Source organism: Budorcas taxicolor, chromosome 8 (assembly GCF_023091745.1).
Source record: "Budorcas taxicolor isolate Tak-1 chromosome 8, Takin1.1, whole genome shotgun sequence".
In the NCBI taxonomy this organism is placed as follows: Eukaryota; Metazoa; Chordata; class Mammalia; order Artiodactyla; family Bovidae; genus Budorcas; species Budorcas taxicolor.
Genome location: NC_068917.1, coordinates 92,269,437 through 92,413,615, shown reverse-complemented (window position 1 = coordinate 92,413,615; position 144,179 = coordinate 92,269,437). Strand labels below are relative to the sequence as shown.

Genomic DNA, 144,179 nt, shown 5'->3' with positions numbered 1-144,179 from the left:
GGTCCAGAAGATCCACTGAAGTAGGATATGGCAACCCACACCAATATTTTTACCTGGAAAATTTCATGAACAGTGGAGCCTGGCTGGTTACAGTCCTGTTCAGTTCAGTCGCTCTGCATGTCTGATTCTTTGCGACCAAAAGGACTGCAGCATGCCAGGCCTCCCTGTCCATCAGCAACTCCTGAAGTTTACTCAAACTCATGTCCATCGATTTGGTGATAACATCCAACCATCTCATCTTCTGTTGTCCCCTTCTCCTCCTGCCTTCAATCTTTCCCAGCACCAGAGTCTTTTCCAATGAGTCAGCTCTTCACATGAGGTGGCCAAAGTATTGTAGTTTCAGCTTCAACATCAGTCCTTCCAATGAACACCCAGGACTGATCTCCTTTAAGATGGACTGGCTGGATCTCCTTGCAGTCCAAGGGACTCTCAAGAGTCTTCTCCAACACCACAGTTCAAAAGCATGAATTCTTCGGTGCTCAGTTTTCTTCACAGTCCAACTCTCACATCCATGCACAACCACTGGAAAAACCATAGCTACAGTCCAAGGGATCGCAAAGAGTTGGACACAACCAGGCACACAAACAATAATGGCACACTTAGAGAAATTTGAGAAGATTTTCACCAACTTAAAACCCAGATAAATGTGTAGTTATTGCTTACCAGGTATAAAGTTTAAGTCTAGAAAGATGAAGAGTGCTGGAGGTGATGGCGGTGATGATTGCATAACAGTGTGAATTACTTAATGCCACTGAACTGCGCACTTCACACTTAAGAGCAGTTAGTATGTCAAGTTTTATTTTAACTGTTTGTGCATGCTAAGTCCCTTTAGTAGTGTCCAACTCTTTGTGAGCCCATGGACTGTAGCCCCCAGGCTCCTCTGTCTATGGGATTGTCCAGGCAAGAATACTGAAGTGGGTTGCCAGGCCCTCCTCCAGGGCATCTTCCTGACCCAGAGACTGAACACTTGTCTCTATGTCTCCTGCATTGGCAGGCAGGTTCTTTACCACTAGTGTCACCTGAGAAGCTCTATGTTATCTGTATTAAGCCACAAATTTAAAAAAAAAAAAAAAAAAAAACAATGAAAAAGAAATAACCAAATACAGACCATGAGTTACTTGGCATTGTTCTCCTTGCAGCTGTGGTACCAAAGGAGACATGACTGAAAGTTGTTCAGTTTAACATCTGGGAAAGTGTCTGGAAAGGGGCATGCACCCTGGGGTGTCTGTTGCTGACAAACACATGTGTCTATTTCTGTCTTGGGACTAGAGGGAAGGCAGGTGGGAGGCATGAAGACCTTAACCATGGTATGCAGCTGCGGCTCTCCACCAACAATCACCAGCCCCCACTCTCCTTTTTCATAAGCCCTCGTAATTTGAGTCACTCTTATTTGGGTGACTCAAGAGTCTATCTGGCTATTATACACAGCCAAATACAACCCCTGACTGAGACATTCCTGCTTTTGACAAGACATGACATGTGACTGTATCCCCAGCAGCGTCTGGCAGAGAGCAGAGCAACTTCTTCACAAATACTTGTTGGATGATAGGCATAGACTCCCATTGTTATAACATATCAAACACAGCCTCACTTAAGGCATTGCTACCCTAAAAAAGAAAAACAGACGCTTTCCCCAGGGAAGAGGTGAGGACTAACCACCCTGTACCACAAAGGCACCTTCCCCCGTCTCCTCTAAGGAGGTGGTGTACAGATGATGCCCCAGCAGATGAGGTCATAAGACAAAATTCCCACTGTGAATGTATGAGTTTCAGCCCCTTGAGAAGTCAGCTGTCTGAAGCCAATCAACTTGTGGACATTAGTGCCAGGGAGCAGGTGACAAACACATCCTGCTTGTTATAGCTAAAGCCAGAGTGCCTCAGCTGTCGGGGTTACACGTTAACCCCTCAACATCCACTCCCATGAGAGCCCGTCATGAAGACGAGAGGAAAAATGTTTCCCTCTTGGCAGCCAATAGGGATCACTTATTCCATGGACACAGGGGCCGTAAGATTTCTGAGTCATCCTCATCTGAGAGAGTGTTAAACCACAAACAGGTTATAGAGACATAAGACAAATATTCCAACTGCTAGCCCTCCTCTTTCATTTTTCAGATCAGAAACTTGGGCCTGGAAAAACTAATATTTATCACAATTTAACAACTGATGCTGAAAGCTCAGCTTCTCTGTGCTCCGGTGCCGAATCAAATTTCGGACAGTATTTTGAGTGAAATATAAAAGGATAGCTTTATTGCTTTGCCAGGCAAAGGGAGACACGGCGAGCTCATACCTTCAAAACCACATACTCCCACTTGGGGAAGACAGTAGTAAGTTTTATAGTAACTGTTTTATAGTAATTGTTCAAAGAGAGTATGATCAGTCCATACATTCTTCTGATGAATGGATGATGAGGTAAGTAGGAGTCAACATCATCAAACTTCAGGTCCAGGTGGTCTGGAGTCTATATACTTTTGGGCAGTATATCATCATTAATTGCTAACTTCTTCCACCCGAAAAGGGTTTCAGTATCTGAAAAACAGCTCAAAGATACCGTGGTGTGTATCTGTTTGTTACCAAGTCCAAGCTCACTCTGCTTGCCACACCATAGGGCAATAAATCTGAAAGACTAGGTGTTGAAGCAAGGAAGAGACTTTAATCCAGGAGACACCAGACCGAGAAGACCGCAGGCTTGTGGCTCAAAATAGTCGTCTTACTGGGGTCTGGATGCCAGGTTTTTTAATAGATCAGAGAGAAAGAAGCAATGAGGAATTAAATTTGAAAGACAGAATAGAGAGGCAGACTCAGTGGGGAAGTAAAGTGAAAGGGTCTTCAGTCTTGCAAAACATCTCCAAGAGAATGTCCAGCCTTCAGAAGGGGTGCGTTTATCTCCTCTATGCACAGGTGGGAAGGGACAAACTATCTCTCCATGAATTGAACAAAGGCACTTCAGTTTATAGTCAAGCAGAGGGGCAGGGTCCTCCAGGCAAGCCATTGAATATGATAATAATAATAAAAGCAAGTCAAAGAAACAATTTCCAGCTTGGAGTCAGAATTGGCTTCTTTCCTGAAACAAGTTGATGGGGAAACAGTACCTTAACCCAAGGGTGTTCTTGACTGTTTGTTTCTCCCTGGTCTTGTATCCCCTCTCTTCCCCAATTAACAACTGCTTGAATTTGCCCATTAGAATTCAGGGAAGACCATGAAGGTTGAATGAAGGCTATTTCCTATAATCGAAGGAATGGGGGACCCAGAAAGGCCCTATGCCCAGGACCCCACAGTATCACAACTAATTTGGGGACTTAAATTTATGCTTGACATGGAGGGGGAAGAAAAATAATTTTCCCTGTACCCTGAGTTCTTGGCTGAGACCTCCCTGTAAAAAGACAGATAGAACAACAACCAAAAAAAGAAGTTTATTAACATGTATACCTCATGGATACAGGAAAGATACCCAAGAAAAATTATTAAATCTTCAGATCACCCAATCCATCACTTTAAATACCATCTTCAGCTAAAGATAAAAGATAGGTGTTGGGGAAGGGAAGCCACTGGTGGTGATGGGAGGTTGGGGGTGAGGTGGGGTATGGGGGGTTGTCTCCTAGAAGAACAGGATAAACAAAGACAAGGTTGTGATGCAGATTCAAGTGTATGCCTCCTTCACTTAGTAGATTCTCTTGTAATTTGGAGTCATCCTCCTCTTCCTGGTACACAGCAGGAGACACCAATACAAATGGAGATTTCCTTTTTAAATGTAAATGTCCCTTACAAAAAGTAACTTGGAGTCTGTTTTCAGAGCTTCTACCCTTCAACAAACTCTAATATCTATAGATGACATGGAGAATTTTTATATTTTTCCCAAATAGCTACACATTCACTATCACCTTGAAAAAAAATTCTAGGTGCTTGACTGTATATTGTTTTGTTGAGTTTTTAACTGCGCTGGTATTTATAGCTCTGTTTCTCTGGTGAAGGCTGTGTTTTAAAAGCCGCTATCCTTCCCCCATACATCACCACCTTCTTTCCTCAGCTTAATTTTCCTTAGCACTTGGGCTCTTGTCTCTAGTCTTCAGCTCAAGAAGAAATCACACTCTAGAAAGATGATCTAAAAGGTTAGCTTAAAATTTCATACATTATTATGCTAATCTGATACTGTAGGTGTCACTCTCCTTATTCAACTGCAGGCCTCTATGTTTCATTGCATAGAAAAATGCTTATGGTGCATTGTGTGATAAAAACCAAAGTCAGTTTTCATAACCTTTAAAAAAACAATGTGCATTATCTGTTCTGAGTTTTCTATAGAACTTTTAAAAACTATAACGTACACTATATGGGTTTTATTGGTTCATTTTTTCCATAAATTTTATTTAATGTCTAGAAAACTTTTCCCCTAGAACTCCAAATTTTTTCAGCTATAGACACCACATATTTTCTCCAGATAGATCCCCAATACATAAATCTGTGTTCTCCTGCAGAAACACTGTCAGCAATCTGTATCAGTGGTCTTTATCTTTTTAATAGTGGCTAGATAGCTTTCGACTCCTGGATTGGGAAGATCCCATAGAGAAGGAAAGTCACCCTCTCTAGCAGTCTTGCCTGGAGAATCCCATGGACAGAGGAGCCTGGAAGGCTACAATCCAAAGAATCAGACAGACTGAGTGAATAACACTTTCATTTTCTTTTCAAACAGTTCTTAGAAATGATTCAACATGTTAAACGCAGAGGCTAGGAACTTTGCAGAGAAGAATGGTCCTTGCTCCTTTCCCACTTTCAAGTACTTGTGCAGTGGATCAATTTTCTTTCATGGCCCCATTTCATCTCTGTAATTTGCAGAGAGTGAAAATGGAGTATTGATATTTGCATCAGTAGCGCTAATGTAATCTGTATTGCTTTAATTGATTTATTTTCATTACTAGGCAACATTTTTGATGGTGGGTTACACAAGTAATATCAACATACTCCTAACTGATCTGTGTTTGTTCATGAATCAACCTAGCTCTTATATTCTCTGTCTCTTGCTCTTTGCAAAAAATTTTGTTTTAAAAAAAAATTAAAGGACGGTTTCCCTGGTGCTGGTGGTGCTGGTGGAGGATTTGTCGCTAAATCATGTCTGATTTCTTGCGACTCCATGGACTATAGCCTGCCAGGCTCCTCTGTCCATGGTATTTTCCAGGCAAGAATACTGGAGTGGGTTGCCATTTCCTTCTCCAGAAGAGCTTCCTCACTGGTAAAGAATCAACCTACTAACCCAGGAGACACACATCAGATCCCTGATCCAGGAAGATCCCACATGCCATGCAGCAACTAAGCCTGTGTGCCACAACTATTAAGTATGTGCTCCAGAGCCTGGGAGCTGCAACTACTGAGCCCACATGCTGAAACTACTGAAAACCATGCCCCCTAGAGCCCATGCTCTACAATAGGAGAAACCACGTGATGAAAAGCCTGCATATCACAATTAGGGAAAAGCCTGAGCACAGTAACAAAGACAGTGCAGCCAAAAACAAATAAATAAATAAAGCTACCTAAAAAAAGAAATTAAAGGGGGAGCAGATGGAGCACTCCTCAGCACACATTGTCTTAAACGTAAAAATAGCCGAGATTGATAAAAGGATCTTGCAATGTCCTCCTGGGAGCTGCAGGGACATGGGTTCATGTGCAGACGCCTCCGCGGGCTGTGCCCCTGCTTTGTGGTCTCCCCACCCTCCTCCCTCCAACACCAGATAGACAGGTGCTTCTCCCTTAGTTCTGAGAATGCAGAAGTAACATTTAACTACTAAGCCCCTAGTGATCACTGCATGCCCTTCCCCAGCACCACTTTGCCCACACCTCATTTTTCTATATTTTTTTAAAAGAAGGACATGAATTCTGGGAGGCAGTCCACTGTCCACTTACCAAATACAGAAACTGACAGGTCTCTCCCCAACCCTCTGGCCATAGTCCAGTCACCTGTAGGAATAGACCAAGAAGTGACAACTGGGCCACTTCTCTGTTTCCTTCTCAAACAAGATAAAGGAAATTATTCTGATGCCTGTTCAAATGGTAAAGAAGAAATTTTTGTTTTTCAAGACAATTGCAATAAGGGGCAAGAGATCAGGCCTGACTCAGAATGGAACAAAGACAACTGGGGGGTTATAGCCAATAAGAAGACTGTGAGGTTGGTGGACATGAAACCACTAGGAGGAAACAGCAAGGATGGGCGATTCTTGATGAAGGTATCAAGAATGAGGCATCCAGGGTAAGGAGATGAAGAGTTTGGTTAGATATAAAGGGTGGGTGAAGTGATGGGACCAGATGCCATGATCTTAGTTTTCTGAATGTTGAGCTTTAAGCCAACTTTTTCACTCTCCTCTTTCACTTTCATCAAGACGCTTTTTAGTTCCTCTTCACATTCAGCCATAAGGATGGTGTCATCTGCGTATCTGAGGTTATTGATATTTCTCCCGGCAATCTTGATTCCAGCTTGTGCTTCTTTCAGCCAAGCGTTTCTAATGATGTAATCTGCATATAGTTAAATAAGCAGGGTGACAATATACAGCCTTGACATACTCCTTTTCCTTTGGAACCAGTCTGTTGTTCCATGTCCACTTCTAACTGTTGCTTCCTGACCTGCATATACAGGGGGAAACAGTGGAAACAGTGTCAGATTTTATTTTCTGGGCTCCAAAATCACTGCAGATGGTGACTGCAGCCATGAAATTAAAAGACGCTGACTCCTTGGAAGGAAAGTTATGACCAACCAAAATAGCATATTGAAAAGCAGAGACATTACTTTGCCGACTAAGGTCCATCTAGTCAAGGATATGTTTTTTCCAGTGGTCATGTAAGGATGTGAGAGTTGGACGGTGAAGAAAGCTGAAAGTCGAAGAATTGATGCTTTTGAACTGTGGTGTTGGAGAAGACTCTTGAGAGTCCCTTGGACTGCAAGGAGATCCAACCAGTTCATTCTAAAGGAAATCAATCCTGAGTGTTCTTTGGAAGGAATGATGCTAAAGCTGAAAATCCAGTACTTTGGCCATCTCATGCGAAGAGTTGACTTACTGGAAAAGTCTCTGATGCTGGGAGGGATTGGGGACAGGAGGAGAAGGGGACGACCGAGGATGAGATGGCTGGATGGCATCACCGACTCGATGGACACGCGTTTGAGTGAACTCCGGGAGTTGGTGATGGACAGGAAGGCCTGGTGTGCTATAGTTCATGGGGTTGCAAAGAGTGGACATGACTGAGTGACTGAACTGAACTGAACTGTGTCTGCCTACAATTCAAAGGTGGGGTCTCTGACAAGACTAAGGTGTGCCCTGGGTTTCAGCTCAGTCGCTCAGTCGTGTCCGACTCTGCGACCCTACGAATCGCAGCATGCCAGGCTGCCCTGTCCATCACCAACACCCAGAGTTCACTCAGATTCATGCCCATCAAGTCAGTGATGCCATCCCGCCATCTTATCCTCTGTCGTTCCCTTCTCCTCCTGCACCCAATCCCTCCCAGCATCAAAGTCTTTTCCAATGAGCCAACTCGTCACATAAGGTGGCCGAAGTACTGGAGTTTCAGCTTTAGCATCATTCCTTCCAAAGAAATCCCAGGGCTGATCTCCTTCAGAATGGACTGGTTGGATCTCCTTGCAGTCCAAGGGACTCTCAAGAGTCTTCTCCAACACCACAGTTCAAAAGCATCAATTCTTTGGCGCTCAGCCTTCTTCACAGTCCAACTCTCACATCCATACATGACCACTGGAAAAACCATAGACTTGACTAGATGGATCTTAGTCGGCAAAGTAATGTCTCTGCTTTTGAATATGCTATCTAGGTTGGTCATCACTTTCCTTCCAAGCAGTAAGCGTCTTTTAATTTAAACACCTTTAATGTCATCTCATTTCTTTGGAAGGAATGATGCTAAAGCTGAAACTCCAGTACACTGGCCACCTCATGTGATGAGTTGACTCATTGGGAAAGACTTTGATGCTGGAAGGGATTGGGGGCAGGAGGAGAAGGGGATGACAGAGGATAAGATGGCTGGATGGCATCACTGACTCGATGGACGTGAATCTGAGTGAACTCTGGGAGATGGTGATGGACAGGGAGGCCTGGTGTGCTGCAGTTCATGGGGTCGCAAAGAGTTGGGCATGACTGAGCGACTGAACTGAACTGAACTGAATGTCATCTCAGGTGATCTCCTAATCTAGATTATCTCCTTTAATCCCTTTAATCTTTAATTTTTAATCTTGCCTTAGTAGTTTCTTGGCTGTTCCTCCCTTGATTCAGTTCAGTTCAGTCACTCAGTGCTCAGTTGTGTCTGACTCTTTGTGACCCCATGGACTGCAGCATGCCAGGCTTTCCTGTCCATCAGCAACACCTGGAGTTTGCCCAAACTAATGTCCAAGAAAAAGAAATGCAGAAAGGCAAAATGGCTGTCTGAGGAAGCCTTACAAATAGCTGTGAAAAGAATGGAAGCGGAAAGCAAAGGAAAAAAGGAAAGATAAAACCATTTAATGCAGATTTCCAAAGAATAGCAAGGAGAGATAAGAAAGCCTTCCTCAGTGATCAGTGCAAAAAAATAGAGGAAAAGAATAGAATGGGAAACACTAGAGATCTCTTCAAGAAAATTACAGATACCAAGGGAACATTTCATGCAAAGATGGGCTCAATAAATGACAGAAATGGTGTGGACCTAACAGAAGCAGAAGATATTAAGAAGAGGTGGCAAGAATACACGGAAGAACTGTACAAAAAAGACCTTCATGATCCAGATAACCATGATGGTGTGACCACTCACCTGAATGCGAAGTCAAGTGGGCCTTATGAAGCATCACTGTGAACAAAGCTAGTGGAAGTGATGGAATTCCAGTTTAGTTATTTCAAATCCTAAAAGATGATGCTGTGAAAGTGCTGCACTCAATATGCCAGCAAATTTGGAAAACTCAGCAGTGGCCACAGGACTGGAAAAGGTCAGTTTTCATTCCAACCCCAAAGAAAGACAATGCCAAAGAATGCTCAAACTACCGCAGAATTGCACTCATCTCACATGCTGGTAAAGTAATGCTTAAAATTCTCCAAGCCAGGCTTCAATAATACCTGAACCATGAAATTCCAGATGTTCAAGCTGGTTTTAGAAAAGGCAGAAGAACCAGAGATCAAACTGCTAACATCCGCTGGATCATGGGAAAAGCAAGAGAGTTCCAGAAAAACATCTATTTCTGCTTTATTGACTATGCCAAAGCCTTTGACTGTGTGGATCAAATAAACTGTGGAAAATTCTGAGAGAGATGGGAATACCAGACCACCTGACCTGCCTCTTGAGAAATCTGTATACAGGTCAGGAAGCAACAGTTAGAACTGGACATGGACCAACAGACTGGTTCCAAATAGGAAAAGGAGTATGTCAAGGCTGTCTATTGTCACCCTGCTTATTTAATTTCTATGCAGAGTACATCATGAGAAATGCTGGACTGGAAGAAACACAAGCTGGAATCAAGATTGCTGGTAGAGATATAAATAACCTCAGATTTGCAAATGACAGCACCCCTATGGCAGAAAGTGAAGAGGAACTAAAGAGCCTCTTGATGAAAGTGAAAGAGGAGAGTGAAAAAGTTGGCTTAAAGCTCAACATTCAGAAAACAAAGATCATGGCATCCAGTCCCATCACTTCATGGCACATAGATGAGGAAGGATTGGAAACAATGGCCGACTTTATTTTTCTGGGCTCCAAAATCACTGCAGTTGGTGATTGCAGCCATGAAATTAAAGGACGCTTACTCCTTGGAAGGAAAGTTATGACCAACCTCGATAGCATATTAAAAAGAAGAGACACTACTTTGTCAACAAAGGTCCGTCTAGTCAAGGCTAGTGTTTTTCCAGTGGTCATGTATTGATTTGAGAGTTGGACTATGAAGAAAGCTGAGTGCCAAAGAATTGATGCTTTTGAACTGTGGTGTTGGAGAAGGCTCTTGTGAGTTCCTTGGACTGCAAGGAGATCCAACCAGTACATCCTCAAGGAGATCAGTCCTGGGTGTTCATTGGAAGGACTGGTGTTGAAGCTGAAACTCCAATACTTTGGCCACCTGATGCAAAGAGCTGACTAATTTGAAAAGACCCTGATGCTGGGAAAGGTTGAGGGCGGGAGGAGAAGGGGATGACAGAGGAAGAGATGGTTGGATGGCCTCACCGACTCAATGGACATGGGTTTGGGTGGACTTCGGGAGTTGGTGATGGACAGGGAGGCCTGGGGTCCTGCGGTTAATAGCGTTGCAAAAAGTCGAACACAACTGAGTGACTGAAATGAACTGAATGTCCATTGAGTAGGTGATGCCATCCAACCATCTCATCCTCTGTTGACCCCTTCTCCTCCTGCCTTCAATCTTTTGCAGATTCAGGGTCTTTTCAAATGAGTCAGTTCTTCACATCAGGTGGCCAGTATTGGAGTTTCAGCCTCAGGATCGGTTCTTCAAATGAATTTTCAGAACTGATTTCCTTTAGGATGGACTGGTTGGATCTCCTTGCTGTACAAGGTTCTCTCAAGAGTCTTCTCCAACACCACAGTTGAAAACGATCAGTTCTTCTGTACTCATCTTTCTTTATAGTTCAACTCTCACATCCATACATGACCACTGGAAAAACCATAGCTTTGATTAGACAGACCTTTTTTGGCAAAGTAATGTCTCTGCTTTATAATACACTATCTACGTTGGTCATAACTTCTCTTTCAAGGACCAAGTGTCTTTTAATTTCATGGTTGCAGTCACCATCTGCAGTTATTCAAAGCCCCCCAGAATGATGCCTGTCACTCCTTCCATTGTTTCCCCATCTATTTGTCATGAAGTGATGGGACTGGATGCCATGATCTTAGTTTTCTGAATGTTGAGTTTTAAGCCACCTTTTTTACTGTCCTCTTTCACTTTCATCAAGAGGCTCTTTAGTTCTTTGCTTTCTGGCGTTAGTGTGGTGTCATCTGCATATTTGAGGTTATTGATATGTCTCTGCAATCTTGATTTCAGCTGTGTGTCATCCAGTCCAACATTTCTCATGATGTACTCTGCATATAAGTTAAATAAATGGCCTTGATGTACTTCTTCCCGATTTGGAACAAGTCTGTTTTTCCATATCCAGTTCTAACTGTTGCTTCCTGACATGCATACAGATTTCTCAAGAGGCAGTTCAGGTGGTCTGGTATTTCGTCTCTCGAAGAATTTTCCACCGATGATTGGAATCTAAACAGTCAAAGGTTTTGGCATAGTCAATAAAGCAGAAATAGTTTTTCTGGAACTCTTACTTTTTCAAAGATCCAAATGATGTTGGCAATTTGATCTCTGGTTCCTCTGCCTTTTCTAAATCCAGCTTGAACATCTGAAAGTTCACAGTTCAAGTGTTGTTGAAGCTTGGCTTGGAGAATTTGGAGCATTTCTTTGTTAGCTTGTGAGATGAGTGCAATTGTGCAGTAGTTTGAGCATTCTTTAGCATTGCCTTTCTTAGGGATTGGAATGAATACTGACCTTTTTCAGTCCTGTGGCCACTGCTGAGTTTTCCAAATTTGCTGGCATATTGAGTGCAGCACTTTCACAGCATCATCTTTCAGGATTTGAACTAGCTCGACTGGAATTCCATCACCTCCGCTAGCTTTGTTTGTAGTGATGCTTCCTAAAGCCCAATTGACTTCACATTTCAGCATGTCTGGCTCTAGGATGGTGATCACACCATCGTGATTATCCAGGTCGTGAAGATCTTTTTTGTACAGTTCTTCTGTGTATTCTTGCCACCTCTTTTTAATATCTTCTGCTTCTGTTAGGTCCATACCACTTCTGTCCTTTATTGTGCCCAGCTTTGCATGAAACATTCCCTTGGTATCTCTAATTTTCTTGAAGAGATCTTTAGTCTTTCCCATTCTATTGTTTTCCTCTATTTCTTTGTACTGATCACCGAGGAAGTCTTTCTTATCTCTCCTTGCTATTCTTTGGAACTCTGCATTCAAATGGGTATATCTTTCCTTTTCTCCTTTGCCTTTTGCTTCTCTTCTTTTCACAGCTATTTGTAAAGCCTCCTCAAACAACCATTTCCCCGTTTGCATTTCTTTCTCTGGGGATTGTCTTGCTCCCTGTTTCCTCTACAATGTCACGAACCTCCTTCCATAGTTCATCAAGTATTCTGTCTATCAGATCTAGTCCCTTAAATTTATTTCTCACTTACACTGTATAATCATTAGGGATTTGATTTAGGTCATACCTGAATGGTTTAGTGGTTTTCCCTACTTTCTTCAATTTAAGTCTGAATTTGGCAATAAGGAATTCATGATCTGAGCCACAGTCAGCTCCCGGTCTTGTTTTTGTTGACTGTATAGAGCTTCTCCATCTTTGGCTGCAAAGAATATGATCAATCTGATTTTGGTGTTGACCATCTGGTGATATGCATGTGTAGTGTCTTCTCTTGTGTTGTTAGAAGTGGGTATTTGTTATGACCAGTGTGTTCTTTTGTCAAAACTCTGTTATGCATTGCCCTACTTTTTTCTGTATGCCAAGGCCAAATTTGCATGTCATTCCAGATATTTCTTGACTCCCTATATTTGCATTTCAATCCCCTATACTGAAAAGGACATCTTTTTTGGGTGTTAGTTCTAGAAGTTCTTATAGGTCTTCACAGAACCGTTCAACTTCAGCTTCTTCATCATTACTGGTTGAGGCATGGACTTGGATTACTGTGATACTGAATGGTTTGCCTTGGAAAGAACAGAGATCATTTTGTCATTTTTGAGATTGCATCCAAGTACTGCATTTTGGACTCTTGTTAACTATGATGGCTACTCCATTCTTCTAAGGGATTCTTACCCACAGTCATAGATACAATGGTCATTTGAGTTAAATTGACCCATTCCAGTCCATTTTAGTTTGCTGATTCCTAAAATGTCAATGTTCACTCTTACCATCTCTTGTTTGATCACTTCCAATTTGCCATAATTCATGGACCTAACATTCCAGGTTCCTATGTAATATTGCTCTTACAGCATCAGACCTTGCTTCCATTACCAGTCACATCCACAACTGAGTGTTGTTTTTGCCTTGGCTCTGTCTCTTCATTCTTTCTGGAGCTATTTCTCCACTGATCTGTAACAGCATATTGGGCACCTACCAACCTGGGGAGTTCAGCTCTCAGTGTCCTATCTTTCTGCCTTTCCATACTGTTTGTAGGGTTCTCAAGGCAGGAATACTGAAGTGGTTTGCCATTCCCTTCTCCAGTGGACCATGTTTTGTCAGAACTGTCCACCATGACTCATCTGTCGTGGGTGGCCTTACACGGCATGGCTCATAGTTTTATTGAGTTAGATCAGCCTGTGGTCCATGTGATCAGATTGGTTAGTTTTCTGTAATTGGGGTTTTCATTCTGTCTGCCCTCTGATGGTGGAGAAGGCAATGGCAACCCACTCCAGTACTCCTGCCTGGAAAATCCCACGGACGGAGGAGCCTGGTGGGCTGCCATCCATGGGGTCACAAAGAGTCTGATATGACTGACGACTTCACTTTCACGTTTCACTTTCATGCATTGGAGAAGGAAATGGCAACCCACTCCAGCATTCTCGCCTGGAGAATCCCAGGGATGGCGGAACCTAGTGGGCTGCCGTCTATGGGTCGTACAGGGTCGGACTCGACTGAAATTACTTAGCACCAGCAGCAGCCGTCTGATGAAGAAGGATAAGAGGCTTATGGAAGCTTCCTGATGGGAGAGACTGACTGAGGGGGAAACTGGGTCTTGTTCTAAGGAAATGGCAGCGCACTCCAGTATTGTAGTCTGGAAAATCCCATGGACCGCAGAGCCTGGTAGGCTACTGTCCATTGGGTGGCAAAGAGTCAGACAGGACTGAATGACTTCACTTATGCTAAGTAAATCCTTAATCCAATTTTCTGTTGATGGGCGGGACTGTGTTCCCTCCCTGTTATTTGACCTGAGGCCAAACTATTGTGGAGGTAATGAAGATAATCAGGACCTTCTTCAAAAGGTCCCATGCAGGCACTGCTGCACTCAGTGCCCCCAACCCTGCAGCAGGCCATTGCCAACCCACGCCTGTACCGGAGACTTCTGGACACTCATGGGCAAGTCTGGTCAGTCTCTTGTAGGGTCACGGCTCCTTTCTCCTGGGTCCTGGTATGCACAAGGTTTTGCTTCTGCCCTCAAAGAGTCTGTTTCCCAGTCTTGTTGGAATCTGAATCTGCCCTTTGGAACTCAGGGAAAAAGTCATGGAGGCTGGAATCTTGCCTACAAGCAATAGGGGACAGAAAGGCCTCTGTGCTTGGGAGCCACACAGGGTTCTGCTTGGTTTCAACAGTAGGAGAATTCACTTTCCGGTTTTATTTAATTCCAGTACTTTCCTAAAGTTTAGCTGACTGCTAGACTGGCACATAATGCTAAAAAAAAAAAAACAACTTTAATTCAATGATTGCACAAACCCCATTATTCCTCTCTGAATAGGAAAGGAAGGTGTGGAGCCCTGTGCCAAGGTCACAGGGATGGGGCCCAGTACCAAGGTCACAGGATAAAAATCTGTAGAACTGACCAAGCCCCATAGCAACTGTTGCCATGAGCCTCTGGATATAAACCAGCCAATTCCCTAACCCCATATTAGTTAAAATACCCACACTATTATACACCCTATTGCATCCAATGGGTCATGGACTGTAGCAGTACCTGCCTGGGATCTTTTGAGGGAGGTCACCATTATCTTCATTACCTCTACCATAGTTTCATTTCAGTCCCTCAGTCGTGTCCGACCCTTTGCTACCCCATGAACTGCAGCACGCCAGGCCTCCCTGTCCATCACCAACTTCCAGAGTTCACTCAGACTCACGTCCATCGAGTCAGTGATGCCAGCCAGCCATCTCATCCTCTGTCGTCCCCTTCTCCTCCTGCCCCCAGTCCCTCCCAGCATCAGAGTCTTTTCCAATGAGTCAACTCCACATGAGGTGGCCAAAGTACTGGAGTTTCAGCTTTAGCCTTATTCCTTCCAAAGAAATCCCAGGGCTGATCTCCTTCAGTAGCATATTGGGCACCTAATGATCTGGGGAGTTCCTCTTTTGGTATCCTATCATTTTTCCTTTTCATACTGTTCATGGGGTTCTCAAGGCAAGAATACTGAAGTGGCTCGCCATTCCCTTCTCCAGTGGACCACATTCTGTCAGGCCTCTCCACCATGACCCGCCCGTCTTGGGTTGCCCCATAGGCGTGGCTTGGTTTCATTGAGTTAGACAAGGCTGTGATCCTAGTGTGATAAGATTGACTAGTTTTCTGTGAGTATGGTTTCAGTGTGTCTGCCCTCTGATGCCCTCTTGCAACACTTACCATCTTACTTTGGTTTCTCTTACCTTGGCGTGGGGTATCTCTTCACAGCTGTTCCAGCAAAGCACAGCCGCTGCTCCTTACCTTGGATGAGGGGTATCTCTTTACCGCCACTATTCCTGACCTTCAACGTGGGATAGCTCCTCTAGGCCCTCCTGTGCTGCACAGCCACCACTCCTTGCTGTAAAAGTGCTGCACTCAATATGCCAGCAAATTTGGAAAACTCAGCGGTGGCCACAGGACTGGAAAAGGTCAGTTTTCATTCCAACCCCAAAGAAAGGCAATGCAAAAGAATGCTCAAACTACCGCACAATTGCACTCATCTCCCATGCTAGTAAAGTAATGCTAAAAATTCTCCAAGCCAGACTTCAGCAATACGTGAACCGTGAACTCCCTGATGTTCAAGTTGGATTTAGAAAAGGCAGAGGAACCAGAGATCAAATTGCCAACATCCGCTGGATCATGGGAAAAGCAAGAGAGTTCCAGAAAAACATCTATTTCTGTTTTATTGACTATGCCAAAGACTTTGACTGTGTGGATCACAATAAACTGTGGAAAATTCTGAAAGAGATGGGAATACCAAACTACCTAACCTGCCTCTTGAGAAATCTGTATGCAGATCAGGAAGCAACAGTTCGAACTGGACATGGAACAACAGACTGGTTCCAAATAGGAAAAGGAGTATCTCAAGGCTGTATACTGTCACCTGGCTTATTTAACTTATATGCAGGGTACATCATGAGAAACGCTGGACTGGAAGAAACACAAGCTGGAATCAAGGTTGCCGGGAGAAATATCAATAACCTCAGGTATGCAGATGACACCACCTTATGGCAGAAAGTGAAGAGGAGCTAAAAAGCCTCTTGATGAAAGTGAAAGAGGAGAGTGAAAAAGTTGGCTTAAAGCTCAACATTCAGAAAACAACGATCATGGCATCTGGTCCCATCACTTCATGGGAAATAGATGGGGAAACAGTGGAAACAATGTTAGACTTTATTTTTGGGGGGCTCCAAAATCACTGCAGATGGTGACTGCAACCATGAAATTAAAAGATGCTTACTCCTTGGAAGAAAAGATATGACCAACCTAGACAGCATATTCAAAAGCAGAGACATTACTTTGCTGACCAAGGTCCGTCTAGTCAAGGCTATGGTTTTTCCTGTGGTCATGTATGGATGTGAGAGTTGAACTGTGAAGAAGGCTGAGAGCTGAAGAATTGATGCTTTGGAACTGTGGTGTTGGAGAAGACTCTTGAGAGTCCCTTGGGCTGCAAGGAGATCCAACCAGTCCATTCTGAAGGAGATCAGCCCTGGGATTTCTTTGGAAGAAATGATGCGAAAGCTGAAGTTCCAATACTTTGGCCACCTCATGCGAAGAGTTGACTCATTGGAAAAGACTCTGATGCTGGGAGGGATTGGGGGCAGGAGGAGAAGGGGACAACAGAGGATGAGATGGCTGGATGGCATCACGGACTCGATGGACCCGAGTCTGAGTGAACTCCAGGAGTTGGTGATGGACAGGGAGGCCTGGCGTGCTGCGATTCATGGGGTCGCAAAGAGTCGGACACGACTGAGCGACTGAACTGAACTGAACTGAACTGATCTCCTTCAGAATGGACTGGTTGGATCTCCTTGCAGTCCAAGGGACTCTTTGGCCCCAGGTAAATAGCAAGAAGGGAACACAGCTCCAACCATCAATACTTTTTTTGGTTTTTGTTTTAATGAACCCACTTTTTAATGACTCCACTTTTTTTGTTTGTTTGTTTAAATGAATCCACTCTTTTTTTTGTTTTAACGATTAGCACATTCTTATGGAGGCCCCACATGTATGTAGTATGTAATTAAATTTTATTTTCTCTTGTTGACTTGTCTTATGTCAGTGTGATTCTTAGACCAGCTAGAGGAACCTAGAAAGAGTAGAGGGAAACTTTTTCCTTCCCCAGCATGGCATCATGCACTTCTTTCTGGTGGGCATGATAATGCCTCGTTCACTTTGCTGCTGCTTTTCCGTATTCTGGAAAACACAGCAGGTCCCCAAGGCATATGGCAGTGTCCAACCCCATTACGAGGAAAGGTATTGGCTCTGTAGGGGAGGAAAAACTCTCTACCTCTCCCTTCCTAGGTTCTCCAGCTGGGGCCCTGCAAAATAGACTGATAAGAAAGACAGACTAAGAAGAGAAACTTGAGAGTTTCCTTGTGGCCCAATGGTTAAAACTCCACACAGCCAGTGCAAGGGGTCCAGGTTCAATTCCTAGTCAGGGAACTAGATCCTGCATGCTGCAACTAAGGCCCGGTGCAGTCAAAGAAAAAAAGAGAGAAAAAACTCAAATAGAGTTTGTTAATGTGGGTAGCACATACAGACCTAGGGAAACTCAGGGATGTGGGCATTTAACAAAACAATAAATTTCTAGAGAAGTGACCAGACTCAGAAAAAGATGTTCAGGATTTAAAGGCAGCAAACTTTGGAAGGTAAATATATGGGGAGAACTCATGGAAAAGAAGAGTTGTTTTAATTGGCTCATTACCTAGATTCCTGTCCTGCTATTTCAGGGGCTGAGAAGAGACTCAGATCCATCCTCCTCTTCCTGGTACAGGACAGGGAAAAAGCTTTACAAATGGGAGTTTATATGCTTTTAGGCAGATGAGGGAGGTGTTTGGCTCCTGCTGTTTCTCAGTTGTCTTTAGCTCAAAATAATCTTTATGGCCACATGGCGTATTTTGGGGGTGGCCTGTTCTGACCCTTACAGCCCTTAATAATCTCAAATCTTGACTGGTGGCCAAATACGCTGCCCACATTTGAGGACAATCACGGTGATGCGCAATTTATGTACCGATAGTACAGGAGAGTTTAAGACACCCTGGAAGGAGGTGGGGCAGACTTGTCACCTTGTTCCAGAATTTTTAGGCAAAGCCTACCTAATGTAACAGGTTGTATGTCCTTGACTCTGTCAAAGAGTTAGATTTCTTTCTGCAAGCCTTTTAGTGAGTTGCACTGAATGCCTGTGATGTGCATCGAATTCTGGTTTAATGCTTTTATTAAATAATAATAATATATATTTTCCTTTCTACTTCTGTGGAGCAGTTTTTTGGGGTGGGAAAGAATTTTGCAATTGTATTTCTCCCCCACTGGTCAAGAACAAGCCTCAGCACACCTGGCCCAGAGCACCTCCAAGTGGTTGCAGACAGCCCCCTGACCCAGTGAGTGCTCTTCTCCTTGCCAAACCTAAAGGACTAGGGTGCTCTGGAAAAGACCAAGGCCCTGTGGGAGCCCAGGCCAATTATCACTGATCAAAATTTCTGGGGTAAAGCTTCCCTGATGTCTAGGTGGTAAAGAATCACCTGCCAATGTAGGAGACACCGGTTCAACCCCTGTAGATCAGTAAGATCTACATGCTACAGGCCAACTAAGCCTGTGCACCACAACTACTGAGCCTGTGCTCTAGGGCCTGGGAACTGCAACTACTATGCTCACTGAACTACTGAAGCTGCAACTACCAAACCTGCACGTCAGGAGCCTATACTCTGCAGCAAGAGAAGCCACTGCGATGAGAAGCTCCTGTTCCGCAACTTGAGAAAAGCCCGATGGGCAACAAAGACCCAGCACAGCCAAAAATAAACAAGGTAATAAAAAATTTAGAAAGTAAAAATTCTGGACTAGAGCTGGGAAATCAGTTGTTGTTGTTGTTCAGTCACTAAGTCATCTCCAATTCTTTGAGACCGCATGGACTACAGCACACCAGGCTCCCCTCTCCTTCACTATCTTGAGGAGTTTGCTCAGATTCATGTCCATTGAGTCAGTGACGCTATCTAACAAATCTCATCCTCTGCCACCTGCTTCTTTTGCCTTCAATCTTTCCCAGATTCAGGGTCTTTTCCAATGAGTTGGCTCTTTGCATCTGGTGACCAAGGTATTGGATCTTCAGCATCAGTCCTTCCAGTGAATATTCAGGGTTGATTTCCTTTAGGATTGACCAATTTGATCTTGCTGTCCAAGGGACTCTCAAGAGTCTTCTCTAGCACCACAGTTCAAAAGCATCAATTCTTCAGTGCTCAGCTTTTTTTCTGGTCCAACTCTCAAATATGTACATAACTACTAGTAAAACCATAGCTTTTACTAGATGGACCTTTGTATCTGCTTGTTAATATGTTGTCTATTCTTGTCAGAGCTTTTCTTCTTTTGATTTCATGCCTGCAGTCACCATCCACAATGATTTTGGAGCCCAAGGAAATAAAGTTTGTTACTGATTCCACTTTTTTCCTACTATTTAATTCCAGAAAAACATCTCCCTGGCTTCATTGACTATGCTAAAGCCTTTGATTGTTTGGATCACAAGAAACTAGAAAATTCTTAAAGATGTAGGAATACCAGGTCAACTTATCTGCCTCCTGAGAAACCTGTATGCAGGTAAAAAAAAAAAAAGCAACAGTTAGAACTGGCCATGGAACAATGAACTGGTTCAAAACTGGGAAAGGAGTATGTCAAGGCAATATATTGTCACCTTGATTATTTAACTTATATACAGAATACAACATGTAAAATGCCAGGCTGGATGAAGCTTAAGCTGGAATCAAGATTGCCAGGAGAAATATTAATAATCTCAGATATGCAGATGACATCACCCTTATGGCAGAAAGTGAAGAGGAACAGAAGAGCCTCTTGGTGAAAGTGAAAAAAGAGAGTAAAAAAGTTGGCTTAAAACTCAACATTCAAAAAACTAAGATCATGGCATTCAATCCCATCACTTCACGGCAAATAGATGGGGGGGAAAATGGCATCAGTGATATTAAATGCAACACTTTAACAGCATTGTCTTTTAGGATTGCAAATAGCTCAGCTGGAATTCCATCACCTCCACTAGGTTTGCTTGTAGAAATGCTTCCTAAGGCCCACTTGACTTCACACTCTAGGATGTCTGGCCCTAGGTGAGTGGATCACACCATCATGCTTATCTGAGTCATTAAACCCTTTTTAGTACAGTTCTTCTGTGTATTCTTGTCACCTTTTCTTAATCTCTTTTGCTTTTGTTAGGTCCTTACTGTTTTTGTCCTTTATCATGCCCATTCTTGCATGAAGTCTTGATAGCTCCAATTTTCTTGAAGAGATCTCTAGTCTTTTCCATTCTATTGTTTTCCTCTGTGTTTTTGCATTGTTCATTTAAGAAAGCCATCTTATCTCCCCTTGCTATTTAGAAATATTACTACATTCAGAAAATGAATGAATGAATCATTAAAATATAGACATAGTGACTTCCAAGCATTTACGCACTGTTTTGCCTTGATATTATTTTGAATTTATTAATAACATGCTTTGAGAGATGAGAACTTTGTCTACTTACCTACATTAAAAAAATATATAAGCTGCCATTGGAATCTGTCCAAATAACTCTTCTATCCTACTTTTTCATTTCTAATTAATTTTATTTTTGGTTGTGCTGGGGCTTCATTGCTGCATGTGGGCTTCCCGAGTGGAAGCCAACTAGAGAAACTAGAGGGGGCTTATCTCTAGCTGCCATGCTTGGGCTTCTCATTTCAGCGGCTTCACTTACTGCAGAGTAAGGGCTCTAGAGTGCATGGGATTCAATAGTTGCAGCTCCCAGGCTCTAGGGCACAGGCTCAGTAGTTCTGGCATAGGGGCTTAGCTGCCGGGAGGCATGGAATTTTCCTGGACCAGCGATGGAACCCATGTCCCTTGCACTGGCAGGTGAATTCTTAACCACCGAGTCACCAGGGGAGTCCTCTTCTATCCTACTTTGTGCCTTTGTTGGCTTGACAGCCAGACATGAGAACCAGGTAATGTCAAATTTTTTCTACCAAAAATGAATTGTCCTTTGGTTCAGTTAAAATTCCAAAACGAGTAACTTATACATGCGTCATGTGCTTTCCTTTCCTGACTGTGCATTGGGCTCTCTGGCTTCCACACTGTCTACAGAAGCTGAAATGAAAAGACATTCAAAGCTTAGTGTTTGAACAGTCTAGGATTAAAAAAGCTTTACAAGTAAGTATTAATGTAGCTTTATATTAAAACCAAAATGAGACCCCCAAAGAGGGAGACCTTTTGCTAAATGGTATGAAAATAATATGTGATCAAGGATCCCTGTAGAAATAACTTTGTAGCAATTGTTCTAGACCTAAAGGCAAGCTAAAGAATGCAGCATTTTTCACGCCATGTATACATGGGATTGCTGTTTAACTGGCATTCCAGTTTTCTCGTATTAAACTAGTTAAACTAGAATGTGAATTTTATTGTTCTTGAGCTTGTTTCCTGAGATAGCACGTAACATGTGTATGAAGTAACAGGTGAGATGGTTAAAAGGAAGAATGTGACTGAGTAGAGCTAGTGGATCTCCCAGGGGCTGCTGCTGGTCCGTGATCCCCTCATTCAATAAACATGAAGGTCCTAGAGGACTGACCATCCACAGATCACAAAGGGAGGGATTCTCCTTTCAGTAAGAGTGGAGTAAGGGGGACAGAAATTATCTTCTACCTTGCCCAAATGAGAAACAGACCAAATATAGGAAAAAGCTATGGATTACTGCCTTGTTGGTTTGCTATCCATGGAGCATAATGGGGGTCCCAGATGCAGCTCAGTAGTGGCAAGACCCCTGGGTTAAGGAGACACAGCTCAGAGATGGAGGTGGCCAAGGCAGCCATGCTTCACAGGTGAGAGTGTCCAAAAGAAGAGATCTCCACAGAGCACTCCCCAAATCTCTCTGCAAACATGTGAAAGAGTTCTGAAAAATGTAAGTATGTGAAGAGAAGGCCAGAGAAACATCACCAGAGAGGATCAGGGGAACAATCCCCACTCACACAGTCCAGGAATAATTCATGTTCCACCAGCCAGACTGGAAAGATTCCCAATAAACAGAGTATTAAAAAAAGTAGTCAATACTGTATTGTCTTAGGAGTAGGGACAAATTAGCCTTAGGGTAAAAATCAAGTCTCAGAAATATCAAACTATTTCCAAGTACTTACAGTACGTATCAGAATAAAGGCTAGTAACATTTAAAGGAATGATAAAAAAATTCCTACACTCAAGAATATATTTAACATATCTATCATACAATTAAAAATTTACCAAATAGGCAAAGATCTAGGAAACTATAACTCATGATTAGTAGAAAAATAAATTGATACAGTTCCAGAAATGTCACCAATGATAGAATTAGCAGAAAAGAATGTTAAAATAGCTACTATGAATGTTTTTCAAATGTTCAAGAGAGCAGAGAAAATTATATGTAAAGAAGAGTCATTGGAACATATGAAGAAAAAATAGACCCATATAATAGAAAGAACCTCAAGAAATGAAATATATGATGCCTGAGATGAGGAGACGTATGTATTACTATGGCTGATTCATGTTGAGATTTGACAGAAAACAACAAAATTCTGTAAAGCAATTATCCTTCAATTAAAAAATAAACAATTTTTTTAAATAAGAAAATTACAGTGGATGGAATTAATAGCATTTTAGACAATGTCCAAGAAAAGATAAGTGAACTTGAAGACCTCGTAGCAGAAATCATCTGAAATGAAAGACTATCAGTGAACTGTGAGACAACATAAATGACAGTATTTTTGGAACTTGAGTCCTAGGGAGGGGATTTGATGAAAACCATAAAACTACAGCTTAAATAAATGAATAAGAACAAAAATAAAACTCAACAACCCCAAACAGAAGGATCATGAAGAAAATTACTCCAAGTTATATCATAATAAAACTGCTTAAAGTGATTGAGGAAGAAAAATCTCCCAGGCATCTGGAAAACAAAGGGCACATTAACAACAGAGAGATGAGGATGGCGGGGGGCGGAGGGGGGTGGGGGAGGTGGGGGTGGGGTGTGTGTGTGTGTGGCCAGTGAACCTAGGATCCTCTGCCTGTAATGTTGCTATGTCCCTCATTTGTCCTCCTGGGCCCAGATCACAGGCCAGCTCCTGTGAGAGACAGGAAGGGACACTGCAACTCTTGATTTTTAGGGTCTGTTTTACTGATGTGGCAGGTGAGGGAAGATACCCCTCTCCCCTCACTATGTATCTGTCTCTCCGAACTGTCTTTGTGTTTAGAAGGGGTAGAGGAAGAAAGACTTGCCCTAGCTGGATCTAGGAAACACACTGACAACAGACACAGTAACCAGAACAAAAAGTATGTAAATTAATTTATTATTAAAAAAAATATTTATTTATTTGGCTGTGCCAGGTCCTAGTTGCAGTACTCGGGGTCTTTGATTTTCATGAGGTATGCAAGATTTTTAGGTCCACCATGCCAATTCTTAGTTGTATCATGGATCTGTTTCCCTGACCCAAGATCAAACCTGGGCTCCCTACATTGGGAACATAGAGTCTTAGCCACTAGGACACCAGGGAAGTCCCCCAGATAATTTATTTTTAACATCACAAGATTGGAGGAGTCTCAGGGAGAAAAAAGTGAATACCCAAAATGGTGATGAGATTTGAGATCTTATATACTATCTTCATATGGGAAGGGAAGAAGGGAGATGAACGTTTTAGGGGAGAGTAAATTATTTTAAAACAACAACAAATACAAGAAAAAAAAAGATTCAAACAGATGGAAGTTATGGTCATTTGTCTGAGTGTGGTGGTGACTTCCAGTCTTTTCTCCTATGATAAAAATTAATCTTCCCTGCTGGGTGAAAAACTCCTGGGAAGGAATTAATGGCAATTGAGTTCTTTTCGGAGGATTTGTCTTTAGGCAGATAAGCACTTCCTTTGTTCAAGTGCCTTCGGATCAAAATAATCAATATACCAAAGAAGCATATTTTGGGGTGGTGTTCCTGAATTCCTTTAAAGGACCTGGGAATTTGTGGGTACAGAGTTAGACAGACTCCAAGTAACATCACTTAAATATCTAAAGAGTCACAAAAGACAAAGATTAAAAAAAAAAAAAAAAAAAAAACCTCGAAAGGATGTTAAAAACCATCTTAAGGGGGAGGCTGCCAATCTTAAGATAGGAGAATTACATAATGTACAACTTGACTGATCAAAACATGGGCTGGGAGAGCCTTTGGCACAGAAATATGTCCCTCATTTTGAGAAGGATCATCTGGAGTTTCTGGAGCTGAGAGAATAATCTTGCTTGGGATGGTTACTTCATGCCATTCAGGTGGGATCACATTCTTGTGTCTTTACAGTGTCAATGTGTCTTAGTCCAGAGGCTTCCCTGGTGGCTCAGCTGTAAAGAATCTGTCTGCAATGCAGGAGACCCCGGCTTAACCCCTGGGTCAGGAAGGTCCCCTGGAGAAGGGAATGGCTACCCAATCCAATATTCTTCCCTGGAGAATTCCTTGGACAGAGGAGCCTAGGGGGCTACAGTCCATGGACTTGCAAACAGTCTAACACAGGTGAGGAAGATTTAAAAATACTAGTATTTAAAATACTATATATAAAATAGATAAATAATAAGGACATACTATTTAGCACAGGGAATTCTACTCAATACTCTGTAATGACCCATACAGGAAAAGAATCTAATAAAGAGTGGATATATGTATATAAATAACTGACTCACTCTGCTGTACAGTAGAAAACATACCATTGTAAATCAACTATTTGCTAATAAAAATCAGTTTTAAAAAATGCTAAAAGTATGTGTAGACCTGATTCATAAATTAAGAATATACTGTTAATATTTTTGTGCATACTTAGTATTTTATGTATTTTTGAAGTTTAGGAGATTTAGGGCCCAACAATCTTGCAATTTCAGTTTAAAATGTGTAATTAAATAACTGATTAGACTATTTTTAATTTTCAAAGAAACTCCTAAACTTTGTAAACAATATTACCATGTAAAAGAACTTATAATTTATGAATCTATGAAGATTGATGACTACTTGGGAAAATTTTGTTAATTAATCAAACAACTAAAGAACTTATAAAGGAAATCAAATTTTTGCTTTTCTTAAATTGACGAATAATTGATGGAAATCAAGTATATTGTTAAATGCTTAAGGAGACTTAGGTTATATAAAAGTATATCATTAAAGTTTATTTAAAGATTGGCTAGATTTTGGAATAAAATAATATGAATTATGTTTGCTTAAAGAAGAGCTAGGTTTTTACAACTTTAGGATTCACTAATATTAAATTTGTAACTTTGATAAACCAAGTCAGTTCAGTCAGTTCAGTTGCTCAGTCATGTCCAGTTCTTTGCAACTCCATGGACTGCAGCATGCCAGCCTTCCCTGGCCATCACCAACTCCTGGAGCTTGCTCAAACTCATGTCCATTAAGTCGGTGATGCCATCCAACCATCTCATCCTCTATCGTCCCTTCTCATCCTGCCTTCAATCTTTCCCAGCATCAGGGTCTTTTCCAATGACTCAGTTCTTTGCATCAGGTGGCCAAAGTATTGGAGTTTCAGCTTCAGCATCAGTTCTTCCAATGAATATTCAGGACTGATTTCATTTAGGATTGACTGGTTTTATCTCCTTGTAGTCCAAGAGTCTTCTCCAACACCACAGTTCAAAACCATTAGTTCTTTGGTCCTCAGCTTTCTTTATGGTCCAATTCTCACATCCATTCATGACTACTGGAAAAACCAAAGCTTTGACTAGGCGGACATTTGTCAGCAAAGTAATGCCTCTCCTTTTTAATATGCTGACTAGGTTTGTCATAGCTTTTCTTCCAAAGAGAAAGCATCTTTTAATTTCATTGCTGCAGCCACCAGCTACAGTGATTTTGGAGCCCAAGAAAATAAATTCTGTCACTGTTTCCATTGTTTCCCCATCTTTGCCATGAAGTGATGGAACCAGATGCCATGATCTTAGTTTTCTGAATGTTGAGTTTTAAGCCAGCTTTTTCACTCTCTTCTTTCTCTTTCATCAAGAGGCTCTTTAGTTCCTCTTCATTTTCTTCCATAAGGGTGGTGTCATCTGCATATCTGAGGTATTAATATTTCTCCTGGCAATCTTGATTCCAGCTTGAGCTTCAACCAGCCTGGCATTTCTCATGATGTACGCTATATAAAAGTTAAATAAGCAGGGTGACATTATGCAGCCTTGAAGTATGCCTTTCCCAATTTTGAACCAGTCCATTGTTCCATGTCCAGTTTTAACTGTTGCTTCTTGACCTGCATACAGATTTCTCAGGAGGCAGATCAGGTAGTCTAGTACTCTTATCTCTTTAAGAATTTTACAGTTTGTTGTGATCCACACAGTCAAAGGCTTCAGCATAGTCAATGAAGCAGAAGTGTTTCTGGAATTCTCTTGCTTTCTCTATGATCCAATGAATGGTGTTAATTTGATCTCTGATTCCTCTGCCTTTTCTAAATCCAGCTTGAACCTCTGGAAGTTCTTGGTTCATGTGCTGTTGAAGCCTAGCTTGGAGAATTTTGAGCATTACTTTGCTAATGTATGAGATGAGTGCAATTGTGCAGTAGTTTGAGCATACTTCGGCATTGCCCTTCTTTGGGATTGGAATGAAAACTGACCTTTTCCAGTCTTGTGGCCACTGCTGAATTTTCCAAATTTGTTGGCATATTGAGTGCAGCACTTTCACAGCATCATCTTTCAGGATTTGAAACAGCTCAACTGGAATTCCATCACCTCCACCAGCTTTGTTTGTAGTGATGCTTTCTAAGGCCCACTTGACTTTGCATTCCAGGATGTCTGGCTCAGGTAAGTGGTCACACCATTGTGGTTATCTAGGTCATTAAGATATTTTCTGTATAGTTCTTTTGTGTATTCTTGCCACCTCTTCTTAATATCTTCTGCTTCTGCTAGGTTCATACCCCTTCTGTCCTTTATTGTGTCCATCTTTGCATGAAATGTTCCTTTGGTATCTCTAGTTTTCTTGAAGAGATCTCTAGTTTTTCCCATTCTATTGTTTTCATCTATTTCTCTGCACTGATCACTGAGGAAGGCTTTTTTATCTCACAGTGCTATTCTTTGGAACTCTGCATTCCAATGGGTATATCTTTCTTTCTCTTCTTTGCCTTTCACTTCCCTTCTTTCCTCAGCTATTTGTAAGGCCTCCTCAGACAACCATTTGGCCTTTTTGGTTTTGATCACCGCCTCCTGTACAATGTGCTGGTTTTCTCCTGGCCACAGGCAACACCTCCTGGATGTTTGTTATCTGCTAGGATGCCGAAACAATGGAAACAGTGACAGACTTTATTTTCTTGGGTTCCAAAATCACTGTGGATGGTGACTGCAGCCATGAAATAAAAAGACACATGACAAACCTAGACAGCATATAAAATAGCAGAGATGTGTTTGAAGATGTAGAATCTGTCAGTGCCAGCTCCCCTGGGGTCCCTGCTATCTGTCCCTTCCCCAGATGGAGTCATGAGAACAGGGCCCAACATTTAGGAAACCCCAACACAGGTCGGTTCCCGTGACTGCTCTGGGGTCAAAATCCCCTGATTTTCTGAGAGAGAGGATGAAGGGTCTAGTGGGCCTGCCATGGGAGCAGGAGGCATCTCAGTGCACCTGAGCCTTGATGCAGAGCACATCTGGGGCCAGGGGCAGGGACAGATGGCCATTCTCACTGTCCACCATATGCAGGGGCCATGGACATTCGTGGACATTCGTGGCCAACCTTTAAACTTTCAACATATTAAGTTCAGAGAGATTAAAAAAATGAGTGAACCCACCCCAGGGGAGGGAGAGACGGCAGGGATCCCAGGGGAGTTGAAGCTGACAGATCCTACATCTTCAAGGCCAAGGAGATAGGGGTCATGAGCTTTTCCAAGGTGGGGGGGTGGTCGCCCTCCCCCACCCCCCACCACCCGGGGAACAATGACTGTCACCTCCAGTGGACATGGCTGTACTTCACACATGATTCTAATATTACTAACCTCCACCCGTAGTTCTTTAGGCACTCTATTATATCTAGTCCCTTAAATCTATTTCTCACTTCTACTGTATAATCATAAGGGATTTGATTTAGGCCATACATGAATGGTCTAGTGGTTTTCCCTACTTTCTTCAATTTACATTTGAATTTGGCAGTAAGGAGTTCATGATCTGAGCCACAGTCAGCTCCCGGTCTTGTTTTTGCTGACTGTATAGAGCTTCTCCATCTTTGGCTGCAAAGAATATAATCAATCTGATTTTGGTGTTGACCATCTGGTGATGTCCGTGTGCAGAGTCTTCTCTTCTGTTTTTGGAAGAGGGTGTTTGCTATGACCAGTACATTCTTTGGGCAAAACTGTCAGCGTTTGCCCTGCTTCATTGTGTACTCCAAGGCCAAACTTGCCTATTACTCCAGGTATCTCTTGACTTCTTACTGTTGCATTCCAGTCCACTATGATGAAAAGGACATCTTTTTTTGGAGTTCGCTTTAGATGGTCTCGTAGGTCTTCATAGAACTGCTCAACTTCAGCTTCTTTGGTGTTAGTGGTTGGGACTTAAACTTGGAGTACTGTGATACTGAATGGTTTGCCTTGGAAACCAACAGAGATATTTCTGTCATTTTTGAGATTGCACCTAAGTACTGCATTTCAGACTGTTTTTGTTAACTATGAGGGTTACTCCATTTCTTCTAAGGTATTCTTGCCCACAGTAGTAGATATAATGGTCATCTGAATTAAATTCACCCCTTCCTGTCCATTTTAATTCACTGATTCCTAAAATGTTGATGTTCGCTCTTGCCATCTCCTGTTTGACCACTTCCAATTTACCTTGATTCATGGATCTAACATTCCAGGTTCCGATGTAATACTGCTCTTTAAAGCTTCGGACTTTGCTTCCATTACCAGTCACATCCATAGCTGGGTGTTGTTTTTGCTTTGGCTCCATCTCTTCATTCTTTCTGGAGTTATTTCTCCACTGATCTCCAGTAGCGTATTGGGCACCTACCGACCTGGGGAGTGCATCTTTCAGGGTCATATCTTTTTGCCTTTTCGTACTGATAAAGCAAATATTGACTTAAAAAACAAAGTTTGCTCCACAAAGTAGGTGAAATGTGTATGAAGAGCTATTCTCAAGGATATCTGAAAGGGGCTTTGAAAAGAAAGAACTTTTCCAATAAGAGAGGTGCTCTGTAGGTCAATAAGTACTTTCCCTGAACAGTAAAGGGGCAGGTGGAGCTCATTTTATACATTTCAGGCATTCTTTGTATCTTTTACAACATGTATGCATCAACTTTCTGATAAGAAAGTGTTTTAACTAGAAAAGCAATTCTTTCTCTTTCCTTTGTGCCCAAGGATTACCTATCACTCATGCTGATTTACAAAGATCACACACAATGTGAGATCCGTGAGTTGAGTATATTCAGGATCTTACTGAAGATTATAGCCTGGGAGACAGTCTCTCAGCTCAGAGAAACTGTTCTGAAGCAGTAGGGGAGAAGCCAGGGTATATATGAAGTTTTTGCTGGAAAACAAAACCAAGCAAAAAATGAATAATCATGGAGTTAACATCAGATTACTGCTAATTCTAAAGAATAAACATCTTAAGTTAATGATTTTAGTGCTTTTCTGTATATAAAAAGAAGCAAGAATCTGGGATGATTGAAAGTTTTCCTTAGATATGCATCTTAGCTATTAAGGGATGGGTACCCAAAGCACAGACTGCTTCCGGTTTTTCTCCATTCTGAATTCCCCTCAGGTGCACTGTCATTGAGCAGCTGCAGTGACTAATGGCTTGATCTTTGTAGAACTGGAAGAGCAGGTAACATTTTATTTTCTTTACACTCAGAAGTCTAACTCTTCATTTGCAGTGATGGAGGAGGGGTTCTGGAGCCTGCTGAGGAGCCTGCTCACTGCTTGGGACACAAGAGGTGAACAAAGGTAATAATGGAATGATTTGTCGGTTACTACTCCAAGAAGAGCTTCCAGGGGCCAGTTGACATTTTTCCTTGAGAACCAGAAATCATCTCTCCTGGAATTAAAAATTCTTCACCTCCTATTAGCACAAGCAGGTCGATTATTTACTGTCTGAGCCTTCAGGGAAGCCCACCTATTATCTCAGCATTATCTTTAACACAGAGTCACTGCAAGTACTCTAGCTGAGTGAACTTATTCTGAATTTAATTGACATCCAAGGCAGAGAAGCAAAAGCTATGCTTTGCCAATTTTTTATATATAGATTAGCAGTAGTAAATATGGACACACATTAGGAGCACATTCACTCATGGGGTACTTGCTCAAAAGGTTTTCAACTTTGAGATCAAACATGTTTGGCATTCATGTATTTAGAACATCCCAACTATCCTGCTTCACAGGAGAGTTGATTGTGAAAAGACTGGAGATAACAAAATTATTGGCTTTTGATTTATAAAGTAGGATTCTGAGGTCTCAAGGCAGAGATCCTAGTTTGAGTCAAAAAACTTGAAAAGTATACAAACTGGTTTTGAGACTCAAATGCCAAATCACTAGGGACTCACAGATCTGGGGGATAACAAAAGAATAGATGAAACCAGCTTTTCCCCATCCTCCTGAAATGCAGACACCCTTTTCCTTCCAGAAAGCTGATGTTGCTTTGAAAGACAGAGGGCACTGGGGTGAGGGCTTGGGAGAGATTATTCCTGGTGGGAGCCTCTCTGCCTCTAGGCTGTCAAGGCCTGGAAGCTAAAGTTTTAGCTACTTTCTCCATTGGTGTTGGTTTCCTCTTGGCCATAGGCAGCACCTCCTGGATTATTATCTGCTAGGATGCGGAAACAATGGAAACAGTGACAGACTTTATTTTCTTGGGTTCCAAAATTGCTGTGGATGGTGACTGCAGCCATGAAATTAAAAGATGCAATGACAAACATAGACAGTGTATAAAAAAGCAAAGACATTACTTTGCTGGCAAAGGTCTGTGTAGTCAAAGCTATGCTTTCTCCAGTAGTCATGTATGGATATGAGAGGTGGACAATAAGAAAGGGTGAGCACTGAAGAACTGATGCCTTCGAACTGTGGTGCTGGGGAAGATGCTTGAGAGTCCCCTGGACTACAAGGAGATCAAACCAGTCAATCTTAAAGGAAATCATCCCTGAACATTCATTGGTTAGACTGATGCTGAAGCTGAAGCTCCAATACTTTGGCCACCTGATGGGAAGAGATGACTCATTGGAAAAGACTTTGATGCTGGGAAAGACTGAAGGCAGGAGTGAAGAGGAAAAGTTAAAATTTTACATAACCTCTGCTCCTTCTACCTCGGTAACTCAGCTTGCTCCTTACAAAGTCTGGATCATGTAGGTCACATAGTCTCAGAAAGTGGGGACTCACAATACTAGGAACTGGAGCTTATCTCCCTCACCCTTGTTCTGCTCTTTGCAATTGCCCAGCCCCTGCAAACCCACTTAATCATGCCTGTCTGTGTATAAAAACTCTGCAACCCCTTTGTTCAGGGCTCAGAGCTTAGAGTGTTAACTCCTCTGGGCCCACTGGCATAATAAACCTGAGTTCTCCAACTCTCCGAGTGTGGTGCTTGGTTTCTCGAGTACTGGTTTCTGCAACATTTCTGGAGGCCCCAGAGAGATTCCAACCATGCTGGCCCCTCGAGCCACCAGACTGGTGGCTTGGCTGGGCTGGAGTGAAGGAACCCAGAGAGGAATGAGGAGGTGTGCCACCTGATGGTATTCTGGGTTCTCTTTCGGACCAGTGTTCTGACTCTCCGAATGGTCGAGCCCCATCCATACTCATTGGAGGGTTGGACCATCTCACCAGGAATGGCCATAGGATCAGGTAAGGCCCCGGGGCCAGTCCCAAGTTAGGTCCTATCCCAACCGGTAGAAGAGGAGACTGATCATCTTCTTGGAGTTCCCAGGAAGGGAGCATCAGATAGGGAGGCATTGTGACTGATAACTTCCTTGGCACTCTCAGGACAGGAGCAACAGTTAAGGAAAACTGGGGACTTGGAAGAAGGGAGGCATCGTGATAGCCTCTGAGTGACTGTGAGTGTGTGATTGCTGATTGAATGGAGTGAGAGAAATTTTTCTTCTGGAAACTGCAAAACCAATTCTTTTTGCATATGCCATTAAAAACAGCTAGCTTGTTAAAAGGCCTGCCTAGGGAAAAGCTTGATGTTAACCTTTTCCATGTCCTTGAAATACACAGCCCACTTTGCCTGAGACCTCAGCCTTGGGCAAATTAGAAGTTCAAGCAAGGAAAAAACAAGGGGGTCAAAGAGATATTTTAAATCTCAAACAGAAAACTATAAGATCTCTGTCTGTCTGTCTGTCTGGATTTATGTATGTCTCAGTGTATTCCTTTTTTTTCTGATGATATAGTTAAAGTTAAATGAGTTCTAATTTAATTGGCCTAAAAATGTAAGCACTTACAAAGCAAACAATTCTAAATACAAGAAAAGTTAACCTAAATAAATTTCAGATGTGTGAACTGGGAAATATTCAATATTAAATATCTAGTATTAAGGTTTGTTTGCTAATCTAATAAGGAAAATAGGATGTATGTTTTTAATAAAAAAGGTATAAAAAATAAAATTACATTTTATGAAGGGAAAAGAAAGTAGGTCTGACTTACAGGTGGCTGTTACAAAAAGTGATTAGAAGGTAGGTGGAAAGTGAACCCTGAAAAAAAAGTTTTGTGTATGGTTAGGATTGACTAAGTTTAAAATTTGTTTAATTAAGTTTACCTAAATGAGTTTAAAGTAAGCTGGTGTAAAAATGTGAATTTGGCCTTTCTCTCTGTTAAGAGGACATATTTTCTTCAGATGCTGAACTGCTTTTAATAGTAGATTTAAGTTTCTTTACCTCTTAATTGATCTGTTCTATATTTACCTTTGAAATCTTTTGTTAACTTTGGCTAAGTGAATAACTCTTATGTTATAAACCCTTTTGACATTTATTGACAAAACTTCCTAAATAACTTGACTTCTAGCTAACTTTGGGATGCTTCAGAGGGACCCTGAGACATTCCAAAGAGCTATTAAGCTACCTTGGTTCACTGGACATGTTAAATTACATGAGAAGTACTTTTAAAGGGGTGATGAATCTTTTCAGGTTATACTGTATGGTTGATGTTACTAATATAGATATCCTAAAATTATGTAAAATTCATATAGATGTGATATGCCTTGATAAAATATGGTTAATTATAATTCTAGTTATCATATTAAAGTGTTACATATCACAACAATGACCAAGTTTCTTTGTCAATTGCAATAGAATCAGATTTTAAACATGCCTTCTATGGTTTTACTCTCATGCCTTTAGAAGAATACTGCTAGTTCTTCAAGATTTATGGAAAAGACTTTCTAAGATTAAACAGATAAACAGATTTTGTTATTAACAGTAAGCTGGTGAGAGGGTAACAGGCAGGAGGGCCAGGGGTCTTCAAATGGAGGAAATAGGCTGAAAGTGTCAGACATTTTTATCTCTCTTAAGCAGCAGGAGGAAACAAACTAGTGATATTTTTTTCCTTCTCTACAAATTTAAACGAAGGTTCCTCTTAAAATACTGTGTTGCCATAATGACACCTGGTTTCACCTGAAGCTAACTATTCTCAAACCTTGAGTTAACCAATGCATTTTTCTTATGGAAATGTTTGTCTTAAGCTATGTTAATGTACTGTGCATTTACCCCAAACTCTGTCTTCTGCCTAATGGCTCAGAACCTACTTGACAAACCAGTATGTTATACTCAGATATTGTTCCCCTAATCTATGTAAACGAAACTATTTGTATGGTAATCTGCCCTCCTACAAGATTCAAGTCAATCGTTTTATGGCCCAGGATGAATCATCTGGTGCCAAGATTATCCCAAAATGCATCTTATGGATGGGGGGCCTGGTGCCATTCTGAGTTTTAAGACATTCCTTTCTTTCATTAACAGACTACTAAATCAGTCCTGGGTGTTCATTGGAAGGACTGATGCTAAAGCTAAAATTCCAATACTTTGGCCACCTCATGCAAAAAGTTGACTCATTGGAAAAGACCCTGATGCTGGGAGGGATTGGGGGCAGGAGGAGAAGGGGACGACAGAAGATGAGATGGCTGGATGGCATCACTGACTTGATGGACGTGAGTCTGAGTGAACTCCGGGTGTTGGTGATGGACAGGGAGGCCTGGCGTGCTGCAATTCATGGTGTCATAGAGTCGGACATGACTGAGCGAGTGAACTGAGCTGAACTGAGTGACTATATAACATCCAGCTGAAGACTAGCAGGGGAGTACTCTTTCTGCCCCCTTCTGATGCCTATGTCAGAAGCTTTCTCTATCTCCTTTGTACTTTAATAAAACTTTATTACACAAAAGCTCTGTGCAATCAAGCCTTGTCTCTGGCCCCGGATTGAATTCTTCTCCTCGGAGGCCAAGAATCCTGGCGTCTTCTCGTTCAGCAACAACCTTTTACTGGTACCAGACTGGAATTTGGTCTTTTTCCTGTTTAGAGAGCAAAGTCTTCTTAGAATGCAGCTTTCAATAACAGATTATGAATTTCTTTGCTTTTAAGTGATTTATATTTGTTTTTTAAATCTTTTTGTTACTTTGGTAAAGTAAATAAACATTATTTATGATGATGGTACATGTACCTAAAGCTCATTCTGCTTCTACAAAAAATAACCCCTCACGATTAGACTTTTGCTATCCTGATGTCCTTTTAAAACATGGCAATAGTCTGCTCTTAAATCAGGAAATTAAAAATGGGTAAACAACAGCTAAAAATCAAAGAGCCAGGGCTATGAGAAATCCAAGACGGCTGCTTGGCTTTTCCCGGCTCCCAGACAGACCTTATTTTTATTTGATGGGTTAAAGCTTCCCCTGGCTACAGTGTTAATACCCTCACAGTGAGTTTTCCAAAAAAGAAATAATTATGTTTCATTGAATATTAAGTACTAGTTCTGTTAATTTAGGTCTGTGCTTACTAAGACTCACTTCTGAGATAGTTCCTTGTTGTGTTATATTACTAAAAGGCTTAATTAAGTTATTAAAAGGACACTCTAAGATTGTTTCTAAAGCTTATCTCAGTAACCAATCTTTGGATAAAGGTCAGATGCTCCATGATGTACAACCAGGAGATTAACATTTGGCTATAATCATTTAACTGAGTCAGATGACCCGGGGTATACCAGGCTATACCCAATGAAAGTTCTTGACTTAAATTCTTGCTTGTGACCTTACTAATACCTGCTGCTGCTGCTGCTAAGTCGCTTCAGTCATGTCCGACTCTATGCGACCCCATAGACAGCAGCCCACCAGGCTCCTCCATCCCTGGGCTTCTCCAGGCAAGAACACTGCAGTGGATTGCCATTTCCTTCTCCAGTGCATGAAAGTGAAAAGTGAAAGTGAAGTCGCTCAGTCGTGCCCGACTTCCAGCGACCCCATGGACTGCAGCCCACCAGGCTCCTCTGTCCATGGGACTTTCCAGGCAAGAGTACTGGTAGCTTTTTTTTTTTTTTTTTTAATGTAGCTTGCTTCAGAAGATTATTTCTTATGTTACCAAATGTGTGACTAAGCCTGTGATAAAATGCTAATATGCAGTTCCTTATGAAATCAATAATTGTAATAATGTAACACTAGATATGAGAAGGAACAAGAGGAAATATTTTCCTGGATCAAGAGGCTAGTAAGACAGGTATGGTCCAGAGACGTTTGCTACTTACAAGGCCTGGTCTAGTGACAACACTCTGAATGGCTTGAGAATGGAATCTTTGTTAGACCTGGGAAAGAGCCTTCCCAGCACCGTGGGACACACTGACCATGAAATGCCCCCAAAACATGGTCAAATAAGTGGCTATGAAGGAGCCTTGCTGACTGGAATGTGGCCCTTGCCAGCTGCCTCTACAAAGATTAAGTTAAGAACACTACAAGATGCTGACTTTCAACATCCCCTTGAAAGGAGTTCAGGGTGGAGACAAAAAAGTGAGGCACTCTGTGCTCTAGGAGAAACCTGGAAAAAAAGGCCTTCAGATAGTCAGAGGTTTTCAGGTAAAGATTTTTATAAGTCCAAATTCTTGCATCTTTTCATACTTAGAGAAAGACTAATGTCACGAACCAATGTCTGGACCTGGTTTTCCTGGCTAGCCCCATAACAGCTTTCCTACTTCTATTAATCTTTGGGCCCTATATCTTTAACTTTCTTGTTAAGTTTGTTTCTCCAAGTAGTAGTACAACAAGAATATCCCCCAGCCAACACCCAGACAATGCTGAAACAAACTGTCTTATCATTCTGTGGACTGTCATCTCCCTCTGTAAATGCATCCCGAGGTCCTCAGGCTATTCTCCCTTAGAGATCTTATAAGGGAGACCATTCCCAGTGATAGAAAACCTCAAGAGAGACCACCAACAACCAGCTGACCTGGAAATGTCCCAACACCTCCAGGCCCTGGGAACAGTCTTCTGTCATATCACCTGATAAACCTTAGAAAGGACATCCATTCCGTTGGGAAATTGGGTTCATCTCTATCAGCCAGGAGATGTGGTATGGGTTAAAGATTAGGGGAAAAAAAAAAAAAAAAACTTCAGCCAGTTTGGACAGGCCCTCACACAGTTGTCCTGGCAATCCCTACTGCTATTAGAGTTATAGGTGTCATCCCTTGGATCCACCACTCCAGAGTCAAGAAGGCAGCAACTTCCTGTGATGAGGACACCTGAAAAACAATTTGGGATCCGAAAAACCTTCTCAAGGTCCAGTTTCAAAGACAACAGCCCTCACCCACGAAGGACGCTGAGCCCTGTTCTAGTCACTCTAGAAGCTGACTAGTCAATGCATGGCAGAAGCTTGAGGATTCTTCAGCCTTACTCCAGCCACACTCTAGCAGCTGGCTGGTCAATGCATGGTGGAAGCTTCAGAATCTGGCTATCAAAATATCGATGGATTTTCATTGTCAACTCTAGCCTCTATGCCTAATTGGTATTATTGCTGTACTCTTCATTACAGGACCAGCTAGACTCCTTGGCTGAGGTGGTTTTACAGAATAGGAGAGGGCTAGACCTACTAACAGCTGAAAAGGGAGGACTCTGCCTCTTCGTTAATGAAGAATGCTGCTTTTATGTAAACCAATCAGAAATAGTCAGGGACATACCCCGACAGCTAAGGGAACAAATCATAAAAAAGAGAGAGAAACTACCTAATTCCTGGGGTAACTGGAACAATATCTGGAGCTGGGCATCATGGCTTCTCTCTTTAACCAGTCCTCTCTTCATGTTCTTTGGGGAGCTCTTGTTTGACACTTGTATTCTCAATGCTATTATCCAGTTCATAACCTCTCGAATTGAATCCATAATATTACAAATAGTAACAGCTCCATATAGCCCCCTAAACGATGGGGAGCTCTGAACGTCCTACCAAAACATGAGACGATGCCTTCTACAATGAGTGATAGAAGCATCAAGATGGGGGAATGAAGAGGAAAAGTTAAAATTTTACATAACCTCCTGCTCCTTCTGCCTCTGTAACTCAGCTTTCTCCTTGCAAAGTCTGGATCATGTAGGTCACATAGTCTCAGAAAGTGGGGACTCACAATACTAGGAACTGGAGCTTATCTCCCTCACCCTTGTCCTGCTCTTTCCAATTGCCCAGCCCCTCCAAACCTGCTTAATCATGCCTGTCCGTGTATAAAAACACTGTAACCCCTTTGTTCAGGGCTCAGAGCTTAGAGTGTTAACTCCTCTGGGCCCACTGGCATAATAAACCTGAGTTCTCCAACTCTCCGAGTGTGGTGCTTGGTTTCTCGGGTACTGGTTTCTTCAACAGGAGGAGAAGTGGACAACAGAGGATGAGATGGTTGGATGGCATCACCAACTCATGGACATGAGTTTTGGCAAACTCTGGGAGATGATGAAGGACAGGGAAGCCTGGCATGCTGCAGTCCATGGGGTCACAAAGAGTCACACACAACTGAGCAGCTGAACAACAGGATGCCAATGCCCATTGTATGTGTTCCAGACTTTGCTCAGTCCTCTGAATCATCCTCACACCCAGAGGAGGTGCAGAGGGACCCAGCACTTACACCAAGGCTGAAGTTGGCAGAAGACTCAGTCCTGAGGGCAAATTGTGAAAACAATCACCACTCAGGGTCATTGTTCACAAGCAAGGCGGCTTCACAGATAAAATCGCTTCCATTTTATGCTATTTTTTTTTCTAATTTACAAAGCAAAGAAGTGAGCTTTTATGCTCTTAAGGCAAATCTGGACAAGGGAAGAGGGTTTGTACCGGGGTCCAGCACCAGCAGGATCCAGGGATACCCTCAGGATATACGGCATTGGCTAAAAGAGAGAGAGAGAGAGAAAAGAATGATACGGGGAGACCAAGTTTCAGTGAGCAAGGTCCGTCACTTTATTTTCAGAGGGAGCTTTTATACCTTGAGTTGTACATTGAGCAAAGTGAAAAATGCAGAGTCATGCAGAGTCAGCTCAACATTCCATCAGCATTAACTTTTATCTGTACCAGGTTTTTTCCTGCATACTGTTTCATAAACAAGGGTCTTATTTTTTGTACATTATCTTCTGGCCCGGAGGCCTGCTGACATTTTATGACCCCTTTTTGATAAAGGTTGGTCAGCTAGAACACTTACTTTTTCTTGAAATGTTTTTTCTTAAATTCCTTAGCCTGCATCACCCTTGAAGTATAGAGTTACATTTTTATGGAGCAAAGGTTCAGTGGGTTACAGCAAAGAAAGAACTTATTAACTCAAAGTCTAATGTTGCTAATGCTAAGGCTACTACTTGTTTGCTCCCAGGAACACAATGGATAAGGGATGTGGGAACTTGGCAGCAAGCATTGGCTCAACAATGTTGCAAGAGTCTGGATGAACCTGCGAAGTAAGCTAGAATGCTAACAGAGGGTTTGAATTGAAATACTCCTTTCATGCCTAGGAGATTTATCAACTAGAGCCATAAGCTGATTTTCTTCAGAGAAAGGTGGTCGGGGATAGCCCCCTGTTAATGTCAGAAGAGTTGGTGAAAGACATAAAATAGTAAGACAGACAGATTCTGGTTTGGGGGTAGATGCTCAAGCAAGTCCAGGGGGTCCCTCAAGTCCTGATCCCCCTTCCCTGTCAAATCTCTTCCACATGACCTTGTCATGGGTGGGATCTCCCGTGCTGGCTCCCGGCAGGGTTGGGTTCTTTATTATAGCCTCCTAAGTAAGGACATCCGGTCCCATTACTTCCTGGCAAATAGAGGGAGAAAAGGTGGAAGTGGTGACAGATTTTTCTATTCTTGATCTCTAAAATTACTGTGGATGGTGATGCCAACCATGAAATCAGAAGATGTTTGTTTATTGGGAGGAAAGCTATGACAAACCTAGATAGCATGTTGAAAAGCAGAGACATTACTCTGCTGACAAATATCTGTATAGTCAAGGCTATGATCTTCCCAGTGGCCATGTATGGTTGTGAGAGCTGGATGGTAAAGAAGGGGAACACCAAAGAATTAATGCTTTCAAACTGTGGTGTTGAAGAAGACTCCTGAGAAATCCCTTGCTGTCCTGAGACAGCAATGAGATCTAACCAGTCAGTCTTGAGGGAAATCAACTCTGAATACTCATTGGAAGGACCAATGCTGAAGCTGAAACTCCAGTATTTGGGTAATCTGATACAAACAGTTGACCCATTGAAAAAATCCCTGATGCTGGGAAAGATTGAGGGCAGAAGGAGAAGAGGGTGTCAGAGGATGAGATGGCTGGATGGCATCACCAATCCAATGGACATGAACTTGGGCAAACTTCAGGAGATGGTGAGGGACAGAGAGGCCTGGCATGCTGCAGTCCATGGGGTCTCAAAGAGTTAGACATGACTGAAGCGACTTACTGTGCATGCACACAAGCAAGGTGTACACCCTCGGAACAAGGAAAACCACACACTACACACACATAGCCAAAAGTGGACATTCACAAACACATATAGACCCAGAAGAAGTGACCCCCAGGAAAGTTTGTCTTTGATTTCTAGGGAAGTCATCTGTGGATGATAGAAAAATATTCTATCAAATAAAACATGATAGAGAATGAAAGTGGAAGATTTTGACTATTTGACAATGTCAGCCACATTAAAAACATAAAAAATATTTAAAGACAAAATCAAATTTATCTTTTCCAGTGCTTAAAGTTGTATCTATAATTTTAAGTTTTTAAAGAACAAAAAATGTTTCTGAACATGAAAGGGAGAAAGAATGCACTGTTTCAGTATAGGGAAGACCTTTCTAAACATGTTAAAATAAAGAAGCAGTAGAAGAAAAGAGTGACAAATTTGTTAACATAATTTTTTTTTTGGCTGTATGCTATGGCATGTGGGATATTTGCCCTTGGATTAGAAGTTCTAACTACGAACTGCCAGGGAAGTCCTCTACATAACATTTTTAAACTATGAAAAATTTCTTGACTGAAAAAATGTACAACCTAAAAGTTAACAATTGTATTGTATTTGGTGACTTCCTGAGGACTTATCCTGGGAAGCAGCCTCTCAGATAGCTCTGAGGTACCGTTCCAAAGATGTAAGGCAGTAGTGAGGATAGATAGGAGTTTTTGCAACAAAAACCAGGTAGCAGAATTAAAGAAAACTAATTAAAGAAAACCAGACAGCTCCAGTTAGCACTTTTCTATGTACGTGAAGATGCAAGAGTCTGGGCTTATTGAAAGTATTCTTTTATTCACACCTTAATTTCTAGCACTGGTATCCTGCTTTTCTCCATCCATCCTGAATTTCTTAATGGTGAACAATTCTGGGCAGCTGCAGTGGCTGAGGACTTGACGGCTACAACATCCATTATTTACTGGTATATTGTTCATTCCCTTAATGAAGGGTTGTTGTTCAGTCACTAAGTTGTGTCTGACTTTGCATCACCATGGACTGCAGCATGCCAGGCTTCCCTGTCCTTTACTGTCTCTCAGAGTTTGCTCAAACGCATGTTCATTGAGTCGGTGATGCCATCCAACCATTCCATCCTCTGTTGCCCCCTTCTCTTCTTGCCCTCAATCTTTCCCAGCATCAGGCTCTTTTCCTGTGAGTCAGCTCTTGGCATCAGGTGGCCAAAGTATTGGAGCTTAGCTTCAGCATCAGTCCTTTCAATGAATATTTAGGATTGATTTTCTTTAGGATTGATTCGTTTGATCTCCTTTCTGTCCAAGGGACTCTCAAGAGTCTTCTGCAGCACCACAGTTCAAAAGTATCAATTCTTCAGTGCTTTCTTTATGTTCCAACTCTCACATCCCTGCATAACTACTGGAAAAAAACATGTCTTTATCTATATGGACCTTTGTCAGCAAAGTGGTGTCTCTGCTTTTTAATGAAGGGAAACCTCACTAAAATAGATTTGGGAGGGCAGAAAGGGGAGCCCTCATACATGTACCCCTTGAAGTCAGTAAGATTGCACTGGATGAGAAGTACTTTCCATCTCCTACAGGAATGACCCTACTTTATTGCCACCAGCAGGAGGAAGACAGATTTTCTTTTTGCCTCGCCATAGCTCAGACGAGAGACTGTCACAACTTAGCCAATGAAAAGTTACTATACCTTGAACTCCCAGTTTCCTCTAGTGGACTTTTTATTTACAACAGCCCCTCCCAACTTTCCCTTCTCCTCAACAGAAACCTTCCTTTCTTTGCTGGACTTGCATGTGGTTTGTCATAGTTGTGTGTCTCAAATTGCACTTGTTTTCTAGTCCCAAATAGATTTGCTTCACTGGTAAAATAACTGGCTGTTTTATTGCCTTGGGCTAACAAAGCGTTTGAAGGGAAATAAAAAATATTACAAACAAAATAAAACCCAAATTAAAATATTAGGTAAAATTTAAAAAAAACTGGGTAAAATTTTTGCTACACCTATAACAAAAGACTAGTACTCTTCAATGTGCAGAGTTCCTACAAATAAGGAGAAAAATAAAACAAAAATCCAAATAGAAGAATTCACCAAGGATATAGACAGCTCACAAGAAATCAATATCAAACGACCTTTTTTTTTCATTTTTGAGATTAAATTCATTTACCAGATAATTCAACCATTTCAAGTGTAAAATTTCATGGTTTTTAGTATAGTCCCAAAGTTATGATTCTATTATCATAATTAATTTGAGAACATTTTCATTACTCTCAAAAGAAACTCTGCACCCCTTAGCCATCATCCCTCAATCTTCCTATTCCCCAGCTCCAGGCAATAACTAATCTACTTTCTGTCTTTACAGATTTGCCTCTTTGGGACATTTCATATGTAGCACTGCTGCTGTGTTGCTAATTGCTTTAGTCATGTCCAACTCTTTGTTACTGTATGTACTGTAACCCATCAGGCTCCTCTGTCAATGAGAAGCCTGCACATTTCAACTAGAGAGTAGCCTCTGTTCACTGCTACTAGAAAAGGTTTGTACTGCTCACTGCTACTTACAACAATGAAGACCCAGTGAAGAGAAAAAAAAATCGAGAAGTGTGATTCCTCAAATTTTATTCTTCTTTTTCAGTATTGTTTTGGCTATTTTGGATCCCTTAAATTTGTACGCAAATTTTAGAATCAGCTCTTCAAATTCTGCAAAAAAGTCATCAGGATTTTGATAAAGTTTGCATTGAATCTGCATATCAGTTTGGAGAGTACTGCCATCTGTAAATAGTCCTCCAGTTTGTGAACATGAGATATTTGCAAACTTACCTAGTTCTTTAATTTCTTTCATTGTTGTTTGGTAAGTTTCAGAGTATAAATTTTGTACTTTTGTTAAATTCATTCTTAATTTATTCTTTTGAAATCTATAATAAAAGGAAATTCTTTTCTAAATTCCACTTTTGGTTTGCCCACTGCTAATGTATAAAAATATGATTGATTTTTGTATATTGATTTTATATTCTACAACCTTGCTGAACTTGTTTATTACTTCCAATAGCTTTTAGTGGATTTCATAGGCTCAAATGACTTTTAAATATATGAAAAGTGAACAATCTCTCTTAAAATGAGATAAATACAAACAAAAACTATCATGGGATATGGTTTTGTTCACCTACTGCACTGGTAAAGATCTAAAGTGTCCACATCATTATATGAATGTGGCACCTATTAATATTCATATTCTTTATTCAGCAATTTCTCTTCTAGGAGTATATCCAAGAGCAGCTATCTTCCAGTTCACGTGCAGTATCCCTAGGGATGCATAAATAGTATTCAAGTATCATGTGATATATAGGTATGTCACTGTTTGATTCCATTTATATAAAGTTCAAAACCAGGCAAAATTAGTCTGTTGAGAGAAATCAGCATGACTATATCATCATATCATTTAATTAAAACTTCTCAGGATATTTCTTTAAATCATAAGGAGTTCTTCCTTCTCAGCCTAATGAAAATGCCACCATCATCCCCCTCTTCAATAACATAACTCCCCTCTATCATGCAGTTGGATGCTTGCTCTTTAAAAGTTATTATATTATCCTTTTCATAAGCACTGTATCCAATTCAAATTCTGTCCCCCAAAGTTATTACAGTAGCCTCCTACATGGTCTCCTTTATGTCATAATTTCCACTCTAAATTCTCTTCTAGATAGCACCTGATTGATTTTAAAAAGTCACCCCACAAACCTGACTGAACATCTTCAATTGTTTCCAATGGGATGGAGAAATTCCTTCACATGTACATAGGTCTGTATAGAGTTTCTGTTGAACCTTGATATAACTCTGTGAGTAGGTAAGAGTTTAAATTCCCCAGTATCTTGGCACTTGAGGCTCTTCCTAAACCCTATGTTAACTAAGCCACATGATCCAGTATTCAGACAAGTCATCTATTCATTTATAATAAATAGCTGTTGAACCCTTACAGTCCTCTGCAAGGTATAAAGGAAAACAGATATTGTCTCTGGCCTTTGGACTTTATAATGGGGTGGGTGGTGACTTAACAAGTCAGTGCTGTATGTAATTACAAGAGAATCAGTGCTACAAAGAAAAATAAACAAGGATGACAGTTAAAGAGAATAGAGGGCAACCTACTTGTGCAGGTGGTCAGAAGAGGCTTCTCTGAGAAGGTATCATTTTGAAGCATATATTTGGTTGCTGTGTAGAGAATGACCTGGAGAAAGGTGGGAATGAGCCAGGGGAGGACGCTGTATGGTTGACCAGATAGTTGAACTCTGCTCCTGCTGTTCTTTCTTGGAGTCATACACTCAGTAAATACCTTTTCAGCACCATGTGATGTTCCCTTCATGAAGTATAAACATTCTTGTGTATCTAGACACAGTGTCCCCTCCAGGGGCAAATGCAGTGCCCTGTGCCTGATAGGGTCCAGTTGATATATGTTGAGCCAGGTAGTGTGAAAGACTCTTCTGGTTCTCTTTTTCATCCAACAGTGTTATGATGGTGATAGTTTCAAACTGTTGGAAAGAAGCCTGGAAGGGGCATAGTACTCTAACTGGTGATTTTCCTGTGGTTTCAGAAGCAAGTTAAGCCAAGAATGAGCATGGAAAGAGAGTACCTTTTGAGAAACAGGATTCTTGAGACAAAAGTGGTCCTCTTTGGTTCTTCAGGTCCCACTTCCAAAGAAAGAGTATTGCAACAATCTGACTCCCTCCCCACTAACAGGAAGACACTTTAGTGTGGGGTCTACTGAAGCTTCCTGGGAAGCAAGGTGGCCAGACCTCTCTAGTCAGAAGGGGAAAGGAAGGGACTCATAGCCTTCTGGTTGAGGTTTTTGGGGCACCCAGTGGACTGCCTCCAAATGTGCTTCAACGGAATATTAATTATTTTGTATTAAAGTTACTTACAGGCTTTCCAGGTGCCATTAGTGGTAAAGAACCCACCTGACAATGAAGGAGATGTAAGAGACTGGGGTTCGATCTCTGGGTTGGGAATATCCCTTGGAGGAGGGCACAGCAACCCACACCAGTATTCTTGGCTGGAGAATCCCACCGACAGAGGAGCCTAGTGGGCTACAGTCCATAGGGTTGCAAAGAGTCAGACCTGACTGAAGTGACTTAGCATGCACGCACAGTTATGTAAGAAAGGGTCACTGCAAGAGGGACACTCTGACCTTCCCCTCTGTCTCCTTAAAAATCGGAAAAAATCTCCCATGTGAAAATTGCTGAAACCATGCAACTCAGATTGGGACTTGAACTCAGTTTTAACTGAGATCACACACATGGTCTCAGGACTTAATGAAACTCAGGTTCTTGATGTCTCATCACGGAAAGAATTCAGTGAGAGACAAAGTGATGGATAAGAAGTGGATCTATTTAGAGAGAAACATTCCACTGACATCAATTTTTACAGGGGTGGGTAATTTCATAAGCTAATGAGTGGGAGGAGTATTTTAGCTCTTTTGGGGAAGGAGTGGGGATTTCCAGGAATAGGAACCATCACCCATTTTTTGACCTTTATGGTTCGCCCTTGAACTGTTATGGCACCTGTGGGTATGTCATTTAGCTTGCTGATGTGTTACAGTGAGCATATACTGAAGCTCAAGGTCTAGTGGAAGTCAACTCATCTGCCATCTTGGACCTATTTGGTTGTGTCCTCGGGCTACCTCATTCTTTTAAAGGTTTTGATACCTTTCTCAGGGTGGCTCAGCAGTAAAGAATTTGCCTTTGGAGAAGGAAATGGCAACCCACTCCAGTATTCTTGCCTGGGACATCCCATGGACGGAAGAGTCTGGGGAGCAACAGACCATGGAGGGTCTGTTTTTCCACGGAGGGTCGAAAAAGAGTCAGGCAGGACTGAGCAACTGAACAACAATACCTTTCTTGTACCAGAAATTACAGAGAGATCCTTATCACCAGAAACAAGGAAATCGGGCTGAAAAGCCTGTATAAACAAACCTTGTTAATGTTAAATTTACCATCCCAAGCCCAAATTTTGTTTACATTTTTCACTAATTGAGCATCCCAACCCTATTTGTCAACTCACAAATTTATTTTTTGTCTAAAAAGTATAAAATCTGCCTGCTTTGGCCACCTCATAGATCCAATTTCTATGCGACCTATATGTGCATGCATTCAAATTTGCTTTTCTCCTGCTAATCTGTCAATTTCGTCATTAGTCCACCGCATAAGAACTCAAGAGGGAAATTTCTCCCTTTCCACTACTGTCTGGGTTATAAACATCTAACATTGTGGCAAGTTTATTTCCCAACTTTCTCATTGGTAAGTACAGTGACACATTTTTGTATATCTGTATATCTAAATTGGTCCTCTAGTTGGCCTGTGAACTTGCAGTTCTTGCCAAGTGTGTCATCTGAGATGAGCACTTTGTTTCAACAGGCACGTATCACTCTTACTTGGAAGAAAAAGGTGCCAGCAAAATCCCACAGAGCAATGCTAAGCGACAATTGGGCTGCAGGTTACGGTGTAGAGAACGCTTTCCAATAATACGCCTGTCATTTGACCCGACAACATTGGGGCAGGCGGTTTATTACGAAGCTTTTCGCATTCTAGGAACCACGTCCGCCCAGTGACTCTCTGGAGGACGCCCGGGTGGTGGTAGGGTTGGGGGAAGGGAGGGCACCGGGAAAGTGGGGGAGGGAAGTGCTGGGCCAGAGTTGAGGGGGTATGAGGACGAGGGGAGAGGAGAGCGCCAGTCTTGGGACTGAAGCAGGTAGAGCTCCAGGCTGGGGTGCGGGGTAGGGATTCAGACCCCGGGTACAGCCTGCGGGCATTGCACTCCGAAGGAGTCAAAACTGTTCCGGACTCTTCCTTCCTCTCCCCCTCTTCCTGCAAACAACCAAGCAGACACGCAAAGGGCGTTTTGAGTGAAACAGAAGGCAAGCAAGTTCGCGAGTGACCGTGAGAGTGCCTGGCTCCTGTCTTCTGCGGAAAGCCGAGCGAGCTGGCAAGTTTGTGGAGGGGGCGGAATACGGGCAAGGACGGAGTGCGTTGTCAAGCGCTGCAAAGCTGGTCCTCCTCCACCAGGTAGGGCAGGTGAGTGGGCGAGACCCGAATTTCGGCCGCGGTGGCGCAGTGCGGCGGTGGGGCCGGACTGGGAAGCCCTCAGCGCTGGGTGCTGCGTTTCCTCGGCCACTACAGCTCTGTCAGCGGATGGCCTTGTCACTGTATTCCGCTTCTTCCAAAGGGGCGGCGTGTGCGACGCAGGTCGACTTGCTGCTTAAATTCAAGGACAGGGAGGATCAGTCAGTCGGTGAAAACCCTCCCACTGCGCGAAAACGAAACTTCTAAGGATGCCAGACTTCCGGCACAATTCGCGCCGTCCCCGGCCCCCCGGCCTCTGGGCCCTTAATGCCGCCTCTCGGAGCGCTGCGGGGACCCAGCCAGGCCCCGCCCCCAGGTGAGAGCCGCGCCCGGCCCCTAGCTGCCAGGCCCCACCCCGGCGCCAGGCCCGGGTCCGCTGTGCTTGGCTACCAGGTGAGTGGTGCCAGGCCCCGCCCCGTTGCACCACCAGGCCCCGTCCCACCGCCAGGCCCTCCTTTATTCGGTCCCGCCCCGCCGCCAGGTGAGCAGCCTCTAGCCGGGTCCTGCCGCCAGGCCCCGCCCTCTGTCCTCTAGGGCCCGCCCTCCAGCTGGAGCGCCTGCGCAATACGGCCCGTCGGGCCGGGGCCGGGCGGCGCTGCCGGTGCAGTCGGCGGGCGCAGTGCGCGTGCGCCGTGCGGTCGGGGGCGGGCGGCGGCGGCCGCGGAGCGGAGCGGGGGCGGGGCGGCGCCGTCTGGCTCGGTCGGGCCGGGGCGGGAGCGCGGCGCGGGACGGCAGGGCCCAAGGGCTGCGGACGGCGGCCTAGGAGGCCAGCAGGTGAGGCCTGTGCACCGCCGGGGAGCGGGCGCCGCAGCGGGACCGCGGGCGGGGCGCGTTGAGGGGCGGTGGCGCCTGGGGAGCAGCGGGCCGCGGCGCATTGTCCGGGCGGCGGGCGGCGCCTGTACAGCGCCCCCTGCCGGCCGGGCTTCGGGCGGGGGCCTCGGGCTCGGGCCGCGCGCCTTTGTTCGCCGCCCCCGCCAACATGGCCGCCGCCCCCGGCCCGGCCGGCCAGCCCCGCGCGCTTTGTTCGGGAGGCCTCGGCACTCGAGCGGGCGGGGGGCGCGGGGTGGCTGGGCCCGGGGAAGGGGGGCAATGCGGCGGGCGCTGGCGTGGGGGGGGCGGGGCGGGTGAGTGTTGCATAACCCGGCCTGGGCGGGGGAGGAAGGAATGAGACCCTCGGGGCCTGAGGGGGCCGTGTAGGAGTCCCCTGGGGCGGGGGTGGGGGCTGGACCCCCGGGTGGTGGGAGGAGATGTAATGGGGGAGGGGATCGGCCCTCGGGGCGTGGGGAGGGGCTGGGGCGGAGGGTGGAAGGAGGTGGGGGTGGAAAGGAGGACTGATCTCTGTAGCTAGAGGGGCGCTGGAACCTGACCACTGAAAGGGGAGGGGGTTCTCCGAGATCGGGACCCTCCGGAGGCCTGGCGTTGCTCTCCTACCCAGGGCTGTGTACCTACGACGGCGTAACCTCCCGGGTGGCTGCCCGGGGTTCTGCAGCAGTGGGCTTGGCGGAGAAGGTGGTTTTTCGGGGCTCTCGGTAACCCCCCCCCCCCATTTCTCCCGCCCCCTTGGCTGCCTGTCCACGCGCCCTGGGCAGCTCTGCGCGGGACTAGCCGACGGCGGGCGTTTCTGCACACGCACACTCAGACACACACACACAGACACACACACTTTTCTTTTTCATCACGAGTGACCTTGAGCGCATTCCGCAAGCATTTGCTGAGATTAATCGCACGGCGCGGAAACTGCGCAGTGCCTACGGTTTGGCTCTGTTCGCCTTTCCTGTTGGGGATGCGTTGTCGACTTTACCGGATTGAATTTTAGTGATGGCCTCAGCCATAATGCCACGAAATAGGCACCCCAAATCTGTTTACGCAGTTGCTTCACGCTTATTTGCTTTTTTTTATGATTTGTGGGTTGGGATTCCTGGTTTTGGAGAGGGTTTTCCATGCACGTTGAAGTAGCAAATACAGATCTGCTGTACGTCAGAAAGCAACCCTCAATACATTAAAGTGTTAAAGGATTGCGCTGTATAACATGACTTCTGCCAAAGACGACATACCTCCCCAAATGCGAATTCCTATATAACTTCTGTTGGAATTTTCTGGAAGGAACTCTGCGGTCTGAAGGGATTGATGGAGAGTACAGTAATTGCTTTCTACATACCTTTGTTAGGAAATGAAAACTAAACCTGTACTTGAGGGTGTGTATACTAGGACAGATTGAGTCCGTTAACGTTCTTAGAGGTTGTGAACTTTTAAGAGGCTGTGAAATTTCAGATGAGGGTCAAGTGAGATGAGGAAGCTTCTGCCCTTCCCCCAATCCTTGGGTAAGAAGCAAATACGAAAAAATTGTAGCTAACAATTTACAGAACCTTTATTATCAGACTTGGTTTGTTGTTGAGCAGCTAAGTCGAGTCCCACTCTTTTTGTGACCTCGTGGACTAACCTACCAGGCCCCTGTGTTCATGGGATTTGACTTGATAATTACATGTAAAGGTCGTTAAATGTTTGTCAGAATCGTCGATAGTAGGTGTGTGTTTCTTGTGAGAAAATAGAATTTCTTTGAGTAGCAAAATGGTTACTTCAGAATGCTGTGAAATGAATTAAGGAAAGAGATCTTCAGTCATCTCTGTGATTAACTTAGAGTTGTTTTTTTTTTAAGATTTTCGATGATCCCCAGTACTGTTTCTGTATTTACTAGTTCAGAACCTAGCCATAATATTTACTTTGTTTTGGGTATATATATATGAAGCAGCGTTTAAGGTGGTATTCTTTGTGACACTCATGCTAAGAAATGCTACAGGAAAATCAAAGGAGTCCTTGGTCACCTTAGTTTGGGAAACAGTGTTATGTTCTTTTCCTTTTCCCCCAGGGTAACAATTCACAGTATCCGGTTAGTGGTGCTGAGAAATAGTATCAACATTGTTTTCCATATTTAACCTTGTATAGTTTGTTGTTTTTAGTGTTATATCTAGTAACACTCATGAAATCTAGGTAGTGGTGAAATGTTGGTCATTGATGTCCTTACAGGTAATGGTACCACTCTCGTAAATCCTGGAGTGGAAGGTTGATGTGATTTTTGTTTGCCTGTGCATCCTGTGGGAAAGAGTACCTCAGATTTGATTCTTAATGGTATTGATATGATGTAATTATGAGCTATTAATTTGAAATCTTAACTAGAAGAAATTTAATTATGCAGTGTTCTCTCTTCCCAGTGACTTATCTGATTGTATACAGTTAAACTCCATTGGCTGTACTCCTTAATTGTTAGCATTTTTTCCTCTGGTATGTTAGAAACACATAAAAAGGATACTACTGTTCCGGAAGAATTACGGTGGATTATTGCCGACATTAAAAATAACAGTGTTGTTGGATATTTCTTTTGAATTAGCAGAATTCTAATTTGTCGAGAAAAATATATATCATGGAAATACTTGCTTATATTTATTAGATGCTAAATTGTGTTTTTTTCTTTCCTTCGAACAAAAAGAAATTGGAAATGGGGAATCCATTGTGAAAAAGATGTGAGCTCTGGAGTTGGACGTGGAGATCGAATGGCCTTCAACTCTGAAGAGTCTGGGTTGAAATCCAACCCCACTCCTTACTGGTCCAGAGCCACATACCTGATTGATCACATAGCCCTTCTAAGTGCTATTCTTCAACTGTAAACTGGGATGAAACCTATCATGTAAGGCTATTACAATAGTTAAATGAAACGGATGTGTAGAGTTCCCAGTACAGTTCCTGAAATGCAGCAGCTGGTGCCAGTCATTGTTGATTTTCTTCTTCTCCATGCTTTTGAACTTTGGTATAGTTTTTTAGCATTTTTTTTTTCAACAATAGGTTGCATAGTTGTGCTTCTATTAAATTTTTAATTAAATCTTTATTGAGTGCTTATTTTTTGGCTTTAAAATTGTCATAAGTCAGATATGGGCATGATACATGAAGATGTGTCCTTAGAGACTTTACAGCTTGGTAGGGAAGATACGCAGGCATATGGACAGAAGGTGATGTTCCTGCAGGGTTAAGAATATAGGTTAGAGGAAAGCAGTCTAGATGAAGGAACAACAGGCAGAGTCATGAAGAGTGTTAGACCATTACAATCAAAAGTTCTGCTGTGTTACCTGTTGCTTCCATGTGAGTGCTTCCTACGGCTTCTGGATATCGTCAGTTCCCTGTGTGTGTTGATCGTACAACTGCTGACATCACTGAAGTTTGACATGATCAGTCTGTCTGGGAATGAATTTGGGGCCAGATTTTAAATAATTCAACATATCACATTAAGGTGGTTGCTGTTTTATTCGAAGGGTAGTGGTGGTGGGCGGGTGTGGGGAGCCATCGAAAGGCATTAAACCTTCTGAAAGATGGATTGAAGGAATCTACCAGTGTTCCAGCTCAAGTTTACAAGAGTCTAGCCTGTTGAATAAGGATAAAGTAATTTGAAGCAAAGGCAGTTTGTCTGGAGACACTAAAATGTTAAATGTGTTGACTTTTTTGGGGGTGGGTGGGTGATAGAAAAGGATCAATTCATCATAGATATTGTTTTATCTATATGTTGAGGGAGTAAATAAAGAGACTAATGAAGTGTTTGAATACTACTTAAAATCTTTTTAGATTGTAGTAATAAAAGGCAGGACAAACTCGTTGAACTTAGATTATATTTGTTTGCTTATATTTGTTGTTCAGCTTGCTTATAGTTACATCCTTATAACTTAGGTTTACTATTTGGACCTGTCTGCAAATGATCTACATATTTATTTATAGATGGTCTATATAGTTACAGACATGTATGTCTATATGACCTCAGTTTAGTTCAGTCACTCAGTCATGTCCGATTCTTTGCGACCCCGTGAATCACAGCACGACAGGCCTCCTTGTCCATCACCAACTCCCAGAGTTCACTCAAACTCATGTCCATCGAGTTGGTGATGCCACCCAGCCATCTCATCCTCTGTTGTCCCCTTCTCCTCCTGCCTCCAGTCCCTCCAGCATCAGGGTCTTTTCCAATGAGTCAACTCTTCGCATGAGGTGGCCAGAGTATTGGAGTTCCAGCTTCAGCATCAGTCCTTCCAATGAACACCCAGAGCTGATCTCCTTTAGGATGGACTGGCGGGATCTCCCTGCAGTCCAAGGGACTCTCAAGAGTCTTCTCCAACACCGCAGTTCAAAAGCATCAATTCTTTGACGCTCAGCTTTCTTCACCGTCCAACTCTCACATCCATACACGACCACTGGAAAAACCCTAGCCTTGACTAGACGGACCTTTGTTGGCAAGTAATATCTCTGCTTTTCAATACGCTGTCTAGGTTGGTCATAACTTTCCTTCCAAGGAGTAAGCGTCTTTTAATTTCATGGCTGCAGTCACCATCTGCAGTGATTTTGGAGCCCCCCAAAATAAAGTCTGACACTGTTTCCACTGTTTCCCCATCTATTTCCCATGAAGTGATGGGATCAGATGCCATGATCTTAGTTTTCTGAATGTTGAGCTTTGAGACAACTTTTTCGCTCTCCTCTTTCACTTTCATCAAGAGGCTTTTTAGTTCCTCTTCACTTTCTGCCATAATGGTGGTGTCATCTGCATATCTGCTGCTGCTGCTGCTGCTAAGTCGCTTCAGTCGTGTCCGACTCTGTGCACCCCCATAGACGGCAGCCCATCAGGCTCCCCTGTCCCTGGGATTCTCCAGGCAAGAACACTGGAGTGGGTTGCATTGCTTTCTCCAGTGCGTTAAAGTGAAGTCACTCAGTCATTTCTGACTCTTTAGTGACCCCATGGACTGCAGCCCACCAGGCTCCTCCGTCCATGGGATTTTTCAGGCAAGAGTATTGGAGTGGGGTGCCATTGCCTTCTCCGGCATATCTGAGGTCATTGATATTTCTTCTCCCGGCATTCTTGATTCCAGTTTGTGCTTCTTCCAGCCCAGCGTTTCTCATGATGTACTCTGCATAGAAGTTAAATAAGCAGGGTGACAATATACAGCCTTCACGTACTCCTTTTCCTATTTGGAACCAGTCTGTTGTTCCATGTCCAGTTCTAACTGTTGCTTCCTGATCTGCATATAGGTTTCTCAAGAGGCAGGTCAGGTGGTCTGGTATTCCCATCTCTCTCAGAATTTTCCAGTTTATTGTGATTCACAGTCAAAGGCTTTGGCATAGTCAATAAAGCAGAAATAGATGTTTTTCTGGAACTCTCTTGCTTTTTCCATGATCCAGCGGATGTTGGCCATTTGATCTCTGGTTCCTCTGCCTTTTCTAAAACCAGCTTGAACATCAGGAAGTTCACGGTTCATGTATTGCTGAAGCCTGGCTTGGAGGATTTTGAGCATTACTTTACTAGCGTATGAGATGAGTACAGTTGTGTGGTAGTTTGAGCCTTCTTTGGCATTGCCTTTCTTCGGGATTGGAATGAAAACTGACCTTTTCCAGTCCTGTGGCCACTGCTGAGTTTTCCCAATTTGCTGGCATATTGAGTGCAGCACTTTCACAGCATCATCTTTCGGGATTTGAAATAGCTCAACTGGAATTCCATCACCTCCACTAGCTTTGTTCGTAGTGATGCTTTCTAAGGCCCACTTGACTTCACATTCCAGGATGTCTGGCTCTATGAGAGTGATCACACCATCATGATTATCATGGTCATGAAGCTCTTTTTTGTACAGTTCTTCTGTATATTCTTGCCACCTCTTAATATCTTCTGCTTCTGTTAGGTCCATACCATTTCTGTCCTTTATCGAGCCCATCTTTGAAATGTTCTCTTGGTATCTCTCATTTTCTTGAAGAGAGCTCTAGTCTTTCCCATTCTGTTATCTTCCTCTATTTCTTTGCATTGATCGCTGAGGAAGGCTTTCTTATCCCTTGCTATTCTTTGGAACTCTGCATTCAGATGCTTATATCTTTCCTTTTCTCCTTTGGTTTTTGCTTCTCTTCTTTTCTCAGCTATTTGTAAGCCCTCCCCAGACAGCCATTTTGCTTTATTGCATTTCTTTTCCATGGCGATGGTCTTGATGCTTGTCTCCTGTACAGTGTCACGAACCTCATTCCATAGTTCATCAGGCACTCCATCTATCAGATCTAGTCCCTTAAATCTATTTCTCACTTCCACTGTATAGTCATAAGGGATTTGATTTAGGTCATGCCCGAATGGCCTACTGGTTTTCCCCACTTTCTTCAATTTAAGTCTGTATGACCTACTTATCCATATATTAACTAATCATATCTGAATTAATATTCCTAGCATGAGTTTCAGGTCTTGACACAAGGGTCAGAATGTTCTTTTCCCTGTGTACAGGGTTGATTTGTTACTGTGTACTTCCCGTTGCTTCCTCTCCTTTAGGATCCCTGTGGACCTATGGAATTTTATGTATGCAGTGTGTCTTAATCAAGTGGTCATCCTTCTTTTTCCTCAGCTTGTCCTAGTTTGGTCACGGCTTGGTGCTTTCAAACTAGTTTTCTTCCCTTGGATGTGACCCTGTTAACCTTTGAACTGTTTCTTGCTCATGTTACAAGGTGTCTGAAACTCACTTTGTGCTTTTTCTGCCCAATATCTATCAACCAGTTCTTTTAGATACCAAAATCTGGTGCTATGTGTCCTTATTGCCATTGAGATGCCCTTGCTGTCATTGGACAGACTTGGGAAATACTAGTTTTGATTTTGTGTTGCTAATTCCAGTTCACATTTAACTTCATAGGGTTTCTTAGTTTGAGTTTAATCCTTCTCTAATGTTAAAAATTTGCATTCTTATCAACTTTAGTTACTTTCCTTTATCCTACAGTATAAGCATAGTAGTTCGAAAACTTTTTAACAGTAGAATGATTGTAGGTTTCTATTTTATTCTCTTTGTTTTAAAAATGTTTACATTCTGAATATAGAATTATTTGAAGACATTTTCTCTCTGATTTTGTAATCAATTTGAGTATTAGTTTGGTTTATTTGAATGAAATCCCTAACATTTAAGGATTGCTTTAATGTTCTTCTAAACATATTTTTTTCTTTGTGTAAAACATTTATACAGTTTTACAGTCAAATCTGCATTATAAAGGTATGTTCACATTCTCCCTTCTTTTCCTGTCTCGAAAAGGTTCTCCTCCATTTTAATTTCTGGCTTATTTTTCCACTTAGTTTTGCAATATAAGGAAACATTTTTTTTACCTGCTTTTCTTAAAAAAAAAAAAAAAAGTTTGTGTTTCCAAAAAGCTTGTATACACTGTTGTTTCTTCCTTTTTACTTAATATATTCTGGAGATCACTTCATATACACTTCTATATTCTTGGTAAGTACTCTTTTGTGCTTGTAGTTCATTTCCTAAATATATATATAATGTTTATATTTTGCTGCTGTTAAAAAATTATTGCAGTGAATAACCTTGTTCGATACATTGTTTTGTATTTGATCAGATATAGTTTCAAGATAGTGAGATTGTTGGGTAAAAGGTAAATATGTCTATATTATAATTTGTTAGTGTCAGAAATTACCTGTTTTAAAAAAAAGGCAAATCTAATTATATCACCGTTTGGGTAAAATTCTCAGTGGCTTCCCGTTGCTTTAAGGACAGAGCTTCATAGCGGCCTCAAGGGTGTGCATGATTTTCATCCTCTGGGCCTTGACCCCACCTGCCCTGCCTCTCCCGTTGCACCAGCCACGCAGGTGCTTCTCATATCTCCGGTGCCCGTCGTCATCTCTGCCATCATATCTCCGGTGCCCGTCATCATCTCTGCCACTAGGGAGCGTGCCCTTGTTCTTTCCCTCTTCCTGGAATGCTTTTCTGTCCAAATTTCAGTTCTTCTTAGTCTGTCTTCCTTGTCTCAAGCATCACTTTCTGATGAAAGCTGTTTTGATGAAAGTGTTTGTAAATTATATAAAAAAGGTAGAATAGAGAATCTCCATATATCCATCACTCACTTATAGTAACCATCAATTTTCTGAAGGTTTTGAAGTTTTTTCTTGACTTTCGTCATGTCCTTATAATAGAGACATTGCTGTCCTTCCAAGTGCTTATCAAAATTACAGGGTTACGTTTGTTCACATGATTTAACGAGGTTTTGTTTTCTCAAAAAGGCTGAGCTTCATGAAAGTAGAGATTCTTAATTGTTTTTGTCCATCAATACTTTTCTGGTCCTTAGCTCAGTTCTTGGGTTCTGAGAGCTCACATCCGCTGGGCCCTAGCTAGCATTGTCTAAAGGCAGATGGAGGCTGTATGGTTAAATGTGTGGTTTTCTCTCCAGGTGTCTGTCAGATAGTCTTATTCAGAGATCTCAGTTAATACAGTGTAGGAGCTGGCAATGCAGCTTGTGTGCGTCATGTTAGAGTTGTAGTCCATAGGACAAGAATTTGAGAAAGAAAGGTGGAAGTGCCTTGGGGGAGAAAACAGACTGGAAGCCACAGCAAGACGGATGGAAAGCTGTGTCAGTTGTGTTACTTCTGACATTGGTGTGTGGGCATCCGAAAGAGCTGGGCCTTTGTCTTGGAGCTGACCACACACGCATGGCCCAGGAGACAGAGACCCAGGGAGCCTGGGGGAAGGTAGAGTAGCTGTTGCAGCCTCGCGTCAGTGAGGCAGATGGGGAGTTAGTGAGTGCAGATGTCCTGCCAGATGCCCTCCGTCTGCGGCACAGTAGCCTCTGTGGCCCACCCAGTCCTGAAACAAATAGAAGGGAAAGCCTGGGAATGCAGTTTAGCCTGGCCAAGTTAAAACATTACAAAGCAAAATGATGAGCTCAGAGTTTTAAATTCCCAGTGAGGGTTCCACATAAGGGACCTGAAAGCTTCTGTGACTGCCCTAATACTGCAAATTGAATTCCCTGTTAGTAGGTGAGAACTTGGATTGATTAGGAGTGGAATCCTAAAAATTGGATTAGAGACATATGGTCAGTTTCTGATTTGGCTGGAGATCTTGAACACCTAAATTCTGTTGGGCTACCTTTGCCACTAGAAACAGCCTTTTCATCCCCTGTCTGAACTTAATCTCTGTCTGAAAAACCTGCATTTGGCTTCACCTAGAATCCTCCCAGAAGGCCCCAAAGGATGAGGTGCCAGGTGTGATTCATGAAGAGGTAGATCTACCCTCCAAAAGAGTTTGCCTGGGGAATAATTGCGGGAATGGATGTTAAGGGTGTGAGATGATGGTGGAGGGAATGTCAAGTTGGGTTAGGCCAAATTTATTGATGTGGACAGGACACTGAACTGGGATCTGTAAATGCTGTGGTGACAGTTCCATCTTGGGCTGGAAGGTCTGTTAAATCTTCTTTTTTATTTAGAATTTATCATTGGGTTATAATAGGTAATTTTTGGTGACCCTGGTATTTTTGTATAATCTTAAAAAAGTTTTTCTTTAAATGGACTCAGTTCAATTCAGTTGCTCAGTTGTGTCCGACTCTGCGAGCTCATGGACTGTGGCACACCAGGCCTCCCAGTCCATCACTGACTCCGGGAGTTTACTCAAACTCATGTCCACTGAGTCGGTGATGCCATCCAACCGTCTCACCCTCTGTTATCCCCTTCTCCTCCCGCCTTCAACCTTTCCCAGCATCAAGGTCTTTTCAAATGAGTCAGTTCTTCACATCAGGTGGCCAAAGTATTGGCATTTCAGCTTCAACATCAGTCCTTCCAATGAATATTCAGGACTGATTTCCATTAGGATGGACTGGTTGGATCTTCTTGCAGTCCAAGGGACTCTCAAGAGTCTTCAACACCACAGTTCAAAAGCATCAATTCTTCGGTGCTCAGCTTTCTTTATAGTCCCAACTGTCACATCCATACATGACAACTGGAAAAACCATAGCTTTGACTAGATGGACCTTTGTTGACAAAGTGATGTCTCTGCTTTTCAATATGCTATCTAGGTTGGTCATAACTTTTCTTCCATGGAGTAAGCATCTTTTAATTTCATGGCTGCAGTCACCATCAGCAGTGATTTTGAAATCCCCAAAAATAAAGTCTGCCACTGTTTCTCTGTTTGCCATGAAGTGATGGGACTGGATGCCATGATCTTAGTTTTCTGAATGTTGAGCTTTAAGCCAACTTTTTCACTCTCCACTTTCACTTTCATCAAGAGGCTCTTTAGTTCTTCTTTACTTTCTGCCATAAGGGTGGTGTCATCTGCATATCTGAGGTTATTGATATTTCTCCCGGCAATCTTGATTCCAGCTTGTGCTTCCTCTAGCCCAGCGTTTCTCATGATGTACTCTGCATAAAAGTTAAATAAGCAGGGTGACAGTATGCAGCCTTGACGTACTCCTGTTCCTATTTGGAACCAGTCTGTTGTTCCATGCCCATTTCTAACTGTTGCTTCCTGACCTGCATGCAGATTTTTCAAGAGGCAGGTCAGGTGGTCTGGTATTCCCATCTCTTGAAGAATTTTCCACAGTTTATTGTGATTTACCCAGTCAAAGGCTTTGGCATAGTCAGTAAGGCAGAAATAGATGTTTATCTGAAACTCTTTGTTTTTCAGTGATCCAATGGATGTTGGCAATCTGATCTCTGGTTCCTCTGCCTTTTTTAAAACCAACTTGAACATCTGGAATTTCACGGTTCATGCCGGACTGTAGAAGCCTGGCTTGGAGAATTTTGAGCATTACTTTACTAGCGTGTGAGATGAGTGCAATTGTGTGGTAGTTTGAGCATTCTTTGGCCTTGCCTTTCTAAAGTATTGGAATGAAAACTGGCCTTTTCCAGTCCTGGGACCACTGCTGAGTTTTCCAAATTTGCAGGCTTATTGAGTGCAGCACTTTCACAGCATCATCTTTTAGGATTTGAAATAGCTCAACTGGAATTCCATCACCTCCACTAGCTTTGTTCACAGTGATGCTTCCTAAGGCCCACTTCACATTCCAGGATGCCTGGCTCTAGGTGAGTGATCACACGATCGTGATTATCTGGGTCGTGAAGATCTTTTTTGTACAGTTCTGTATATTCTTGTCACTTCTTCTTAATATCTTCTGCTTCAGTTAGGTCCATGCCCCTTCTGTCCTTTATTTGAATCCATCTTTGCAGGACATGTTCCCTTGGTATCTAATTTTCTTGAAGAGATCTCTAGTCTTTCCCATTTTATTATCTTCCTCTATTTCTTTGCATTGATCACTGAAGAAGGCTTTCTTATCTCTCCTTGCTATTCTTTGGAGCTCTGCATTCAAATGGATATATCGGTCCTTTTCTCTTTTGCTTTTTGCTTCTCTTCTTTTCACAGCTGTTTGTACGGCCTCCTCAGACAGCCATTTTGCCATTTTGCATTTCTTTTCCATGGGGATGGTCTTGATCCCTGCAATGCCACAAACCTCTGTCCATAGTTCATCAGGCACTCTATCAGATCTAATCTCATGAATCTTTTAAATGGAATCAGTAAGAGATAAAAGCAATCTTATGTGCTTTCTCTTCATAAGTACTCTTCACCACAAGTTTTAGTCCATAAAGTAGTGTTCACTTAAAATGCATTACCTTTAAATAAATAAATAATTTACATAACTGTGGGACTATAATTTGGTAGAATTTTTTGGAAAGTGGCTTCACTGAAGAAATACAAATTGCTTATGCTCTGTTTTCATTTTTTAATTGGAGTATAGTTGCTTTACAACTTTCTGTAGTTCCTGCTATAGAAAAGCGGGCATCAGCTGTAAGTATGCATGTATCCCTTCTCTCCTGAGCCTCCCTCCCACCCCCTGCGTCCCAGCCGTCTAGGTCATTGCCGAGCTCCAAGTCGAGCTTCCTGTGCTCTAAAGCAGCCTCTCAGTAGCTAGCTATCGTACAGATGGTAGTGTGTATATGTCAGCGTGACTCTCTCAGTCCACCCCCCACCCACCCAAAGTCCATCCTCTACATCTGCATTTTTGTTCCTGTTCTGCAATTTGGTTCCTCAGTACCATTTTTCTAGATTCCATGTATATTCCATGTATATATGATATTTGTTTTTCTAACTTCCCTCTGCTGTATGACAGATTCTGTGTTCATCCACATACTACAAATGACCCAATTTTGTTCTTTTCTATGGCTGCTGAGTAATATTCCATTGTAAATATGCACCACATCTTTATTTATTCATCTGTCAACGGACATCTAAGTTGCTTCCACATCCTTGCTGTTGTAAACAGTGCTGCTGTGAACATTGGGGTACATGTGTCTTTTTGAATTATGGTTTTCTCAGGGGTACATGTGTCTTTTTGAATTATGGTTTTCTCAGGGAGTATGCTCAGTAGTCGGATTGCTGAGTCATATATGGTAGTTTTGAGAGTAGCATTGATGTCTACTCAAATGGATACTAAGGTGAAGGTAAGAAGCGGGAGAGAGGGAGGGAGAAAAAGAGGACGGAATTACTGTTTCCTTTGGCCCTCATCACCCTCAGCCCTTTGGGCTTCCCAGGTGGCTTTGTGATAAAGAATCTGCCTGCTAATGTGGGAAGCTCAGGAAACACTGGTTCGATCTCTGAGTCAGGAAGATCCTCTGGAGGAGATGGCAACCCACTCCGATATTCTTGCCTGGAAAGTTTCATGGATAGAGGAGCCTGGTGGGCTGCAGTCCATTGGGGCGCAAGGAGTCGGGCACAACTGAGTACACACGGATGATACTTTTATTCTTAGTTATTTAAGGATCCTCCACACTGTTCTCCATAGCGGTTGTATCTGATTAATAGTAGCCAATTCCCTTTTTGGTTTAAGGACAGTTGACTTCTCAGAGTCTTACCTTTGTTTTTTTTTTTTTTTCAGTGAAATATACTGAAAGTACAGAAGTAATTACAAATCTGTGGTTTGTGACATACTACCCATGCAGCTGTTACTCATTTTTGTCATTCATTTCATTCACAAGGTCACGGATAGTTGTGGTTTGTTTATGAATTTAATGATTTACTCATGTATTATCCATGGCTCTTCATTCTCCTGCTGATAAATGTTAGGTTGTTCCCACTTTGAGACTGTTCAGTTCCCCCCAAGGACAAGACAGGAAGTTTGGATTAGGTTTTGCAGTATTGGGAGAAATACTTGTGAGAGAGTGAACAGCCCCTTGCAGGTCTGATGCGTGTGGAAGAGAAAGAAATTGAAGAAAATGTCTGGTAACTTAGGACTTAAGTGCTGTTCTAAGAAAGTTTTAGCAAGGTGAGTGACATGTCCTCTAGCCAAAGTTGGGACCAGAGGAGTCCCTTGTCCTGCTGAAATGGGCATTCTTCAGCATCCTGCCTATGGCCAGTCATTGGTTAGAACAGCCTGTGGGAAGTATTGGTCTAGGGCAAGGGCCATGATGGATTTAGAACCGAGCATCTCCCGATGATAAGTGATCCAGGAGGCTCATTTCATGAGCGTCACGGGGCTCGGGTAAGTGGATGTGCTCTGAACATTCAGGTACGTGTCTCTTGGTTGCTTTTCTGTTGGGTAGACTTAGGAGTAGAATTGCTGGGTCTTTTATGCCTATGTTCAGTATTAGATAATGCCAAACATCCAGTGTGGGTATACCTATCAGTTTCTTTTTTGGTGAATGCATTCTTGTGACTCCACATCCTCACCAGTATTAAGTTTAAATCTTTTCTGAGAGCGTGTGGCAGTATTTTTGCTTTTAGTTTCTGCCTCCAAAGTTAAGTAGTCGTGTGATTTGTCTTGGCCAGTGAAGTGTGAGCTGAAGAGACTTGTCACACAGGCTTTAAGAGTAGTGGTGAGATTTGCCATGCTCCCTCCCTCTTGCCAGTGATCATGTTTACAAGCGGAGCTTCTTGCAGTGCAGGTCTTCATGTGTCTAGAGCAAACTGAGCTGAGGGTGTGGGAGGAGGCAAGAGGGGAGAAAAGAGGGAGAAGGCAGGAAGTGGGAATTTCTTTGGTCTTAAGCAACCAAGATTTTGAGAGTTGTTTGTAATCATAGCATACTTATTAACCTAGCCTGCCAGGTAGGTAAACTTTTTTTTTTCCTTATTTCCAAATACACTTTTATTTTTAAGGGCAGCTTTAGGTTCACAGCAATACTGAATAGAAAGTACAGAGTTCCCTGTACCCCCTGATCCCACACAAGCACAGCCTCTCCTATTAGCAACATCCTGTACCAGATTGTACATTTGTTAGAGTGGATGAACCTACGTTGACGTCATTGTCATCCAGGGTCACATAGGGTTCTCTGTTCTTTTTAAAAATGTATTTGTTTGTTTGTTTGGCTGTACGAGGTTTTAGTTGCGGCATGCGAATCTTCCATTTTCAGTGATGCATGCGTGATCTTTAGCTGTGTCATGCTAACTCTTAGTTGTGGCATGTGGGATCTAGTACTAGTTCCCCGACTAGGAACCAAACCTGGGCCGTGTGTGTTGGGAACATGGAGTATTAGTCACTGGACCACCAGGGTTCACTCTTGGTTTTATATAGTCTGGGAGCCTTTACATTTGTAATGTGTATCCACCATTATAATTACATGCAGAATAGTTTCTTTGCTCTAAGAATCTTCTGTATTCTATGTGCTTTTTTTTTGATTCCTGTTTTGATTCCTTTGTGGTCAGAATACTATATAATTAAAAGCTTATGACATTTTTTTGAAGCTTGCTTTATGGCCTAACATACAATCTGATCAGGTTCTTTTTTTTTTTTTTTTTTTTAATATGATTGGGCTAAGTGGCTTTATTAGAGAAAGCCAAGATTACGGAGGACTTGAGAGTTGGCATTGGGGCCCTTCTTGCCCAAAATGGGCACAACACTGACAGTGCTGGTTCTACTGCATAGGCTTCTTGGCTCAGTCTGTCTTTTCCTCTTGTTTGGCACCTTCGGAGTCTGACCCTTACTTCTCCAGCAGGGGCCAGGGACCCATGGACCAAGCATGAGGCTGGCTACTTGCAGAGTGCTCAGAACCTATAACCCACACTGGCCCAGGGTACCCTCATCCTCTCAGGCGTGCCTGCCAGGAGCAGGACTGGATCCTTTGGAGCAGTGCTCTCCAGCGAGAGACTGCATGAGCCTTGATCTGGGCGACTGTCTCTTGGCTGCTCACCTGGAGAGTGTGTAGCTCCTGTGCGTGGACAAAGAGCTGCTTGTTGGCGACTAGGGCATGGACACTACTGCTGCTGCCACAAATACGGAGTAGAGGGAGAGGAAGGAGTAGTGCGGGCGAGCATGTCCTTTCTGCCTGCTGTGTGATCAGTTTTTGTAAATGACCTGTGTGTGCTTGGAAAGAATGTGCTTGAACATTTGTTTTATATTTGTTAGTCAGCTTTGCTGGTTGTGTTAAATTCTTCTTGTCCTTTTATCCCTTTGGTTTGCTGGTTGTATTGGTCATCAAGACAAACGTATTGGTATCTCCTTAAGGATAATTTTTGCGTTATCTATTTTGTGGTTATGTTACTAAGTGTATACATGTTTAACATTGTATATTTTCCTCACCATTGAGTCTTTTAAAATAATGTGTCCTTTAAGGCAAAAGTATTATTAGAGGTAAAGTTCGATTAGCTTAATATTAATGTAATTGCATTATCTTTTCTCTGATTAGTAGGTATAGTGTGTGCCTTTTAGTTTTTATAACTTGTACTTGCAGTCTTTCTGCATACTGTCTATGGATTTTTCTGTTGTCAACAATACATAGCTGGGATTTAAAAAATCTAAGTCTGACAATATTTCTTGTGGAGTGTTTGGTCTATTGATATTTAACAAAATGACTGACATGAAAGTGAAGTTGCTCAGTCGTGTCCTACTCTTTGCGACCTCGTGGACTGTAGCCCACCAGCTCCTCCATCCATGGGATTCTCCAAGCAAGAATACTGGAGTGGGTTGCCATTTCCTTCTCCAGGGGGTTTAAATATGTTCTTGTGTTTTCTGTTTATTGTACCTGTTTTATGTCTTTTCCCTCATTTCTTTGGATATTTTTTTTTAACTCTGCTAACCTCAAGGTTTCTTAAAACATGCGTCTTTGACTTGTCAAAATCTAACGTTTGGTTGTTTCCCCCTCTTTGTGGACGCTGAAACTCCATTTGTTTTATTTTCACTTATGTAGCTCAGTTGGTGCTATTTTAACTCTGTGTATATTTTCTCTTATACATTATTAATTTGTATGGTAATAGCCATTTATTTATTATTTAAAAAAGACCCTCATTTGACTGTGTCAGATCTTGGTTGCGGCATGTGGAATCTTTGCTGCTGCAGGCGGGCTCTTCGTAACTGCCTGTGGACTTTTCTCTATTTGGGGTGTGCAGCCTCCTAGTTTCAGCGAGCGGTCTTAGTTGTCCCACAGCATGTGGGATCTTAGTTCAGTGACCAGGAATCAACGCATGTCCCCTGCATTGGAGGGCAAAGTCCTGACCACAGGACCTCCAGGGAGTCCCCTAGTACTAGCCATTTACCTTAATCCTTTTCCTTGCTCTTCTTTCCTTGCTGTAATTCCAGTCAGTCCAATTCTAGTTTCATTTTCCTTCTGTCTGAAGAACACTCTTTGTTTCTCCCCTGTTGTGTGACTCCTAATAGTGAACTCTATATGAGTTTGTGTTAGTCTAAAAATATCTCAAATTGATTTTTCTTTTTGAAGGATATTTTTGATATGTATGGAGTTTTAACTTGTTGGTTTTCTTCTAAGGTGTTGCAAGAAGTTACTGAATTACATTTTCAGCTTTCATTTTTTTTTTTTTCTCAAGTAAACTGTCAGTTTAGTATTTGCTGTCATGGGTAGAATCTTTTTTACTTCATGCTTTTTATTTATTTATTTGGTCTTTCGTTTTGAACAGTTTTTGTGATTTTTAAAATTTATATTTTGTGTGTTTATATTTTGTAATTTTTGTATTTATATTTTGTATTTTATGTATTTTTTAATTTATATTTTGTGTTTACAGATCTTACTGAATCTACAGTAATGCTTTTTATTCTTTTGAGACTTTTGCAGTCATTGTCTTTTAATGTATTTCTGCTGCCCTGTCTCCCAACCCTCCATGCCATTAAAACACTTGTGAGATTTTCCTGATGTTTTATTTACCCTTTGCATGCTTCATTCCTGATATTTCTTCTGATCTCCCTTTGTTCACAAATTTTTAACGAGTCTGCTGCTGCTCGAGACTAGCTTACTGATAATCTGTCCATTGAGTTTATTGTGTTTTTTCACTTCTGGAAAATCTGGTTCTGTGGTAGTTTTCTACCAGAGTTTTCTATCTTATTTTTAATCACTTCAAATGTGATAGTTGCAGATATTTTTGCATTTAGCTATTTATTCCTGTAGCCTCCCTCCCATAATTTACTTTAAAGGATAATTTTGTAACTGCAGTAGCCAACAGCCCAGTTCAGTTCAGTCGCTCAGTCGAGTCCAACTCTTTGCGACCCCATGAACCGCAGCACGCCAGGCTTCCCTGTCTATCACCAACTCCCAGAGTCCACCCCATTGAGTTGGTGATGCCATCCAACCATCTCATCCTCTGTCATTCCCTTCTCCTTCCCTCAGTCTTTCCCAGCATCAGGGTCTTTTCCAGAGAAGGCACTGGCACCCCACTCCAGTACTTTTGCCCGGAAAATCTCAGGGATGGAGGAGCCTGGAAGGCTGCAGTCCCTGGGGTCGCTGAGGGTCAGACACTACTGAGAGAGTTTACTTTCACTTTTCACTTTGATGCATTGGAGAAGGAAATGACAACCCACTCCAGGGTTCTTGCCTGGAGAATCCCAGGAACAGGGGAGCCTGGTGGGCTGCCGTCTATGGGATTGCACAGAGTTAGACACGACTGAAGTGACTTAGCAGCAGCAGTAGCAGCAGGGTCTTTTCAAATGAGTCAGCTCTTATCAGGTGGGTGATGAGAAGTATTGGAGTTTCAAAACTCAAGTATTGGAGTTTCAGCTTCAACATCAGTCCCTCCAATGAACACCCAGGACTGATCTCCTTTAGGATGAATTGGTTGGCTCTCCTTGTAGTCCAAGGGACTCTCAAGAGTCTTCTGAAACACCGTAGTTCTAAAGCATCAATTCTTCAGCGCTTAGCCTTCTTTATAGTCCAACTCTCACATCCATACATGACCACTGGAAAAACCATAGCCTTGACTAGACAGACCTTTGTTGGCAAAGTTTTTTATCATGCTGTCTAGGTTGGTCATGGAGAAGGCAATGGCACCCCACTTCAGTACTCTTGCCTGGAAAATCCCATGAGTGGAGGAGCCTGGTAGGCTGCAGTCCATGGGGTCGCAAAGAGTCGGACACGACTGAGCGACTTCCCTTTCACTTTTCACTTTCATGCATTGGAGAAGGAAATGGCAACCCACTCCAGTGTTCTTGCCTGGAGAATCCCAGGGATGGGGGAGCCTGGTGGGCTGCCGTCTCTGGGGTCACACAGAGTTGGACACGACTGAAGCGACCTAGCAGCAGTAGCAGCAGCAGATTGGTCATAACTTTCCTTCCAAGGAGCAAGCGTCTTTTAATTTTATGGCTGCAATCAACATCTGCAGTGATTTTGGATCCCAGAAAAAGTCAGCCATTGTGTCCACTGTTTCCCCATCTATTTGCCATGAAGTGATGGGACCAGATGCCATGATCTTAGTTTTCTGAATGTTGAGCTTTAAGCCAACTTTTTCATTCTCCTCTTTCCTTTCATCAAGAGGCTCTTTAGACGTTAGTGGGTCTTGCTTTTTTTGGTGGTTGTTATTTGTTGTTTCAGCTGGTTTTTATTTTGTCTCTTTATGGGTTAATTTACATGGTTGCACATGTAGTAGATTATATTTTTTTAATTAAGATAATTTGGGCTCTGGGATGGTATTCCTGGAGAGGGTTTATGGTTCTGGCAGACATCTGAGGGATCAGGTGGTTTAGGATAATTTCAGCTAAGTTTTAAGGTAGAGATGAGTTGCAGCTAGGTCTCTTACCATTCCCTCAGATCCCAAGAGCAGTTCAGGATTCCATCTTACAGAGAGATGGATTTACTAGCCCCCTCCTTTCTTTGGTATTCCCTGGGTTCTGGCCTTTGGAATGAGGTTCTCTCACCTTGCAAAGTTTTTACCTTTAGCTGCCCCAAACACTTGGCCGTTACCCTCAGGGATAAAAGTGGTTGCAAATTTGGGGTTAACCTCTCAAGGCCCTACCTCTGGAAGCACTATCTTCAAATTCTTTGATACCTGCAAGCATGTGATTAGGGTATGTGTCAGTGTGTGTCTTCAAGTTTTGGTCTGTGGACATTTTCAGTCATATACAGTTGTTCCTCAATATCTGTGGGGGATTGGTTCGAGTATCCCCTGAAGAGAGCCATAGATGCTCAAAACTCTTCCATAAAATGACGTAGTTTTTGCATGTAACCTATGCACGTCCTCCCATATACTTTGTCATTTCTAAATTATAATACCAAATGCAACGCAAGTACTGCATAAGTGGTTGCAAATGCAACATAAATGCTGTGTAAGTAGTTACCAGTGCTATGGGGGAACTTTCTGGAATTTTTTTTCCTTTGAATATTCTTTATCTAAGGTAGGTTGAATCTGTGGATGTGGAACTTACAGATACAGAGGGTGAATGATAGAACAGTCAAGAAAATAGTGTAAAACAACCCCCTTTGTCTCTGTGACACCACTCCAGTGATACTTTCTTAAGTTGGATAATTTCCTGGCTTCTGGTATGAGCAAGATGTTCCAAGCTCTTCGTGTATTTCCTCCCTCTTACCTGGAATTAACCATTCCTATAAGAAACCCTGGTTCCCAGTAGTTTTTGTTAGTGTTGTTTCAAATTTTATTTAAATATTCTAGCTTTCAGGTGAGTGGTCTAAATTACCAGTCCATCACCAGTGACGGTAGTCCATCACTACCAGGATTGTCTGTTCTTCATAGTGATTCCTGTGTGTATCTTTGTAAAGACACACCAAAGATTCAGAGTTGTTTTTTTTGCCAGTGGTTTTAGGCAGGAGTGGTTTTGTCATGGGTCTTTAGGCAGTCTAGCGAAACCTATGGATACCATCTCAGAATGTTTCTGAATACAGTAGGTTAAATACAAGGGAGCAAAGGAGAAATAAATTTAAACATTTAAATAGTTAACTAAAATATGAAAACTTTAATTTAGTAATAGTGCTTTTTTGTTAATATATTATGTTGCAGATAAGACATATAGATAAACAATTTTTATATTTTAAGGTGCTGAAATGGTAGTTCTTGATGCTTATCAGAAGAGTGAATTGAGGTGGTCTTTGACCTTTTACATTTATTGTTGGTTGTTCGGTCATTCAGTTGTGTCTGACTCTGCGACCCCCATGGACTGTAGCATATCGAGCCATAAATAATTGATGATAGGGAATACAGGAAATCATTATAGATCTGTGGGTCAGTGCATATAATCCTAACATGCTAGCTACTCAGAGTGAGGCTACAGTTTACAGGCTGAAGCATTGTCCTCCATAAAACTGCCCTCATTGCAGACACCAGCAATAAACTTGGGGTCCACAAGCCATCCACATTTCTGACCACCTGGGCTACAAAGTCAGGGGTTCCCATGACCACCTCAGATTTGAGAATTTACTAGAAGAACTCATAGAACTCAGGAAAATGCTCTCCTTATGATACAGTTTCATTGTAGCAGAAAAGGATCCAAATCCATGACCATCCGAAAGAAGAAACACACAGGACGAGGTCTGTAATGGTCGGAGTGGGGATCATCCAGTTTTCTCTGGTGGAGTCAGGAGTATCACTGTCCTGCACATGGATATGTAACGGTGTGTAGGGCTGGAGTATTGCTGACCAGGGAAGCTTGGCTGTCCAAAGTGTTTATTGGGGCTTTGTTATATAAGCATGGCTGATTGAATCATTGGCCATAAGGTTGAGCTCAATCTTTAGCATCTCTCCTTGAAAATTGACTTGTCAGGGGATTCAGAATCCCAATTCTCTAATCCCCTAGTTGATCTTTTTGGTGAGTCATCCTGTTAGCACAAACTATCTAGGGGATCATAAATCAAAAGCACTCCTGTTACTAAGTACATTCCAAGGATTTAGAAGGTACTTCCTAGGAACTGGGACGAAGGCCAGCCAAACTCTTTGTTTTACAGCAGTCACCAATTCTGTTTTCATAGTTGGATGACTAATTCCCTGGTGGCTCTGGTCATGTCTGTTCTGTGGCAGGCCATGCAACTTAATTTAGAAGGAGTGCATGAGCTTTAAAGCTATTTTGAGATCTGTAACATATGCAGTGGGGGTTGGAAAGATCTGTGATTTCTATTGTTTGAGAAAGTAAGGGATACTCAAATAATATTGTGTTTCATACACATGATGGAAGTAAAAGGAAAATGAAGATAGGATTTTCCCCTTGTCCAAGTTCATGGTACTAGTGAATTTTGTCCATGCTTAAGAGCTCTTATATTAGAACTTGGTGTTTAGATGTCTAGTGATTTAGACTGTTTAATGGTTTTGTTTATATTGATAGTTTGGGGCTCTGAAGGCCTTCCAAGTATACTCTTGGTATATACTGTAGCCAAACACTGGGTAGTTAATGATGTTGTGTTCAAATTGAGCCCTTCATTTTAATCTTAAAGTTTTAGCCAAAGGGATGTCAGCACCGGAGGCCTGGAGTGCTGGTTTTACCTGCCATCCATTGAAACATTTATGACTGGACTTTCTAGTAAATTCGTTTAGGTACTTAGGAAGGTTCTAAGTTGTAAACCAATGCTTTTTCTTTCCAGATTTATAAAATCTGAAACTGTTGAATCTGTTTCTCTCTCTTACCATTTTATTGTGACAATTTTCAAACATGTAGAAAAGTTGAAAAAGGCGTTTGAACATCTGTAATACTTGCCATCCAGATTCAGGAGTTGCAAATATTTTGCCACCTTTTCTTAATTTATTAAAAACTCATCTTAGGAAATAAGCTACAGACTGTTGAGTGCGTGTAGTGAATCTGTGTTGTTGCCACTAGTTCCAAACTCTGCTGTTCTCCTCTGTCTGCTGTTCCCCATCCCCCAAGCTTTTAAAGTGAAATTTCCTCTACATTGAAAGGTTAAAGCTATGGCTTAATTATACCTGTATGTTTTCCATTGAGATTTCATTTGCTAACATTTTGCTCTACTAATATTTTTTGTTGAGCCATTTGAAAGTTGAAGTAAATTGCAGGCATCATAACACTTTAAGATTTGGGTGTTTTTCTTTGTATCTTCAATATCTTAGTTAAGAAAATTATTTCTTGTTTAATGTTTAGGTCCTATTCAGATTTTAGCCATATGTCATTTTTCATATAAATATTTGTGTTAACATAAATTCTCCCCCACACTCTGAACCCTCTATGATGACAACTTTAAGACCCTTGTTGGCAGCCCAAACTTCAGCTTACACGTGATGTGTTTGGCCTTTAGTGTTCCTGTGTAGTTTTGCATTGGTGTTGAGACTTGTTTGGAACATGGCACTTTTGCTTAAGCAGCTTTAGGAATTTATAAATAGCACTGTTTGGTGATAGCAGCTGGCAGCAAATATTTTGATATGTAACTTCTGCTTTGTGTTTATTACTTAATTTTACATCTGAAAATTTGAAACATTCATTTCTTAACCTTTTTGGAGACAACAGCACTGTGTCATTGATTTTGTGTGTGTGTGTGTGTGTGTGTGGTGTCCTTTTCCTTTATGGGCACAATCTGTGTTTTTAGTTTTTGTTTGGTTTGTGCGCCACACCGTGTGGCATGTGGGGTCTTAGTTCCCTACCAGAGATTGAAGCCATGCCCCCTGCAGTGGGAGCTCGGGGTCTTAACCACTGGGCCACCAGGGAAGTCCCTATGTTTATTTTTAAAGTAAGAAATATATCTCAGTAATACTTCCTGCAGCCCACTTGCGAGCTGTTTTAATTTCAGTGCCATAGGTTTTTAATTTCCATAATGGAACAGCTATAGTGTGTGTGCCTCATGGTGGCTGTGTAGGGTGTGAGTTGTTAATGTATATCAGTGTGTGAGATACAGCATGTGCTTGGGGACAAACAAACTTTGAGATGGTTATAGAAGAATTTTGAGCTCTAAAACTAAATTCATAACATTTTAAAAGTTGTCTAGCAAAATTGCATACCTGGATAGCTAGCTATATTTAATACAGATGGATTTAGCAAAGGGAAATCCAAGATCATCTTTTCTCCAAATTTCATTATGAAAAACTTTATTTATTTTTAAAATTTATATTGAAGTAGGAATTTGGAAAATAACATTAGTATGTTCTTTGTTTAGATTCAGAAATTAATATTTTGTCATTTTCACTTGATTGTATGTATTGCTTTCTTCACTTGAACTGTTTGAAATTCACTTGCAGACATTACGTCACCCTACCTGTAGAAATTTCAGTATGCGTTTCCTAAAAAGAAGTGTATTCTTGTGCATAACTATAATGTCACTGTGCTTTTAGTTTAACGATAATGTGATAATGGGTTATCTCTTATATAGTCTCTATTTAAATTTCCCTATTTAAGTTTGTCTTCAGTGTCTTCTTACAGCTTTTCCGCCTCCAAACCATTCATTTAGGGTTTACTTGTCTGCTTTTAGTCTCTTAATCTAGATCAGTATGTCTACCTTTTTTTCTTATGACCTTGAACTTTTATAGAATATGACCTGTTTGTCATGTAGAAGCTTCTTACCTGTTCTTGTGCCTGGTGTGCTTTGCATTACATCATGTCTGGAGGACTCTGAAGTGTGGTTGGCTCATAATTAGTGGTGTTGAATGGTTTGGTCCCTCCACTGTCAAGCGCCGTTCATAACCAGTGGGTAATTTGGGGTGATTCTTTGGTACTATGCAACATTATTCTCTAGAAGCCTTTTGCCTCATGGGGTTAGCAGTCTGCTGGGTTTAGTCCTGAATACAGGGCTGTCTTTTTTATGGCCATCAAATTAAGCTTCACTTGATAACATTTTCTGTGATATTTGAAAAAATTGTGACTCCTGCTATCTTAGAGGAGAAGGCAATGGCACCCCACTCCAGTACTCTTGCCTAGAAAATCCCATGGATGGAAGAGCCTTCTAGGCTGCGGTCCATGGGGTCGCTAAGAGTTGGATACGACTGAGTGACTTCACTTTCCCTTTTCACTTTCCTGCATTGGAGAAGGGAATGGCAACCCACTCCAATGATCTTGCCTGGAGAATCCCAGGGATGGGAGAGCCTGATGGGCTGCCATCTATGGGGTTGCACAAAGTCGGACACAACTGAAGTGACTTGGCAGCAGCAGCAGCAGCCATCTTAGAAATGAGATTTTGCTATATCATTTCTAAGATAAAATCAGGCAGTTTGGAATAGTAATTGCAACTCAAAAATGGGGAAGGAGTTTTGTGTTATTAAAAAAGCTCCTGTATCCTTTCCTGCTGCAACTCTTCAATCTCTGTGTTTTACTTTCTGTGAAAGTATTAGAACAAGTTTAACCTGAAAATTTTAATGCAGTGGTAAGCAATAGAAAATCATACAAAGACAAGCTTATATCTGCTAGTGAGAAGGGTGCCTTTAGATCATCAGTAAGCCAAATTTTTTATGTTATAGAACCAAGTTGATTTATTGTTAGGGAACATTGATACTTGTGTAGGTTAAAATATTCTTTAATCTTTGAAGTAGCTTTGTAAAGAATGTCAGAAAAGGAACAGAGTCCTGAGATGTTTTTAAAATTGGAAAATACTACATCCTTTGTTAGGTGGTGTTGAGAATGTTTTAGTGGTACGGGAAATTGATACAGAAGATGGGATTTGCAAAACATATGAAAGGGTTGAATTGAAACAGTTTGTTACTACAGTAGGAGAAGCTACCAGTCAGCTAACAAATTTGCTAGTGCGAAAATGAGTAGTTCTCTTTTGTTTGCTTCCATCTGACTAGCAAAAAGGAAGCTTACCTGCTGAGGGTGGGCATGGTATTGTCAAAAGTTCACTTGTTTTTCAGCCATGCTTAATGGCTCAAATTGTGGCTGTGGTAAGCAAGAAGTTTGTTTTGGCAGAAAGTGCCAGAGACAAGCAAGGGAGTCACTATGTAGTTGACCATCTGTGGAATCTAAGCTGAGTAATGAGGGCGGTTAGTACCCAGGGAGATAAAAATCAAGCCGTAGTTTGGAGGTAGTGGTTGCATAAAGTAATTGTTGGGAGTAGCATGGCTGGTATAAGAAAAGTGGAGTGACTAGAGGTTGAGTGTGAGATGCTTAAAACAAAGATTCCAGAGGTATTGGAGTGATGGTAATGAGAAGGGTGAGGTTGTGACTGTGGAGATAGTTGGCTGGAGTTGGATAGACTGAAGTAAAGATGTCTTAGAACCAGGGGGGCATGTTGTTCAAAGGATCTTATGCTGCAAAAAAAGTAATGGAAAACAAGCAAACCAGGAACCAAATTTTCAAAAATGTGTGCAGATGACTAGAGGGTTAACAGGTAGATAGAGGTCTGAAACAAAAAGTTCAGTTTAGTTGCTATGTTGTGTCCGACTCTTTGCAACCCCATGGACTGCAGCACACCAGGCTTCCTTGTCCATCACTAACTCCTGGAACTTGCTCAAACTCATATACATCGAGTTGGTGATGCCATCCAACCGTCTCATCCTGTGTCATCCCCTTCTGCCTTCAGTCTTTCCCAGCATCAGCGTCTTTTCTAATGAGTGGACCCTTCGCATCAGGTTGCCAGCATCAGTCTTTCCAATGAATATTCAGGACTGATTTCCTTTAGGATTGACTGGTTTGATCTCCTTCAGTCCATGGGACTCTGAAGAGCCTTCTCCAGCACCACAGTTCAAAAGCATCAATTGTTTCGAAGAAAAAGGGAGGCCTGTTATTACTAGTGAGTGCTGTGGCACATGCCTCCACATTAGGGTGTGGGGGTAGGAGAGATCATGTAAGTAAAGACAGTGGAGAACACAAACAACCACTTTGGAGGGAGCTACTGGATGGTGGGGACTGCCTTTCAGAAGGCAGTGGAGAGGTTTGGACAGTTGGAGGATAGGGGCTGTAGGGTTCCAGTAGGGGAAGCTACAGCAGCGTGGGAAGAGTTGAATGTGTAAGCTGCGATTTCTGGTGTGAAGGAGGTAGAGCTGTGCGAGGCTTGCATGGCTGTTGGGTGGACTCTTGGGAAAGGTGGATGTCTGTCTTTGCTGTCATGACACCTTGAGCTGAGGAAATCAGTCTATGTGGGAGAGCCCCTAGGAACAGGTTGGGAACCTTCTGTGGGGGAAGAGTCACCTTTAGAGAAGGTGCTGCTGCTTCTACAGTGACCAGCCAATTCTGACTCCATGTTGGACCTGTTTCTTCAACTTGCTCTTTGTTGCTGTTATTGTGATCTTAATCAGTTAAGTTCAGTCATTCAGTTCAGTTCAGTTGCTCAGTCATGTCCGACTCTTTGCGACCCCATGAATCACAGCACGCCAGGCCTCCCTGTCCATCACCAATTCCCAGAGCCTACTCAGACTCATGTCCCATTGAGTTGGTGATGCCATCCAAACATCTCATCCTCTGTCATCCTCTTCTCCTCCTGCCTTCAATCTTTCCCAGCATCAGGGTCTTTTCAAATGAGTCAGTTCTTCGCATCAGGTGGCCAGAGTATTGGAGTTTCAGTTTCAGCATCAGTCCTTCCAGTGAATACTCAGGATTGATCTCCTTTAGGATGGACTGGTTGGATCTCCTTGCTGTCCAAGGGACTCTCAAGACATCTTCTCCAATACCACATTTCAAAAGCATCAATTCTTTGGTGCTCAGCTTTCTTTATAGTCCAACTCTCAATCCATACATGACTACTGGAAAAACCATAGCTTTGACTAGACAGACCTTTGTCGGTAAAGTAATGTCTCTGCTATTTAACATGCTGTCTAGGTTGGTTATAACTTCCAAGGAGCAAGTGTCTTTTAGTTTCATAGATCCAGTCATCATATGCAGTGATTTTGGAGCCCCCCAAAATAAAGGCTTTCACTGTTTCCATTGTTTCCCCATCTATTTGCCATGAAGTGATGGGACCAGATCTTTTTCTGAATGTTGAGCTTTAAGCCAACTTTCTCACTCACCTCTTTTCACTTTCATCAAGAGGCTCTTTAGTTCTTTGCTTTCTGCCATAAGGGTGGTGTCATCTGCCTATCTGAGGTTATTGGTATTTCTCCCAGCAGTCTTGGTTCCAGTTTGTGCTTCATCCAGCCCAGATGAACTCTGGATGAACTCTTTTCATGATGTACTCTGCATATAAGTTAAATAAGCTGGGTGTCAAAATACAGCCTTGACGTATTCCTTTCCTGATTTGGCACCAGTCTGTTGTTCCATGTGCAGTTCTAACTGTTGCTTCTTGGCCTGCATACAGATGTCTCAGGAGACAGGTCAGGTGGTCTGGTATTCCCATCTCTTCAAGAATTTTCCAGTTTGTTGTGATCCACACAGTCAAAATTTTGGCAAAGTCAGTAAAGCAGAAATAGATGTTTTTCTGGAACTCTCTTGCTTTTTCCATGATCCAGCAGATGTTGGCAATTTGATCTCTGGTTCCTCTGCCTTTTCTAAATCCATCTTGAACATCTGGAAGTTAGCCTGGCTCGGAGAATTTTGAGCATTAATTTGCTAGTGTGTGAGATGAGTGCAATTGTGCGATAGTTTGAGCATTCTTTGGCCTTGCCTTTCTTAGGGATTGGAATGAAAACTGACCTTTTCCAGTCCTGTGGCCACTGCTGAGCTTTCCAAATTTGCTGGCATATTGAGTGCAGCACTTTCACAGTGTCGTCTTTCAGGATTTGAAATAGCTCAACTGGAATTCCTTCACCTCCATTAGCTTTGTTCATAGTGATGCTTCCTAAGGCCCACTTGACTTCACATTCCAGGATGTCTGGCTCTAGGTGAGTGATCACACCATTGTGATTATCTGGGTCGTGAAGATCTTTTTTGTACAGTTGTTCTGTGTATTCTTGCCACCTCTTAATATCTTCTGCTTCTGTTAGGTCCATGCCACTTCTGTCCTTTATTGAGTCCATCTTTGCATTGAGTCCGTCTTTTCTTGAAGAGATCTCTAGTCTTTTGCATTCTATTGTCTTCCTCTACTTCTTTGCAGTGATCACTGAAGAAGGCTTTCTTATCTCTCCTTGCTATTCTTTGGAACTCGGCATTCAAATGGAAGTATCTTTCCTTTTTCCCTTTGCTTTTTGCTTCTCTTCTTTTCACAGCTATTTGTAAGGCCTTCTCAGACAACCATTTTGCCTTTCAAATCTTACTTAATGGCCTGCCTCAAAGGACCCTGCCTCTCTGCCTCTTGTTCAGTCGCCAAGTACTCTTCGTGACCCCATGAACTGCAGCACACCAGGCTTCCCTGTTTCTCATCATCTCCCAGAGTTTGTCCAAGTTCATGCCCATTGAATCCTTGATGCCATCCAGCCATCTCATCCGCTGTCTCTCTCTCCTTCTTTCTTCAATCTTTCCCAGCATGAAGGTCTTTGCCAATGAGTTAGCTGTTTGCATTGTGTGTGTGTGCAAAGTCGCTTCATTTGTGTCCAGCTCTGTGACCCCATGGACTGTAGCCGGCCAGGCTCCTCTGTTCAGTGGGTTCTCCTGGAGTGGGTTGCCATGCCCTCCTCCAAGGGAACATCCAACCCAGTGATTGAACCCATGTCACCTGCAGCCTTTGTACTGCAGGCAGAATCTTGACCACTGAGCCACCGGGGAAGTAGCCCAGTTCTTTGCATTAGGTGATCAAAGTATTGGAGCTTCAGCTTCAGTCGTTCCAAGGAGTATTCAGGGTTGATTTCCTTTAAGACTGACTGGTTTGATCTTCTTGCTATCCAAGGTGCTCTCATGGGTCTCCTCCAGCATCACATTTCAAAAGCATCAGTTCTTCTTGCTCTGCTTCTTTAATGTCCAGCCCGAACATCCATATATGACTACTGGAAAGACCATAGCCTTGATTATATAGACCTTTGTCAGCAAAATGAAGCCCTTGCTTCTTGACACTAAGTTTGTCATAGCTGTCCTGCTTAGAAGCAGTGGTCTTCTACTTTCATGGCTGCAGTCACCATCTGTGATTTTAGAGCCCAAGAGGAAGAAATCTGTCACTCCTTACACCTTTTCCCCTTCTATTTGCCATGAAGTGATGGGACCGATCTTAGTTTTTTCGATATTGAGTTTTAAGCGGGCTTTTTCACTCTCCTACCTTCACCCTCATCAAGAAGCTCTTTAGTTTCTCTTCACTTTCTGTCATTAGAGTGGGATCGTCTGCATATCTGAAGTTTTGATGTTTCTCCTGGGCTAGCTTGTGAGTCATTCAGCCCAGCATTTCTCATTGTGTGCTTTGCATATAAGTTAAATAAACAAGAGTGACAATAACAGCCTTGTACTCCTTTCTCAATCCTGAACCAGTCAGTTGTTCCATACAGGGTTCTAACTGTTGCTTCTTGACCTACATACAGATTTCTCAGGAGACAGGTAATGGTCTGGCATTCCCATCTCTGAGTTTTCCACAGATTGCTGTGATCCACACAGTCAAAGGCTTTAGTGTAGTTTGTGAAACAGAGGCAGATGTTTTTCTGGAATTCCCTTGCTTTCTCTATGATCCAGCAAATGTTGGCGATTTGATCTCTGGTTCCTCTTCTTTTTCTAAACCAGGTTGAACATCTGGAAGTTCTCGGTTCACATAATGCTGAAGCTTAGCTTGGAGGATTTTGAACATAACTTTGCTAGAATCGGGGATGAGTGTGGTTGTCCTGTTGGACCATTCTTTCGTACTGTCCTTCTTGGGAATTGGGATGAGGATTGACCTTTTCCAGTCCTGTGGCCACTGCTGGGTTTTCCAGATTTGCTGACATATTGAGTGCAGCACTTCACTAGCATCATCTTTTAGGATTTTAAATAGCTCTGCTGGAATTCCATTACTTCCACAAACTTTATTGTTTGCCTGTTAAACTAAAATGCCTTGTTCAGCTCATAGATAATCTGACCCTGCCCACCTGTGAATGGCTGCAAAGAAAAGATTTACACATTCTTTCCAGAGGCTTGGCCATTCCTGGAGATATTTGCAAGACTGAAAACCCTTTATACTTTACTTCCTCACTGCCTCCCTCTCTATTCTGCCTTTTGACTGTGGTTCCTCATTGCTTCTCTCTTGGGTTCTATAAAGAACCTGGCATCCAGACCCAGACAGGATGGTTATTTTGAGACGTTAGTCTGCCGTCTCCTTGGTCAGCCAGCTCGTCTCTACACCTTGTCTCTTGGATTCACTGCCCTGTCGTGTGGCAAGCAGAATGAGCGTGGACTTGGTGGGACTGCTTCCTTTTTTTCATTACAGGCATACCTCATTGTATTGAAGGTTTGTGGCAACCTAGCATTGGCAGATGATGGTTTGCTTTTTTAGCAATAGAATCTTTTAAAATCAAGACATGTATGTAGCTTTCTTCAGGTATAATGCTGCTGCATACTTAATAGACAACAGTATAATGTGAGCGTAACTTCCATATGCATTGGGAACCAAAAAATTCGTGTGACTCACTTTATTGTGTTGACTTAAAAACAACATGAGAGTTGTGAGTTAAGTTTTATTTGGGACAAAATGAGGACCGCAGCCAGGGAGACAGCATCTCGTACAGCTCTGAGAGACTGCTGCAAAGAGGTAGTGAGGGAAAGTGGATGTAAAGATTTTGGTGAAGGGGTAGTTGAGTGCGATCAAGCTCCTAACCTAATAAGAGGTTTTCTGCTAGTCATGAGGAGCTGATGTCTTCATGAAGGGATTTAGTGCTTTTCTAGATATGAGGAGATACAAAGATTGGGGTAATGAACTCAGTTCTTGAAAATATCCAACTGTCTAAAGACCTGTTCCACCAGATTCTGTGGAGCACAGAGTGCCTTATTCTCTACCCTGAACTCCCTCAGGGGGTGTTGAAGGTCAACAGCTGCAGCAGCCCAGTGTTCAGTCTCCACAGAGGCTGATGGCAAACGCCCTTGGCAAGCACCAGTTTGTAGTTGACAATTGACAATAATTGCTTCATTGTGGTGGTCTGGAACTGAACCCGCCATGTCTCTGAGGGATGCCCTGTGACTTACTGCCACTTGAGATACTATCTCCTTTGCTTGCTTACTTGTGTAGCGTCTCTCCCCTTCCACCTTAGCCTCAAACAATAGTCGTTCTGAGTATTCATTGAATTATAAAGTCCATTTGATTTTAAATTTCCCTTGAGATTTTCTGAAGCTTTATTTGTGTAGTTAAGAATTTTTTACCAGTTAAAATGATTCCTTTTCCCCTTGTTATTTAGACTTATTAAATTATTTTAACTATTATGTTACATTTTAGTCTCTAGAAAATGCATTCCCTTTAGTTCTTAAACCTGTGAACACATGCCTATAAGTTGTATATATGGTAACTAATACATGAGAACTGAATGTAGTCAGGTGGTTCAGTTTGTGAGCTGAAATTTGTGGTAGATATTTTTGTGTTTTATGAGAATATGTTTCCGTAGATGTTTTACTGCGTGGATTGTAAACTGGACCCAAATTTGGTTTAAAGGATAAACCATTTTTATAAGATGATTTAACTTTTTGCATGGGAATGAATGAAAATTTCTTTAAGGCTCCTCCAGAGTTAGTGGATCTTTCCCTCTGGTTTCTGGAATCTTGGGAGCAGAAAGGGAACTGCTAAGTCTCATTGACTGTAGTCCCTTATCTTGGTTTACCGACCTTCCACCTAGCAGCGGCTCAGGCTTGAAGTAGATTCCAGTGTTGCCTCATCCTCCAGCGGTTGTTCCACTGTGTACCTGCTGCACCTGTTCCTCACTGCTGCGGCTTGCTGGGTCTTTTTGTGTCCCATCAAGAAGATGGGCTGTGCTGTTCTAAATCTTTTTTGACATACCAATGTCTACCCTTTTCTGACTTCTGCCAGCAAAATGGATTGGGATACAGCGTGGGAAGCCCAAGGCTGTATTGTGTTCAATTGACTGCCAAGGAACTGCCCTTTTCTTTGTTGAAGGGTCTAGTACTTCCTTTTCTCTTGCTTCTCTGTGCAGTCCTTGGCACCGAGGACTGAGAAATTAAAGTTAATTGCTTCTGGGCAAAGTGCGTTTTCACTGATGTTACTGAAAATAATGTCACGTTTGATGGCTTACTTGGAGAAGTTTGCTCTTGTGTGATGCTCTAGTAATGAACTGTTATTTCACTGTCTTACAGAGTACTTAAGATTTCACGTATTTTTGCTGAACTTGTTAAAAAAAAAAGCGCTTGGGATGATGGATTAACAAGAACATTGAAATTCTGTGAAAAGTTTCAAATTGGAGCATATTGAATTTTCACCCTAGTCCAGCAGCTGTGCTGCTCACTTAAATACAGATGAATGAAGACCCCATTCGGAAAGACACCTGGCCAGCGGTCCAGAGCTGATGCAGGTAGGCAGTGCAGTTCTACACTTACTTTAGTATAATAAATTTGAAACAGTTGTAAAAATGGGGAATGCACTCATGTAATTCCTAGTGGTTTGCTATTCTTAAAGCTTTGTGTGATTTCTAGTATTTTATACATGTGAAAAACATAGGTTTAGGTTTTTGAAAGGTAGGGAATCATTAGTTTTTCCTGTGGTCTTTTGCAGTAAGTTATGGATGTCCAGTAAATTTAGCAAGTGAATTGTAAATACTTCAGAGGTTTATAGTAAGTAAAGGTTTTATCACGGGTTTTTGAAAGAAGTGAAAGTGAGATGACTAGATGAGTGTTAGATTTAGTGAGATTTAGAGTATTTAATAGGAAAAAAGGTAAACGCAGTTTTTTGTGTATTTACTTGAAAGAACTTTCCTGGAATGTAATGTATGGAAATGAATGTTTAATAGAAATTCTTATTTTTGTGGCATACAGCTGATACTAGAAGTTTAGACTTTGCGTGGTTTTTGTCTACCCTAGAAAACTAACAGGTAAAAATCTTATAGGCTACAGAATAAAATAGGTAAGTAATAAATTCTTCTGTTGTTGTTTAGTCACTAAGTTGTGTCAGATTCTTTTTCGACCCCATTGACTAGCCCCGCAGGCTTCTCTGTCCATGGGATTTCCCAGGCAAGAATACTGGAGTGCGTTGCCATTTTTTTCTTTAGGGATCTTTCTGACCCAGGGATCCATCTTGTGTCTCCTGTGTTGGTAGGCAGATTCTTTACCACTGAGCCATCAGGGAAGCCCAGTGTTCTCTTTTGGACTTATATTTTTCTCCATTCCAGAAATACGTTTGAATATTGAAAACATCTGTCAAATATAAGTGAATCTGAGAATTCAGCTAGCAAAATTACTAGTAATCTTAAAATGGTTGCTGTGGTTTAGAATTTATTATATTTATTTGCTATGGAGTTTGTAATTCCTTTGTAGAGGAGCCACAGGGATTAAGATTTTCAGTTCCTTTTATCTCTTTGATTTTAGTTCTTCTCTTGCAAACATTGATTCAACTGTTAAATTTGTTGATAAGATTAACTTGCAGTCATGGTGACAGACTGGAGTGTAAGTCAGCTGAGAGTTACTGTTCTGATTCCAACTCCCTCATCAGTTCTGTCCTGCTCTTTTTCTTATTTCTTTACTTCTTAAAATTTTTTAATAATTTGCGTGTTTATTTTTGTTTACACTAGGTCTCTGTTACCGCGTACAGGTACTCTAGCTTCTACTAGCGGGGGCTGCTCTTTGTGGTGCATTGCTGTGACTTCTGGATGCAGAGCACAGGCTCGAGACACACGGGCTTCAGTAGCTGCCACAGGTGGGCCCTAGAGTGCAGGTTCCCTTGCCACAGGTGGGCCCTAGAGCGCAGGTTCTGTTGCCACATGCGGGCTCTAGAGCATAGGCTCAGGTTGCACATGGGCTTAAATTGCTCCGCAACATGTGGAATCTTCTCAGATCAGGGATCAAACTTGTGTCCCCTGCACTGGCAGGCGGATTCTTAGGCACTGCACCACCAGGGAAGTCCTGTCCTGCTCTTTTACTAGCTGTGTAAACATTGGTGCATTTTGTATCTTCTTAAGCCTTGCTTTTCCTTATCTAAACAATAGTACTGTTATGTATCTACTGGGCTTATTATGAAGAAATAAATGTGTTTTTGTATGTTAGGTGCTTAGCTACATGCCTACCACATTACAGCTGCTCTGCAAAAAGCATTGTTTTTGTTGATCATACTATTTTAACAAAATGTTTATTTCATCTCATGGTTCAAAAATTGCTGTTGACAAAAGTTTTTGTTGATCATGTTTCTGTAGCTTGAAATAGTAATTGTACCCCAAGTTTTTTTAGGCACACCATTCTGAATTCATCACTCCTATTTTCTTTATTGATTTAAAGTCATATTTTTAGTTAGGAGAGAGAATTGATTAAAGTGATTCGTAGTATGGTATACGTAATTGAAAGGACTAAACCAGGAGATGTTATTGTTAAGGGAGCGATTGTCTAATCCTAGCCAGTACTTTGATCTTATATTTTCTTATCCTTTGATAATTTCTTAGAGCACGTGGCATAGCACTAAAGACAGAGTGGGTCCTCTGTAAATTACAGTTGACCTTTTGTTTAATATTTTAATGTGTAAGATCCTGGGGTCATTTATTTTTCACTGTTACGTATTATACTCTTAGATTAATGATCCCTTGATCAGTATTATTTATAAAATTATCTTAATCATTCTTCCTGTTAACAAAAATGTAGGCTCTGTTACTTTTAAATCCTTATGTCAGTAACAGATGTGCCCATTAACAAATAAAATTCACCTAGAAAGGGGGTTTCTTATTTTCATGCATCAAGAAACCTAGATAGACATTCCAGAGTTGCTATGGTGGCTCAGATATGCCCTTAGTCTGGTGCCATCTCAAAACTGAAACGGGAAGCCTTCAGTGTATAGGGCTCCTAGGATATTTCTCTTCCACTGTGGGCCATTGGATATCTGGACTTACTACTTAAGGCTCCCAGAGCGAGTACTTGAAGAGAAACAGTCACAGATGCATGGTGTCTTCTGTTGGGAGTCTTGAAAGTTACATGGGTTCACTTTTGTTGTGTTTTGTTCATTGACGCAGTCTCAAAGGTCTGCTCAGGTTCAAGGGAGTGGGCATGCACTCTGCTCGATGGGAGAAGTGTCAGAGAATTATGGTCATGTTTTAAAACCACCACAGTGGGCAAAGCCTAATACGTGACAGTGTTTGTCATTAGGGCATGTGTGATCAATAAAAATTTGAAAATTGAATATTTGCATTATCTCTGTATACATAATTGACTTTGCTGGTGGCTCAGACGGTAAAGCGTCTGTCTACAATGCGGGAGACCCGGGTTCGATCCCTGGGTTTGGGAAGATTCCCCTGGAGAAGGAAATGGCAATCCACTCCAGGACTATTGTCTGGAAAATCCCATGGACAGAGGAGACTGGTAGGCTACAGTCCATGGGGTCGCAAAGAGTTGGACACGACTGAGTGACTTCACTTTCTATATACATAGTTCAACATAATAGGGATTTCTGTTTTTTAAATCACTTAGATTTTATTTGTATAATTATGTTGAATTTTAATCGGTTTCTAAAGTGGTAGTTTATATATACCTAATGATGTTGAGCCACAAGTCCTTTTACCTGATAAAACTTTTTTTTCATGTTTTCCTCCCATAGAGTTAGCCTCCATTTTTACTAGTTTATCAAATATAAATTTTCTCTCTTTATGACATATTTTAATCATACTTACAAGTACAGGGAATGGAAATAGTAGATGGATGTGCCTAATACTCAGATTAACAACTATTTTTTACTATATTCAGATGTTTTTAAAACCTCGATATTTATGTTTACCAATCAATAGAAATTCATGAGTGAATTGTCAAATAGTGCCAAAGACTTTTATCAAAAAGTAGGCATTCTGTTCATTTTGATTTTTGTCTTCAGTATTTGTAAATAATGAGTATACAAATTTCTCTTTATTAGATTTTGAAACCTGTTGAGGATTCTTTTTCACATAACATCTTTTTCTCTCATTAGTCTTTTTGTTTTTTTAAAAAAATGGAGTCTATTTTTCAATTGAAATACAGCTAATTTGCAGTGGTGAGTTAGTTTCAGGTATACAGCAGAGCGATTCAGTTGTGTATGTGCTGCCGCTACTGCTGCTGAGTTGCTTCAGTCCAGCTCTTTGCAGCTCTGTAGACTGGAGCCCACCAGGTTGCTCTGTCCGTGGGAGTTTCCAGGCAAGAATACTGGAGCGGGTTGCCATTTTCTTCTCTAAGGGATCTTCCCGACTCAGAGATTGAACCAGCGTCTCTTACGTCTCCCGCATCGGCAGGCGGGTTCTTTACCACTAGTGCCACCTGCGTATACATGTCTGTTTTTCAGATTCTTTTCCATGTTAGGATATTACAAGATACTGATTGTTCCCTCCACTGTATGGTAGGTCCTTGTTTACCTATTCTATATGTGATAGTGTGTTTATGTTAATCAGAAACTCCTAATTTATCCCCTCCTCCCATTATATCTCCTTGGTAGCCATAAGTTTGTCTTCTATGTGTGTGAGTCTATTTCCGCTTTGTAAATAAGTTCACTTGTGTTACTCTTCTAACTTTCGCATGTGGGTGATAGCGTGCAATAGTTTTCCTTGACTGCAGTTACTGTGATGATCTCTAGTCTGTACGTGTAGCTGCAGTGCCGTCATCTCACCTGTTCTTATGGCTGAGTAACAGTCTGTTGTGTATGTGTACCGCATCTTGGTCCGTTCATCTGTTGGTGGGTACTTCTAGGTCTTGGCTGTTGTAATTAGTGCTGTTATGAACGTTGAGATGCATGGATTCCAGTATCATATGGTAGCTCTGATTTTAGTTTTTTAAGGAACCTCTGTACTGTTCTCCATAGCAGCTGTACCAATTTACGTTCTCCAACTGTGTAGAAGAGTGCCATGCTCTCTGTAGCATTTGTTGTTTATTGACTTTTTAAAGACAGCCATTCTGACTGGTGTCTATCAGTCAGGTACCTCATTGTTTGTACTTTTGATTTGCATCTCTTTAATAATTAGCAATGTTGAGCTTATTTTCATATGCCTGTTACCCATCTGTGTAGTCATCTTTGGAGAAATGTCTGTTTAGAGCTTCTGTTCTTTTTTGATTGGGTTGTTTGTTTTTTGATACTAAGCTGTATGAAGTTTGTATATTTTAAAAATTAATCCCTGTTGGTAGCATCATTTGCAGATATTTTCTCCCAGTCTGTAGATTGACTTTTGGCTTTGTTATGGTTTTCTTTGCTGTACAAAAACTTTTTGAGTTTAATTAGATCCCATTTGTAAAATTTTTGCTTTTATTTCCATTACTGTAAGAGACAGAGCCAGCCACCCCCCACCCGTTCCCCCCACCTTCCCAAATATTGCTGCAATTTATGTTGGAGTGTTCTGTTTTCCTCTAGGAGTTTTATAGTACCCAGTCTTACATTTAAATCTAATTCCTTTTGAGTTTATTTTTGTATATGGTGTTAAGAGAATGTTCTGATTTCATCCGTTTATGTGTAGCTGTCCAGTTTTCCCAGCAGTACTAACTGAAGAGACTGTCTTTTCTTTACTGTATATTCTTGCCACTCACAAACTCAAAGTGTGTGAGTTTATTTCTAGGCTTTCCATCCTGTCCATTGATCTCTATGTCTGTTTTTGTGCCAGTATCATACTGTTTGATTACTGTATCTCTGTAGTATAATCTAAAGTCAGGGAGCGTGATTCCTCAGGTGTGTTCTTTCTCAAGATTGTTCTGGCTATTTGGATTCTTTTGTGCTTCCATACAAATAAAATTTTTTGTTCTAGTTCTATGAAAAATACCACTGGTAATTTGAAAGGAATTGCATTGGCTGTAGATTGCTTTGGGTAGTGTGGCCATTTTAACATTATTGGTTCTTCCATTCCAAGAACACAGTATATCTTCAATTTCTTTTCATCCATGTTTTACAGTTTTTGAAGTTCTGGTATTCTGCTTCCTTAGGCTTTATTTATAGATAAATTCTCTTTTTTAATGCTTTATTATTATTTTTTGATAATTATTTATTAATTTGGCTCCTGTTCATGGATCACAGCCTTCTTGTGAAGAGGCTTGTGTAACTAGAGATCTCTTCAAGAAAACTGGAGATATCACGGGAATATTTCATGTAAGGAGGGGCATGATAAAGGACAGAAATGGTAAGGACCTATCAGAAGCAGAGTAAGAAGGGTGGCAAGAATAAACAGAAGAACTATACAGAAAAGGTCTTAATGACTTGAATAACCACGATTTTGTGGTCATTCACCTAGAGTCAGAAATCCTGGATTGTGAAGTCCTGGAGTGTGAAGTCAAGTGGGTCTTAGCATTTACTACCAACAAAGCTAGTGGAGAGGTGGTAGAATTCCAGCTGAGCTATTTAGAATCCTAGAAGATGATGTTGTTAAAGTGCTGTACTTAATACATCAGCAAATTTGGAAAACTCAGCAATGGTCACAGCACTGGAAAAGGTCAGTTTTCATTCCTGTTTCAAAGAAAGGCAGTGCCAAAGAGTGTTCAAATTACTGTAAAATTGTACTCATTTCACTTGCTAGCAAGGTTATGCCCAAAATCCTTCAAGCAAGACTTCAGGAGTTTGTGAACCAAGAACTTCCGAATGTACAGACTGGTTGAAAAAAAGGCAGAGGAACTAGAGATCAGGTTGCCAACATTCGTTGGATCATAGAGAAAGCCAGGGAATTCCAGAAAATCATTTACTTCTGCTTCATTAACTGTGCTAAAGCCTTTGACTTTGTGGATCACAACAAACTGGAAAATTCTTAAAGAGATAAGAATACCAGACTACCTTACTTATCTCCTGAGAAACTGGTATGCAGGTCAAGAAGCAACAATTAGAGTGGGACATGAAACAACTGACTGGTTCCAAATTGGGAAAGGAATATGACAAGCTGTATATTGTCACCCTGTTTGTTTAACTTCTGTGCAGAGTACATCATGTGAAATGCTGGGCTGGATGACTCACAAGCTGGAGTCAAGATTGCCAAGAGAAATATCAACAACCTCAGGTATGTAGATGATACCACTCTAATGACAGAAAGTGAAGAGCAACTAAAGAGCTTCTTTGTGAAGGTGAAAGAGAAGAGTAAAAAAGCCAGCTTAAAACTTGAAATTCAAGAAACTAAGGGGGTATCCGGTCCCCTCGCTTCATGGCAAATAGATGGGGGAAAGTGGAAGCAGTGACAGACTTTATTTTCTTGGGTTCCAAAATCAACGCGGACAGTGACTACAGCCACGAAATTAAGACACTTGCTCCTTGGAAGAAAAGCTATGACAGCCCTAGACAGTATATTCAAAAGCAGAGACATCACTTTGCTGATAAAGGTCTGTCTAGTTAAGCTATGGTTTTTCCATTAGTTATGTATGGATGTGAGAGTTGGACCAAAAGAAGGCTGGGTGATGAAGAATTGATGTTTTTTAATTATGGTGCTGGAGAAGACTCTTGAGAGTCCCTTGGACTGCAAGGAAGTGAAAGCGGTCAATCCTAAAGGAAATTAACCCTGAATATTCATTGGAAGGCTTGATGCTGAAGCTCTAGTACTTTGCCTACCTGTTGTGAAGAGCAGACTCATTGGAAAAGACCCTGATGCTGGGAAAGATTGAGGGCAAGAGGAGAAGGGGGCGACAGAGGTGGGATAGTTAGGTAGCATCACCAACTCAACAGACATAAATCTGAGCAAATTCCTGGAGATGGTGAACGACTGGGGAGCCTGGTGTGCTGCCGTCCTTGGGGTCACAAAGAGTCGGACCATGACTTGGCGACTGAACAGAAACAACAGTGAATTTATTTGGCTGCAGCAGGTCTTAGATGTGGTCCACAGGATCTTCGATCTTCATTGCAGCATAGGAGATCTTTTAATTGTGGCATGTGAGCCCTTATTTGTGGCATATGGATCTAGTTCCATGAGCAGGGATTGAATGTAGGCCCTCGGCATTGGGAGCATGGACTCTTAGCCACTGAACCCCAGTGAAGTCCTAGAGTCTTTTTGATGCAGTGGTAAATGAACTTACTTCCTTAATCTCTCTTTCTGATGCTTCATTGTTAGTATACAGAAATACAAATGATTTCTGTATATTAATTTTGTATCCAGCAACTTTCAAATTCATTGATGAGCTCTAGTAGTTTTCTGATAGCATTTTTTAGGATTTTCTATGTGAAGAAAGCTGAGTGCCAAAGAATTGATGCGTTTGAACTGTGGTGTTGGAGAAGACTCTTGAGAGTCCCTTGGACTGCAAGGAGATCCAACCAGTCCATTCTGAAGGAGATCAGCCCTGGGATTTCTTTGGAAGGAATGATGCTAAAGCTGAAGCTCCAGTACTTTGGCCACCTCATGCGAAGAGTTGACTCATTGGAAAAGACTCTGATGCTGGGAGAGATTGGGGGGCAGGAGGAGAAGGGGACGACAGAGGATGAGATGGCTGGATGGCATCACCGACTCATGTGAGTTTGGGTGAACTCTGGGAGTTGGTGATGGACAGGGAGGCCTGGCGTGCTGTGATTCATGGGGTTGCAGAGTCAGACACGACTGAGCGACTGAACTAAACTGATGCATAGTGTTATGTCATCTTGACAGTTTTACTACTTCTTTAAACTCCTAAAAAAGCTTTGGCTAAAAATGTATTTATTGTTTCTGTCATGATTACTACATAAATATTGAACATTTGAGCCAAGTAATGCAGTATGGTTACTTTTTTTTGGTACATTATGTTTTTCTTGGAGTTTTGTGATTGCCTTATTTTTTTTTTCTATTTGTTTAAGTTTCTTTGCAAGTTGGAGTCTCCTAGAACCTCTAACAGCTTTATGAAACTCCTCTCAATATAATTTCCTGCATACCGAATGTAATAGATAATCCATCTGTCCTTGTTTTTCTTAAGAGTTTTTTCTAGCACCTTCTGTCATTTTCTATTCTGTTGATTATTCTCTCGATCTGATACAACATTGTCATCCTTGGAGTTTCTTTTTCCTCTTTTATATGTTAGATTCTCCTTTTTCTTGGTTGCTGTGCCTTTGTTTCTTAGTGTGTACTCTTGCCTAGCTAAAGCATGTACATCTTTAAAAGTTACATGAATAGGCAGTGGATGAGTTGATTGTTAGAAAGCTACAGGTGTAATGTATAGTGACTCATTCATATTCTTTACTTTTCAGTTCTCAGATTTACTGAAACTGTCTCTAATAACAATTTTCAAAAATGCACATAAAAAGGGCTTCCTTTGTGGCGCAGTGATAAAGAATCCGCCTGTCAGTGCAGGAGACATGGGAAGATCCCACATGCTAAGGGACAATCAAACCCGTGCGCCACCACTATTGAGCCTGTGCTCCACAACAAGAAAAGCCGCTGCAGTGAGAAGTCTGCACTGCAGCTAGAAAGCCTACACAGCCAAAAATAAATAAATAATACAGTAAAAGTAAATTTTAAAAAAATGCTGATTATTTTGGAACTTGTGTCTGGATGAGTTTGTTAAAACAGTTTGAGTGTATATAGTTTTTCTTGCCTGTTTCTGTTTAGGACAGTCCAAACGACTGTACTGTTAGGTGAATCATAGAACAGCTTATTTTGTAAATTATGCTTATTTTTCCTCACTTCAATCAACAAATAGATGTAACTGTTGCTACCTAGTGTAGGGTCTTGTTCTGTTTTCTGCTGGAAAATCTGTGATCCTCAGATGGATGTCATGAAGCCATTGTGAATAACAAACTAATCTTCAGTTCAGTTCAGTCGCTCAGTCGTGTCCGACTCTTTGTGACCCCATGAATCGCATCACTCCAGGCCTCCCTGTCCATCACCAACTCCCGGAGTTCACTCAGACTCATGTCCATCGAGTCCGTGATGCCATCCAGCCATCTTATCCTCTGTCATCCTCTTCTCCTCCTGCCCCCGATCCCTCCCAGCATCAGAGTCTTTTCCAATGAGTCAGCACTTCGCATGAGGTGGCCAAAGTACTGGAGTTTCAGCTTCAGCATCATTCCTTCCAAAGAAATCCCAGGGCTGATCTCCTTCAGAATGGACTGGTTGGATCTCCTTGCAGTCCAAGGGACTCTCAAGAGTCTTCTCCAACACCACAGTTCAAAAGCATCAATTCTTCAGCGCTCAGCCTTCTTCACAGTCCAACTCTCACATCCATACATGACCGCAGGAAAAACCATAGCCTTGACTAGACAGACTTTGCTGGCAAAGTAATGTCTCTGCTTTTGAATATACTGTCTAGGTTGGTCATAACTTTTCTTCCAAGGAGTAAGTGTCTTTTAATTTCATGGCTGCAGTCACCATCTGCAGTGATTTTGGAGCCCAAAAAATAAAGTCTGATACTGTTTCCACTGAATTCCCATGAAGTGATGGGACCAGATGCCATGATCTTTGTTTTCTGAATGTTGAGCTTTAGGCCAACTTTTTCACTCTCCACTTTCACTTTCATCAAGAGGCTCTTTAGTTCCTCTTCACTTTCTGCCATAAGGGTGGTGTCATCTGGATATCTGAGGTTATTGATATTTCTCCCAGCAATCTTGATTCCAGCTTGTGTTTCTTCCAGTCCAGCGTTTCTCATGATGTACTCTGCATATAACTTAAATAAGCTTAGTGCCCAGTTAATATATACATACCTACCTGTTCTTCTCTTACTTGCCTTTTCCACTGAACAGTATGTAGTTGTGACCTTTTAGCAATATATAGAGAAATGGCTCATGGTTCCTTACAACTGAATAGTATTCCATTGTGTAGAAGTACGAAGTTAGTTTGTAGGGTAGTCATTTATTTGGACATTTGTGTTGTTTCTACTCTCCTGCTATTGGAAATAAAAACTGCAATGAATAGCCTTGCCCATTTGTCTTACCACTGTCATTGGGATAGATTTCTTGAGGTAGTACTGAATCAGATCTTAAATATATATATATAGTTATGTAAGATACCATCACCTTCCCCTGTATGGGCTTTGTACCACTTTGCATTCCTACCAGCAAGTAATTTGTCAGTGTTTCTTACACAGTCTTGCCAGTGATGTATGTCATCAGCAGTGTAGGTTTTTTTCCATCTGATGGATGAGGAATGGTATCACTGTAGTTTTAAAGGCCTCTTTGGCCTTTTTCTGTTCTTACCGCACCCATTTTTTCTCCCCTGCTTTCTGAAAGTCTTTTAATATCAGAGATAGTAAGTTGTCTGTGTTGTGACTAATTTATCTACACGCTGTTGTGTGGCATCGGCTTCTTGGAGAAAGCCTGTTTGCATCCTTGTCTCTTGCTCCCAGCTGTGTGGGTCCCAGCCTGCTTCTCAGGAGTCGTGCTGGGCTTCCAACATGGCTTCTTGAGTCCTGTGTGTCTACAGTGCTTTCCTCTCAATTTCTGGAGTATCTTCCAATAATTTTGAGAGATTTATTTGAGCTGTAAATTTTTGAGCCCATACGTGAATGTAAATGCCAGTTGATAATTTATCTGATTACAGAATTCAGGCTTTGAAGTAATTTTACCTCAGGTTTGAAGGCATCACTTAACCTCTTGTTAATCTAGCCCAGTGTTGATGGTCAAAGAATAAGTCTAGTACCTCTTTATTTTTTATAAAGAATTTTTAAGAATTAGACTATTTTGTAGAGCAATTTCAAGTCATAGCAAAATTGAGCCGCAGGTACAATGGTTTCTTATATATTCCCTGTCTCTTCAGTGTTTCCCAGCAGCAGCATCCCACACCCAGTTGTACTTTTGTTAAATAAATGCAGTTGTTACAGTGACGCATCATCATCCTAAGTCTGTAGTTCACCGTAGCGTTTGCTCTTGGTGATGTATGCTCTGTGGGTCTTGACAAATAAATAATGACACGAATCCACCCTTAGAGTATCATACAGAGTGGCTTCACGGCCCTAAAATTCCTCTTTGCTGCAGCTATTCATCCCTGCCTCCCCCTTAACCTTTTATTGTCTGACCTTTCATTGTCTCCATAGTTTTTGACTTTTCCAGAATATCATATAGTTGGAGTCATATAATATGTAAACTTACCAGGTTAGTATTATGGATTTAAGTTTCCTCCATGTCTTTTCATGGCTCGATGGCTCTTTTTTCTTTCAGTACTGAATAATCTGTTGTCGGGATATAGTACCAAGTGTTTATCCATTCACCTACTGAAGGATGTCTTGTTGATTGCTTCCAAGTTTTGGCACTTATGAATAAAAGTCCTATGAACATCCATGTGTAGGCTTTTATATGGATATAAATTTTCACCTCCTTTGGGTAAGTGTCAGGGAGCATAATTTCTGGATCATATAGTAAGAGTTTTGTTAGAAACTGCCAGATTTGCATTTCTATCAGCTTTGAATGAAAATTCCAGTTGCTTCACATCCTCTCCAGTGTTTGCTGTTGTCAAGTTTCACCATTCTAATAGGTATATTAGTGGTGTCTCATTGTTTTGAGCCTGTATTTCTCTGATGACCTATGATACAGAGCATCTTTTCATGTGTTTATTTGTCATCTCTGTCTTCTTTGATGAGGTGGATATTAAGGTTTTTGGTTCGTTTTTTAAAGGATGTTTATAATCAGTTTGTTTTCTTGTTGCTGAATTTTAAAAGTTGTGTATATTATAGATAATAGTACTTTATCAGATATGTCTTTCACAAATATTTTCTTAGCATCTTGACATTGTCTTTCATAGAGCAGAAGTTTTAAATTTTAATTAAGTCTGACTTATCAGTTATTTTTTTCATGGATTGCGCCTTTGGCATTCTATTGGGTTGGCCAAAATGTTCCTTTGGTTTTAAAGTAAAAATAAAAGACACTTTTTTCATTTTCTTCAAGAACATATTCATTGTTTTTTGTTCCATTACCTTCTGTGATTTTTTAAGGCGACTTTGTAATTCCTTCTTCCCAAAACTTTATATCTTCTTGCGCAAAGAACTGTTCCAGGTGCTTTTTACAGTCTTCCAGGGATTTGAAATTGTTTCCATTAAGAGAATTTTGTAAAGACTGAAATAAATGGAATTTTTAAGGTGCAGTGTCTGGTGAAATGGTATATGAATCAGAAGTTCCCAACAAAGCTGTTACAGTTTTTGCCTGATCATCAAAGAAACATGCAATCTTGTGTTAACCCTGATGAAAAGATTTTGTGTTTTCTGTTGACTAATTCTGGATACTTGTTGTCAGGTGCTCTAATTGGGAGCAGTACTTGTTGGAATTGTTTGATTTTCCAGAAAGAGCTCTTAATAGAGGACTCTGTTACAAATCCCATCCTATATACTATATAATCTTGGGATGAAGACCAGCCTTTGGTGTGGTGGTTCCTTTTGCTTGTCCCACAATCTCTTACAGTTATTATTCAGTGACTACTTTTCATCACCCGTCACAGTTTGTTTTAAAAACAGAATGTTTTCATGACGTTTAAGTAGAATTGCTTGCAGAAATACTGTTTCTTCATGGGGCTTCCCTGGTGATCCAGTGATCAGGAATCCACCTGCCGTTGCGGTGGACACGGGTTTGGTCCCAGGTCTGGAAAGATCCCACATGTTGTAGGACACCTAAGTTGTGCCGCAAGTACTGAAGCCCACATGCCTAGAGCCTGTACTCTTCAGTAAGAGAAGCTGCCACAATGAGAAGCCCTTGGCCTGCAGCTGGAGAGCAGCCCCCATTTGCTGCAACTAGAGATAGCTGCTGTGCAACAGCAAAGACCCAGCACAGACAAAAACGATTTTTTTTTAATAAAAGAAGGTTTTTCCCACTTAACTTATGTGAAACCCAAATACCAAAGTGATTAACATAAATAACCAAGCTGGTGCAAATGATTTTCAGCACTTGATTTGGATGTTTTGAGTATGTTGGCTGTCTCCCACGTGGTATAACATTCATCTTTCTCAGTTAATGTCTAGGTTTAATGGCTATCAACTTCAACTGGTCTACCTGATAAGTCACAGCACCTTCTCCATACACTGCACAAATCAATTGTGTTTTCTTGAAATAATATTTCTTCTGTCTCCAGTATTAAAATGACTGGAAATGGCTACACAAAATTTCACCAATTTTGATAAGGTTTGTTTGTTTGTTTGTTTGTTTTTGATGCACACTGAGATGACAGCTGTCACAATACAGTCTAACAGAATTGTTTCAAATGAAGTTAAAGACAGCTAAGCACTGGTGATGGCACCCCACTCCAGTACTCTTGCCTGGAAAATCCCATGGACAGAGGAGCCTGGTAGGCTGCAGTCCATGGGGTCGCGAAGAGTCGGACATGACTGAGCGACTTCCCTTTCACTTTTCACTTTCATGCATTGGAGAAGGAAATGGCAACCCACTCCAGTGTTCTTGCCTGGAGAATCCCAGGGACGGGGGAGCCTGGTGGGCTGCCGTCTATGGGGTCACACAGTTGGACATGACTGAAGTGACTTAGCAAGCACTACCGCAGCTATCTTATAGGAAAACTGAATGAACTTTTTGGCAGACTCAGTATCTAAAATGTGTTCAACATAACCAGGGTTATCTAGATTTTCTCCTATTACTACCTTTTAGGGATTTTTTTTTTTTTTTTCCCCCCGCCCGCGGAGCCCTAGCCCCCGCCCCTCTGCCCTCCTCACAGGAACCAGCGCCCCGGCTGCTCCCGCGCTTCTCCCCTTTTAGGGATTTTATATTTTATAGTTTTTAATTTTACATTTAGGTATATGATCTGTTACGAGTTCATTTTTGTGATGGATATAAGGTCTGTGTCTAAATTCACTTTTCTGCATGTAGAAGTCCAGTTGTTCAGCACCATTTGTTGAAAACACTGTTCGTTTGTATTACCTTTGTTCATTTGTCGAAGGACAGTTGACTGTATTTATGGAGGATCTCTTATGGGCTTTCTATTCTGTTGTTGTTGTTTTTTTTATGATGTATTTGTTATTCTTTCACCAATTCTTTTACACTGTCATGATTAATGTAGCTATATAGCGGGTCATGAAGTCCAGTAATGTCCTCCAGTTTTGTTTTTCAACTTCAATGTCCTGTTGGTTGTGTCTTTTTGCCTCTCTATAAAAACTCTAGAATCAGTTTGTTGATATCCTCAAAATAACTTGCTAGGAATTTGATTGCGATTGCGTTTAAAGTCTATGGATCAGGTGGGGAAGAGCTGACATCTTGATGATATTGAGTCTTCCTGTCTTCAATTTCTTGTAGTTTACCTCATATATATATTTTGTATGTGGAATCAGTACTGATGTCTTCTTTCATCTTTCGTACTAGTGATTTGTATCTTTTATTCTTAGTTAGCACAGCTAGAGATTTATCAGTTTGGATCTTTTTGAAGAACCAGGTTTTGTTTTTGTTGATTTTTCTCTGTTGACTTGCTAATTTAAATTTTGTTGATTTCTAAGTTTTATAATATCTGCTTACTTTGCATTTAATTTGCTCTTCTTTTTCTGGTTTCCTAAATTGGAAGCGTAGATTTTTGGTTTTAAATCTTTCCTCTTTTCCGATGTATGCATTTCATTTAGTCCTATAAATTTTCCTTTAGTTAGTATCAGTCACTCAGTCATGTCCAACTCTTTGCAACCTCATGGACTGTAACCCGCTAGGCTCCTCTGTCTATGGAATTCTCCAGGCAAGGATACTGTAGTGGGTTGCCATTCCCTTTCCCAGGGGATCATCCCCAACCCAGGGGTCATCTCCTGCATTGCAGCCAGATATTTTACCATCTCAGCCACCCGGGAAGCCCAGATACCCCTTTGAGCACTGCTGTATCTGAATCCCACAGATTTTAGTAAATTGTACTTTCATTTTCATTTAGTTCAAAATATTTTTGTCTTAAAATTTCATCTTCAAACCATGTATTTAGAAATGTGTTATTTAATCTTCAAGTGTTTGGGGATTTTCCAGCTGTCTTTCTATTACTGAGTGTAGATCTCATTGTGGTCTGAGGATATTTCTTTTATCCTCTTTTAAATTTGTTAAAACTGTGTTTGATGGTTCACAATATAGGCCCTCTTGATGAATACTCCAAGGGATCTTGAGAAGAAGGTATATTCAGTTGTTGGGTAAAGTGCTATATATATGTCAGTTTTATCCATGTGATTAATGGTAGTATTGGGTTCAGCTATGTCTTTTTCTGATTTTCTTAAGGCTGAAGCTGTCCATTTCTGATAGAGATAGTGAAGTGTTTTCAACTGTGATAGTGAATTCATCTATTTCTGCTTGTAGTTCCTATCGGTTTTTGCCTCAACTAGTTTGATGCTCTGTTGTTAGGTACATACACATTAAGGATTGTTATGTCTTCTTGGAGAATTGAGACCATATCGTTACATAATGCTTTTCTGTATCCCCAGTGAATTTCTTTGCTCTTAAATCTCTCTCAACATTGAGAGAGATTGGCAGCTCAGCTGGTAAAGAATCCACCTGCAATGCAGGAAACCTGGGTTTGATCCCTGGGTTGGGAAGATCCCCTGGAGAAGGGAAAGGCTACCCACTCCAGCAGTCTGGCCTGGAGAATTCCATGGACTGTGTATAGTCCATGGGATCACAAAGAGTCAGATACGACTGAGTGACTTTCACATTTACTGGGAAACCCAAATATCCCTTTAAGGGCTTTCTCTTGATCTTTGTTACCTTGGTACCTCTTTCTCCATCTGTTTACTTTCACTCTGAATATATCTTTGTTTTTAAAGTGAATTTCTTATAGAACATCTACAATATGGTATTGCTTTTTCATTCAGTATGACAGTCTCTTTATTGGAGTGCTTACTTAGACCACTGGCATTTCAGGAGATTATTGGATTAATGTCTGCCATACTTACTGCTGTATTGCCCTTCTTCTCTGTTCATATTTTTGTCGTCTTCTCTTTTTCTGCCTTCTACGGTTTTTCCTTGCTTATTTAGTTATGGTTGCACTGTGCTGTCCTTGCTGTGCACAGCCATCCTTCTAGCTTCTGTGAGTGGGCACTGCTTTCTGGGTGCAGTCCTCAGGCTTCTCATTGTGGTGACTTCTCTTGTCGCAGAGCACAGGCACTCAGGCATGCAGGCTTCGGGAGCTGCTGTGGACTTCAGTAGTTGTGGCGCTTGGGCTCTGGAACAAGCAGGTTTCAGTGGTTTTGGTGGGTTGGCTCAGTGGTTGTGGCTCACAGGCTTAGTTAGCTGCTCTGTGGTACATGTGATCTTCCCAGACAAGGGATAGAACCCGTGTCCCCTCTATTGGTAAGCAGATTCTTAACCACTGGACTACAAGGCAAGTCCCCTTTTATGGTTTTAATTGAGCATGTGCTTGATTCCCTTTACTTTCTTTTCTTACCTTGTCAGTTATACTTTAAAAAAAAAAACTTTAAGCTCTAGAGTTTGCAGTATACAACTAATTCTGGTACACTGTCAAATAATGCGGTAGAGCTTCATTGGTAGTGAGAATATCTTCTGACAGCAAAGCATTCTAATTCTTCCACTCTAGTCCTTTGTACTGTTGTGTTTCACTTTCATATAAGCTCCATAATCATCTAGTACATTGTTGCTAATATTACTATGAACAAATTTATCAGTTCAATTAAAAATCAAAAAATAAAAGTTTTTATATTACTTTCACTTACTCTGTTTCTCATGTTCTTCCTTTATGCAGATCTGAGTTTCAGAGCTATCTTGTTTTTCTTCTCTTTGAATAATTTCTTCTAGCATTTTTTTGAAGGGCAGATCTACTGGCAACAGATTCCCTCATCTGTGTTTGAGCAAGTCTGTTTCTCTCACTTTGAAGGATACTTTTGCAGAATACAAAATTAAATATTTCACTCCAGTATCTTTTTGCTTCCATGCTTTCTGAGGAGAAGTAGGATCTAATTCTTAATTTTGCTTTTTTTTAAATTCTGGCTTCTTAAGAGGTTTTTTTCTTTATCTTTGATTTTTCTCACATTTGAATATGAAAAACCTATTTAGGTTTTATTTTTGTTTCCTTGGCACTTTTCCTGTTTGGTGTTCTCTGCGCTTCCTTGTCTGTGGTTTGGTGTCTGACATTAATCTGGGGCAAATTGTCGTTATTACTTTACATATTTTTTTCCTGTTTCTTTCTTGTCTTTCTGATATGCTCATTATGTACATATTACTCTTAGGTTGTTATTTAACAGTTCTTGGATATTCTGTTTTTCCCTGCATCTTCATCTTTTTTTTTCTCTTTACTTTTCAGTATTGAAAGTTTCTTTTAACATATCTTCAAGCTCAGAAGTTGTTTCCTTAGCTGAGTCTAATCGGTCTACTAATGAATCTATCAAAGCATTCTTCATTTCTGCTTTGGCGTTTTTGATTTCTGCTGTGTCTTAAATGTCTTTGATCTTTAAAAAATATTATTTTGGTTATTCTGGATCGTCTTTAGAACTTCCCTGGTGTCTCAGACGGTAGTGTCTGCCTGCAATGCAGGAGACCCAGGTTTGATCGCTGGGTTGGGAAGATCCTCTGGAGAAGGAAGTGGCACCCCACTCCAGCACTCTTGCCTGGAGAATCCCATGGATGGAGGAGCCTGGTAGGCTACTGTCCATGGGGTCGCAAAGGGTCTTCTCTGCTGTGCAGGCTTTTCACAGCAGTGGCTTCTCTTGTGTGGAGTCCTGGCTCTAGGCCCGTGGGCTCAGTAGTTGCTGTTCCTGGGGTCTGTCTAGAATACAGGCTCAACAGCAGTGGCGTGGGGGCGTAGTTGTTCTGCAGTATGTAGGATCTTCCCCGACCAGGGATCAAACCCGTGTTTCCTGCACTGGCAGTGGACTCTTTACCACTGAACTGTCAGGGAAGCCCATCTGCCATGTCTGTCTGTTTTTTCTTAAACATTCCATTTTTCTGCTCATATTACTCATTTGTTCTTATTTATTGTCTACTTTTTCATTAGAGCCTCTTTGAGGGTGGAGATACTAATATCCTCTGTACTAAGGAGGAACTTTGAGACCAAAAGTGAAGTGGGCATAAAGTGTGATTATGAAATTTATTGTGGGTTGACAGGATCAGCTGGACGACCATCCATAGGCATTTGCAGCTGCACTTCATGCGGCTGAAAGGACTCTTCTAGAGATGCTTCAGGTAGATTCTGTCTCTGTTCAGCCTGTGTCTTCATGTATGAGCTGCCCACTTCATCAGTGTATGTCAGCATGCTGGGTGAAACTGAGGGGGAATGGCTCTTAGCATTTGGGATCATGTTTGGCAGTTTTCCTCTGTGAAGTAGAATGGATAGTCCTGTACAGACCAACTGACTATATATATCCTTTTTCGTTTATCTTTTTAGAATTGTTATGTAATTGCAGAAATTTGTGTTTAAAAACTGCACATCTTGATGTAATGCCAAGGAGAGAACTTTGTAGATAACCCAGAAGCCTTCTTCCTCCACCCAGGTGGATTATGTTACTTAGAGTGAATTTTGATCAATATGGTATACATTTTGAAGCACTCTGTAGATATTGATAAGTTGTTGCTTTCTTATTCAAAATATTTGAATTTTCATTGTGACTTTGTGTTTGAAATATGCAGTTTTAGGAGATTGTTTAATTTTCAGATATTGGGGTGTTTACAAATATTTATTTCTAATTTAATTCTGATGTAGTCAGAGGACTTATTTTGTATGGTTTCACGTTAAGTGTATTGAGAGTTTGCATTCTGAGTAGCATATGGTGTATCTGGGTTAATGTCCCATGTGAACTTGGAAAAAAGGTTTATTTTGGCATTACTGAATTAACATTCTGTAAATGTCATCTAAGCCTAGTTGGCTGTTTGTGATGTTTAGGTCTCCTATATCCTTTTCTTATGTTTTTACCCACTTGTTATATCAATTACTGAGAAGTGATTATATTTTTAAATATGAGTATGTCAATTTTTCTTATTCTATCAGTTTTTGCTTTATATATTTCAGTATACTATAATTAGGTTTATATACTTTTAAGCTCGTTATAGCTTCCTTTTTTGTTTTGTCTTGTTTATTTTTTGACTGTGCTACATGATTGTGGGATCTTAGTTCCCTGAACAGATACTGAACTCAGGCCCTCAGTAATGAGAACTGAGGGCGCTAACCACAGGACTACCAGCCCTGTTGTGGCTTCTTTTTTTTTTTTTTTTGTCTTTTAAAAATATTTTATTAAGGATCTTTATAGAGCAACATCCAGGCTCCAGACCCAGGGGCCAAGGAAATCTGTCTTGCCTTGGTTACTGGCTAGGGCCTGGCAGGCAGCTCTGGCGTCCCACTTTTCTGTTCATGGTGTCAGTAGGCAGCATTTTCGTCTCTGGGTTCCACAGTGTTCCTGTGATCAAGCAAAGGCTTCTTAGGGCCAGTCTTAGCGGTCGGGTCCCAAGGCAGCATGATCTTTACCTTGATGCCCAGCACACCCTGTCTGAGCAGCACGTGGTGTGCAGAGGTGTCAACATAGTAGTTAACAGGGTCCCCACTGTGGATCATGAGGCCATCCGCAAACTTCATGGATTTAGCCCTCTATCCTTGGAGTTTCCCAGACACCACGACCTCACAGCCTTTGGCCCCGTGATAAACCTCAGCACACCATAGTAGGCCCTTTGCAGAGCAAGGCCTCTTAGGAGTCTATAAGGCAGAGACTCTGCCTGGACAATGGCACACAGACTTCCTGTGGCTACCTTTTCAGCATATAGCCCTACACTGCCCTCAGGGAAGCTGCATCTCTTCTGAACCACAACAGTCAATTCCCAGATCCGCCAGCCCTCCTCACCAAGAGCATTCTCTGTCCTTGTGGCCATAATAATGATTTCTGTCCTGGTTGGTGTAACTCGGACCTCACCTCCAGAGTACCCATCTTCAGCCATCTCCTGAGTGAGAAACTCATTCAGTTCAGCTTTGAAGATGCCATCTTCTTCAAAGACAAACTTCTCTTCTTGGAAATCTGCACTGCCATCTTACCTCCCACACCCTGGAAAGGAAAGTGTTGGGGCTTCTTAATTGACTCTGTTATTTATCATTTTGGAATATCCTTTTTGATGCCTGATACCTTTGGTTTTAATAATTGTTCCTTCCTTCTTTGTATGGTCTCTTAATTGATGTATTTAAACTATATTTATTGAAATAATATTGTTGGGGTTGGAAAGATTTTGCTATATATAGTATTCACAAGTAGATTGTTTTCTTTATCTTAGCAGCACCTTAAAGATTTATTCCACTGCTTTTTCTGGCCAACATTGTTTCTGACAACAAATCTGGAGCCACTGTTTTGTTCCCTAAATTTAAGATGTCTTTTATTGTTAGGCTGTGTAAAAGTATTTTCTGTGTCACTGGTTTTCAGAAATTGGTTAGAATGTGCCTTGTGGTTTTTCCCTTTGTTTTTTATCTTACTTTGGCTTCATTGACCTTGTTGGCTCTATGTTTGTGTACTTACAACATCTGAAAACCTTTCTGCCATTATTTTTGTCAGACTTTTTCTTCACCCCTCTGTCTTCTTTTTGGAGTCCGTTTCATTTATGCTGGGCCAGTTGCTATTGTCCTAGAAGTCACAGGCTGTTTGTGTTCTATTTTGGATATGTTGTGTTACAGTGTCTCACATTCACTGCTTTTTCATTTGCGGGGTCTGATCTGCTACTAACCACATCTAGTGTATTTTTTTTTTCTTCTTCTTCATTTTGGATCATGTATTTTTCATCAGTTTCATTTGTTTCTTCTCCTTCCCCATTCATCTGTTTTAAGTGTTTATGTCTTCCTTTAACTGTTGGAGCATAGTTGTTAATCATTCTTTTAGCATCTTTGCTTGCTAATTACATTGTTTTGGTTATAACCTGTTTGCTTATGAGGTTACAGTTTGCTGCTTTCCCACAGACCTAGTACTTGTAGTTGGGGTGTTGGACATCTGAAGTGTCCAACCCAATTGTGGAGCATTGGGTTTTACTGGTGTCCTTTACTGAATATTAGAGTTTTGTTTTGGCAAGCAAGTTCTGGGATGTGTCTGTAGCAGCTTTCCTTCTTAGGTCTGCTTCATCCTCCTGCCAAGGAATTATCTTTATGGTTTTTCCTGATTGTCCTGTGTGCTCAAAGAGGTGGCTAGATGGAGTTTGAACAGCTCTCATGCCTTTGCAAGTTAGTATCTAGCCAAAGATTGAAGACCACCATACCTTTTCCAGATGTTTGGAGCCCCCTGTGAGATCTCTTTCCTTGCTAGCGCTCTGACCCATGGCTCCCAGCCCACCTCGCCTCCTTAGCTTCCATCCGACTCTCAGTGTAGCACAACCTCAGTGTCCTTGGTTACCCTTCATGCACCATTATCCTCAGTTGGTTCTTGGGATGCACTTGGTTGGTGTAGGGGCCCTTGTGTGGGTTTTCAGCTTCCTGGTTCCATCATCCTGTGCTGCCTGTTGTCCTGATGTCTGCATCCAGATGTTTCATATCTTTTGTCCCATTTTCTAGTTGTTTGTGGCAGGAAAATGAGTTCTTTACCTTTTAGTACTTTACGACTAGGATTGTCACTTTTTTTGGCTGTAGTTTTTATCCATGTGATTTTGCTTTTTTTGTGTTTTATGGGCAATTTAGGCAGATAAACTGCTCTTCCTGTCATTTTATCTTCCCGGAACCCCTTATATCTTCCGTTTAAAGGATAAGTAAGCAAATGGTTTTCTTACATTTTGGCTGTTTTGGGGTTTTTTGTTTTTTGGCCACATCTTGTGGCATGTGGGATTCTGCAGAGTTCCCTAACCAGGAATGGAACCTGGACCTTTGGCAGTGAAAGCAGAGTAGTGCAGAGTCCTGACCACTGGGCCTCCAGGGAATTCCCTTGTGGTTTATTTTAATTGCATACTTTATATGGCAGTTTTTCATAAGTTAACTTTTTCCTGAGTTTGAACTATTTTTTAATCCAGTTTTCGTTGACATATACTCACTTCTCTTTTAGGCCATGCTGGTGTGTCTGCAAGCATGATGAAGAAAAGGACATCCCACAAGTAAGCGGCTCTGAAACTTGCCTTTTCATTTATTTATTTTTTAAGTAATTAATTTTAGTTGGAGGATAATTGCTTTAAACACTGTGATAGTTTTTGCCATACGTTGGCATGAATTGGCCACGGGCACACATGTCGCCCATCCTGAATCCCACTCCCTCGTCTCTTCCTACCCCATCCCTCTGGGTTGTCCCAGAGCACTGGCTTTGAGTGCCCTGCTTCATGCGTTGAACTTGCACTGGTTATCTATTTTACAGAAACTTGCCTTTTTAGATAGCACACTATGGCCTTTGGTTACATGGGCTGTGAGGTCATCTCTTTGAGGCCCTCTCTTGAACCCTCAGAGCAGCCAGCCTCACATGGAGCCTTGCTGCACACTGAATAATGGTGTGCTATCTCGCCCCTGTTCATCAAGAACCTAGCTAGCACTCTGCCAGGCGCACTCACTTCTTCATAAAATTTTCAAATGAATGAAGATATTGTAATGTAGAGAAAGCATATTCATGTTGAAAGATAATTTTAAGTGACAAAGTGGTATGCATCTTAAATCCTGTAGGTACTAAAGTGTAAAAGCAACTTTTTTCCTTCCTGCAATTTTTTTCTATGTGTATAGTTATGTCCAGAATGAAAATTGAGTTCCTGTTTTAACAACATCCACTGGTACTGTGGTACTGTGATGGCTACTGCACCATGAAATCCTCTCTAACAAATCAATTATGATCGTATGAGTGTTCATCATAAGGTTGTTAAATATGGGAGACCCTCACTGTGACCCTCACACCTCCGAAGACTGATTATACAATTATTTTCAAATTATTCATATTGAAATGCTTGTGCCACTTGGTCATCAGTCTAGTAGTCGAAGAGTGTGAGAGTCCTCTGGGCTGTTATAGAAGGTCTGGATGAATAAAGGTGCCTTTCATTAATTGCTGGTAGTTAAACCAAAACGTGTCTCTATTTAAAGGAAAACTTGGATATGTAATATAAATATATGTGATACTCAGTTTAAGAAATGACTTGAAAAGTAAAAATATGAAGATAGGGCAAGTCCTGAGGTTTGATAAAACATTTCTCAAATTTCACTTATTTGCCCATCATCTTCACAGTTCTGTCATATCTAGTGATCTAATAATTTATGTAATATATCTCCACTCGTTATCTTTACCATAAGTAGTAAACCATCTCTTGGCATAAATAGAAGGTAATGAAAAAAAACCTTAAATACAATGGGAGATGAAAGCAAATTACACATTAACTTTGCAAAACTAGCATTGTTTATCTTTTTTCCCCTAAAAAGGAATAAATACCTATGCATTTGATTTTTGAAGTTCATACAGGTACAGCTAAAGAATCTCTCATCCCATCTGTTACATGATGCAGGAAACATGATCTAGGGCTTTAATATGAGACGTGTTTGTCTCACTTAAAGAGTAGAAGTTTTGAACATAGCAAAAAGGAGAAGTTGAAAAGTTACCAGTCATTTTCCTATTTTTTTCTGATGTCAGTGCAAATTTGAGGATGGGTGGGGTGGAAAAAAACTGAAACAGAAGTTTCCGCATATCACAAATGAAAGCTGTTAACTGTTGTCCTTGAATGGGTAAGTGGGGATGATGGGTGGTGGAGAGGCTGGCCTTGGAGTGGGAAGCCCCACTGGCCCAGCTGTGGGCTTTACCAAATCCCTCGTATGCCTAACGCTCGCTTAACTTGTATTAAGTCATGGTGTTGGACTGGAACAGTGAGGTTTTTGGGTTTTCATTACAGATGAAGTGTTTATAGCAAACAAATACAGGAAAGCAGAACTTGGAGCCTCGCTCTCTCCTTGCCTGCCTCCACTGTGGCCCTCCAGAGAGTAAGGCACTCAGACTCCTTGTGTGCAGCCACTGGCCCGTGGTCATGCCTCTTCTCGCTTTCCATGTTGGTACAGGGGGACGGTGCAGTAATAACTCCCTGTGCACATGCCTCTGCTTGCTTGAGAGAGTCAAAGGAACACCCAGGAGATAAGGGCTGGCAGAGCCCAGGTCCTGCAAATGGCACCTCCTATCTCTGTGGGTGTGAGGGGATTCTGGTAATCAGATCCAAAGTGCTTGGAGCAGTGTCTCTGCACCCAGAAATGTTGCATAGCTGAGTCTCGTTCTCATTTTTTGAAGTAAATAGAAACTTTTGTGCTTCTTGTGAGCCAGGGTCCTTGGTGTAATTTGGGGACAAGCTGGTGGACATTTCTTTTCTGGCTTCCCAGAAGGTTGTTTGGGAATTATGTCTTCACTGAAGGTACATCTTGAAGGCAGGTGTAGTTGGGGAACAAATAAGGTGGATGTAGCTGTAGTGATTCTTCGTTTTAGTTTTCGATTGTGGGTCTGGCTCTTTTGCTTCCGTAATTTGGATATTCGATAGATTCACATTTCAGGAGGTGTGACTGGGCTTTGGTATCTTTTCCACTAATGTACATTTGAAAAATGGATCAGGAGCTGTTAACACACTGAACTGAGGATTTCTAGGGAATGTTTTCCTTTTTCTAAGACACCAGTAGTCACTGACCAAGGCTGTCACTGTGCTTCTTCCCCTCCTCCTCCTCTTGGCCCTATTTTAGTCTCATTCATGACATCCCTTGTCAAGTAGGGACCTTGAACCCTTCTGTGAGAAGAAAGTTTGAGTCTGCGGTCATCACATCTAAGAAATAGCTAGGACAGTATGATTCTGGAACCTATAGTAACTGTTGATACCATGTCCTGTTTCCTGAACTGTATGTTTTGTTGTCTCGTATATGAAAAATATTTCTGTGACAAGCACACAGACCTAGATCACAGTTGGAGTAAGCATCTAAATGAACCATGGTATTGACAAACTGGTCAAATGTGGAATACTTTTTAATCAGTTTGCCAGTAGCTCTGTTATTCACACCAGTGAAAGTGAATAGTGCTTTGGCAAACCCTTGAGGCATTTGGATGCTTGCCATGAACATCTCTGAATACTCTCAGTGTGCAGTGTGTAGACAAAATAATGAAAAAACCAGAGTGAAATGGATAGAAAACTTGACTTTCTCCATTCTGTTTTTTTATTGTCGGTTTAAGCTGGGAATGCCAGTTTCAGCTGTAGAACTCTTTAACAAGCAACAAGTACTAGAGAAGCAGTTTTTTTTTTTTCCCTCTTTCTATTTGCTGCTGTGCATCTTGCAAAAAGACAATTATTTTGACTTATTTTCTTTTGAAATCTGCTGGAACACAGTAAGGAAGCTGCTTTTATCTCACAGTATTAAAAAAATCAGGAAAGAGGTCAGTTAATTCATACACCAAAGTATGCAGTATGTGGCTGTCATTACTGGTTTATTATAGGAGAATTATAATAGTTGAAAATGTAAGAAGTACGGTGCCTTTAAATATTGACTATAAAAGTAAGATATTTACTGATGAGAAATGGTAGTCAACTTAAGTCATTAAGGGAGTCTAGATAAAGGGTGAGAGGTCTTTCAGCACAGATTTTGTTTCTTAAATTGACATATAATTGAGTTATACAATGTTCTAGGTGTACAACATAGTGTTTCACAACTTTTAAAGATTATACTCCATTTATAGTTGTTAGAAAATATTGGCTAGATTCCTTATACTGTACAGTATATCCTTGTTTGTTTTATACACAGGAGTTTATACTTAATCTCCTGTTTCTGTTTTGCCACTCCACCTTCCCTTTCCTTACTGGTAACCACTAGTTTGTTCTCAGGAATTCTTTTCTTGATGACAGAATAATTGGAATGGTACTTTCAGTACCATTATTTAAAATATTGAACAAAGTACAGAAGTGTTTTCTGTGGTCTTGGTTTTCCTTTTTGGGAACGTGGTTGTGTAAAAGTTACTGTTTACTCTGGATCAGTTCTGCTACCAAAGGTGTGGTGCCTAGGTCAGCAGTGCACTTGGAAGCTTGTTAGAAAGTCTTTGGTTCTTCTTCAGACCTGCAGAATAAAATGGAACCCAGAGTTTCTGGGACAGGGCTTGGGTAACTGTTTTCAGAAACTGTAGGTGATTTGATGCATGCCTAAGTTTGAGAAGCACTGGCCTAAACCATCATCAGAACTGATATCTTAAAGCACATCAGATAACAAAGTCAAGTTGTTTGGAAATTAATATACACAATTACAGCAATGAAAGGTGATTGGATGCTGTATACTTGGTCACCATTTACTCCCATTGAAACTACAGGAAAAGCTGTTTATAACTTATGGAGATGACAAGGAAAGTGATTATAGATGTTTAATTCTGGTTTCTCTGCTTTTATCCTTGAATTGTTTGGATCCTGACACAATACAGCCTTTTATTTGCCCTTGGCGCTATAATTCCATGTGTCTTCAGTTGAATGAGATGTCTTGGTATTTGTTTATAATGTTGTTGTTTGTTTATTGACTACCTGGTAAGTGATAGTCAAGAATATTTTAGACTTTTTTCCCCAAGAAAATGCCAGACACTAAGGCTATTAAAAATAACATATCCAAGGAGAACATATAAAGCAAAATCACCATATTCCAGAAATTCTCATTTTAAATTTTAAAAAGTTAGTTGCTTTAAATTGTTAATCTTACGTCCCTTTTTGTACTGGCCTGTGGGATCTTAGTTCTCCGACCAGAGATTGAAACTCAGTCTTCAGTTGTGAAAGTTTAAAGTCCTAACCACTGGACCACCAGGGAACTCCCTGTACTGTTCTTTTTAAAAATATGTTTATTTTCTGTTCTGTTTTGTTTATTTTTGGCTGCACTGGATCTTTGTTGCTGCAGCATGAACTTTCTGTAGCAGAGAGCGGGGGCTACTCTCTGGTGTGGCACACAGGCTTCTCCATTGCAGGGGCTTCTCTTGTAGGTCGTGGGCTCTGGGGCACGAGGACCTCAGGAGTTGCAGCATGCAGGCTCTAGGTGGGGCCTCAGTAGCTGTGATGCACGGGCATAATTGCTCCATGGCATGTGGGATCTTCTGGACCAGGGATCAAGCCGGTGTCCCCTGAACTACGAGGCAGGTTCTTAACCACAGTGGGACCAGCATGGAAGCCCTGTATTGCTGTTAGATTGAACTACCTAGAGATATGACCATCTAAGTGTGTTTTTGATCTTTTTGTATCTTCTGCCAGTTATCTGACATGTTCTTATTGTTCACTTTTATATATACTATTTCAACTCATGTAAGTAAGCTTTAATTTTTATTAAAATTTTTCTTACCGATTTTTGAATCTGAATTAGTGATTAGAATTAAAAAACAAAAAAAATTAATATGTAATTTTTAACTTCTCTAGTATGGAAAATTTCAAATATACACAGAAATAAAGTAGCAAATATTTTTTCACTCTTAACATTAATAATTACTAGTTTAACATATTTAAAAATATTTTAAAACAATACTTGTAAACTCTGGCTGTAAGGGTATTTGAACAGTTTGGACATTCAGGGAGCAGTAATTGGAAAGCTTGGCTTAACGATTTTTAGAAGTATTGTATTAGTCTAATTACCATTTTTGTCTTTAGTATTCATTGAGGCATCCATTCATTGTTTTTCTTTTTCTTTTTTGGGGGGCTGCACGTTGCTGTGCAGCTCCAAGTTCCTCAGACTCGTGCCTCCTGCAGTGGAGGCTCGGAGTCCCAACCACTGGACCTCCAGGAAGTCCCATCTGTTCTTACTTTCCTGCCTCTACCTTTTCAATCAAATTAGGTTGTTGTTTAAATAAATTTGGCAAAAATGGTATCTATGTTAGATCTTTAATTCTTCTTTTAGAATTAGTAAAATGGTATTCTAAAAGTGAAATTACTCTTGACTAAAAAGGCAACAGAAATAAAATTTGGAATTTATAATGCTAATATATATAAATCTATTTTTATATATAGTTTCTTGCAGAATTAGGAACCCATTGCATTAATTTAAGCATAATTATAAATTGTATTTTATCTGCCTGTAAAAGTAAAGTACTGAAGTCATAAAAAAATTTGAAAATAACAGGTGAATGCAGAGAAAGGCAGCTTAATTATTTTTGATCCACTGTCGTCCAGAGATTATCCCTGTCAATAATTTAATGTATGTTTTTAAAGTTTTTTTTCTTACATATCTGGATGATTGTGTATGTTTCTAAAATGTCTTTATATTTTTCTGTGATTTTAATAGCTATGTAGTTATTCATCATATAGATATAGTATTACTTACTAAATCAGTGAGACTTGTTGAACTTCATATCAGGTTTCCCGTGGTGCAAACACTGCTCAGAACATACTGTTTGCTCTAGTTTTGTGCTTGTCCATTGTTTCCTTTTGATCAATTCCTAGACGTGAAATCACTGAGACAGTGGATGCCAGATTGTTTGTTCACTGAGAGGGTTGTATTTACTCTATATGCAGATAGAAAATAGCACTTCACCATAATTTGCATTAAGTTTGCAGTTTTTGTTATTGATACAGAAAGATCATCCCACCAACAGATCAGAACACTGAGAAATCTCTGCAAGATACACAGCAGACAGGAATAGATTTATATCAACATAAAAGCTAAGCTAAGGTAAGGTACTCTCAACAAGTTTGAGTTGAAAAAGAAGACCTCCAAAAAGTTGAATGTTCGAACTAGACCCTAGCATCTATTCAGGTTAGGGACAGCACAGGCTGGCCGCAGTTACCTTTGTCATTACGGGCAAGAAACCAGCCGCATTAGGCAGTAGGTGTTCTCTCCTGGCTGGAAGTTTCCACACAGTCTCAGCTGCTCTGAAATTACCTGGGTCCTGGCTGCTTTATCAGAACCTATACTTCATACTGAGACATCAGAGACCCTGACTTGGCCTGAAGAAACACATCTCAACTACGGATACCACTTTATCTTTCCTTGCATCTGAAAATATGGACACCAAGAATCATCAGGCACCTGAGGAACTCTGACAGCACCAAAGAAAGTCATACATAGAACAGGAGAGTTAACCGTGCTCTCCTGCAGGTGTGAAGAATGCTGCCACTCAGATGGCAGCAGATGCAACAAAGACAAGGCTGAACCCAGAAGTTCATAAGGAATCCAGAAAAGTGAAAATTATCCTCATATCAGGTGTTGCACTCATTACAAAGAAAAATCATTTAAGATAAAGAAATGATCAGTTCATAGAAATCAAAATATTAGGTAAGATATTCAATAGATAGGCTGAAATTCAAGCCTATTTTACCTAATTCAAGAAATTGACCAAGTCCTCGTGAGGGATACTTAGAAACATGTCACGAGTTCTAGGGACATTTCAGAATCTAGTAACAAACAAAATTCTAAAAGCAGCTTCAAGAGGAAGATGGGTTACCCTCAAAGGAGCAAGGATCAAATTGGCACCTGGTATGTGTGATTCTGGAAGATAAGATAAAGACAATGAAAATACCTTTTTGCAATAAAGGTACTGAAGGCAAAGGGAATTTGAGCCTGCCTTGCATACCTAGGCAAGTCAAGGATGAGAACAAAATAACAGTATTTTGAGGCTTGCAGGAATTTTTAGTTTGCATTTGTGAACCCTGTCTGACTACCAGAGAATATATCTAGAAAGAGCAAATATGCACAAGAAAAAAATAAATGTTGCAAAAAGCAACAAAAATCCTCTTTGTTTACTACTATATAAGGGAATGTTTTTTAAAAATTATTTTTAAGATAGTAGCAACCTGTAGGCAAGTCAGGAAGCAACAGTTAGAACTGGGCATGGAACAACAGACTGGTTCCCAATAGGAGTACGTCAAAGCTGTATATTATCACCCTGCTTATTTAACTTATATGCGGAGCACATTATGAGAAATGCTGGGCTGGAAGAAGCACAAGCTGGAATCAGGATTGCCAGGAGAAATACCAATAACCTCAGATATGAAGATGACAGCTCTCTTATCGGAGAAGGCAGTGGCAACCCACTCTATTACTCTTGCCTGGAAAATCCCATGGACGGAGGAGCCTGGTAGGCTGCAGTCCATGGGGTCACGAAGAGTCGGACATGACTGAGCGACTTCACTTTCACTTTTCACTTTCATGCATTGGAGAAGGAAATGGCAACACACTCCAGTGTTCTTGCCTGGAGAATTCCAGGGACGGGGGAGCCTGGTGGGCTGCCATCTATGGGGTCGCACAGAGTCAGACATGACTGAAGTGACTTAGCAGCAGCAGAACCCTATGGCAGAAAGCGAAGAAGAACTAAAGAGCCTTTTGATGAAAGTGAAAGAGGAGAGTGAAAAGGTTGGCTTAAAGCTCAGCATTCAGAAAACAAAGATCATGGCATCCAGTCCCATCACTTCATGGTAAATAGATGGGGAAACTGGAAACAGTGGCTGACTTTTTTGGGGGGGGGCTCCAAAATCACTGCAGATGGTGATTGCAGCCATGAAATTAAAAGATGCTTACTCCTTGGAAGGGAAGTTATGACCAAACTAGACAGCATATTAAAAAGCAGAGACATTACTTTGCCAACAAAGGTCCGTCTAGTCAAGGCTATGGTTTTTCCAGTAGTCATGTATGGATGTGAAAGTTGGACTGTGAAGAAAGCTGAGTGCCGAAGAATTGATGCTTTTGAACTGTGGTGTTGGAGAAGACTCTTGAGAGTCCCTTGGACTGCAAGGAGATCCAACCAGTCCATCCTAAAGGAGATCAGTCCTGGGTGTTCATTGGAAGGACAGATGTTGAAGCTGAAACTCTAATACTTTGGCCACCTGATGCAAAGAGCTGACTCATTGGAAAAGACCCTGATGCTGGGAAAGATTGAGGGCAGGAGGAGAAGGGGACGACAGAAGATGAGATGGTTGGATGGCATCACTGACTAAATGGACATGAGTTTGGGTAAACTCTGGGAGTTGGTGATGGAAAGGGAGTCCTGGCGTGCTGTGGTTCATGGGGTCACAGAGTCGGATATGACTGAGTGACTGAACTGAACTGAGCAAGATTAATAACAATTTGGAACAAAAGACTAAATTTCTGATAGTGTGGTGAAAGTGGTGAGGAAAGGTTACTAAGGTGCTAAGATGTTTGTTTAAAAATTTTTTTTCCTTCCTTTACTAGGAATTTTTTTGTTGTTATTTAATTTTTTTTTTTGGTTAGTTTTCGTCTTGCTTTGGTTTTAATTGTGTACTCTAGTAGAAAATTGTAAGCTTAAAAAAGCTTAAAAAGTAGGTTATTTATTTATTTGTATTTTTTTGACTGTGCCATACGGCTTGCAGGAAGTTCCCCAAACCAGGGAGTAATCCAGGCATATTATTACCACATTTATGTAACAAAAGTTGATGATTAAAATTCCCTTAAAAAAAGTGAGAAAATCCATGCAAAGAAGGAAGGGTCATGTTTCTTCAGAATTAAAGGATATAGGAACCACTCTGAATAGGGCTGCTTGCTAACTAGATTTGAGTCCCTCGTGTTGTTTGGAAGAGGGGAGGAGCGTCTCGTGTACTTCCACTGGAGGCGACCAGGATGAAAATGCTTGTTCTGAAATGTGATTAAAGAGAGCATCATGCATCTCCCTCTTCAGAAGCAACTGCATGTTACAGAAGAATGCCACTAGTGAGTGTGGGAAGGAGGGATGGCTGAACTGCTGAGTCTGCCAGTTGCCCTTTTCTGCTCTCAGTTGCTAAGTGTCTTTTGGTTTTGTTGAGAATCATGGTAGTAGAAAATTTCATGCCTCTGAATCTAGGATAGAATCTTTTCTGTTTGTAGTCAGTGTTTTCCAGAGAAACAGCACCAATGTTTTGTGCACAGAGATTGGAGATCCAGGGACGAGCTGATATTAATACCTTCAACTGATCGGATGAGACTCACCTATGTAATGGAAGGCAATCTGTCTGCTGATTTACGTGTTAGTTTTATGTAGAAAAATATCTTCACAGAAAACATTTAATGTTTGACTAGGTATCTTAGTACTGTGGCCCAGCCAACTTGACACATTAAAATTAATCATCACGCTGGTAAAGATGCTATATTTGCTTATAATTTTGGTAGTAATAATAGAATGTCTGTGAATTATAAAATGGTGCATATGACTGAATTCTTTCTTCAGTGAGTTTTGGGGACCAACCTCTGCCTTTGCTTAGAAGAAAACCTGATCCTGTACACAGGATGAATCACAAGGACTTTTTCCTAAAGATCAAAAGAAGATAGGTAATTGTCTATTTGGAGAAAAATGTAATGCTCGAAAAGATACCTGTATTCTAAAGAAGAAATGTAATCACCTTCGCAGCCATATATCCCCACAGAAGGCCAGTTGGTTGTAGTGGCCCATTTTCAGGGAGTATGAAGAGGTCTTGAGTTCACTTTTAGGTTTGAGTATTATTAGTAGTTACAAGTTACTGACTGATGGTATGTTATTAAGGTGTTTCTCTCCAGTAAGTTTTATACTGCAGTCTTTTAAAATTAACCAATCTTTATTTATTTTAGGTTTTATAGATTGGTTCCTTACTATGAACAGTATTGAATTTAGCTCCCGCTTCTCTGCTTTATCTCCATTTAATATAAGGTACTCTGTTCCAAGTCATACTCTTTTGTTTAGCGAACTTCTTGTACTTTACAGGTGTTCTTCTTTCCTTCCCCTTTTCAGAGTGGTGTTAACTCTGTTGTCAGAGCAGATAATAGTTACATATTGCTCTTTTCCCTATGTTTGTTCTGCAGTAAAAGATGCTCACTTTTACTTATTATCAGCTCTGTGCTGAAAGCTTTCTAAGCATTCTTGATTATCTGAAACTGTCCTATACAGTGGTTCCTTGGTATCTGGGTGGATTGATTCTAGGACCCTTGACACCATACCAAAATCCACAGTTGCTCACGTCCATTGTATAAAATGGCCTAGTATTTGCACATAACCCACACACATCCTCCTGTATACTTCACATCGTCTCTAGATTATTCATAATACCTAATACAGAGTAAATACTGTGTAAATGGTTGTAAATACAATGTAGATGGTATGTAAATTGTTGCCTACATGTGGCGAATTCAAGCTTTGCTTTTTGGAACTTTGTTTTTCTGTCCACATTTGGTTGAATCAGGATGTGGAAACCCATAGATATGATGGCCAACTGTTAACTTCTTCAGGAAGCATCTGTAAGGACGATATTCCTCAAGTCCTTATTTGTTCACAGTGTTATCTGTGTACTTTTACCTGGAGGATAGTATAGCACTCTTGGCTGACTGTGAAATCACCACCTCGCGTTTGCTTTCCTGGGAACTTGGAAGGTCATCACCCTGGGTGTCTGGAGGCACACAGGGTCGCTGTCACGTTGTGATTTGCTTTTCCTTACATGTGATGCCATTCTTCTGCTTGGATGCCCAGGAGATGTTGTTTTCCTTAAAGTTTTTTTTTTTTTTTTTTTTAAAGACAAAAATTTAATTTATTGGGAGTATTCCAAATGAAGAAACAACACATGTATAACTTCATATTGTTTTATCAACTATATAAAACCTAATATATAAAATGTTGATATTGCTGTTTTCTTGTTTAGAAAGAAGTTTGCTTCACAATTTTAGACATTATCTTCTAACGTATTTTGACAGGCTATATTACTGTTATTTGAATTAATCCTCACATTGTCTTTAATTTTTGTAGATTGAAGGCAGAAAACAGAGACTGTGAAAGTTATAGAGACATTATTTAGAATCAGCATCTACTCTAGACTAAGCTGAGATATTTATACATAGTCTATTTTACTCTTCTTTTTTCTCTATATAATTTTGACATTCAATCCCTATATGCAATTAATTTTGATGCAATATCTGTGTATAAAACTCATTAATGCATTTATTTATTTTTCTAAACATCTGTTTACTTTTAAATAAATCTGTACATTTTACAACATTCCTAGAAGCACATACTAGAAAGTATTGAAGTCATATGTAATACCACATGAATTTCTTTTAAGCCTGAAGATGCATTTTCAATTTTTCACTCAAAAATTAGAAAATATAGAAGGCATGAGGGTCAAAAATGCAGAAAAACATAATGTTTTAATCTAAAGAGTATATTCTTTATCTTACCTCTGATCAAGTTCATATCACAATAAAGTTTTAAATTAGATCCTCAAAAATTTTCCTATCTTTAAATGAACATGAAGATAGAATTCCTAACATGAAAACAATCGTTAATTTGCACATGTGTTTCCTTTGTTAGTTACATTTTGTTTCACATTTGAAATGAAATTATCCAAATTTGCATCTTTGCATTATATTAACTACAAATAATACAATTCATGGCAAGGTGGTTAGCACTCCTAAAAGGATGGAATTTAGTTAATGTGCTTCTTGCCTTTGGGATAATTCAATATAAACTAATTTATATAGGGCAATGACATTTCTATAATTTTACATTTAATGCCCAATTTTAACCACCTGTGATTTTTTTACATAGACAAACTACAGACATATATATATACAATCAGGCAGCCTATTAACATATTACCATATGTACTTGTGGGCTTCTACAATTTAAAATGCTTTCCTATTTGTACTTTATGTGCTTATTATTATTATTATTTTTTTACATATACATTTTTTAAATTTATTTTTTTAATTTTAAAATCTTTTAATTCTTACATGTGTTCCCAAACATGAACCCCCCTCCCACCGCCCTCCCCATAACATCTCTGTGGGTCATTTCCTTAAAGTTTGTTTGTTTTACTGGATGTCTTGGCGTCAGTAGTTCTGTGTCAGTTTTACCAGGGATGCGTTTGTACATTTCAGTCTTTCAGGATATTTTTCTTGAATTATTTTAGTATTTTTTCTGTTCTGATTTTAGCTGTTGGGTGATTCTGTTATATAGAAGTTAGAATTTCTTATCTGTTCCCATCTGTCTTTTTTTATTATCTATTTTCCTTAAATGGACATGAATTTGAGCAAACTGGAGATACTGGAGGACAGAGGAGTCTAATGTGCTGCAGTCTGTGGGATTGTGGAGTTGGACACGACCTAATGACTGAAAAACAACAGTTTTCCTTAAATGCTCCTTGGTGTCAATTTCTTCCATGTTCCTCTAGTCTAGTCTTCATTTCTGAAAAGATTTCAAATTGCTGCTTGTTTCTTGACTGTGTCTGATTCTTCTTGGATCTTCTCTCGTGTGGCTGCCTCTTATCTGGGCTCTTCTGTTTCTGATGTAAGTTCCTGTTTCATGGCCTTTGTGTGTGCATAATATTAGGTGATAGTTTCCATCTACCTTGTGGATATGTTCTTGGGTTTGCTTCCATTGCCCGTTGTTGCCACCATGGTCCTCTCCTGAGACTCTTGTACATGGGAAGGGGTGACATTATACCAGGAGAGCTGTCTGTGCTGCAGAGCTCTTCAGTATTCCCATGGCACACTTAATACACTTCTGTGTGGTCTCCTCTGTATTACCTGTTGAGGTCTGCCTAGCACCTGAACCTCATCTTTCCTTTATCCCTGGGCCTCATCCTGTTTAGGATGTTAGTCTCAGCTTATGGCCGCAGTGCATGATTCTGCCTTTCCTGGAAGGCCTTTTGGCTGGGTGTGTGCAAAGCCTTAAGGGCTGGGCAGACACAGCGTCTTCTGGTCTCATGGTCTCACAATCCTGTATGTAATCTGTGAATCCTTTTACAGTCCGACTGGAGAAGTTTCCTTCTGAAATGTTCCCCAAATGGTGTTCCCTCTCTTAGGTAAAGGATTGTGTCAACTGATTATAGGCCTTAATAAGGCAGCTTTAAATGATTTGCTATATAACCTGTTTTCTCTGCTTAACAAACCCACTAAGTTTACCAAGCTGTTCTACTTCAAATATATATAATTGTAATTTTAAATATTACATCCTATAATAAATCGCTTGTTTTTTTTAAGGTGCATTTGTATTTATGCCATTTATTCCCACTTTTATGGTTTACCAGATGAGAGCTTTATGCCTATAAAAGTGTAGCAGAAAAGCAATTCTTTTCTGCTCTCTAAATTTTTTCATTCTTGGCATATATCCATGTGCCATCATGGCTTCACCCTTCAGCTTTCATTCAAGCTGAGTCTTGCCCCTTGTCTTTGGACTGCTCCATGAAATGAAGGTTTTTTTCCCCTCACATCAAGAGCCAGGTGTATTATTTGTAAACATTGTATGTAGGTTTTTCAGTTGTTTGTAACTGATGTATGTCACTTGAATAATTTTCAATATTACATTATTTGCTGCAGATTTAAGGGTTGAAGGTTATGTGCTTTCTAGAGAAGTAGTGATGGTATAGATGCATGAATATAAGCCAGCCTGGGCTTAGTTTAAGAAAAAGTGAAATGTGTAGTTATTCTTATTGTTTAAGCCAATGGGAATAAAGTTATGTGGGCATAAGAATGGTTGAAATTGAATAGTTACACATTTCCCTTTGACAAGAAATGGATTTCTGTTTCATAAAGCCATATGCACATGCAGCATTTCATATAGTCAGCCCTTGTCTATCTTTGATTAATTTGGATAACTGTAAGTTGGTTGCATTAAAAGAAACTCAGAAAGCTGAAAAACTGATGCTTAATTTTAGGGCTTAGTTGCTACGGGCTAGGCCTGTGTTTTTCTGCCTCCACACTTAAGGTGCACAGGGAGCTCCTATTGCTTGAAATGGGCCCCCTGTGAGCCACCACTGCACGGCTGTGGGACTGCGAGATGGCTGGCTGGAGCCACCTGAACCCTGGGTGTGGCAGCGTTAGCCCGCACAGGACCGGGATCATTTCTGATGAGAGCATGCTAGGTAGCAGCAGTTGTGTTGGTAGGAGTGCATACTTTGAGAAGATACCTTACGTGTGTATATGTGTGAATACAGAAAACATCGGAGCAGTGTGGGACCAAGCAAACCTGTTTCCCAGCCTCGGCGGAACATCGTAGGCTGCAGGATTCAGCATGGGTGGAAGGAAGGGAATGGCCCTGTCACCCAGTGGAAAGGAACCGTTCTGGACCAGGTGCCTGTAAACCCTTCTTTGTATCTTATAAAATACGATGGATTTGACTGTGTTTATGGACTAGAACTTAATAAAGATGAAAGAGTTTCTGCGCTTGAAGTCCTCCCTGATAGAGTTGGTAAGTTCTCTTTACTATTTGTGTGTTATATGCTTTAAAAAGGATTTCTGAAATGGATGCTTTTTGATTATTTGCATTACTGGTATTTTGTCTTTTTATTGGAGAATAAGCACTTCTGATACATATTTAAATCAGTCACCTAAGACCATGAAAACTGCTGAACAGATGTCCTGAAACCACAGTTCAAAGGAACTGTGAGGGATATAAAGATGTATAAAATTGTTCCCTAAGAAGTTGACAATCTAATAATTTCTAATATGATTATTTCCCACATTTTGCTCACAGTTTATCTGGACTCTGATGGGTAAGAGTATTTCTCATTAGCTCAAATATTCAGTATACTTATTTTATCATACAATAGTTAAGAAAAATTTCATGTGTTTATTTTAGAATCTTTTAGGTGAAGTGTATCTTTCATTGTGTATTATTACAAAAGTGATCATTGCACTTTCAGCCAGAATTTAAACAACCAATGCATGTGAATTTTATTATATTTTTAAGGGTTTGTTTTGCAAGGTTTGTGGGAAATGAATGGCTTTTTTTCTTTTTTTTTTAATGACAGCCTCAGTTTATTTTTTATATACACAGATGGTCATAGGAGCTATGAATGACTTTAAATGTCATATGAATCAGTTTTGCCTTGCATACCTTAGGCATAATGACTGGTTTTATTTTTAAGAATAAAGTAAAATAGGTTTTATTTTTAAGAGCAATAGAATACTCCCAAATGAATGTTCCTTTCTTCAGAGTATTTGCATTTTTACAGTGACGCTGCCATTGCCTGAATCTGGTTTATGTTTTTGTAATTGTCCTTTAAAAGCCTGTATTTTTACAAATATAGCTTCAGCAGTTCTGTACTTGGAGGATAGAATTTTGGAATCAGATTGTCAAGGGAAGAAGCTTACCCAGTCCCCTGTCCCTTTGTTTTTACCCTTGTGTTCCTGGGACAATGCTTCCCCATCAGGTTAAGTTTAGCAGAGCAGCAAGTTACTGTTTAATCTTCGCTTTAGATAGCAGATGTTGTCTTCACTCTTCCTATATAAATATAGTTCTGTTTTCACAGAAGTCTGTCTTTAAATTTGTGTTTTTAACTACAGGCAACTAATTGTGTAATAGTAAATCTTTGGCATTTTAAACTTTATCTCTTTTAAGTGTGACTGAACAAATTGTTCCTTGTGAGGCATGTCCTCTTTCCTCTTGATCTTGAGAGCAGTCCGTTTCCCACATCAGAAACTAACAGGGAAGAATCTTCCCTTCAGGGCTTAGAAAGTACCCTCACTTTTATATCAATTATTTGTGCTCATCAATTATCATAATTCTTTTCCTGACCCCTTCAAGGGCAAGACTGCTAGCTTATTTGAGATTTTACTGCATTCTTCCACATGACCTATGTTAGTTCTTTTGTGATCATAGAGCAAAAAATCTTAGCTTGATTTATTAAAAAACAGTGATTTTACCAACCAAGATATCCAGAAATATATGAGTGTCTCTGGTGATGAGATTTAAGGGTTTATTAATGTTCTTCTTTCTAGTTCAATTTTCAAAAGGAAATCCAAAGGCCTGTTTGCAAAGCAGCAGTATGTTACATGCCTAATATAATTATCAGTTAATTATAGTATTCCCTGTGATACTTTATTCTGAAAAGTTATTTGGACTTCATTTATATTCCATGTAGAAAGAAAATGGTTTTTCCTAATTTGCTTTAGGCAGTACATTTAAGTTAGTTTTGTTTTCCATAACCTTAAGCTAAAGGTGAGAGAAAGTGACATCACAGAGTACTGATTCCCAAAGTGTGGTCTAGGACTGTTGACGTTCCCTGAAGCATATTCATGTGCCTTATGAGATCAAAATTCATAATAATCTTAAGGTATAATTTGCCTTTATCACTCTCATCCTTTCACAGTTATATACTGAGGTTTCCAAAGATCTGCATAGCTCAGTGAATATATTTTTGATACGAACAGTGCATAATGTTACCAAATCATGTATTGGTGAAAGATTCATTCAAAGACCAACAGGTTTTTTTTGTTGTTATGGTAAAAAAACAGAAAACATTAAATTTTTTTTTCCTTCCCCGCCCCCCCCCGCCCCAAAACATTAAATTTGCTACCATAACTGTTTTCAAGTGTACAGTTCAGAGATGTTAAGTATATTCACATTGTTATGGAATAGATTTCCACATTTTTTTAATTTGCAATTCTTTCCTCATTAAACAACTCATTTTCCCCCTCCCACCAGCCCCTGTACTCACCATCCTGTTCCTGTGAATATGATAACTTTAGGTACATCATAAGTAGAGTTATGTTGTATTGCTCTTTTGTGACTAGATTCTTGCCCTTAGCATAGCGTCCTCAAGGTTCATTCATGTTGTAGCATGTGACAGGATTTCTTTCCTTTCTGCTGCTGCTGCTAAGTCGCTTCAGTCGTGTCTGACTCTGCGACCCCACAGGCGGCAGCCCACCAGGCTCCGCCATCCCTGGGATTCCCCAGGCAAAGGCTGAGTAATATACCATTGTATGTGTATACCACATTTTTCCCCCATTCATCCTTGATTGGACTCTTGGTGGGTTCCTTCTTCCAGGGCTATTGTGAATAGTGCTGCTATGACATGGGTGTACAAATAAGTCTTCAAACACCGCTTTCAGTTCTTTTGGGCATTTACCCTGAAGTGGAATCAAACAGCAATTTTGTTTTGAGGTGCCTGTATACATACTGTTTTTCCATAGTGTCCATTAACATTTTACAGTCCCACCAACAGTGCATAAGGATTTCAATTTCTCATCTTCCCCAATATTTGTTATTTTCTGTTGGTTTTGCTTTTTGACCATTCATATGTCATCTTTGCAGAAATACCTGTTCCTTTGCCCACATTTTTTGATCGGATTATTTCAATTTGTTTTGTTTGTTGCAGAGTTATAGGAATTCTTTATGTATTCTGCAGACGAATTTTAATTTAATAGTTTGACAGAAGGTTATTGATAATGATTTCAGATTCTACAGTGCAATTAGCCTTTAAGGAAAACCAAGACTTGCTGAGTTTTGATGTGATATCAGAGAAGAATATCTAGAATTATTTGAAAAGACGAATAAAATACTCTTTTTCAACAGCATATCTTTGTGATTTTAAACGTCAACTAAAAGTACATGCAAAAAAGATTGAATATTGAAACAGATACGAGTCTAGCTGCCTGTTTCTAAAGCTAGATATATATAAAAATTTTGTTAGAAAATAGTTATTTTTCCTTAAAAATGTATTTCTGTGGGTATCTTAAAATATCTTTAGATACATCATTTATAATTTTTAAAATAGTTGATACTGATATTTATCATCCATATAAACAAATACTTAAAAATTTTAGGAGTCCTGAGATCAGAAAGTTTGATAACCTTCTGGTTTGGAGAAACTGGTGAGATTTTGCTTTAGTGTTGTGCAGCAGAGAATCTGTTATTTTTGGGAATTATTGCACATGTAAACAAAACTACCATTTGTATTTAGACTGTCTTTCTGATAAAATTGAATAGCAGTATCTTTAAACAAAAATAGAAGCTCTCATGAATGAGATAGGAGTGCCTTTTTTTCCTTAAAGAATTATCTGAAATATGAAGAATGGAAAAATCTTAACATCAATAGATTCCTCCATAATTATCCCAGTATTAAAAAAGAAAAGAAGCGTGTCATTTTTCACCTGTGTTCCTATCGACAATCTAGAACAAACTGCTTTTCCTCTCAAATAATTAATTCACACAGCAGTGTTGAACCCATATGATCACAGTATTGAAAATAAGATGGGAAAGGCCTCTGCTGTCATTGCTGTGCAGTCTAAAAACAAGTAAACAAAAATAAAACAAGTAAACAAACATGTAAAACAAGATGATTATAGGTAGTGGTGAATGTCCTTAAGAGATAAAACTCAGGTGACCGAGCGGTGGGGCGCTTTTCATTACATGGTGCTAGAGAGCCTCAGGGAGGACACCTGCTCAGGAAGAGCCAGCCCCTGAGGATGCGGGGGCCATGGTCAGCCCAAGGGCATCCCAGAAAAAGATGCCCATGCTGCTGAGGTGTAGGCAGTAGGAGGGAGGTAACAGAACAGCAGGGCAGAAGACCAGCAGGGAATGATGGCTGAGGGGCTTTGGCTCTGGAGAAACAGTTTGTTATTCAGATTATGAAAGGAAAATGGTGGAGTATTTTAAGCAAATGATCAACATAATCTGGTGTAACTGCCACAAATACCACTCTGATTACTGTAAAAAATAGATTGTAGGGGCAAGAGTAAAAACCTATGCCTTGAAGGTTAATATCTTGACTTTAATAAATGACCATTTTGTAAATGTAAATGTAAGGGGAAGGTGAGTAAAAGTTGTATAGGGACAATACTAATTTTGGAACTTTTCTGTAAGTCTATAATTAATAATTTAAAAAAATTATTGTAACCAAAATACTTTATACCTTGAATAAACAGCTAAAATTTTTAATTAAGTTCAGTGCCAAGAACAGATGAATTCAAAGAAAAACAGATTCTCTCAGTAACATGACTTTGGGGCATAGTAATTCCATGGAATCCATCCTGGGCTGGGTCAGTAATGTGAATTTGATGGTTGTCCTTCGTACAGCCCTCCACATGATTCTGAAGCCTGATAGTGTATTTCAGAATCATTTCTTTGAGTAAGTTCAGTCTTCACAGTGCATATTTTGTAAATCATCATTTGCTTTTTTCATCCCTAGCAACATCTCGAATCAGTGATGCGCACCTAGCTGACACAATGATTGGCAAAGCAGTGGAGCACATGTTTGAGACAGAGGATGGCTCTAAAGACGAGTGGAGGGGAATGGTCTTAGCACGCGCCCCTATCATGAACACATGGTTTTACATCACCTATGAGAAAGATCCTGTCTTATACATGTACCAGCTCTTAGATGATTATAAAGAAGGCGACCTTCGCATTATGCCCGATTCTAGTAAGTATAAATCGACAGCTTTTACTTTTGATACTTCAAAAGGAATTTGAATTTCAAAACAAGGTCTTTGATTAATTCTTACGGGGATACATTTGAAATATTTAATTATTAGGGATAAGTGATTGTTTTAGTTAGGTTGTAAAATTATTCACCCTCTTGTCAAGAATATTTTCCTTTCCCTGTTCTGAACTTTGGGTTTTTATATGAATAGAATATATAATTTGGGGTCCTTTAACTGGCTTCTTTAACTCAGCTTAGTGTTTTCAAGGCTCATCCATGTTGTAGTGTGTGTCCATACTTCATTTCTTTTAACGCCCAAATACAACTCCATTGAATAGATATACTATATTTTGTTTATTCGTTCATCTCTGAACTTGCCTTTTTGAATCTAGCCATCCTGGTGGTAGTAAAATGATACCTCATTGTGATTTTGGTTTTCATATTTTTGATGACTAAAGTTGTCAAGTTTCTTTTCTTGTGTTACTGGCCTTTGGTGTGTCTTGTTTGGAGAAATCTATTCATGGTCTTGGCCTGCAGTCTCAGTTCTGCTGTCTTTTTGTTACTGAGTTAGAGGCAGTAGTCTAGGTACAAGTCTCTTGTTAGATGCATGACTTGCAGATACTTTTCTCTTCTTCTCAGAGTTGTCTTTTTACTTTCTTGATAGCCTTCTTTGAAGTACAGAAGTTTTTAATTTTATGACATCCAAGTTGTCTGTTTTTCCTTCTGTTGCCCATGCTTTTTTAGTCATATCTAATAATCCCTTGCTAAGTCCAAGGTTATAAAGATTTACCTCATGTCTTCTAGAAGCCTTGAATATGTTGGGCTTTAACTCTTACTTGGATCTTTGATACATTTTGAGTTAATTTTTGTTTATGATGTGATGTCAGGTCCAACTTCATTCTTTAAGTTTTAAAATCAAGAAGTGTGAATCTTCCTTCTTTTCTTTCAGAATTGTTTTGGCTGTTCTTTACAATTTCATATAAATTTTAGAATCAGCTTGTTGGTTTCTGCAAAGAAGTCAGCTGAGATTGTGTTAGATATTATGTTGAATCTCTCGGTCAGTTTGGCATGAGAGTATTGCCATCTTAACAATGTTAAGCTATTGACCCATGAGTGTGGGGTGTTTTTTGCATTCATTGAGATTTTTTTTTTCTGTGAATAATGTTTTGTAGTTTTCTAAGCTTTGCACTTTTTAAATGTATTCTTAAGTATTTCATTCTTTTTGATGCTGTTGTGACTAGAATTATTTTCTTAATTTCACTTTTAGGTAAGCCTTTTTTTTTTAACTACTCAATAGCTTTTCCTTAAACACATGAAGTCTTGGCCTTAGACAAATGTGGCTGATAGACAGTGGATATATTAACAGTGTGATATCCTCTCCTTGTTATTGTGTCTTTTTTTTTTTAAGCTCTCCCTTTGAACATGCTGCTCAGTGAACCCACTCATGGTCATCTGGCCCTCCCTGACTTCTGCCTTCTTAGAGGTTTTTTTTTTTTTTTTCCCCTAGTTTGTGTGTATTTGTTATAAGTGTATAATGGAAAGTGTTTATATAGGCAAAAATTTAGTGATGAGAGCATTCCTTAAAAGCTTTTCTCCAACCTATATGAAATTTTTAACGTTTTTGTAGAGAAAGGCCTAAAGCAGGTGCTGTTGACTTGATAATAGAAAGTACGGGGTCATTTGCACATTACCCATTGCCTGCACTGACCATGTCTTTATCCTCTCACTCCTTTCTTTTGAGTGGTATGCAAGTTTATTTGCTGTCAGAATCTCTGATGATGTTCTGGTACAAAGAGCTCCATGGCGGCCTTTGTTTGAGTCTCTTGCTTCATTCATGGTTACTATAAAACGTATGGCAGTCATGTATATGGGATTTCTTCATCCATATGAGGTGCCATGAAAGTGTGGTGTGGTATGATGCTGCTACTTGACGGAAGAGCGCTATTGAAGAAGCGTTCAGCTTGAATTTCCTCCAGAACTGATAACATGCTCGTGTGGATTATTTGTATTATGTGAGATCAGAGTTGCAGGTTCTGGATTATATCATTCAGTGAGAGAATTTGTTATAATCAAAGAGCAAACTGCTGTTAATGTAAATACAAGATATGGTCCAGACCAAGATACATGTGGAAATTAAAAGGTGCACTGCTACTAGTGTGTCAGGATGACTGGCATAAGCATGGACAGCCAGGATACCTGGTCGTCCTACTTGCAGGCTCTCTGTTGCTCCATAGGAAAGGAGCAACAAAGTTACTCAGGACCAGTAAGGGGTTTCTTAAAATAAAAATGCAACTGCCTAGCGCCATCCCCTTGCCAGCCCCCTTTCCCCTTTGTACGTTGTTTCTTTGTTGTTGATAGTGATAATTTGCTCTCGTTTTTATGTGTTTTCCTAGAATTTACAGAGTTCTTGTTAGGTCATAGGGTGAGCAATGTTTTCCAACACTCAAGATTTTCTTAGGGACTTTTTAAAAACGTTCAGGTGCCCCGTTCATCCTCTGAGATTCAGTTGCACTCACCTAGCACCTGTTTTTATAGCATGAGAAATCTCTTTTATTTTGAAACTGGGTTAGGAGGACCATGTGTAACAAAATGAAGTTGAGGCAAAAAAGCTTTAAGGAGTCCCAAGATAAGGCAGGGATTCTTAGGCATTTTAAGTGTGTAGTACATTCTCAGCAATCCCAGTAGGCATTGTCTGCTTTAAAATCATTTCAAAGTAAAGCAAAAATTCCACTGAAAGGAATTAGATTTATTATGTATTTTTGGCTGCATCAGGTCTCAGTTGTGGCGTGCGAGATCTTCCTTGTGAAATGTGCAGGCTTCTCTCTGGTTGTGGTGTGCAAGCTCCAGAGCCTGTGTTCTCTAGTTGCAGCACCCATGGGCTTTAGTTGGCCTGTGACTTGTGGGATCTTTGTTACCCGACCAGAGATCAAACCCGCATCCCCTGCATTGGAAGGTGGATTCTCAACCACTGGACCACCAGGGAAATCACCAGTGCAGACTTATTTTTAAGAAGTTATAAAACATAACAATTGTAAATCAGCCTCATGGCTCAGAGGTTAAAGTGTCTGCCTGCAATGCGGGAGACCTGGGTTCGATCCCTGGGTCAGGAAGATCCCCTGGAGAAGGAAATGGCAACCTACTCCAGAATTCTTGCCTGGAGAATCCCATGGACTGAGGAGCCTGGTGGGCTCCAGTCCATAGGGTCGCAAAGAGTCGGACACGACTGAGCGACTTCACTCACTCACATGTCAATAAAATTTTGTTTTTAAAAAGAAAGATATTATTATAGCTGACAACTGAACAACTTGGGGGTTGCGGCGGGGAACTGATCCCTCTGAGCAGTTGAAAATTTGCATATAACTTATGGGCAGCCCTTCATTTCTGTGATTCCTCTGTATCCATGAATTCAACCAACTGCAGACCTGTTTACTGTTGGGAAGAAATCCCAGTATAAGTGGACCCATACAGTTCAAACTCCTGTTGTTTAAGGGTGAACTGTATTTAGTTTTTTCTTGCCCTTTTCCTTCTTTTAGTCCTTATTACTTCATTAGGTAATTATAGCTATAATTAAATATGAGCCAAAGGAATTTCTGGTTATGATTTTTGAAATTGTTTACGTATCTAGATTTTTGTAAATAAAGTTTTATTGGCACACAGTCACACCATTCATCTATGTGTCATCTGTGTCGTCACAGATGTGTCATCACAAAGAGGTACAGCTGAGTAGTCGGTACAGAGACCATATGACTTCAAGCCTGCAATATTTATTGTTTGGCCATTGAAGAAAAAGTTTGCTGACTCTTGGTCTAGAAAATCAAGATGAATGCAGGATATTAAAAACATTTTTAAAAATTATTAAAATATGTGAGTTGGTGTGTATCTAAAAACTGACTCTAAATTCTTTTTTTTTCTCCCCCCTTTAAATATAGATGATTCACCTCCAGCAGAAAGGGAACCGGGAGAAGTTGTGGACAGCCTGGTGGGCAAACAAGTGGAATATGCCAAAGAAGATGGCTCTAAAAGGACTGGCATGGTCATTCATCAAGTAGAAGCCAAACCATCTGTCTATTTCATCAAGTTTGATGATGATTTCCATATTTATGTCTACGATTTGGTGAAAACATCCTAGATGTCATCACAAACTTTACCAAATTTGTGGAACTATTAAATGTATAATTTGTAGACATAAAGACTTGATTGCTTTCCAGTTTAATGAAAGCTTAAATGTCCCTGCGAACCCACAATCTCTGCCAGCAGAACTGGTTTTGTTCTGAATCGTACAGATTTATGTGAACACAAAGCATTTTGTGTAAGGAACTCCTTCCTCTTAAAAGAAGTCTGTCTGTTTGGAAGGGAGTTACAGGCAAGTCTGGTAAAAATTAAGCTAGTATCATAGTCATTTAAAACCGTAATAGATCTTATCCACTTTCCCCTTCACTCTTAACACTTATTCTGCTGCCACAATGCAAGCATAGTTTGGTTGCATTTTTGTTACTGCCTTTTTTTTTTTAAGATATATATGTATGTATATCTCTACCTATCTATATATCTGTGTGTATACATATATAATATATATATACACACACACACAGATCTGTGTACACACACACACACACACACACACACACTTCATTGGCAGTTCTTTGTGGATTGAGGTAGGAGTTAAATAATTTTCTCCAGTTTAACAGGAGTGCTTGACTTTATATCACTGCTGTGTATTTAAAAATTAAATCTAGGCACAGGAAGAACATGGGGACATTCAGCTTGTGTTGAAAGTCAGAAGTTCAGAGCACCATTTCAATCCAGAGTTTTTAAACTGTAAATTCAAACATGAATCACTTGTGGGTGTTTAATGACCCACATTAGAATTTACAAAACAATTAGGAATCTACGTAAAAGGCTGCCTTTAATTCTAAGCTTTGTACATTTTTTGTTTACATTTTTTTTTAATCTTAAATACTTTTTTAAAGCAAAGCCCAGGTACTTGGTCCACGTTGTGTAATACAGGTGTATTTTGGATGATGCATTTGGTCCACTATTTGTACAAATTAGTACTAGTCTGGGTTTTAGTACATGGATTTAAAAGGCAACAGTATATCAGTGGTTTATGTGTATTTGGTAGGTTCCTGGAAGAACATAGTACTTTTATATTAGAAATGTAAGAATGGCATTGTTGTCTTTTACCAAGATCTCTCGGATCCCTTTGTTATTATTACTGTTATTACTGGTGTATGATTATGGTCAGAAGGCTTTTCCCCCTCAAAGAATATCTAGACAATTAACAGCTTAAATTCCTGACACCTTTTTTGGTGCTGTGTGTTCTTGCTCATGGTGTGCTAATAATGTGGATTGATTCCAGTTGGTGGGTCCTGCCACATCAGGGTTGGTCACCTGCACTGGTTTGTGGGTGTGACTGATAGCAGCCCTTAGCCATTGAAACCTTCCCTGCAAGGCTGTTTGAACTAAAATATAACTGCAAAAGTGGTTCGTTTAGCAGCAAAACATCAGCCTACCACTTTGTTTTGGATGATCCCTGGCAGTTTGAAAGCTGGCTGGGAGAAAGATGGTTTGTGAAACCAGTCTTGTAGAGGTTGAAAATCTTACCTAAGATTTGCGCAGAAAGCTTAAATACATAGGCTGGCAGTCAAACACCAGGTCTGTGTGACCCCTCTCGTAGCTGTTCTTGATGTTAGTTTCAAGGCCATGCTGTATGTGGTTTGTATGATGCCCATTTTCGCTCAGGAAGGCTTTGCCGTGTCGTGCTGGTGTACGGTAACCTCGTGCGCCATGTAAATCCAGCACCCTGGTTCTCTGCAGTGTGCCCTCACCCAGGGTGGTCAAGGGTGAGCTTCTCCATGCAGTGACTACCTAGGTCGTAGGTGTTCCTTCTGTGGTTGAAACAAATGTCACACTACAGATCTATCATCTGTTCTGCTGGTGGCTCTTGTAAGAGTTCCTGCATGTGAGTCTCAAGGCTGAGCCCAGCTCCCTGAGTCCAAGAGGACACGAATGGCCAAGAGAGTGAGTTGTCCATTGTGCACTGCATGAACAGGACACAGTGACTATAGGCTGAAAAACAAAGTCCTTTGGTGGTATCTTGAGGGTTGGATCAGTTGAAACAATTCTTGCATTACTTAATGACTTGCATTGTGGTTTTTCTGCAAGTACCTTTAGGAACTTTTAATATACCACATGATCTGCCACTCTCTAGATAAATGTGACATGTGATTTGTTATTATTATTTTAATCATTGTTCCATTTATTGCCTTTAGGGTTGAAGGAAGGGGAAGGGGTTTTATGTTGTTATTTTCCCCTTTTTTTTTTTTTCATTCTTTTTCTTTTGGTGGCTTAAACCACACTTCCTGATGCCGTGACTAACTCTGCTTCCCAGCTGAGTATTTCAGGCTTCGTTTAGGCTCATGTTTCAGATTTGCATGCATTGCTTGCATTTTCCTGGTATCGGAATGTTGGTTCCTTGTTCTAGGAATACAACATTAATTTCCAAAATTATCATGGGACTTGTGACAACACAAGACATGAATCTCTGTATAAAATGTATTGGCCTTTCTCATTGACCTGCTATAGTATTACTGTGTCGTGTGTGTGCGTGTGTGATGTCTGGCTGCCACGTAAAGCTTCAAAGGAAGACCTTAAAAGCAGACCATCCTTTTTTGCATGCTCTATTCTAAGTAGAATGTTCAATGTAACTAACTAAAATTGCATGTTAAATATATTTAGGTTTTTTGTTTTCTATCTTTGTTTTTATTTGTTTTCAGTTTCTGTATATTTGCTTAACTGTGCTGTTTTAGTGGTTGTAGGATATAAATGCACTGGTGAAGCAAATGTAGTGCCAACAGAAGGTGATTTTCCTGTTGTGTATGTCTTGCAGCATTTGAAGGGACTGTGCATTCTTAAAACAATCACAGTTGCTTCTAAACCAGATTTCATTTCTATTATTGTTTTACGTGCCAAACCCCGAAGTGCATTGGGCTTGAATCTCTGAACGCCGTGGACCCATTAGAAGACTGTTTTGATTGTCACAAATTATAGTGCCTGAAAACATTATTAAGCTGATTGTCTTAAAAAAAGAAAGTTCTCCAAAGACAAAACGGAATAATTATTATAACAGAAAACAATTATGGTTGAAATGTCTGTGGTTCCTTGGAAATGCTGCGCTTTTTGTATTTTCCATCATTAGTGCAGTTGAACGAATGTGTATAGTTCAGAGGTCTTCGTGTTCGCATTTTAAAATTAGGTAAATGACCTCATCTTTCAAGCTTGAATTCATTTTTAATTTTAATTTTATTTTATACAATGTGTAGACAGTTCCCTGTTCTCTGCATTTAGAAGTATAAACAATATAAAGCTGTTAATTCTGTAAGTAATTTTTATAATTATGATGTAACTCTATCCTATCCTTAAAACATTTAAAATAAACCCTTTATGTGCAACTTTTGACTGCAGATTTTGTGCTTATGAGCAGACTGTGATGTGTTAAAACTGCTTCTGTGAAAAGATTTTTTGAAGTTTTACTTGAAGACTTTAACCTTTTTCCCTCTTTTCACCAATGTAAATGTCAGGTATACATATAGGAACAAAAAGAAGTAGAATTTTTACTTGAATGATAATTAATACTACCTAAGAAGAAAAGGGGCAATAATCAGTAGGCCCAATATATTATATAGTCCAAAGTATTAAACTTTATGATTAGCAATTAATAAGAAATTTCAATTTATCATGAAATTTTAAACTTAAAAAGAATTGTTTTAAATCGGATTAAATAATGTGTTTTATAGTTTCATATCTTTTCTTGCTGTAATTGTGTATTGTTTTTATTAATACTTAAGTACCAGTTAGATTCTGTAGTGAAAAATCTTCATTTTAAGCACCAAGGCATATAAGTACTGAAACTGTATGTACCCTGTTTTATCTTCCTGGATAATTTTATCAGAGGAAAAAGTAGAATTTATGGTATTCCTACACTTAATTAGATTTTTTTTTTTTTTTAATGTTACCCTCTTTGGCCCAAGGATCTGTGGTTAAAGCTGGGACGGGACAGGTCACCTTTCCTGCTGGCAGAGTGGCTGGCGTGGCAGCCACAATGGCCACTGCCAAGGCCATGGCCAGGGGGATGCAGGGTCACCGCTCAGGCTCTGGTGGGAGGAGCCACAGACAGATAACGAGAAGGAAATGGACTGGAAGCATAGGTGTTCCCCCTGAGTGAGATCTTAGAGTCTTCTTCCTGAAGGTAAATCACTCATTGCAGTAACTGAAGGTGCAGCTCCGGAAATATTTTTTCCCCAAAATAACAAGGCAGGCTTAGTCTAAAGGTGGGCGGTTGCTGACTGCTACTTGTAAACTGAAGAACTGAGTCTAAAGCAGTCACCACTGTAGGAGAATTGCAGGGGTGGGCTTACTTTCCATTGTTTCTTCATTTGGTACTGTCAGCTCTGTGATAATAAAAGCATTTGACACTAATAAAGCACTAGCAAAAGTGCTTAATAAGTACCTTACCAAGCACTTTCCACCCAGTTCATTTAATGCTTTTTGTTTTGGTTGTGTTTTGTTTTGCTGTTGGCTTGTGTGTGTGTGTGTGTGTTTTACCATGCCACGCAGCATGTGGGATCTTAGTTCCCCAACCAGAGACTGAACCTATGCCCCCTGAAGTGGAAGCACTAAATCTGAATTGCTCAACTGCCAGGGAATGTCCTTTATTTTATTCTTAATCCTGTGAAGAAGGCATGATGTTTTTTCATGTTGTGCTTATCTAAAAGAGATGAGGGTGGGGTCCCTTGTCCAGGATTACAGAAGCGAAGGAAACTCAGACCCCCAACACTGTGTCAAGACTGCAAGCTGCTTCATTCTTGCATCGGAATTACTTCAGTGGAGTGATTAAGTCACCAGAAAGCTATGTCTCTCCAGAAAGCTATGTAGAAAGCTATGCCTCTTTATAGTGAGAATTATAACCCAAAATGACAGCTAATAAAAGATACAAAAATATCTATTATTTAGAGAGATTATACGGGAAATATTTTAACAATTTCCAACACAAGAATATAGGTACTATTTTATATTTTCAAGACACTTCAAACATTAAATTAATAGCCCTATTAAACCTGGACTCCTATCTAATTAGAGTAATTAGTTTGTCATATATATATATAGTTCTTAGGTTGCTGAATTTATATGTAGTTCTCAAGTTCTTAGGCTGCTGAATTTCAGAAGATGAAGTGAGTCTGTTAACTGTTTCTCCAGATATTCTTAGATAGTCTCTGTCCTTTGTCCATAAAACTCAGGTTTTGGTAACTCAGTGGCAGATGGTTTTGGGGTACTGCCTTGGCACATTATTTTGCTTAAAATGACATTGCATTCTTTCTGCTTAATTTTTATGTGAAGGGCACTGGACCAGGTGGTGTGTTGACACCCGTCAGCTCTAGTGATAGCGACCTGGAAGTTTGGGCCCTTTGCATGCATTTCTTTGTTATGTTGGCTGTTAACAGTAGGTGAGTGGGCTGCCATGTGTACTGTTAGGCACGTTCCTGCTTCTGTTTTTATCTCCATCCTCCTCCATTACTTGTAGCTTACGCCTTGAAAATTCATCCTCTGGGAAAACATAAGAGCTTGAAGTACCATGTGAACTACCTGGAAATCCCTTATAGGATTGGCATATTACATAGAGCTTTTGAATTCTGTGTCTTCATGTTGGAATAGAGCAGATAGATCATGATGTGAAAAGTAGAGAAGGAAGACCGTTTAAAACTCTTGACATTAACATAAAGAGTTAACAACTGAAGATTGAAATTCAGCATTCTAAATTGTCTTCAAATATTGATTGTGAAAGTAGCTTTAAAGCTTTTGCCTTGAATTTGTCTCCTAAAGGATCTATAAGAAATCCGGACGTGACCACTTGTGCCCTGTGCAGTTTCCCACTAGAAAAACAAGGAGAGTAGTCCCTGGTGACCCCGGCTTTTCTCACAAGAGTTAAGACTTTGGAGTGGACTCTCTGTGTGTCTGATTTATGGGGGACCTGTTTTGAGCAAAGTACTGCTTCACGTCCTGTAGTACCATGGCTAAGTAGTTTTAACCACTGAATTTCTCTTTATTCCAAATCTGATCTGTCACACTAGAAGGACAAGGGAGTGGTCGTTTTCAGACCAGTCCAGCAGAGGAGAGCAGTGAAAACACGTCTCAAGGGATGGAGTCCATGGTCTGTATGGTCCTACAACCACAGTCGCTGCTTCTGATCACTTTGTAGGGGGAGATCACACAGAGCACAGGAATCTTAACACCCATTACTGGATGTCTCTTTAATTCAAAAGCATTTGTAAAAAAAAAAAAAAAGCTGTTGTCACTGGCCCTTTTTAAAAATTTGATAATTGCAGTTTTTTAAAAAGGGCCATGCTCTGCTCAAATTACATGTGGTAGACCAGTGGAGGATTTTTTTCTGCTACTGCTCTGCATATTATATGTATCAGGTCAGGCTGCTGTAACAAAACACCACAGACCTGGGGGCTTAATAAACAGGAGACATTTGTTCTCTCAGTTCTGGAAGCTGAAAGTCCATGGTTGAGATGGCAGCAGGCTGGTTTCTCCTGAGGCCTTAATTTTTGGCTTGCAGACGTGTCCTCTGCCTCCATCTTCACATGGTGTTCCCTGTGTCCATGTCCTGGTCTCTTGTAAAAACATCAGTCACACTGGATTAGGGTCCACTGTTAACCACCTCATTTAACCTTAACTGCTTATTTAAAGGGTTTCCCTGGTGGCTCAGACTGTAAAGAATCTGCCTGTAATGCTGGAGACCCAGGTTTGATCCCTGGGTCAGAAAGTTCCCGAGAGGGCAGTGGCAACCCACTCTAGTATTCTTGCCTGGAAAATTCCATGGCCTATTTAAAGGCCCTGTCTCCAAATACAGTCACACTTTGAGGTGCCAGGTAAATTTTGAGGGAATGCAGTTCAATCCGTAGCACCATGTTGGATTTTCTTATTGTTAAACTTACAAAAGAAAAGAAATCTTATTGGGAGGGCATTATATTTTACAGTCTACTTATTTAAAAATTAATACTAATTCTGGTTTTATATAATAGAGATGGATAAATTTAGTGTACTAAAAATCATTAAAAGAAGAACCAAATCTGAGTTCTAGTCACTCACTTTCTACTGGTGTGAACTTAGGCAGATTACTTAGCCTTTGTACCTTCTTTTCCTCATCTAGTTAGGGAGGATCCTGCCCCACACACTGAAGATGCCTGTGAGTTTCCAATGATGCAAACCTGAGCCTGATGCAGAAAGGACGAGTCCCTTTTGGTGCTGGGATTTCATTGAGTGGCAGAGCCTTACACAGGCAGTGGCTCCGTCATTTCAGGCATTGCCATGTTTTGCTTTGATTTTATAATCTTTGAGATCCTAAGTTTAGTTTCACTTATGTAACGTCAGTTGGGAAGATTTCCGTTTTTATGTTTTATCAGAACACTGGCATCTCCCAGCATATGTAAAAATTGTTATAAAAAGCACTGCTGAAGGGTTACTGGCTGTTCCGTATTTTCTGTTTTATTGTGACTGAGAAGTAGACTGTAAAGGCAATCTTGATGGATAAAGCTTTGCTTATGTTCTCACATTGTCATAGGGTTCATGAACGTTGAACTGCCTCCTCAGTGCTTTTGTTAAACGTGGTGCTAGAGGTTTGCGGTGTCAGCCAGGAGCCCGATTCAGAGTAATTTAAACAGCGTCCACTTTGAGAATGATTTGCCGCCTATGAGGGGAGATGTGTCTTTAAACCAGGACAGTTGTGCCCCATGAAATGTAACTGTTATGTGCAAGAGTAACGACCACTCTCCTCGCTCCCACACCAGGCGAGGCCTTGGTTCACTGTGTCTTTAATCACCACCTTTGCTTTTTCTCTAATATGGTCTGAAACCGGTCCCTCTTTGGAGAGGTTTTAAAAGTTAATTATGTTTCTGCATGATCGCAGGGGTGGTGTGGAGATTTATGGCAATTAAAATTCACCTTAGTATTTAACATTCCATCATTAATTTCTAGTATGGATTTTTAACATTGGGTCCTACACTCTTAAGTAATGCTAACAGCTTTATTTAAACTGCAACAAAATTTCATTTTCTTTTCAGGGGTGCTAAAAGAAATAACCCTCAAGATTGTGAGAGAATAGTAGCTGGCAGCTGGTACATAACTGCCATTGCCTAAATTCTTCTGTGGGTCGCCTGGGAAGTGGTTGACGAGTGTGTTTTGTTCTGAGAAAGTGAAGACAGCAGGCTGCCTTCCTCTAAAGGGTTAATGTTTAGGGAACATTCTAGACCTTTGGTCTAGAAGTTATAACTGGAGGTGAGGGTTTATACAGATTAAGAGTTAAATTTCAAATGTTATGTTGTAAGGGTTTATTATAACCTGTACATAAGTCAATTCTAAACTAATTCAGCTTTAATGCTCTTCAGATAGTAGTAGAAATATACATTTGCCTGTAGTGTATTTTTTAAATGTGGAAAATATACAAATAATTTCATAAGACACCTAAAATACTATATAGAACAAAACAGGTGTACATTTTACTTTGCCCTTGAAAATTCTCTACCCTTCAGTGAATTTTTAAGTCTCCTGTGGAAAATTGATCTTTTTTTTTAAAAAAATTATTTTTTTAAATTAATTTTGATTGGAGGATAATTACTTTACAATATTGTGACGGTTTTTGCCATACATCAGCATGCATCGGCCACAGGTATACATGTTTCCCCCCATCCTGAACCTACCTCTTTCCCCACCCTATCCCTCTGGGTTTTCTTCTCTTTTTTCAGGTGATATAAATTGATACAATGTACTGCCACCTCAGAGGGACACTTCACTGAGATGGCTCCTAAAACTTGTCGTCACTGTTATGTGGTTAAATTCACCAGTGCATGAGTTTTATGGTGGTTTTAAGTTGGGACTTTGGGTGACACTGTGGTTCAGCAGCTGGACTTTACAGGGTAGATTCACAAGGCCTAACAGAATTAGCATCGGGCAGATATCTGCACTCTGCTCTGTTCTCTGTTTGAAAATATCTCTGTGCTCAGTTTCTTTCTTTGCATGATTTGTTTTTTTAAACATCTCTGAGAAAGGCAATGCCAAAGAATGCTCAAACTACTGTATGATTGCACTCATCTCACATGCTAGTAAGGTAATGCTGAAAATTTTCCAAACCAGGCTTTAGCAATACATGAACCGTGAACTTCCAGATGTTCAAGCCAACAAGGGTCCGTCTAGTCAAGGCTATGGTTTTTCCAGTGGTCATGTATGGATGTGAGAGTTGGACTGTGAAGAAACCTGAGTGCTGAAGAATTGATGCTTTTGATCTGTGGTGTTGGAGAAGACTCTTGAGAGTCCCTTGGACTGCAAGGAGATCCAACCAGTCCATTCTAAAGGAGATCAATCCTGGGTGGTCTTTGGAAGAAATGATGCTAAAGCTGAAACTCCAGTACTTTGGCCACCTAATGGGAAGAGTTGACTCATTGGAAAAGACCCTGATGCTGGGAGGGATTGGGGGCACGAGGAGAATGGGACGACAGGATGAGACGGCTGGATTGCATCACCGACTCAATGGACATGAGTTTGGGTGAACTCTGGGAGTTGGTGATGGACAGGTAGGCCTGGTGTGCTGCAATTCATGGGGTTGCAAAGAGTCGGACACGACTGAGCAACTGAACTGAACTGCTCATTTGTTTATCCAGAATAAATTATGATTTCCTGTTCATTAGGAAAGGGTAACTTTTTTTTTTTTTTTTGCAAAAATACCTCAGAATAAGTGACCTTATTTAAACTATGACTTTTAAACTAGTAGCAGAGTAATTTAGATAGCAATTAGCTTGTATCTTTTCTAAGTATTACTACATCTCAGGCTTCTCACTGCTCACCTGGTTCAACAAGTTGCCTTATGTCAACAGTTACTTTGGCTGATGAACATGAAGTTTATGAAGGTGTTTGTTCCTAACCAGTGTCATCCCTATTAGGCTGTGCCCCATGGAGTGGCTTCCAACTGCCATATAAGCATTTTAGTTCTCTGTGACACTAAAGAAGGGTGTGGTGTAACTTTTAGAATGAGAAAACAAAGTAAAATGTAAATTGCAACATGTTCTCAGTCAAAAGTCTCCCAGCCAACCACCATTGGCCAACAGACTGCTAATACATTAGAATCCGCTAGGGCTGTTAACTGCCCAGCCTCCTCCAGCCAAGGGCTTTTTGCGAGGCAGCAGGACAAACTCGTGTGCCTTATTCTAGCAGGATTTGTTTGGCTGTGGTCAGGACCTGCCTGGTTGTGTTGTCATACCTGTGCTTCTCAGGTTTTACGCACCCTTTATAGTTTTATCATGAGGTGCAAAGTTAGATTTCAAGTTACTTACCATTACTATCAGAAAAATCCAAAATCTTTCCCTCAGTTTCTGTCTTTGTAATTTAAAATATCTAAAAATTGTTTGTCATTTGTTTCCAAAGTGCTTAAAACCGTTCTGGTTTCACATGGAATAAGGGTAAAAGGTGTGATTTTTGTCTAGATGCCATCTTACTACAGCAGCTCTGTTTTCTTATCTCTCTCTCCTTTGGAGAAAAGACCAACTTTACCTGCTTTATCTTTCGGATGTGGCAGAATTTACTGGATTTCAAAACATTTTAAATATTTTGAGGAGAGAAACTATTAAAATGCGACCTTTGTGTACCAGTTTTTAAAAATATTTTCATTATACTATGGAAAGCATCCTAGGTTTGGTGTAGTAGTTTTCATGCTCCTTCAGCACTGAACTGAATTAGACATTTTTCAAAATTTATCTGAAGCTTTTACTCTGAGACTGATTGTTAACTTTTCCAAGAAAATTAAGTTTGTTTTGTAGCTAACCATATTAACAAATGGGGCTTCCCTGGTGGCTCAGATGGTAAAGCGTCTGCCTGGAATGTGGGAGACCTGGGTTTGATCCCTGGGTTGGGAGGATCCTTTGGAGAAGGAAATGGCAACCTACTCCAGTATTCTTGCCTGGAAAATCACATAGATGGAGCCTGGTAGGCTACAGTCCATGGGGTTGCAAAGAGTCAGACACGATGGAGCAACTTCACTTCCTATTAACAAAATTCCTTTGCACTTTGTAGAAACCATAACTTCCATAAATTAGACATACTTTTATTTTTTTTTCAGGGTCATGTTAATTTTGTGCTTAACTTATTTACTTTTTATGATCTTTAAAGGCAAGATTTTAAGATTCTTGTGTCACAGATTTTTTTCAGATAGTAAAGTCCTATCTAGTCCCCTGGGAAGTCCCCTCAGAGTACTACTCACACCTTTTGAAAGAGTTCTGGTGTAAGTTAGTTTGAGCAGAAAATCCCCCCCAGAGGGAAGTATATGAAAGTATGTTACTGAAAAAAGGAGTAAGCTAATACAGTACCTAGGTTACTTTTATGTGTTAGAAGAAACACTCTGAGCAGATCATCTCAGGTTCACCTGAGAGTCCCATCTTTAAATGGCTCTCCACCTTGGGAGCTGTCTGCCAGCTCCCGAGTGCCTGACAGATGTGTGTGAAGCTGAGTGCTTGGGCAGAGGCCCACAGTGGAGTCAGGAGGGCCTCCATTAGGGCCTCTCACTGCCTGCAGGGCATGTCCATAACATTGTGACTGGTGTCACTGAGTTGATGCTGTCATCTGTCATTCCTCACGGCATCTTTAAAGTCGAGGGAGCAGCCCAGGCCTCAAGGGCCAGTGGTGAGTGTAGTCCCTGGTAAAGAGATTGTGTCATGTCTGTGGGACATTGAGATGGCACTCACATTGCAGGTCACAATATCCACCTACCCCCAACTTCTTCCTGGAAGGAGGAGGAGTGAGATAATTGCTCTCTTTACACAAAGATCAGTTGTGTAACCACCGTCTCAGTTACACTCCTATTGTGAATGGTCAGGAGGCCCTAGAAGAAAATGGTCATAGACAAAAAGTGTCAAGTGCAAATCCCAAGTGACCATAGTGGATTTACAGCTTTGAGAGATGGTCCTCCCTGACTGTTAATGGAGAATGTGTTTGATGGTGGGTTTGCTGTGGCAGCTAGGCACACTTCTCATTTTCCAACGTGGGAATTCTTTCTCTGAGTGGTGCCTGTGAAGGCCAGTGAGGATCTAATAGCTCCCTTTCACCTTAGTACCACACATTGGTGACCAGGATTGCAGAGAAAAGAGCAGCTACCGAGCCCCGGGTTGCCTGTTGGAGCTGATGGCTAAGCAGGTACATTTACTGTGATGAAATGTTGGCTGATGCAACCATTTTCTCTCACACAAATTATTCCCGAGTCTCTTAGTGCTTTTATTTCCTAGCCCTAGAGTGAAAACCACAATCACAGAAAACTAACCAAAATGATCACATGGATCACAGCCTTGTAAAACTCAACGAAACTATGAGCCATTCTGTGTAGAGCCACTGAAGATAGATAGATGGGTCATGCTGCAGAGATCTGGCAAAACGGGGTCCCCTGGAGAACGGAATGGCAAACTACTTCAACATTCTTGCCTTGAGAAGCCCATGAACAATATGAAGAGGTGAAAAGATATGGCACAGAGATGAACCCCCCCAGCTAGCTAGGTGTCCACTATGCTCCTGGGAAAGAGTGAAGAAATAGCTTCAGAAGAAATGAGAGACTGAGCCAAAGCAGAAACGATGCAGCTGTGGATGTGTCAGGTGGTGGAAGTAAAGTCTGATGCTGTAAAGAATAATATTGCATGGAAACCTGGAATGTTAGGTCCGTGAATCAAGGTAAATTGGAAATGGTCAAACAGGAGATGGGAAGAGTGAGCATCAACATTTTAGAAATCAGTGAACTAAAAAGGATGGGGATGGGTGAGTTTAATTCACATGACCATTATATATACAGCTGTGGGCAAGAATCCCTTGGAAGGAATGGACTAACCCTCATAGTCTGCAAAAGAGTATGAAGTGCAGTACTTCCATGCAGTCTCAAGAATGACAAAAAGATTTCAGTTGTTTCCAAGGCAAAACCAACATGACAGTTACCCAAGTCTATGCTCAAACCGCTAATGCTGAAAAAGCTGAAGTTGAACAGTTCTGTGAAGGCCTACAAGACCTTCTAGAACTAACACAAAAAAAGATGTCCTTTTTATCATAGGGGACTTCACTGCAAAAGTAGAAAGTCAAGAGACCTGGAATAATAGGCAAATTTGGCCTTGGAGTACAAAATGCAACTGGGCAAAGGCTAATAGTTTGCCAAGAGACTGCACTGGTCATAGGAAACACTCTTCCAACAATAGAAGGGACAACTCTACACATGGAAATCACCAGATGGTTCATACCAAAATCAGATTGATTATATTCTTTGTAGCTGAAGATGGAGAAGCTCTATACAATAGGCAAAAACAATAGGGAGCTGACTGTGGTTCAGATCATGAGCTGCTTATTGCAAAATTCAGACTTGAAGTAGAGACAAGCACTAGGCAATTCAAGTGTGACCTTAATCAAATCCCTTATGATTACACAGTGGAGGTGACGAATAGATTCAAGGGATTAAATCTGACAGAGTGCCTGAAGAACTATGGACGGAGGTTTGTGACATTGTATAGGAAGTGTTGACCAAAACCATCCCCAAGCAAAAGAAATGCAAAAAGGCCAGATGGTTGTCTGAGGAGGCCTTACAAATAGCTGAGAAAAGAACAGAAGTGAAAGGCAAAGGAGAAAAAGATATGCCCATCTGAATGTAGAGTTCCAAAGAATAGCAAGGAGAGATAAGAAAGCCTTCCTCATTAATCAAAGCAAAGAAATAGAGGAAAATAATAGAATGGGACAGACTAGAGATCTCTTAAATTAGAGATAGAGGGAACATTTCATGCAAAAATGGGCACAATAAAGGGCAGAATTGATGTGGACCTAATAGAAGCAGAAGATACTAAAAAGAGGTGGGAAGAATATACAGAGAAACTGTATAAAAAGTCTTAATGAACCAGATGATCACGATGGTGTGGTCACTCACCTAAGAGCTCTCAGACATCCTGGAATGCGAAGTCAAGTGGGCCTTAGGGAAGCATTACTAGGAACAAAACTGGTGGAAGTGATGGAATTTCAGCTGAGCTATGTCAAATCCTAAAAGATGATGCTGTTAAAGTGCTGCACTCAATATGCCAGCAAATTTGGAAAACTCAGCAGTGGCTGTAGGACAGGAAAAGGGCAGTTTTCATTCCAATCCTAAAGAAGGGCAATGCCAAAGAATGTTAAAACCACACAGTTGGTGCTCATTTCACATGTTAGCAAGGTAAGGATAAAAATCGTTCAAGCTAGGTTTCAACAGTACAAGAACTGAGAACTTCTAGATGTACAAGCTAGGTTTAGAAAAGGCAGAGGAACCAGACATCAAATTGACAACATCTGTTAGAGAAAGCAAAGGAATTCCAGAAAAACCTATTTCTGCTTCATTGACTAGGCTAAATTCTTTGTGTGGATCACAACAAACTGTGGAAAATTCTTTAAGAGATGGGAATAGCAGAACACCTTACCTGTCTCCTGAGAAACCTATATATAGCAGGTCAAGAAGCAACAGTTAGAACTGGACATGGAACAACAGACTGGTTCCAAATTGGGAAAGGAGTACAACAAGGCTGTGTATTGTCACCCTGTTTAATTTCTAAGTTGAGTACATCTTGCAAAATGCTAGGCTGGATGAAGCACAAGCTGGAATCAAGATAACTGGGAGAAATATCAACAACCTCAGATATGCAAAAGACACCACCCCTATGGCAGAAAGCGAAGAGAAACTTAAGATTCTCTTAATGAAGATGAAAGAGGAGAGTGAAAAGCCTGGCTTAATACCCAACGTTCAAAAAACTAAGATCATGGCATCCAGGCACATTATTTCATGGCAAATAAAAGGGAAAAAAGTGGAAACAGTGGCAGACTTATTTTCTTGGGGTCCAAAATCACTGTGGATGGTGATTGCAGCCATGAAATGAAGACACTCGCTCCTTGGAAGGAAAGCTTTGACAAACCTAGTAAGCGTTTTAAAGAGCAGAGACAAAACTTCGCTGACAAAGGTCCATCTAATCAAAGCTATGGTTTTTCCAGTAGTCATGTATGGATGTGAGAGTTGGACCATAATCCAAAGTCCAAGAGTTGTTGAAGGCGTTTCAGAGTCAGACATGTTAGCAACTGAACAACAACGATTTCTTCGGCTGAGCACTAAAGAATTTATGCTTTCGAATTATGGTGCTGGAGAAGATTCTTGAGAGTCTCTTCAAAAGCAAGGAGATCAAACCAGTCATTGCTAATGGAAATCAACCCTGAATCATTCCAGTCATTCATCATTGGAAGGACTGATGCTGAAGCTGAATCTCCTATACTTTGGTCACCAGATGTGAAGAACTGAGTCACTGGAAAAGATCCTGATACTGGAAAAGGTTGAAGGCAAGAGGAGAAGGTGGCAGCAGACAATGAGATGGTTGGATGACATCACTGACTCAGTGGACATGAGTTTGAGCAAGTGAAGGGAGATAGTGAAGGACAGGGGAGGCTGCTGTGGTGCAATTAATGGGGTTGCAAAGAGTCAGACATGACAGCAACTGAACAGTTTCTGCATGTGCTACTTTATGAGGTTTCTCCATATCGGTTTCCAGTTGCTTTATTGCAAGGGAATTCCTCCACAGTCATAACTGGGAACACCTTGCTATTCCTCTTGGGCATTTTGCATGTCCTTTGCAGTCTGCCCCTGCTGTCCTGGTGTTTTCATGGCCTGGATGTTTTACTCAGTAAGTTAGTGGTCGGCTAATGCCACCCACAGCCTTGACCTCAAGGGCAGTGACCGCCAGTTCCTCATTTCTTCTCAGGTTTGGGTGTGTTTCCTCCTTCAAGATCCAGACAAGAAAGACAGCTGCATCCAGATGCAGAAGAAAGAGAGCCACCTTCCACGTTCGAGTGGGACTTACTCTCCATTCTTTGTTGTTACTGTTACTCAGTCCCTGAGTCGTGTCTGACTTGTGACCCCATGAACTGCAGCATGCCACATTTATGGGCGATCACTTCTAGGTTCTGCTGACTGCACTTTGCCATGAGAACTTTGTTTCCCCTAGCGTGCACCATGTGTCCCAAAATGTGTAGTGTTTCATGAAAACAAGCCCTAAAAAGAATGCCCACACTGTAATGACAGATGTTCACACTTAGGAACTGGTTGCCATCTTTCACAGCATAAGAACATAGGGTTTTGAGTCCAAGGGAAAAGGCAGCCAGGTGATACCCACCTCTGTTCTTACGGCAGCCTTGGCCTTGGCCTGTGCTTTGTTTTATGGCCCATGTCTCAGAAGCCTCTGATGCTAGTCATTTCAAAACTGCTTTATTTCATGTCTGTGTAAATGTATTCGTCTCTCTGAATATCAGTGATACTCTTGTCTAAATTATGTACAAAAGAGTAAAACCTAATATCAGTCCTAGGTTATAATGTCTTTTTTTAAAAAAATAATAATGTAGTTTGGAGAGGTTGGTCACCACAACAATGAATTAATGGTTAATGAGTAACTCACACTGCCTCTATCCTTCTCTCTGTCTGGGACCCACAGCAGTTGTGGATTGGAAGGCCTCCTCCAGGGGTGTTTCATGACTTTGCAGTAAGTTGAAATTCTTTTAAAATTCACAAATCCACATTTAATCATTTCCAAGGAAGTCCTTAGAAATCCAGTTGCCTGGTGGTTGCTACTAAGAAATGGGATTTACTGGTGCATCTTTGAGAGATGAAAGTCTCTCAAGAATAAAAGGTGTTTTTTTCCAAGGGGCATACCACACAGCATGTGGGGGTGTTAGTTAACCTGTCTCCTCTGTGGTTTAAATGCAGAGTCTTAACTGCTGGACTGCTGGGGAATTCCCTACCAGGTGGTTTGGATTTGTGGATGAAGGACCTAGAAAGAGAAGCATGCAATCTGTGGCTTGCAGAGGATTCTGGTGGAGAGACGTTATCACTTAGTTATCACTTGCCCCTCATCCGCGGATGGCTACCAACACAATGGTGAGCAATAAACGCTTTCTAAGGGAGTAACAAGCAACTCAAACATAACCAGGGTAAAGCAGCTGAAATCAGGGTAAAGTCTTCTGAAATGACCGTGCATTTCAGAAGAACATCTTGGAAGAATCCAAGATGGAGAGAAATCCTGGGTAGGACAGGAATGTTGCAAGCATTTCAGAGTCAGATTTCCTCAGGCCTTTAAGGGATCAGAGATACTGCTGTTCAGTCACTCAGACGTGTCATACTCTTTGCGACCCTATGGACTGCAGCATACCAGGCTTCTCTGCCCTACACTATCTCCCAGACATTGCACAGTCATGTCCATCGAGTCAGTAATGCCATCCAACCATCTCGTCCTCTGTCATCTGCTTCTTCTCCCACCTTCAATCTTTCCCAGCATCAGGGTGTGTTCCTATGAGTCAGCTCTCCGCATCAGGTTGCCAAAGTATTGGAGTTTCAGCTTCAGCATCAGTCCTTCAAATGAATATTCAGAGTTGATTTCCTTTAGGATTTACTGGTTTGATCTCCTTGCTGTCCAAGGGACTCTCAAAAGTCTTCTCCAACACCACAGTTCAGAAGCATCAATTCTTCAGTGCTC

At 40.8% G+C, this 144,179-nt stretch overlaps 1 protein-coding gene across 2 annotated transcripts; it reads left to right on the top strand.

The window, feature by feature from the left end:
- Positions 1-47,766: 47,766 nt before the first annotated feature.
- On the top strand, positions 47,767-129,989 carry SPIN1 (spindlin 1). 2 transcript variants are annotated; one of them, XM_052644592.1, is made up of 7 exons: positions 47,767-47,837; positions 80,013-80,227; positions 86,752-86,830; positions 102,600-102,648; positions 117,373-117,626; positions 122,350-122,583; positions 126,513-129,989. In XM_052644592.1, the coding sequence occupies exons 2-7, from the start codon at positions 80,222-80,224 to the stop codon at positions 126,710-126,712; spliced, it is 822 nt and encodes a 273-aa protein (XP_052500552.1). In that variant the 5' UTR covers positions 47,767-47,837; positions 80,013-80,221; the 3' UTR covers positions 126,713-129,989. The 2 variants fall into 2 exon arrangements, with proteins under 2 accessions (XP_052500552.1, XP_052500553.1); XM_052644593.1 differs by lacking the exon at positions 86,752-86,830.
- The last annotated feature ends 14,190 nt before the right edge of the window (positions 129,990-144,179 follow it).

What these genes read in the sequence shown, in the direction of transcription:
- SPIN1 (XM_052644592.1), top strand. An exon ending in AGAAATATCAACAACCTCAG is followed by an intron (nt 86,831 to 102,599) that starts GTATGTAGATGA and finishes CTTCTCTTTTAG; the next exon opens with GCCATGCTGGTGTGTCTGCA. An exon ending in TCGCATTATGCCCGATTCTA is followed by an intron (nt 122,584 to 126,512) that starts GTAAGTATAAAT and finishes CTTTAAATATAG; the next exon opens with ATGATTCACCTCCAGCAGAA.